The sequence below is a fragment of the Brugia malayi genome (assembly GCF_000002995.4).
Source record: "Brugia malayi strain FR3 genome assembly, contig: Bm_v4_Chr3_scaffold_001, whole genome shotgun sequence".
Classification (NCBI taxonomy): Eukaryota; Metazoa; Nematoda; class Chromadorea; order Rhabditida; family Onchocercidae; genus Brugia; species Brugia malayi.
Window position 1 is genome coordinate 5,191,182 of NW_025062477.1, and position 144,179 is coordinate 5,335,360.

At 26.4% G+C, this 144,179-nt stretch overlaps 19 protein-coding genes and 1 non-coding gene across 22 annotated transcripts in view; 11 read left to right on the forward strand and 9 right to left on the reverse strand.

The window, feature by feature from the left end:
• Positions 1-4,871: 4,871 nt before the first annotated feature.
• Bm8052 (Uncharacterized protein) lies at positions 4,872-5,021 on the reverse strand (the record flags this gene model as incomplete). Its single annotated transcript, XM_001894479.2, has 1 exon — positions 4,872-5,021. One exon carries the CDS (start codon positions 5,019-5,021, stop codon positions 4,872-4,874), a length of 150 nt encoding a protein of 49 aa, XP_001894514.2.
• A 4,958-nt stretch (positions 5,022-9,979) lies between these two features.
• Positions 9,980-25,832, forward strand: Bma-tol-1 (Uncharacterized protein; the record flags this gene model as incomplete). The annotated part of the gene is made up of 17 exons (XM_043080040.1): positions 9,980-10,077; positions 10,463-10,715; positions 12,524-12,736; positions 13,194-13,518; positions 14,399-14,697; positions 18,604-18,842; positions 19,912-19,987; positions 21,382-21,699; positions 21,909-22,190; positions 22,417-22,536; positions 22,695-22,853; positions 23,186-23,350; positions 23,600-23,773; positions 23,973-24,250; positions 24,567-24,863; positions 25,136-25,307; positions 25,566-25,832. The coding sequence occupies 17 exons, from the start codon at positions 9,980-9,982 to the stop codon at positions 25,830-25,832; spliced, it is 3,735 nt and encodes a 1,244-aa protein (XP_042935974.1).
• Bm9447 (SWIRM domain containing protein) lies at positions 25,799-33,333 on the reverse strand (the record flags this gene model as incomplete). Its single annotated transcript, XM_043080041.1, has 13 exons — positions 25,799-25,815; positions 27,384-27,532; positions 29,076-29,149; positions 29,572-29,724; positions 29,988-30,078; positions 30,420-30,562; positions 30,746-30,843; positions 31,443-31,545; positions 31,858-31,973; positions 32,279-32,362; positions 32,601-32,679; positions 32,815-32,945; positions 33,192-33,333. The coding sequence occupies 13 exons, from the start codon at positions 33,331-33,333 to the stop codon at positions 25,799-25,801; spliced, it is 1,380 nt and encodes a 459-aa protein (XP_042935975.1).
• Positions 33,334-34,243: 910 nt separating this feature from the next.
• Positions 34,244-36,302, reverse strand: Bma-eif-3.J (Uncharacterized protein; the record flags this gene model as incomplete). The annotated part of the gene is made up of 6 exons (XM_001895518.1): positions 34,244-34,384; positions 34,699-34,772; positions 35,217-35,375; positions 35,642-35,798; positions 36,027-36,121; positions 36,290-36,302. The coding sequence occupies 6 exons, from the start codon at positions 36,300-36,302 to the stop codon at positions 34,244-34,246; spliced, it is 639 nt and encodes a 212-aa protein (XP_001895553.1).
• Positions 36,303-38,228: 1,926 nt separating this feature from the next.
• On the reverse strand, positions 38,229-41,679 carry Bma-nhr-49 (Nuclear hormone receptor family member nhr-49, putative; the record flags this gene model as incomplete). Its single annotated transcript, XM_001895517.1, has 7 exons — positions 38,229-38,558; positions 39,164-39,324; positions 39,493-39,676; positions 40,241-40,593; positions 40,827-40,968; positions 41,251-41,336; positions 41,670-41,679. The coding sequence occupies 7 exons, from the start codon at positions 41,677-41,679 to the stop codon at positions 38,229-38,231; spliced, it is 1,266 nt and encodes a 421-aa protein (XP_001895552.1).
• Positions 41,680-43,731: 2,052 nt separating this feature from the next.
• Positions 43,732-46,862, forward strand: Bm2360 (the record flags this gene model as incomplete). Of its 2 annotated transcripts, XM_043080042.1 has the most annotated exons (10): positions 43,732-43,790; positions 44,123-44,170; positions 44,473-44,575; positions 44,830-44,995; positions 45,132-45,263; positions 45,502-45,611; positions 45,757-45,844; positions 45,931-46,105; positions 46,279-46,399; positions 46,719-46,862. In XM_043080042.1, 10 exons carry the CDS (start codon positions 43,732-43,734, stop codon positions 46,860-46,862), a joined length of 1,146 nt encoding a protein of 381 aa, XP_042935976.1. The 2 variants fall into 2 exon arrangements, with proteins under 2 accessions (XP_042935976.1, XP_001895551.2); XM_001895516.2 differs by lacking the exon at positions 44,123-44,170.
• Positions 46,863-56,677: 9,815 nt separating this feature from the next.
• Positions 56,678-57,947, forward strand: Bma-flp-22 (Uncharacterized protein; the record flags this gene model as incomplete). The annotated part of the gene is made up of 2 exons (XM_001895110.2): positions 56,678-56,791; positions 57,792-57,947. 2 exons carry the CDS (start codon positions 56,678-56,680, stop codon positions 57,945-57,947), a joined length of 270 nt encoding a protein of 89 aa, XP_001895145.2.
• Positions 57,948-61,162: 3,215 nt separating this feature from the next.
• Positions 61,163-68,470, forward strand: Bm9445 (Uncharacterized protein; the record flags this gene model as incomplete). The annotated part of the gene is made up of 19 exons (XM_043080043.1): positions 61,163-61,257; positions 61,714-61,955; positions 62,110-62,293; positions 62,591-62,727; positions 63,000-63,061; positions 63,457-63,567; positions 63,699-63,846; positions 64,319-64,377; positions 64,672-64,848; positions 65,145-65,276; positions 65,472-65,612; positions 65,832-65,972; positions 66,059-66,215; positions 66,474-66,628; positions 66,987-67,102; positions 67,256-67,460; positions 67,815-67,892; positions 68,098-68,184; positions 68,354-68,470. The coding sequence occupies 19 exons, from the start codon at positions 61,163-61,165 to the stop codon at positions 68,468-68,470; spliced, it is 2,544 nt and encodes an 847-aa protein (XP_042935977.1).
• A 6,485-nt stretch (positions 68,471-74,955) lies between these two features.
• Positions 74,956-75,032, reverse strand: Bma-mir-5847.1. Its single transcript, XR_006228207.1, has one exon. It is a non-coding gene; the product is annotated as a pre-microRNA Bma-mir-5847.1 (primary transcript).
• Positions 75,033-76,880: 1,848 nt separating this feature from the next.
• Positions 76,881-78,699, forward strand: Bm377 (Uncharacterized protein; the record flags this gene model as incomplete). Its single annotated transcript, XM_001895108.2, has 6 exons — positions 76,881-76,887; positions 76,991-77,055; positions 77,313-77,394; positions 77,591-77,729; positions 78,008-78,119; positions 78,514-78,699. The coding sequence occupies 6 exons, from the start codon at positions 76,881-76,883 to the stop codon at positions 78,697-78,699; spliced, it is 591 nt and encodes a 196-aa protein (XP_001895143.1).
• Positions 78,700-80,619: 1,920 nt separating this feature from the next.
• Bm3827 (Uncharacterized protein) lies at positions 80,620-83,216 on the forward strand (the record flags this gene model as incomplete). The annotated part of the gene is made up of 6 exons (XM_043080044.1): positions 80,620-80,736; positions 81,215-81,407; positions 81,607-81,824; positions 82,153-82,327; positions 82,584-82,738; positions 83,064-83,216. The coding sequence occupies 6 exons, from the start codon at positions 80,620-80,622 to the stop codon at positions 83,214-83,216; spliced, it is 1,011 nt and encodes a 336-aa protein (XP_042935978.1).
• Positions 83,217-88,402: 5,186 nt separating this feature from the next.
• Bm9444 (Uncharacterized protein) lies at positions 88,403-89,599 on the forward strand (the record flags this gene model as incomplete). Its single annotated transcript, XM_043080045.1, has 4 exons — positions 88,403-88,623; positions 88,747-88,931; positions 89,220-89,313; positions 89,500-89,599. 4 exons carry the CDS (start codon positions 88,403-88,405, stop codon positions 89,597-89,599), a joined length of 600 nt encoding a protein of 199 aa, XP_042935979.1.
• A 6,285-nt stretch (positions 89,600-95,884) lies between these two features.
• Bm9443 (conserved hypothetical protein,hypothetical protein) lies at positions 95,885-99,073 on the reverse strand (the record flags this gene model as incomplete). The annotated part of the gene is made up of 7 exons (XM_043080046.1): positions 95,885-95,905; positions 96,233-96,341; positions 96,626-96,799; positions 97,005-97,259; positions 97,636-97,774; positions 98,151-98,197; positions 98,847-99,073. 7 exons carry the CDS (start codon positions 99,071-99,073, stop codon positions 95,885-95,887), a joined length of 972 nt encoding a protein of 323 aa, XP_042935980.1.
• Positions 99,074-106,098: 7,025 nt separating this feature from the next.
• Positions 106,099-107,283, forward strand: Bm5582 (Uncharacterized protein; the record flags this gene model as incomplete). The annotated part of the gene is made up of 4 exons (XM_043080047.1): positions 106,099-106,149; positions 106,363-106,539; positions 106,710-106,878; positions 107,231-107,283. The coding sequence occupies 4 exons, from the start codon at positions 106,099-106,101 to the stop codon at positions 107,281-107,283; spliced, it is 450 nt and encodes a 149-aa protein (XP_042935981.1).
• Positions 107,284-108,412: 1,129 nt separating this feature from the next.
• Bma-spe-41.2 (Uncharacterized protein) lies at positions 108,413-112,969 on the forward strand (the record flags this gene model as incomplete). Its single annotated transcript, XM_043080048.1, has 11 exons — positions 108,413-108,520; positions 108,672-108,833; positions 109,257-109,410; positions 109,723-109,854; positions 110,099-110,280; positions 110,592-110,768; positions 111,163-111,353; positions 111,710-111,819; positions 112,095-112,212; positions 112,424-112,532; positions 112,772-112,969. The coding sequence occupies 11 exons, from the start codon at positions 108,413-108,415 to the stop codon at positions 112,967-112,969; spliced, it is 1,641 nt and encodes a 546-aa protein (XP_042935982.1).
• Positions 112,970-114,170: 1,201 nt separating this feature from the next.
• Bma-spe-41.1 (Uncharacterized protein) lies at positions 114,171-115,999 on the forward strand (the record flags this gene model as incomplete). The annotated part of the gene is made up of 5 exons (XM_043080049.1): positions 114,171-114,413; positions 114,649-114,804; positions 115,086-115,157; positions 115,665-115,769; positions 115,937-115,999. 5 exons carry the CDS (start codon positions 114,171-114,173, stop codon positions 115,997-115,999), a joined length of 639 nt encoding a protein of 212 aa, XP_042935983.1.
• Positions 116,000-119,725: 3,726 nt separating this feature from the next.
• Positions 119,726-122,238, forward strand: Bm1242 (Uncharacterized protein; the record flags this gene model as incomplete). The annotated part of the gene is made up of 3 exons (XM_043080050.1): positions 119,726-119,829; positions 120,869-120,986; positions 122,146-122,238. The coding sequence occupies 3 exons, from the start codon at positions 119,726-119,728 to the stop codon at positions 122,236-122,238; spliced, it is 315 nt and encodes a 104-aa protein (XP_042935984.1).
• Positions 122,239-123,818: 1,580 nt separating this feature from the next.
• Bm2401 (FLYWCH zinc finger domain containing protein) lies at positions 123,819-126,835 on the reverse strand (the record flags this gene model as incomplete). Its single annotated transcript, XM_043080051.1, has 9 exons — positions 123,819-123,933; positions 124,210-124,409; positions 124,626-124,708; positions 124,946-125,146; positions 125,309-125,474; positions 125,710-125,933; positions 126,110-126,296; positions 126,537-126,709; positions 126,781-126,835. 9 exons carry the CDS (start codon positions 126,833-126,835, stop codon positions 123,819-123,821), a joined length of 1,404 nt encoding a protein of 467 aa, XP_042935985.1.
• Positions 126,836-129,312: 2,477 nt separating this feature from the next.
• Positions 129,313-135,553, reverse strand: Bma-nsf-1 (vesicle-fusing ATPase, putative; the record flags this gene model as incomplete). 2 transcript variants are annotated; one of them, XM_001896843.1, is made up of 16 exons in its annotated part: positions 129,313-129,433; positions 129,849-130,051; positions 130,222-130,301; positions 130,426-130,626; positions 131,070-131,226; positions 131,345-131,440; positions 131,728-131,857; positions 132,186-132,409; positions 132,719-132,860; positions 132,951-133,083; positions 133,178-133,320; positions 133,428-133,516; positions 133,625-133,683; positions 134,140-134,297; positions 134,844-135,059; positions 135,453-135,553. In XM_001896843.1, 16 exons carry the CDS (start codon positions 135,551-135,553, stop codon positions 129,313-129,315), a joined length of 2,253 nt encoding a protein of 750 aa, XP_001896878.1. The 2 variants fall into 2 exon arrangements, with proteins under 2 accessions (XP_001896878.1, XP_042935986.1); XM_043080052.1 differs by lacking the exons at positions 134,844-135,059; positions 135,453-135,553 and having other exon boundaries at positions 134,140-134,266.
• Positions 135,554-138,752: 3,199 nt separating this feature from the next.
• Bm9442 (fructosamine-3-kinase-related protein) overlaps positions 138,753-144,179 on the reverse strand; it is a gene marked incomplete at both ends in the record, with an annotated part of 6,367 nt that continues 940 nt past the window's right edge. The window contains 8 exons of the mRNA XM_001896844.2: positions 138,753-138,813; positions 139,330-139,504; positions 139,711-139,855; positions 139,951-140,001; positions 140,343-140,505; positions 141,073-141,167; positions 141,631-141,714; positions 142,035-142,249. Of these exons, the coding sequence (XP_001896879.2) occupies positions 138,753-138,813; positions 139,330-139,504; positions 139,711-139,855; positions 139,951-140,001; positions 140,343-140,505; positions 141,073-141,167; positions 141,631-141,714; positions 142,035-142,249 (989 nt within the window). The remainder of the gene's footprint in view (positions 138,814-139,329; positions 139,505-139,710; positions 139,856-139,950; positions 140,002-140,342; positions 140,506-141,072; positions 141,168-141,630; positions 141,715-142,034; positions 142,250-144,179) is intronic.

Consider the following 144,179-nt stretch of genomic DNA (forward strand, 5'->3'; position numbering starts at 1 on the left):
TTTATTTTGATTTAACGTTTTATAATTGAAAATTTTCAAAAATTTTCTCACTATTTTCCAACATTAAACATGACGAATTAGTTTTAAATTAAGTAAAAAACAAATAAAGTAATTAGAATAATTGATTGACAAATGTGATAAACTTTATTAATATAGTTTATTTATATATGTTTATAGTTCAACAAACTAAAAGCTTAATTTAATATTCTTAAATATATTTTAAAGAAATTTCACAACTGATTTTTTTTTCTAATTTTTAATTTTACAAAACTTTTAGTATTACTCTAATAATAACGTAACATTTAAAATATTAGTATTTCACCTCTATTTCATCCTGAAATGGATAATATAATTTCTTAAAAGTAAAAAATTCGTTATTACCCGAACAATCAAATGGTCGTTTATTTAAATGCTTATTTCCGTCCTTCTAACCAATAATTACCTTATGATCGTTTCTGGTAGTTAATGTTAAAAGCTTAAAAAATGATCTTTTTTTTATGTAAGTTGATTATAACATTTTATACTTATTTAATTTCTTTTTTTTTTTTTTTTTTTTTTCAGATATTTTTAATACGAAAGAAAAAAGAAAAACGAATTTCATATATGTTAAATTATTAATAAGTTGGTAAATTTATAGATTAAATTTTACTATTTCATTATTTTCACAGAGAAAAAAATAAATAAAATAAGAAAGAATTTATAGACTAAAAGAAATATTCCCGAGAGAATGAAAAAGAAATAATCGATCATTCTATACTACTACTACTACTACTACTCAAAAACAATGATATTAATTTTTATCAATTCAAATTTTCTCTCCATTTTTTTGTAATTAAGTTAACTTCATATGCTTTTTTCTTTCTTTTTCTAGCTTTTTCCATCATTTTTTTCTCTTAAAAGAAGAGAAAAATAAGTGTAATTGAATTTCTTGTTTATTTATTTTCTGTTTTTTTTTTCTTTTCACAAATTTGAAATCAAAAATGAAATATCTAAGAAGGGATTTATCATTTTTTATGGTGATAATGATTATGATATGATTAATCCTTTCTTCATACCACAAATTTCTTCATCGATCTTCTTCATCATCTATAGTGCATATCATGAAAAAGAGGACAAAGGTGACATCTAATCATCAACCAAACTAAGTGACACTACCGATGACATCAATCAACACTCATCAAAAAAACTAACCATTACACTTTTTACTTTCATTATAATTTCATTTCTTTCTAATCAAACATATTTTTAATACTATTATTGATGTATAATAGCTATACTTTGAATAAAGTTATTCTTATATACTTACTTTTATATATTTTTAGATTTACTTATATATGCATAGTTATTCAAATATTTTTGTAATACTTCCATTTCTTTTTTCTATCTTCCTAATAAAAGATATCTAATATTATTATTTGCTAGATAATAGTAATAATGTTTTAAATATATGCAATTATATTTGTATACTTCACTTAATTTTTTTTATTCTTAATAAAAGATGTCTAGTATTGCTGTATAATAATTATACTTTATTTAATTTCATTTTTCTTCGTTTCATTCTAATGAAAAACATCTCATATTGTTGTATAATAGCTGTACTTTATAATTATGATAATTTCATTATTCTTTTTTATTAATATTATCTGATAGTTAAATAAAACAAAAATTCTCGGATACTTAGATGCACCATAAATATAATAATTTTCATTTACCACAAATAAACTAATTCTATTATTTCATTTATAATACATGAAACAAATTAAGACAATTTACCATTGCAAAAAAAAAAGGATAAACTATGAAATAATTAATAAATAATCATTTATTGTAACATAAAATAGCTTTAACAAGTTAATTAAGAAAAGTAACTTAAGCAAATAATTAATTAATGTATTATATTATGTACAACAATTAGAATTTAATCTAAATCAAAGGAAAAAAAAAAACCTATTAAAAAAATGACTTATTAACAAGCAAATTATATTTACCCTAACTTATCATACTAATATTTACTATTTATTATGAAATAATTCGGTAAGTTAATTTAACTGGACAAATTTCAATTTGTAAATTATAATAACTTATTTTTTAATTTTATACTTCTTTTATTCATCTTTCTTCTCTTGGTGATTTATTATTATCTATTGATCAATCAATAAAACACATTTCCTCCTTATTAATTTATAAATATATCGAATTGTTTAAAAATCGCTTTTTTTCCTTTCATCAATTTTTCTTTTTTTTTTTTCTAATATTTATAAATAAAAAAGTAGTGGTTTAAAATGAAAATAAATTTTATATAATTCAAAGTAATATAGCAATAGCAGTTGATATATATATAAAGAAAAAAAAAACGCCTGTAAGCCATATGTGTTTATTTAAAGGATAGTAAAAATATAACAAAATGAGCCAAACAGATGTGAAATTTACTTTTTTTTTTCTCCTCCTTCTTCATCAATCGAAAATGATTTTTCTCGAGATGGAATGAATGGAGGAAAAAGGAAGAGAAATTTGAAGAAAAAAAAAAGGAAAGAAAGGGAAGAAAAAGTGAGAAAGAAGTGAAAAAGTTTGATAGGAAATTACATCTTACACCAATAAAAATTTAAAACAGTTTACCCTCCCATATTTGTGCTTATTATTTCAATTTAAACTTATTAATATTTATTAAATAAACTTTTTTTTTTTGAGTCTTTTCAGTAAATGATAACATTTTAATGCAAACTTAATCTTCCTAATATTAAGATGATAAAAGAAAAGAAGAATTTTGTTTTGAATTAATCGTGAAATTATAAACCAAATTTTAAATATATATTTGAAATATTACATTTTTAGAAAAAACGTGAACTTTATATTAAATACCAAAATTTCACAGTGATAAATATGATAATTTTAGTGATAAATTCATTTTTCAATCTCACTTAAATATTCATTCAGTTATCTTACAATTGTGTCTGTCATTATTGATTTTTGGAAATTTGAAAAATGCACTCAAAATCAGTAAATCTTTTCATTCTCTTCCATTTTCCTTATAAAAGCATTATACAACTTTTTGCTCGCTCATTTGTCCCTGATTTTCGGTCAGTATCTATCTGATTTGCTTTCTTTCTTCAAACACACAAACACACATATCTAAAAAAGGGAGAAAAAAAAATCGGCTAACCTTTGACCTTGCACATCAATTAGTAAACCTTAGAAATGTATATACAGCTATTTATACTTATTCATATTGAAGTATTCACTTACTTACTCATACATTCACATATTTTTCTTCTCAAGCCATTAAACAGTTCATTCACATTAATTGAAATACTTACTTATACGTTCACAATTTTTTTTTCTCAAACAATTAAACAAGTCATTCATATAATTTGAAGTACTTACCTACTTATTTACTTATATACTCATCTACTTTTTCCCAAACTATTAAACAATTCATTCATATCACATCACAGCAGGTGAATCTTCAGTCAAAATGTGAAAACAATTTGTAGAAATGAAATAAATGTTTATCACTTCATCATCATTATCATCATCATTCTTTATTCATTATCATTTATTTAATATTATCATTGTTTAATCCACTTCATAATACATCGCTTATTAATTTTTCCATTCACAAATATCTTTCAAACATTCTTCTTTCTTTCCTCTTTTTTCAACATATGAATGAATCATCAAGAAGTAAAAATATCCAACTAAATTTCAGAGACAACCATTATTACATTACATCTATTACACATATATATCAGTATTCAGGAAATAAATAGGATATCCGGTTAGTATATATCACTTCTGAATGGATAGATTTGATTCGTTTGGTAATTTCCGACTACCAAATTACTATTTAATAACGATTCATTAAGTTTTGTGGTTATTTCCATTTTTTTTTTTTCTCCTTTTTCTCCTAAAAAAAAGTTACTAATCAAAAAAATGCAAAAGTTTCGTTCCATCTTTTTCCGTTCCTATACTTTAAACTTGACAATATTTACCTTTCTAGCATAATACCATTTCTGTTCACTTTCTTATCTCACCCATATTTGATTCCCTCAGCAGAAAACAGGTTTCATCCTCAGATACAATCAAGAAATTTCTTTCATTTCTAAGCTTAGTAATACCAGCTTATATGTCACTTAGCAATTTGCTGTTTTCCTTAAATTTTGAAATATACAATTTTATATTATTGTGCTTTTTTTCCTTTAAATTTTAAAACTTTAAAGTAATGTCGCTAATGTATACATTATTATAAATCTTCATAATTGCAAAAATTAACAACTTTTTTTATTGATAGTAAGAAAAAAAAGACAGGTGAAAAATAAAATTTCACATAATTTTTAAATTCCACTATTTTTCTTATCAACAAATGATTAAGGATAACAATTGATCGTTAACTCTTCTACAAATAATTAATTAGCAAAATTATCAAAATTATGATTAATTTGAATGATTACCATCTCTCATAATTTTTTTTATGAAGTTTCCTTTGTACCAAATGTGCCTTTTACAATTACCTTTCTCTCTCTCCCTCTCTCTCTCTCTCTCTCTCTCTCTCTCATTTTAATATATCCATTCATAAAGTAATAGCATACAATGATAATTGAAACAAATTTATTTCATCATAATTCCTTTAATATTTCATTAAAATCTAAATTTCCCTCAAATTATCATGGGTAACATCACCTCTCTACCCTTCCTCTTTCTCTTCCCCTTTCCTTTTCCCTTTCTCTGATCTCATTTTATAAATTTCACTCCCTCCTTTTTACCCTTGCTACATATTCTCTACATCAATTTACACATGCATGTACAAACCACATCTCTCCTAATTTCTCTCTCATTCCTCTTTACAACAACCCGCACTTGCAATTTTCCCATCCTCATTCCGTACCCACCCACCCACCCATACCCATACCCGTCCCCTCCCCCTCCCCCTCCTCCTCCTCCTCCTCATCTATTGTTGCTATCATTTCAACTTCTACTACAACACCACATTTAGGCAATTGTGACCATTTCTCAACTAACTTCATTCATTTACCCTCTTCCGCCCCCTCCCCTCCCCTCCCCTCATCCCATATTATTCACAGCTTTTCTCTCCTTTTTTGTTAATATGATACTTAATTACTCGATTTATTCAATTAATCCTACATTCCTTTAATAATACATATATCATTTGTCTTCCTTTTAATATATTACTTCAATACTTACTGCATATTGTTTTGAATTTAAAAGTAAAAGTTGTTATAAGAATTTTTTATTCAGTTTATTGTATATTGTTTATTTATGCCAAGTTGATATGCAGATTATATTAATCTAAATTAAATTAAATTAAATAACTGACATTTATTATTGTTAATCTGTTATTTATTATTCATTAATTATTATTAATTTATCACTTCATGATGTTTTAAACTTTAATAAATCGTTTCTTTTTCTTCTTTTCAAACGATCGTTAAACATTTGAAAGATTATGCAAATTATTAATCTAAATTAAATAAAATAACTGATAATTTCAATTCAAAATTGACTGTAAGTTAAATAACATTAATTAATTGATGTAAATGAAATTAATAAAAGAACATATATATAAATATATAAGTAAATGAATAAATAAATAAATAAATATAGTGAGAAATATATATAGTTAATATGAGGTTAATGATGTTTGCAAAATTGATTAAAGCGCCACCTTTTAGATATCCTTTGGTCCTTTTCCACCCATTTATTTTCTCTTCTGTCCATCAGTTGACCACCTGCGGTGGATGGATTTGGAAAATAGGTTCAGGTTTAGCTAATCAGTTATTTATTCAACACATTTAGCATATAAATCATTTCTGCAAACATAAAACTGTTATAACATAGAAATTTGATTTAATATTTAAAAATTGAACATTCTTTTTTTGTCTAATTTTATATTTCATATTTTATAAACAAAGAAAAAAAAAACTCTTCAAGTTGTCATTCTTGAATTCTTTCAATTTATGTAAGTTTAAATCTTTTTTTAAGAAAAAAGAAACTTTAAGCTCTTAAATTTGCTCGCTCTAAAAAGAAAAAAGCAAATCTTTTCAGGTGTTCTAACAATTTTTTTGTCCTTCTAAAATAAATCTCAAGTTTATTAATTTATTTTCTGCTGAATTTGTCCAGTAATAAAGTTGAAAACTATACAGAGTCAATTATTATTTAATCGATTAGGATTTGTTCCACATTCTCATTTCCCATTATAAACCGAAACAGGAACAGTTACCAATAATTGCATGATGTTATTGTCATTTTTTATTGTCATTAAAATTGAAAATCGACATTAATGAAAAAAAAAAAGGTATGAATAGTGTGAAATTAATATTAACAGCAAAAATTTTAGGACTTTTTGCGGGTACTTTTATTAAGGTATGGTAAAAATTTTTGTATCATTATTATTATTGTTAATTAATTAATGTCACTATTATTACTGTTACTATTTTAGTAATTTGGATATTAAATGTATTTATTTATTTTATTATTTTTCGATTTTTGCTATCCAAATTCTATCGAAAGTAACAATTAGCTAGAAAAAGTGGGTAAAAATTCATAGTTTTTTTTGAAAAAAAAGTATCTTCCACATAGCTAATTTTATGCTAAACGATGTTTACATTCGTTAAATTCCAACTCAAATTTTAGATTTATTTTTTTCCTAAGTTTTCAAGAAAAAGAACTTTCCCTATAATCTATTTCAGATATTTCTATTACGATACATTCAGCACTATTTACTCTTCTACTAGTTATATTTACCATCCTAATTTAATAAATTACCACTAGTAGATTATTACAATTTATCATATCAATTAATTACTCATTAACTATCTGCTTTCCCTTATCATATCAGTTCAATAAGTCTCATATCTTTCTTTGCAAGAATTTTTTATGAACAATTAAATATTTTACCCAAATTAGTTTGCTTTTGTTTACTCTTTTTTATACATATTTTACCTTCCTTATTTCACTGTTTTTCTTCATCTTCGCTTACTATTACTTTGCTATTTACTAAACAAAACATGCAAAGTTATAAATTAATAGTTAAATGACATCAAATAGATTAGATTAGACTGAATAGAGAAGAAATAATTAGTTCTAAGAGACAAGCGATAAAGCAAAAATGCTTTATCAAACAAATTGTTAATTATCAATTTGTATTCCTTTTCTCTACTGCTTACGATCTCATCCTTAATTAAAATTCTTCATTTCTATTCTTTTTTTTTTTTGAAATTTTAACAAATGAAATTTCCAATGAAATTCATCCAAAAACAACGAATAAATCGAGATATCACATTTATTATTACTATTAGAAATGATTTTTTTTTTTTTATTTAATCGACATAAAACAAGAAAAAATGAAATGAAAAGAAAATATCGAATGAGTTCATGAATTGTAATAAGAAATAAAAAAAAAAAAAAAAAGAGGAAAAAAAGCATTGAAAGAGTAAAAAGAGAAAGAGAAGATTAACGATTTGAATGAAAAGGACAAAATGAGAAGAATAAGCTTAATGATATGATCATTTAGAAATAAAAAAAAAAAATTTCATTTTCAGTAAATGAAAAAATGAAGTCTAAATCAACTCAGTTTGTCTAATTTTTGATATAAATTTAGATAATTTTCAATTCTAATGCATACATATATTTATTATGTAAACAAATAAACAAATTGAGATTTTTGAAATAATTAAAACAAACAAAGAAGTACATTCATTAAACAAGGCATAATAATGACTGGGCCATATTATGGAATCAATTAATCGAAATTGAAACTTCTCGAATTTTCAACTTTACGATTATATATGTATGTAAGAAATATGAAACATTTACAACTTTATTTCATTTGGTTGGAAAATTAGATGAATACATGTATATTTGTATTATGCAAAATGGGCCAAACGATTCGTTGGCGCAAAATGATGGATGATAGGATGAAGAAATGAGAGAGAAAAGAACTTTAAATTGATTGTAATCGATTATAAACTGATTTGATAGTATGTTATAATTATAATACAGTCATTTAACTAATCAATTCACATAAGTGTTGTAAGAAAAATTAATTTCGAATTTATTTGTTTTATTTTTTTTTTTTTTTCTTTTCAATTTTATTTCTAATAAATGACAAGGTAAATAAACAAAAAAGAAAAGAAAAAACATTTGATATATATAATGTTGAATAAAATATGTTATTGGTGCTTGCTTTTTTTTATTAGTAAAATAAAAAATGGATACTTGAAATGTTAGAGTATAAATTAGATTATTAAATTTCACGATGTATTATAAAGTTTTTATCATTTATATTTTATTCATTATTCATAACAATTTTTCCTTTTTTTTTTTTTCACTGAAATATGGAATGTAAAAGTAGTAATAAAAATTTTTAATTTTACATATGAAAAGAAAAATAAAGAGTTGTTTAATTTATTTCTAATCAAATATTAGGTAATTAAGAGAATGGAAGAAATCTTCCATTTCCCTTTTTATAATCAAATTATGTTAATATGTTATCAAATTTCAAACTTATCTTCCAAAATTAAATGCTTTTTTTTTCTTGTTGCTCAAAAACACATAATAACTTACTAGAATTGTTACGAAGTTTTGGAATAAATTTAGCATAATTTATTAAAAATATAATTTCAATGAATTTGAAGAAAATTATTGGTTATTTCAGCTAAATTACTTATTTAAATGTTTCGTAATCAATCAATTAATCAAATTTTGAAATAGAAAAAAATCATACAAAACAACATTCAATTATAAAATCGTTTTATGAAATAAAAAATGATTTAAGTATGAGATGTATTAATAATGAAAATGATTATATCATTGAAAAAAAAAATATGATCAAATTTTAATTCTTCCATTTCCATTCGCATAATTTTTATTCATTTCTCAACAATACTCCTCCAATAAATTTGCATATTTCATAAGCTTTTCATCATCTCCAATAACCACCAGTAGTATCGGCTGTTGCAGTAATAGAAGTAGATGATTAATAATAAATGAATTTTAAATTAGGACAACCACTCCTATCGCCTTTTGCGCTCTCCGATATTCACCGCACCTCTTCTTTTCACAAAAAAAAAAAAAAAAAAAAAGAAAAAGAAAAACCAAAATCATTAATTCGACTGCCTTCTTTCCTGCCAGTTGTAGTTAAGTAATGATGTAGCACTTAGTCTTATCCAATCATTTATTTCTATCATTCAAATCAATCATTACTGATAAGCAATCATTCATTCCTTATCTATTATTTTTCGCTTATCAGTTGTACAAGGTTATACATATACCTCATTTCCTCATTCTTATCAATTTGTTTGTTAATAAGAAAATAAAAGCTATCATAAGTATATAGTATTATTATCATCAATTTTATTAGATGATATTATTTATAACAAAATTTCTTTCAGCTCGTCTAATAATCATTAAAAAAATTTTTTTTTTTTTTTTTTGAAAATAAAATGAAAAATTACATTTTTTAAATTTTTTGATATCTAAGAAATTTTTAATTGATTAATCCATTTTCAAAAAGATTTATTGGATTTATATATTTTCAAGGACCATTGAATAACTGCTTTCTCTCTCATTCTTCTCCCATCATTTGCCTCATATTTTCCACTGTAAAAATGTTATCAATTTTATGTTATTCGATAAAATTAATTAATCGATTATTATTGTTAAGTTTTATTGGATAATAATTATCAATTAGTATTTTCATTCCTTTTTCTTTAATTTTATTCATCATTTGCATATCAATTATTAATCTTTTCTTAATTTTTTAATTTTTAAGACGGTTATTTTACCTTATTTACAAAAAAAATTTATTATTTATTTATCTTTCAGAAGCGGTCATTTCATCTAAAAAGCAGAAGAGAAGATGCCGAAATAAAGGAAAGAAATTACTAAAAGAGTTCACTTTTCGAGCTCTTCTATACTTAATTACTTACTTACTTACTTATTTGATTACTTATATATTAGGAATATGGATGTAACGGATTCCCACATACTGCTTATTTTATTGTATTACTATGTACAGCCAGTTGTAAATATTAGAATCAATCATTTCGAATGTCCAAGACGGTATAATTAAAAAATTTATTGCAAAAAAAGAAAAAAAAATTAAAAGTATTTTATAAAAAAATAAAAAAAAAAGCAAAAGGAAAATTGAATAAGTAAGAAAACAAAATTCATTTCTTTATTATTCATAATTTTTGAAAATAAAATAAAAAGAAAAGAATGGTAGAATTTCTTTTTTAATATTTTAATTAATCATTGTAACAGAATATTTTGTAATTTTTTAAAATTATTATATAACTAAATAACAAAATAGAGAGAGAAGCGAGGAATTAGTTGCAATTAACTGAGTATTTTAGTTTCATTTTCATAAATCTTTTTTAATTATTAATTTTTTTAAAAATAATGATAGCAATAATATTTTATTAATAATTACAATAATTCATTTAAGATGCACCTGTGTTCCGGATGTAGCTGAACAGGATCGTTTTATTATAAGTTGTAAATGGTCATCAACATCAACATCAACAACAATAACATCCGATAATAAATGGAAACAAGAAATATTCGCTCAATTTCCATTAAATATTACAAAAACTCTTAGTATCGAATGTGATGACAATGATTCGCTATCAATAACATCGATTATTTTTGATGAAAATTTATTTAGCCAATTTAATAATTTACAACATTTACGAATACAGGTATTCCATTTTATCATTTATTACTGCCGTATTTCTATTTTTAGGAATTATTTATCAGTACATTCAACTTTTTTAACATAATTTTTAGATTAGCAAAATAAGAAAGAAAAAAAAATAAGATTAAATATTGGTAAAATCAATCAACGAATAAAATAGATGTAAAAATATTTAAAATGAAATTAAAATTATTCAAGAATTAATCATTTAATTCAAAATAAAAATTTTCAAACTTATTTATATAATTATTTCAATTTATATCAATAAATTTAGCCATAAATCAATTAAATGCACATTTTTTCAATCTTCTTTTCATCTAAAAGATTAAAACAAAAAGAAATGAAAATTTGACATATTTTTATACTTACCTATTCATTTATTGATAGATATTAATTCTACTATTGTAGCTGATCCGATAGCCATCGTCATCGTTTGATTGAATCTTACTTATCCTCAACTGTCGATAATATTTTCAGATTGCTATCCCAATTACCTGTCTCTTTTTCTCTTTCCCTTTCTCTCTCTCTCTCTCTCTCTCTCTCTCTCTCTACGCTTATATTCTCATATAACTCCTTATAATCATTAATTGTTATCCTTATTATTCAAATATATTATTATAAATCATTCTTAACTTTTCCCACTCCTATATTTATATATATTATATAAAATTTCTCATTCCATTCTGTCAACCTATTTTCTCACGAAATATAGTCAAATAATTTTTAAAAATTATAAAATTTCCCACAGAATATTCAAATTTCCAAAAAAAAAAAAAAGAAAAAAGAAATGAAAAATCTTTAGTGAAATAAATATATTTATTAAGAACGAAAAAAAAAAAGAAGCTGTAAATTATTTAAAATAATAAAATCGTGCAAATTATTTCTTTATAAGAAAACAAAAAAAAAAAAGAAAGAAAATAAAGAGATATGAATTGAAATTATTACTTCAATAACTATTTTCAGTTTTCAGTCATTTTTTCACTACTTTCGGAATTTTCATTTTATCTTAATTTTGCTTACTTTTTTTTTAATTTATAATTGTTTATTTATTTTCAAAACGTCTCCATTTAATATTTATTTACATTTTCCTAAATTTTTACTTCTCGCACTTTTTTTTTTCTCATTTTTTGATGAAAACATTTTTTATTTACTTCTCATTTTGTCCGCAAGAAATTTATTTTTGCAATGTAATCGGAAATTAATGAAGCAAAAAGACCATGTAGGAATGAGAATTGGGAACAAAATTTATAATCTCCTCTAAGGATGTGTCCATTTTACACATTTTACTTTGATCAAAGGTCATTCAGTTAGTTAGTAGTACTAGTAGTAGTAGTAGTAATAGTTGTTGTAGAAGTGTGATAAAGTCCCTCAAACATCCATACATCATTTCTATAATGAAAGAAAAATTATTTCTCAGGTTAATTACATATACTAGACATCTCTCTCTCTCTCTCTATCCCTTCCCATATTCTCTTATTCATATTCTTTGAAGTATACAACAACAAAAAAAAATTATCAAAAAAATTTATTAAATGAAATGAGAATCAATTAATTTAGTCAGTCATTCATCTAAAATTCCTAAGTGAAAGAAATAAAAGGAAAAAACTAATAAATATATGAATAAATCAATGATATAAAATAATTGAGCAAAATCTATGAAAGAATTAATTGAACAAATAATCCAAAAACAATGAAATAATTTAAAAAAAAAAAAAAATTAATTAATAGAGATATAAGGAAATTAGAAAATAAAATTTCTCATAACATAAATATTAATAAAATTGAATTAAACTGCTATTCTTTTCATTTTAGAAATGTCGCACACATGCTTTTCCTAATTCGTTACTACATAAACTCAGTAATTTACGATCGGTATATTTTAATCAATTAAATGTTCCGGATAAAAAGCTCACTTTACCGGATCAATTTTTCCTGAATAATAAACGATTGGAAAAACTCACCATTGTGGACTGTAATTTGGAAGCTTTACCTGATACATTACTCTGTGATAGTCCTTATATTCAGGTAATAATGATAAGTTTAACAGACAAATAGGTAAAAAATGAATTTAAAATTAACAGTTGAAAGTGTACATAAATAAAGAAAAGAAAAAAAATTTATTTTTCTTTTCCTTAAAAAATTTCCTTTTCTCTCTCTCTCTCTAAAATGTTTGATAAATTGTAAGAAAGAAAAAAATATAAATATTTGATTTGCTTCTTCTGTAAATTAATGTTTATTTATCAATTTTTTTTTCATTTTCTAATATGCTAATTATTTATGCATTCAATTGTTTTGCTTATTAATTTACTTATCATATATCACCTCTTTTTCATTATTAAAAAAATAAGTTAATTTAATTTTTTTACAAAATTATTAATTGTTTTCCTAAATTTTTATTTAATTTATTTGGCTAATTTCATCATTAATTTACTCAAATAATAATAATTTCTATCTATTTCATTTGCATCCTTCTTCTTTACAGGTGATAAATGTTTCACATAATTGGTTACGAAGTGCTCGTTTAAGTATCAATGCCGATGATGTTAATAGTGATAATAATGATAACAGTGCTGGCTCATTAGTTAAATGTAACAATAAAGCGGAGCAATTGATAATCATCGATTTGAGCTATAATCAAATTCGATCAATTACTGATAATGATTTAATACAATTTGTTGCAATACGACAACTTTTATTAGCCAATAATCAAATTAGCTTTATTAATCGTAATGCATTAAAAGCTTGCGCACTGCTACAACAATTACATATTGGAAATAATAATATCGAAGAGTTACCTATTATGCCAGGTAAGAACGTACATATATTCTTTTCTATGTTATTTTTTTTTAGAAAATAATATAATTTACTAAAAAGTAACAAACAAAGAAGTAATTTAGATATACAATTAAGAAATGAATATAATTTATTTCTAATTTTTAATTGAATATCTAATTACTCTTTTATTTGATTATTACGATAAATAAAAAAAAAAAATGAAATAATAATTATTTAAATGAAAAAGAAAGAGCAATCAAAAAAGATAAGAATTAAATAATTGTTCCCTTTTTTTTTGGAAAGTAAATAAAGTAATAAATAAATATGAATATAAATAATGATATACTTACTAATTACTCTAACAATCTAAAGTTATGGTAATGATAATGAAACGTAGATAAATGACCTCGAATGAAACTTAAATTTTTCTTTTCATCATCGATAATCAAACGAAGATGCGATGCCTATCTTTTCGTTTTAAACATGCAATTAACTAACCATTAAAATAGGTTGTGAATGAGAAATAAATTAAACAGTCAAATGAAACAGCAAACAAAATAATAATTATTGGAAATTGAAGCAAAATTTTTTTTTAAAGATAGATAAAATAATGAAGTAATTATTATTCAAATGAAAAAAGAATAAAAAAGAAAAAATAGATTAAAATATTAATAGTAATAAAATAAAAGAGTAACAATTAAAAAAGTTTAGATAAATTAGGATTAATTATATAAGCAAAATAGAAACTGGTAAGTGTATGGAAAATCAAATACAACAAATAATTAATGAAGTGAATTAAGTTGTTGAAAAAAAAAAAAAAAATGAATTAAATAATAAAATTAATGAATAAATCGAATGAATGAGAAAAAAAATAATGAATAAAATAATTTTTTTTTTTCGTTTTCTTTTCAGAAACATTAATTCATTTGGATATTGCCTGGAATCATTTAAGTATTATTCCATCAACAATAGCTAATTTACCAAATTTATTATTTTTGAATCTCAGTGGAAATGCTATCGATGCAAATACTCCATTTCCTATTATTAGTAAAACATTAGAAACGATTGATCTCAGTCGTAATCGTCTTGAATTTATCCCAGAAAATTTATTTTTGCATTGTTCTCAACAACTGCAACATTTATCACTCAGTTATAATCGGATTACACAATTGGAACCATTATTTTTTCAAAATTATTCAAATTTACTAGTGGTAAGTTTAATAAACAATTTTGTATTATTCAATAAATATTTTCTTTATTTATTAGTTTAATTATTTACTTAATTTATTGTTGGTGCATATTTCTCATTGTTAAGATTAATTGAAGTACTAGTTTAAATGAGTTCAACTCTCGCTTCATCTTAATCATTTAAAAAATAAAGTAAAAAGAAAACTTATTCTTTTCCATCTTCGAAAAAAAATCAAAGAATATTTTCCAATAAGCAATAAAATTTTAAAATAAATCAAAAATTAACTTCGTTTAACCTTGTGCTCTTTTTTTCCTTTTAGAAAAAAGAAAAATTAGTTAAAAGAAACCCTCCATTTTTTCTCTCCTCTCTCTCTCTCTCTCTCTCTCTCTCTCCTTCTCTCCCTCTTTCAAGATGATTTGAGTAGCATCCAAATAGGCGCAATTAATCAGTTTATAGATCTAAACAACTTACATTCTTTTTTATATGACAGTAAATGTATTATGTTCCCCATAATTCTTCGCTTCTTCATTCATTTAAAATGAAAAACCGAAAATCCTAAAATCGATGTGAATTGCAAATTTGAAATTAAATCCAACATTTACACAAAATTGTTTCAGAGTTCAAGTAAGAATAGATATTACTTACGATTTTGTTGCAAAAACTTTCTAAACTTGGAAAAAATTTCTTCCAGTCAATTAAATCTATACAATAAATTATAGATAAGATTATCTAAATCAATTAGCAAAATTAAAATCCTTAATTTGTCAGAATAAAACAGTTTTAAATAGTTGTTAAGCAATATTCATAGTTGGATATATCATCAAATATTTGCAAAATTAATTAGGAGAATTAATTTTGTTTCAGAAAATTAATTTTTATTGTTTCATTCTACTTATTGCTATCAAGTACATGTGGTATTTTGCTATTAATTATTATTATCATTTTATTATCTTTTGAAATTATTATTAGTTATTATTTCACTACTATTATTATTACTACCACCATTATATAACCATTATTTTTGAGTTTGTCTTTCCATTACTAATTTAATTTACTCAACGATAATATGTTCCCAACGCCAAATCAAAAATATTAAACTTTTATTCTCATCTGTCACCCTTTTTTCAAAAAAATTATTCAAATACTTTTGCAAGTGAAAAAAAAAGAAAGACCGATTGTTTACTTCTTTTTAGAGATCAAATGTAAACAAACGGTTGACACCTAACATAATCATATTAAAATATATTTGCATTAATATAAAAAAAATAAAATTATTCTTTTCCTTATTTTTGACTTAATTTTTCCGTATATTACGAAAAGAAAAGAAAAGGAAAGAAAGGAAAAAAGTAAGCAATTATATTTAGAATGTCAACAATTAGATCTTTTATGAAAGAATTTTAAAAAAAAAGCAAATAAAAGGAAATAAAGGATGAATTATTAAAATTAAAAGTGTTTAGAAATGGTTATGGATTTAAAATTAAGAAGCAAACTTTATCCATAAACAATTATATTTGAACTAATTCATTAGGCAAACACCAACGAAAAAATAATAACTCGTTATTAAGTTTAATAAATAATTAATATTTTAGAAGAAAATTTTGATCAGTTTTTTTTTAAGTATATAAATTAAAAAAATTTATCTAAATATTTCAACTGATTGCATAATGTTTCACTTCTAAAATATTCATTTGTGAAACAATAAAGTTATTATTCAATTCAATTCATTTCACAATTTTTTGGATAAAAGCTATGATTCTTTTTTCATTAAAAGTAATAATTTGCTTTTTTTTTCTATTTTTTTTTGGATTGCGTTTGCCTAATTAAGTCTTTAAATTTAATTATTTACTTATAAAATTAATTTTTTCTTCATTTCAAATCCATAATCCAACATATCAAATATTTATTGTTTCTTAATTTTTTTTTCAATTTTTTTGAAATATATCATGTTTTGAAGAATGCAGTGATGATTGTGAGAAAAAGATATAAAAATTAAAAAGAAAAGAATATAAAGTATGTATTGCTTTATTATATTTATTTATTTATTTGTTATTATTATTGTTGTTGTTATTATCAAAATTATTATTATTTATTATCACCACTATTTATTAATTATTCCAAAATATATATTACTTTCTTTTATATGATGATTCAGAAATCTCACTACTTGAATTCTAATTAGAATTTTAAGTGATAACTGATCAAGTTTTGAGTTATTTTCTTAATGTAATTTAATTCCTAGTATAAAGTGTATCTTTTCCATTTCCAATACATTTATTAATATTCCTAATTTAGTCATAAGACAAAGAGGATTAAAAACATTTGTACATTTCTGTTTCCGGTAAATGAATCATAAATCCAGAAGAGAGGCTTATAAAAATGATCGGAATTCAGCTTAACGCTATATTACTGAGAGTACTTCAATAAGAGATAAAACTCATGTGGTAACATATTTTAATAATATATTTCAGTCATCAATATGCAATTATTACATCTATTTAGGGTTGTTTACATGTGAATTTCACATAAAGTAATAAATAATAATACTAATAATAAAATAATCTGATACGGTAATAATCCATTTCGTCTGAGAATTTTAGGTCATATGAAACTGAATAATAATTATTATTATTATTATCTTTTCTTCTTTTTTTCCTCACTTTAAACTTAATATTTAATCAGTAATATTTAAAAGATATATAAATATAGTATGCAGATTTTTCCTATTAAATAGACAAAATTTTCAAATTTAGCTAATTAGTTTTAATTTTTATAAAATATTTTGATGTAACATTTCGATCTGTAATGTATATAATAATAATAACACTCTTCTCTATAATCTAATAAATAATAATGTGTATGAATTTACATTATACATATTATCCAAGGTCATTTCCAAGCGGACATTGTAAATATAGAAGAATTAAGAGGACATATCTGGATGACACAAGATGACCTAATCAAACTTCCTCCTTTCTTCATTCATATCTCTTCTGTGTGCAATTTTTCATTTCCATTCCCTTTGATCCCTCTCTCTCTCTCTCCCTCTCTCTCTGTCTCTTTAATCAAATATGCATAGATGTATGTATGTAAAACTCTATTTATACCTAATTTTGAATGCATATCATTTTGAAAAAATTTTTCAATTACATTTATCAATAAGATATCATTTAAATTACATCCATTTTATTCTAATTCATCTCCGTTCCTCACTAAAACTAATTAACAGAACTTTATGAAAAAAAAAAAAAAAAAAAACGAACTTTTTATTTTCTCTTTCTCTGATAAAAATTTAAAACTATTTTCATATAATATATAAAATGAAATGAAAAGAAGAAATTTTTATTTGTAAAATTGTCCGAAGAACAATTATGGGAAAAATAACCTTGAAAATTTGTTCAGTAAGAAAAATAAATTAAAGGAAATATCTAAAAAGTTAGCAATAAACTGCTACATTTATTAAAAAAGAAGAAAAAGACAAGCGTTTTGCGGTAAAAAACTTCAAAGAAGGATCTGAATTTTTTGTAAAAACTAATTTCAATGAATTATTTGACTAAGTTAAAAATGATTTCAGCAAGTAAAAAGTAATTTCAATATGCAAAGAGTAGTTTGAGAAAAGTAAAAGGTAATTTGAATAAGTTATCTATTATATCTTTTTAAAGCACAGTGTGTAGAGAAGAAAAAATAACTTTTAGGAAAACATTACAACATGAAATAAAAAAATTTTAAATATGAAATCTAAGACTGAAACGTGAATTTGAGTAATTAATTGGAATAAGTAATGAAAAAGTTACGTAAAAATTGTAATTGAATCTGATTAATTCTTTTAGATTTACTCAAAAAATATTCATTGTTATAAGATACTAGATAATATAAAATAACATCAGAAGAAAACCAAAAAAATAATTTAATTATAATTAATTAATTTCAGCTTGATCTTAGCTCCAATCGAATAGCAGAAATTGAAGAAGAGAATTTACAAGGTTTAATAAGTCTAACTCATTTATATCTATTCAATAATTCAATTTATCAAGTTGATATGGGTACATTTGAAACAACACCACAACTACAAGAATTACACCTTGGTAGAAATTTACTAATCGAAGTACCATTTGCATTGGGACGTTTATTCAAACTTCGCTACCTTGATTTATCAAATAATCAAATCAGGTAAATGTTTCACCTCCATTACATTTTTTTGTTTCACCAAATTTTTCTCTCACTTTCTAATTTCAAATTTATGATCAAAGCTATTGACTTTTTTAATTTTCTTTTTGTTTAATTTTTTTGACAGTAAGAAAGTTCCTTAAACAGCCTATATAATTAGCTAGATCAGTCTATTATTATTATTATTCATTTCAATTTTAATGTATTGAGAATTATTCTTATAATTAGTTATATGATATCTTAGAATTATGATAAATGAAAAGGTTAAACTATAAGGAAAAGATTTATTATACTTTTTTGGGCCTATAATTGAGAAAATTATTCTCTATTCATAGCTTTTATCAATGTAACAGAAATTTTTACGCCATTTCTAATTAATTTTTTGTCATCCATATTTTTCAAAAAAAAAAAATAAAATAAATAAATGAAGTGTGATATGATAATCATTAACTAATCATTTAATCAGTGATTAGTAAGTTGAATAGAGTAATTGAATTTGCTTCTGTCTGTAACTGATCCGAAGTGATCCGATGTATCGGAAGCAAAGGATCATTCATCATTTGCGCATAGATTGATGATAGTTCAGGATGGCATCGACCGCTTCTCTTCCTTTCAAATCAAATTCAACAACAAATAGCAAATTGTAAAAGACGGAAATTAGAATGATTGGGAATAAAGCATACTTAATAGACAATAAGATAAATTACTTATAATCAATTTCAAATTTTTAAAAAATTTAAAATTTCTAGAATTTGGCTTACTGCAATGAATTAAAAAAGAAAAAAAGCTTATGGAATATTAAAAGATCTAAAGAAGAGCTCTAATTAATTAAAAATATGTAAAAATAGAAAGAAATAAAATTTAAAAAGTATTCCTCTATTTATTATTCATTTTCATTGTTGTTTAATTTCATAATTTTTATCATTACTCTAAGTCTAATTTTGCAGTAATAATTATTAAATTAATCTAAAACCCTAAAGAAACAGATATAATTTTATATAATTTAAATTTCTTGAAAATTTGCTTCAAGTTTAGAACATATCAAATCATTTATTTATTTTTTTGTTTTCAGCAAAACTTATAAGTTTCTTTTCAACAAATTGCCACATTTGCAAACGCTGAATTTTTGCAAGAATAAACTTACAACGGTAAATTTTCAATTTATTTTATTATACATTTTTTTTTTTTGTTTGAAATTACTTTTCTAGTGAATGATTAGGAAAATGATTAAAGAGAAAAAAAAATGAATTATTTAAATTTTAAATTTGCTCAAAAAATTATATTTTCTAAAAATTGGAACATATGAAACTTTCTCATTTCTTTTCTTCTCTCTCTCTCACTCTCACTTTTCCTTTCTCAAAATTCATCCATTGTTGTTTTCATTTAATTTTTCAAATTCATCAATCAATCCTCTCTTGTTTCTCATTTTACAATTAAAATTCATTTCTCTCTTACACCTATCTCATCTTTCTATCTCACATATAAATCATTTGCTATATAATGAAAAAGTTTTCTTTCTTTTTTTTTCCTAAAAAAAAAAAGTTTTTCTTTTTTCTCTTCCTGATTAGATGAGGAAGAAAGACGATCCATTAACAGCTGCTATTTTTGTCAACCATTTTTTTCTCATTTCATTCAATTTTTGTCAACCAAACATCTTCCGATGCCTAACGGTCCATCATTGTCATCCTACCGTCATTATTCTTTTTCTTTCCGTTTTTTTTTCCCTCTTATCTCTCCCAATTTTTTTTTTCTGATTAAAAAAAAAATTTTTTTTTCATTTAAAATTTTTTCCCATTAGCCTAAAAATAATTTTAATGTAGTTTATTGACGCCAAAATAATGACTTTTTTTTTATTGAAAAAAAAAGTAACGAAAAAGAAAAAAAATTAAATAAAATGCATTCATTACTCAAACAAATATACATTGACCACAAAACTTTTCGTATTTAACAATAATTTTTTCCACATTTTATTTCTGAAATGAAATTAAAAGTTTAATCAGAAATGAATGGATAATATGATATTAATGAATGAAATCATTAATTAATGAATGAAATAATCGAATACTGAAATGAAATAACAAAAAATGTTTTTCTTTTTATTTTACTATTTTTTTTAAAAAAAACTTATATAATGAAGCACAGATAACTACATATGAAAAGATTTTGTTAGAATCGACACATAATTACCATTATATTTATCTTGGCTCGAAACTACCAGGCTATAAACTATCATCAGCCTATTTATCTTGGAGAGCTGGAAACTACCAGCCTGCTTATTATTTGGCTTGAACTAATTGAATACGATTTTCCTATATAAGGCCAATATGGCCAACCATCAAATATTTATTTTAGCAAAATTTTTTCAAAAAAAAATTGTGAAAATTTTCTCATGGAAAAAAAAGAAAAAAAAGGATTGAAAATGATTATAAAAAATTATTACAAGCAAATTTAGCCACTAAAAAAAAAATAAAATCCTGATTGAAGTTTTGAAAAATTAAATTAAATTCGAAAATTGAAATTCATTACTGTTTATTTACTGTAGATCGATTCGTATATTTTCTCGGATATGCCTCGTTTAATCGAACTTGATCTTTCATTCAATACAATCGATCATTTGGCTGAAGATGCATTTTCAAAATGTCCCAAATTACGTCAACTTGATTTGTCTGGCAATTATTTAACAAATTTCAATGGAGCACTTCAAGAGTTACAAAATCTTAAACGTCTCAATTCAAGTTTTAATATGATTCAATTGCTACAATGGGATGAATTTCCAGTAACAATGACACATCTTGAAATGAGTAATAATCAAATTACCCTACTAAGTAGTACCCAACGATCTAGGATACGTCATGTACAGGTTATTCATTCATTCATTTAATTAATTAATAAATGAAAGTAACCAATTCAAAAGAGATGTAGAATTCAACGAAAAAGTTTTCATTTTTATAAAGAAAAAAGAAATTAATTTTCCCGAATGCTATTATTAATTTAAATTCTTTAGAAATCATAAATTTTAAGGTAAACTTGAAAAAAAAAATGTGAAATTTCAATAATTTTCAATTACAGTTACAACGAAATCGTATAATGGCTTTAACAGATGAGCAAATTCCGAATACAGTGGAATATTTAAATCTAAGTGATAATTTAATTCATACAATTGATAATGGTACATTTCGAAATAAACAATTTCTAAGCAGTTTGGATTTACGAAAAAATCAATTAACAAAATTAGAAATAGCAGCATTTATGGTAGATAGTTTAACAACTGGTCATCCAGTAAGACTATCTATAGCTGATAACCCATTAGACTGTAGCTGTGAAATGGATTGGATTCGTAACAATAAAGATGTTAGTTTTAAATTTTTTTCTTCTAGCAAAAAAAATTAATTTAAATTTGATTGTTTAATTCAACAATTTTCATTTGCCCAACACTTCACTCATTTACTTATTGATTTATTTTCAACGAATTATTGCTATTTTATTTTAATTGTTACAATAATTTTTTTTCCATTTCCTATATTTCAAAATATATCAATTTGTTGAAAAGAAAAAATTGAAATTAAATATTTTTTAGGAGAAATCGCTTATTGATATTATTGATGATAATCGTGCTGCTTGCTTACATCGAATTTATAATCGACGTATTTTATTATCGGAAGTTAGGAAGGATGATTTACTCTGTAGCTATAAACAAGTAATTATTCTTAATAAAAAAAAATTTCAAAACTAAAATAAATTATGAAGAAATTGGAAAGAGAGAAGAAAGGAAGAGAAAATTCTGATGATTTTAAACAATAATTAATTAAATGTACCATCTTGAAAGTTTTCAAAATACCATTTTATTAAATTTAGGTCTGTGAGCCAAATTGCATTTGCTGTCAGTATGGTAATTGTGATTGCAAATCAAAATGTCCTGATGGTTGTCACTGTTATTATGATGTCACATATACCATAAATATTGTACGCTGTACAGCATTACAATCGGAAGATCGTAATAACTTTTCACCAAAAGTAATACTATCATAATAATTTATATCAATTAAACATATTAAATTAAATTCATCATATATAATATAATCATTTGTATAAAAATTTTGAAATATAGAGAATATATGAATGATAATATGTACATAAGATTTAAAAAGTTTTATATAGAAAAAAAAAAAAAAGACATTTGATGAAAACTGAAATAAACTTTCATATCATAAAATGCTATCATAATAAGTTTACATTAATTTACTCAAAATTTTACATTCTTTAGTTTTATTATTTAGATATTTTGGTTTGTAAATAAAATAAAATATGTTAGTCTATCTAATCTAAATGAAAAAGTTAATTTTTAGGATATACCAATGTATGCTACACATATTTATTTGGAACATATGGAAATTCCTGTGGTACGAAGTCATGATTTCCTGGGACGTACACGCCTTTTGCACCTTCATCTTAATCACTCATCAATACGGGAAATACAACCTTTAGCATTTAATACATTACCATCATTACAGGTTTTCTATTAATTAATGAAAATTTTGTTTAATTTTAAAAAAAAAAAATTAAAAATTAATTTTTCTGAGAAAGTTAGATTATATATACATATATACTTATAATACAAATTTGAACGATTATGAAATTTATAAAAATTATTAAAATTTTAAATCTGATAAGAATTTTTCATTTGACTCCTTGAATTTTTATAAAAATTTGATGTAGAACTATTGATAAGCACTGTTTTTATTTCATCAATTAAATTTTAGTTATTAGATCTCTCTGGAAATTATTTGATACGATTGACTGGTGATGAACTATATCGAACGAATAAAATAACAACCTTATTGCTTCATAACAATCATTTAATGTCACTTGATGATCGGCTCAATGAAGTGATGCCAAAACTAAAAACTATTACTTTACATAATAACAGATTACAGGTAGCATTTAATTGCTTAACGATACAAAGATAAATTAAGTAAAACTAAACGTTTTCTTTTTTTTCTCTCTCTTTTTCCTTCAACTTTACAACTGGAAATCATATGTGGGCAAAAATAAAATAGTATGATGATTATAACGATAATAATAATAATAATAATAATAATAATATTGTATAGTAAATTATTGGAATAATTCCAGGATTTACCTCTATCTATCGAACAATATGGTAAACAGATTACGGATATCACGCTAGGCTCTAATTTCTTTCGTTGTGATTGCTCGCCACGTTTTCGTATACAATTTTGGTTTTCACGTAATTTAGATTTGATACATGACGTATCAGATATTTTTTGCGTTGAAAATATTAGTCATGCAATTCGTGAGAATGATACAACAATTCTTAGTGCTTATTCACCAAATTTTGGCGATGATATCTTTAAAATACCAATGGCACAATTTATTGCTACTGCTAATACGTTAGTATTAATTTTATTGCTAACATTTTAAAATTTGAATTTATCATTAAAGTTATTTAGGGAAATGTTATGTTTAAGTTGATGGAATAAAATATAAGTTATAGGTAATATAAATGACAAAGGTATTATTATTACTATTATTCTTTCTCCTGTCTTTAATCATTTTTTATTGCTATCATTATACATAATCGTGATCATTATTATTACCACGATTATTACAACGCATCAAATTGCTCAAAAAACAAGTATTACTAAAAAAGAAAGAAAAAAACTTTGGCTATGGTATCTCATTCATGACGAAGTGATTCATTTTTAGGACAATTTGTGCACCTACCGCAAGCGGTGTTTTTGGTAACGAAGGGACAACAAATTCATTCCTTATCATTACGGTACTGTTTGCTGTAGCATTAATAACAACCGGTTTGGTACTTCTGGTTGTGTTGTTTCTTCGAAAGACAAAATCAGCAATAGTACAACGAAGGTATAAGGTACCACCATCATTTACCGGTACACATACTACACCTGGTTCCAGTCCATTACCACTGATCCATTTCGATGCTTTCATTAGTTATTCCAAAAAAGATGAAAAACTTATCATCGATACCCTATACAGGTATGAAATTTTAAAACTTTTGAAGGTTCAAAAAGAAACTTTCTCCTTGTACAGTATTTACAATTGATTACTTTCTAAGTGAATAAAGCTTGTCAAAAAGTATTTCCGAATTTTGCTAAATTTTTATGAAAAAAATAGAAGAAATTTTTATATGAGTTTCCATTAAACTCTTTATAAAAAAAAAAGAATATTATTTTCAAAAAATAATCTATAAACATAATACAGTCTTATAATTCATTATAATTTTCAAAAAAAAAACCCTATATTTCCAGGCAACTCGAATCTGAAGAGTATATTTTATGCCTGTTACATCGAGATGGTCCAAATTATAGTTCGCGGGTACATACAATATCTGATGAACTTATCAATCAAATGGAATGTGCTCAATCCCTTATACTTGTTCTAACTCAACATTTCTTAGATAACGAATGGAAAACATTACAGGTCATTTTTTAAATAACTGAAAATAATCAATTACAGAAATTAAAATAATTATTTGATCCATGATAATTTAATACAATATTAACACATAATCTAGCAGAATATTACTGTTACAATTTTAAAATAATTTTATCCCAATCTTTAAAATTTAATATTTTCAAACATTACAGGTCATTTTTTAAATAACTCATGTTTTTATAATATTAACACATAATCTAGCAGAATATTACTTGCAGTTTGAAATTTTTTTCTTCATTTTAGATTAAAACATCTCATCAAATTTTTGCTAAAAATCGTCATAAAAAATTAATTGCATTACTTGGTGATGGTATTGAAGCTAATCAACTGGATGCTGAATTAGGTCAAATTTTACGGAAAAATACGTGTATACGAATGAATGATCCGTTATTCTGGAATCTATTACATTCAGCTTTACCCATTCGAATAGCACCGTCATCCTGTAGCGGTGGCTCATCACAGATTTATTCCGATTGTTACGGTAGTATTGTGCCTAGTGATATTGTTTAAATATGTAAGCATATTTTCTCTTTTATAATTTTTTGTATTGATAATAACAAAATTTGATGGTACTACTTTAGTAGAGAGTTTGTTTCTTCTCATTGTTTAAAGGAAGAAAAAAGAAGAAAAGAAAACCATTTGAAAAATTTTATTTTCTTTCATAAATGAAAAAAAAAATTAACTTTAAAAAAAAGAAAAATAGGAACAAAAACAAATAAAAACCTTTGTTAACAACGCTTCATTTTTCAGTTTTAATTTACCTAGAGAGAATCCAAATATTTCAATCATTTTAGGTGGTCTATTCGAAAGCTGAGAAAATAAATGATCAAATTAGTTAAAGATATATATGACTTATTCCAAAGATTGAAATGATCTAAAAAGATCGAAATAAATTTGAAATCAGTACTGCACAAATTCCTAATAGTATCATTAATTTTATCAAATTGCTTTACTGATATTATTGCTCTTCAATTCACGGGTCTTTTTTTTTCATTTTGTAGATATTATTAGACTATTATTATGATAATATTTCTTTTTTCGATTTTAAATTAAGGTAAAATGCTTGGAAATAAAGATTTAATAGATGAATGTATGACATTCACATTCAATTTTTCCTTCAAAAAAAATCTGGTAAGAATAAAAAACTAGTTGAAATGAATTTCATTTCTTTTCTTTTTTAAACAAATATCAAAAAGCATTTCTCCTTTTTTATTATTTTATTTTATAAATATATTATGCGTGTGTTACAATTATTTTGCACTATTGCCCAGTGTTTTGCCTTTTCTCTCAATAAAATATTCATTAAAAAATGTTACTTATGCAATTTAATAAAGTTTATGCAGTTCTTCTGCAAAAAAAAAAAAAAATTTTCATAGTGTACTAATACCAAATTACCAAACTTTAATGTCATTTATATCATTAAATTAAAAATTTCATTTTTAACAAATTTCAGATAAAAAACCCCACAACACCCTATGAGACATTTTAAAATTACGGCATATATATATATATATATCAAAGTTAACTCCATTACTAATAAATTTTACTTAGACGCAAAACGTTTCAACAACTTAGGAATGATTGAGAAATGCAAAAGGTTAGAATATATATTCTAAGAAGATTTAAATGACCAGAAATGATCAAAAGAAAGAAATTAGAAAATATGTAAATAAATAACTAATAATAATGCTAAGTAATAGATAATTGATGTAATTCGAAAAATAAAAGTTCAAAAAAAAAAAAACTGAAATAAAAAAGCGTAGTCTATTAAGTTAGATTAAACTTCAATTATTTCGCACATATTTTTTCTTCATGATTATCTGAAATTGTTAATAAAGCCATTACCACCAGTTTCAATGCACTACCTCCTTCATCTGTTCTCTATTAATTAATTAATCGAGCAAATGTTTTCCTTTTAAATTGCTGACATCAATGACTTTTATGAGATTTTCATTCATTTAACTTTTAATGATTTTGTTTAACCTTTCGAATACTTTTCCCTCTTAATTTCATCCTTGAAAGTAAAGCATCTAAAAAAAACGCATGCATTAAAGCACTTACCATACATATTTGGTCCTTCCAAGCCATAATTTGCTTTTTGATTCCAATATTTCAAAGAAACTTCATCAATCGATGAACCAATAAAATATTCCAAATTTGCAATGTGAAAATCCAATATTCTTTTATCCATTTCATTCATATAAACAGCACTAAAAATTAAAACAATGCTAAATCGAACAATGAATTATTGATTGGATCTATTATTTCCTTTTTTTTTCTCTTTTTAAATTCCAATAATCCAAATTATAAGTGTAATGCTTCTATTAAAGACATATATATGATATTTTTAATTTCTGATTTCTTCCCATCCAAATTCTTATCAATATTTTTTTGATGAAATCTTTTATCTTTTCCTAAATTTACGATCAACTAATCGCTGGTTCACTTAACGTTATCATAATTACACGTATTGTTTTCGAATAATTTAAAAGTTAATTGTTAGCAGTGTAAAAATATAATATTTATATTTTGCATACATAATTTTATTCTTTTTATTAAATTTTAGCATTTAACAGCTTTTGTTCTTTTTTTGAGGAAAAATGTTCAATTTCATTCTTTTTTTAAATGAAAAAAATTCATTCTTTCATTGTGTCTTTCTTTTACTGATCTTTTATTCATCTTTCTTACTCCAACAATAATTCTTCCCTATTTCACTGTAATTATCCAATGTATCTAATTAGCATAAATATATGCACACATATGGAGATGTGTGATGATTATATTTTGACGCAATTCTTAATTCTCTCTTTTTCCATCATCCTTTGTCATTTCTCTCTTCAACGATACGGTATTTCACCGATTATTACCAATATTATGACCTCTAGTATCACATTTATTAGACACTGAGGGAGGGTAGAATTCCCAGAGAAAGCTAAAAAAAGATGTGGGCAGAAGGTGAGGCAAAATTGAACAAAAGGTTATACGAGAGGTCAAACATGAACATAAGTCATCATTGATGCAATCTGACACTATAATAATTGTAAACAAACAGATGAACGGACAAATAAACTCGGGCAGAACAACAGATTGTCAATAATTTGGAAGGGATAATTAAACATTGTATGTTTTAAATAATAATTTTCCCCGAGATTTCTAGAATTTTGTTTTACGCGGTGTAACAATTTCGAAAAAAAAAAAACAATAATGGAGTAAGGACTGAAATTTAGCACACTGAACTTATAAATATATATTTTGATCAGAAAATTATGTCCAATACATAATTCCATATAATTAATTATTTAAATCTGCAAGCTTTCTCCTATTTTCCAAGATATCAATGTGACAATTAACAGTGAAATAAGGTGAGTAATTATTTCCAAATAATTATATGGCTGTAGTTATTCTTCTCGATATTTAGAATTTCACTTTTTAAAAAATAATTGTATTAAATTCGCAATTCTCATTAACTTTAATAAAATGAAGAAAAGAAAAAAAAGAGGATTAATAAGCATATAAGCAGATATGTTATTAGCATTTCAACTATCGTTTAATCGAAAATGACAAATTTTAAGAGAATTATTCAGTCTTATTTTATATTATAGTGCTTAATATTGCGTTCTTTCTTATGATCTCTATGGAAAACTCAAATGAAAGTGAAATAAGCAGCTAACAGTATAATGAATGTAAAAGCGATGGCAATAAAATTAAATTAAAAAATTAAACCACCGAGAAATTTAGATATAAATAACATACCTTGGTTCATTCTTAGATAGTTCTGCTAGTGCAACGTTAATTTCTCTTCTTTTTGATTCCAACGATTCATAAGCCTAAAATTGGAGGGAATATATATTAAAAAGAAGATTTGAAATTAATGTTATTTTAACGACACTACATGCAATTCATCAACATTAATTTTTTTGTAAAATATGTGTAAAAATTCAATGTTTTATAAAAAATAATTGGAACCATTTTGTCTAACTGTTCATTTATTGTTATGGATTTTAAAAAAATTCATCTCAGTAATATTATTCCTAACTTAATTACATAAATTAAAATTAAAAAAATCTTTTATTCGCTTCTTTTTGTAATTGTTGCATTTATAAAGAAACATATTAATAAAAATATATAATGCAAGAAAAAAATTCTTTTGCCTTAAAATCTGTATTATACGATGAAATAAAAATCATTATGTCACATAATAATAGAGTTGGTAATCGATTTTTAATTTCAATATCAAATTTCACACGACCTGAATAGCATCATCGATATCTTTGACGGCACATTTCAACATAATTTCATTTTCCATTTGTTCATCTTGGCTTAAATCACTACATCCTTCTTTCTCTTTTAATTCTTCATAAGCTGCATGCAATCGCATTATTTCATCCTTTTTAAGAACCATCTAAAAACATTCAAATGTTTATCATCGAAAATTTTACTATGATCTCTTGGAAAATTTTCAAATATTACATTTGCTATGACATCACGTTGAATATAAATTTCTTGAAATATCCGACCGATGACAGTTATTAACCGCTCAATTAATTTTTTAACTACATACATTCTGAACTTGATTCACAAAATTTTGAAGATATTGCCAAAAATTCTCGAAGTTTAAAACAATACCACATAAATATTTAAAGTACGAAATAAACATTTATTTACCGTATCTTGAACAAGTTTTAGCTTATTTAGCACATTTTCATATGATGCAAAATAAGAAATACGTCTGGTTTGCAACTGATAATCCTGTTGTCTAAAAACAAGAATGTTAAATGTATAAATCTACATTAGATAATTTTCAAAGTAATAAAATCAAACACTATCATCAGACTTGAAGCAATAAGTCAAAATAAAAAGAAAACTTCATAAAAGTCACTCTGCAACGTGGTATTACTAAATTAAAAAACAACAAAATTGTCATTCTAATAAGAATTTATTAAGCGAAATATGTTGAAAATTGCATTTAAAAAAAAAAATTTACGTTATACATATTATATGTTACAAAAAAAGTAACACTAATAATGTCATGAAAGAACACATTGTAGATGTTAAACATGAAATGTTTGATATAAAATTAAATGCTTTAAAACTTACTTTAACATAACAGTGAAAGTTTCGCCTAAACTTAATTTACGTCCGTTCAGTTCGGTAATTCCTTTAACATTTGCCATATAAGTTGAAGCAGAAATGATATTATTGAATGCGCGCTCAACTAATCGTATTCGTCGTGGTTCAATCTTAAATCACATTTTTGAAATGATCAAAAATGCACGTGTTAACAAAAATAGATGATTATGAATTTTGATGCAACATACAATTCTTGTAATGCATAGTGATAAAATAATAATTTTCTGAACCTTCATAAAAACAGAATATATTTACTTATAAAATATTAAAATGAAAAAAAAAAAGTAACATACTGCTTTGCCACTAGGATCATATACTGGACATTGGTCAAGGCAAACAGGAAGGCATCTAACTTCAAACTGCTTGCATAATGTCATCAACGGATTTCCAACTGAAACACATCAAATAAAGTTATAGGAATGGAAAAAAAAGTTGTCTTCTAGATTTGCTATAGTTTGGTTCAATAGATTGTATAGATACTTTCCCAAATACTTATCTCATCGTTAAAGAAAAGTAACATTTGCCAAAATATATTAAAAGAAAGGAAATAATAACTTCGAATAATTTAAACATAATTAAGTGAATGAATGCAGGTCATAATTTTTTAGTGATTGAAAATAACAATTTTACGACTAAATACGATGAAGCTTTCTTGAAGAATCCAAATGTGGATAATAATATTAAATCATATGGAAGAATGAATCACTTCAACTCGATAATAGCTATCAATAAAAAAATCAAAAGTTTTTACAACACTTCACATTTTCTTATTTTTAGGATTTCACTGTCTTTTATCAAACAGCAAGAGCAAACATCACTTTCTCAGTTGGAAAAAAAAAAAATCTTTTTAAAAATTTTGATAAAATTGTTTCCGTTTCTTTACAAACATTTATTACAATGAAGATTCATTTGGTTGACAATTTATTGGTTAAAACTATGGATGTCATTTTAACATTTTTCATTTTTTAAATTGAATTATAAAGCACATACATGCTCCATAAATGTAGGATGCACCTAATTCCGCAACAATTTCCGTATTTGTGGTGCCAGTGAGTGGTTTAATATATGTTGATATACGACCACCAATTCGAGACTAAACAAAGATTTCCTTTGTTGCAATTTTAGGACATTATTATCTGTACATATCACTGAATTAGAATTAAATCAAAATAAGACAAAGAAACTAGAATAATCCAAATATTCTAACCTTTTCTAATGAGATAAGGGGATATATTTTCTAGCTAAATTTTTAATTCAACAAATTCTTACATTAACTTAAGCCAACTATAATACTAATGTTAAAAAATTATTCCAAATGTCGGAGTAGAAAAATCTTTAAATATGTAGTTCTGATAAGGAAAAAAGTGGAAGAGGTATTTTTATAACCATTGAATAAATAACCCACCCGAGCTTCCAAAATAATCGCATCTAAACCAAAGAATTTAAGTTGTCGCGCAGCAATGATACCAGCTATACCAGCACCAATTATTATTATCCGCCTTGGATGTATTTTCGGTGAAGCTGAAACAATGTTCAACTTGTAATTAGCAATTAAAGAACTAAAATATCTAATACACTTAAACTTTCTAATGAAAATACGGATCACAAATATTTTGTATGTTTGATACGGATAATGGGATAACATATTGAAATTTATTATAACCAAAAGAAATCGATTGGTAGCACATATATTATTTATCAACAAATATACATAAAAGAATATTAAGTTGATCAAACTATTCAAATGCATATAATCAATATATTTTGGCTAAAATATTTTTCAAAACTATTAAAAACTTTGAGATTCATCAATTTAAGCCACATACGAGATATGCGATTAAAGATGCCCACATTTACATAACCAAAACGTTGAAGGAATTCATAAATGCGACGAACAAACAATGGATCACCTAAAAAAAACTTATATTTTGAATTTTGGAATCGTTTTATTAGAAAAAAGGAATCACTTTATTAGAAAAAAAGAAATAAAAAAAAGGAATCGTTTTATTAAATGAAACAAATAATTTTGCTCAAAACCTGCCATATTAAACTGTACAGTAGCTTTTATATATTATAAATCTGAAATCTGAAGTTTTTATATATTATAAATTGAGTGCTTGTTAATATAAACAGATGGTAAGAACTTACTATCATATGGTGAGGATAATTCACTCATAAAATCTCGAAATGTAAGTTCTATTCGTGGATTTCGATGCCACATTTGTAACTGAAATATTTGCATAAGAAATTATTTGCCTTAAGTAAATGCAAAAAAGAAAAAAAAGAAAATTAAATATTTTCGAGAACTAAAAAGATTTTGCAAACTTTGTCTTATTTTAAAATAATTAAGATATGAAGTTACCAATTTATTCCTCAAATATAGATATAAAGCGGTACTTCCACGACTCATTTTTAGCTCCGGAAAAGCATGCATTTCTTGTGCTGTTGGTCGATTAGGTAACAGACAAGATTTACTGGCAGCCAAATGTAAAGCTATAAAAGTGCAATATAAAACGAAGGAATAAATTAAATAAACGGATTCGTTGGGAATAATTACTCTAAAATGTTTACTTTTGAAATACCATAGTGATGAAATTTTCAAATTACTTGAAACCGTGTAGCCATTTCTAATTATTCCTTTGTCAGAAAAATTCAATTATTAATAGAATAGTATGATTATGATTACAGGAATATAATTATCATGTAATACACTATAATAATGATTTGTTTGATAATTACCGATATCATCGTCTTCCCACTGCATTATATCAATATTATCATAACTTGTTTCAAAATCATCCGTTTCATATCGGATCAAATTTGTTGAATGACTTCGTAAATTACGTCGTATTTCATTCGAACTGGATGCTTCATCTGCCATCTTTGCCCAGTGAATAAGTCATGTAAAACACTTACTATAAAAGGCTAGTCTGAAGATTTCCACTCACTTATTTTCTGCAGTAAAATCCCTGTCAATTCTACTAACTCAGATATAGATAATAAATAGTTGATAAGTTGATTAGTTGCAAGATTTATACCTCATTTACAACCCTTAATTAGTAGAAAAAGGTATTACAGTTAATGAATGTTGTAATTGTTGCTTAGATAACAAGCACATTCGAGAAAATGTTACATTTTCTTGGAGAAAAAATAACTTGTCCAGAATCTATAAAGAAAAAAAGCAAAAGAGAAAACAAATTCATGCAAATAACTTTATTTGAGAATAAACAACTGACAACAAAACTTTATTGTGACCAAACAGTTAATGAATACACGGGTGCGATTAAAATGAAATGCTAGCTTACGCAGATGCATCTAGAAATTTCGCTTTAATTGCTTGAAATGTTTTAAAATTTCCAATCAGTTTTGCGAATTACCACCGCATACATATTTATGTAAGAACAACTGACGTGAACTATAAGTCAAGAAAGAATTTAACATTGTTTTTAAATAGTAATATTGAATGTAAATAAATGAAAGAAACATGAAATGCATGCACATTACATTAGAATTCAGGTACATGATAAGTGATTGGTAACTTTTCCTAACGCCTTCAAATCCAAAAAACCAGATTTTCCTAAGGATTATATACCTCGTACTTCAAAATAATCACTCTAGCTTTTTTAGATTAAGCAACAAAAACATTTGAACAGTAATCCCGAAAAAAAAAAAATTCATATAAAACAGAAACAAGAGAACTTGAGCGCAACTGGAATAAAAACATTAATTTAAATTATATAAAATGATCGACATGATTATCGAATTCATCAGATAAATAATTGTCATACAAATTACATAAAATGGTCGGCATAATCGTCGTATTCATCAGATACATAATCGTCATACAAATCTTTCTTCGCTTTAACTGAAGCTGTATTTGACTTACTGACGTTTCTTATCGTTGGTTTCGTTGCACCCTTCCCTTTTGCCTTCTGAAATGATTTTTTCTTCTATGAATTATGTCAAATGAATACCTAATTCATCATTTCAAACAAGAAAAAAAAAAAAAAAAAAAAACGCGAGAAACCCCAGCAAACTGATATATGTAAGAAATTATCAGTACTAATAATTATAATTTATGAAATTCATATCAACACTGTCAGCTACTCACTCTGTCTCTGAGAATTCAATCATCTAAGCACAAGTTATATTGGTAATGTTTTCGTACTTAATTGAAAAAATGAATTCATTAAAGGAATAAAGTAGAAAATCCATACGAATTACGGAAAACCATCAATTTAAATACCTTCTCAACTGCTGTCTTTTCATCCGCTATAGTTTTTACAACCGTACTCAAAACCCTTGCTTTGCTCGCATCCACTGAAAATTTTTAAGATTAGTTATTTAAAAAAAAAAAAAATTATTTAAAAAAATAGATAGAAATCTTGGTGAAAATATTAAATATAAAATATACTGTCACTGAATTCAGAATGCCCTTTTTGTATACATTTTTAGAACGGATAAAATTTACAAAAGTTCGAATTAGAAATATAATTCAAACAGAATCTACCAATTCATATGTCTTTTGAGAAGTATGTTAAATGGCCTTATGAATTGTCTTGATTGGTATATATCCTTAATCTACTGTTTCGTGGATTTTAGATCGTGTTATTTGTTATGTTTTATTAGCTAATAGAAACCTCTCCATTTTCTAAGCTTAAATTCCAAACAGCATTTTACATCCTATCCATCAGTTCAAAGTTAGTAAGAAACAAAGCACTGTTGATTTTATGAACACACCCAGAATCTTTATATTAAACTTACTGTGTGAAAGGACAACTTTGAGAAGTGAAACAAGCATCTCAGAAAAATGGGTAGCATTTGATCGTGCTAAAAGCATTTTTCCAATATTCTCACCAAATGTCCTAAATTCGTCCAAGGAAGTCAATTCCGAATAAGTTAATGTTTCATCCTCGTCAATACCTGGAAATTTTTATGAATAAAATTTTGCTATACGTTTTTTCATTTTTCAATCAAAATCTTTCGCTTTGTTTTAGTGTGAAAATTACCAGAAACACTTGGGACAATTTGTATATTCAATTAAAATGCAAAAATGCAGCAAAGCACAAAGAAAAAAAAAAAGGATTACAACATAAAACAGATACAATTATGTATGGGAAACTTAATATATCATAATAAAAATATAACAATTTAATACTATAAGAGTTACATAAATATGAAAAGCATACCAAATAAATCTTTTGCAAGCTTCAGATCAGCTTTCCTCTGCAGCTGCTCCTTTTCCTTTCCACTCAATTCTCGATTGAGGTCGGCACTAAAGGTGTTCAGTGGACTGTCTGTCTTTTTCTTCGATTTCGATGGTACAGACTTGGTTGAATTAAGCGACTGAAAGAGATAATCTTATTTCATGTTTAAAAAAGAGGATCATCTCTCATACATATCGAGATGACGGCTAGTCATGGGAGTTTCGCCAAAAAACTGGACAAAAATAAGAAGAGTTTAGTCGAAAACTATTATTTTCTGGTTGTTTTACTTCTAGCATAGTCAGCCTGAAAATTAGATTTACAAAATTTTATTACATTTCCTTAGATTTATTTTTATAGAAACACTTACTTGATTCTGCTCTGACTTGTCGCCTATTTCTTCGTCTACTATAATATGCTTCTTTTCATCTAGCTGTTTCACATCAACTTCGAAATCATCATCATCTATAATTAATATGAATAAACATTGTTCGACCTAAACTCTACATACTATTTGTAAGCTATATTTGACGAAAAACATCAAAAGACAAAAAATTGAAGTTAACCTCGAAATCATTGTACATATGCTCCCACCCCACAAGTACAAAAAAAATACAAAAAAGCAAGACTTACCCCAATCACCCATTTTGCTTGCCAAACTGTTAAACGTTAGTAATTCTACTGCAGAAGCTCACTTATCACCTTCAATTAAGATCTATTAATAATGCTGATAAAATTCATTGACAACATCAACAATATCCGCGAAACACACAATTATTTATATCATTTCAACGACTTAGAATCTAACAACTCCTTATTCTCTTTCCCTTTCTAACCATACCTGTCCGTGCAAAATTAGGCTTACAATAATACACATTGAAACACTGCACTATTAGTATTGGAATAATATCTCAGACGTCGTGAATCGCGCTAAAATTAAACAACATTTAAATTGAAATACTTCACATAAAAAAAAAAAAAAAAAAAAAAAACCTCTAAAAATGCTTTCGAAACTTTACAAGGTATATAAATCTGATAAAGAACAGAACCAAAACGAGAATAACAGAAATATTTATGTAAAAAATACTACCATAACAATTTATTGAAACATTAATATATTTATTATAGAAATTTGTACGCTATACTGAATACATCTGGGACTAATGTAATCCTATATTTTACATATAAATTGTTGATTCATAACGTAATAATAATGAAAACATTATATAAACATTGCTTGCGGCTAACTCGATATATCATTTTGCATTCTACAAATAAAATTTTACAAAAAAAACGTGAAGAAATTTCTACAGAAAAAAAAAATGTGCAATAAGTATCAGAGGATATCAGACAATGTCAAATAATCTTTATTTCGATCGTTGGATATTGCACCCCTATTGTGCACAAATGAATTCATGAATTGAATAACGCAGGTCACGATGCATGCAGTGCTTTAAAAGATCCTGGAGAAATTATAAATCCATTCAAAAGCACATTTAAGTAACTTACAAAAAGAGCTATAAAAAAAATAAATATATTATAGTTTGTTACAAAACACAAACAGACGTGGCTACAAACCTTTAAGTAAATTATCACATTTTCTAATAGTTTATACAAATTTTGTTCAGGAAACGAGAAGGCTTCATCTCAATGCACACTCAAATTAGTCGCTTTTTCTCATAATAAATTGGCACATATCTTTATGAAATGCAGAATCATTGCGAAAGAACACTTAGAACTGCTGCAAAATTACTCAATGCAGTTTTGCAGCGTGAAAAAAAGAATGAAAATTTTCAAAACATTCAGTGATGAAAAATAATTATAACGTGGCAGTAAAAATAAAAAAAAACAAAGGAGAAAAATAAGTCAACGAGAGGATCACCGGATGGACTGAACAAAATGTCCATGCAAACTATCGATTACCTAAATTTGATTAAAAATAAACTCAATATCATATCTGATAAGAAATCTTTGCACCTAAATGTAAAACCAGCCACACCAAGTGAATTGTTGGATTATCTGTTGGTTTTGGTAGATTTAAAAAATATTTTTACAAAAAACTATTTTAAAAAACCTGTGACAGTAATCTCCGAAAAGTTGTGATACGTAATCAAAGGTTGACAAAAATTAGAAAGAAGCAGAAATGAGATTAAATTTTTGAAATTCAAATAAAGTCGCCCTAGAAACTGAACTGAAACTTGAATCTTTTACATTTATTATTTCTCCCATAAGATCCCATTTTAGCAGTCTTTTGCGAATATGTCATTACTGTTTGCTGATTCTACAACGTGATGAAAGCTTAAATGGACCCTGAAACATTCCCTGAAAGAAACTTGTGGCCAATAATCTCCGATCCATCTCCGTTTTAAATGAAGCTCAAAATTCGAATATTCAAGGAAAGTAAATTTGAATATCTAAAAGAGACAAAAATGTAAAAGCAAACGAAACAAAAAAGAAAGTGAACAAATGATAAAAAGATCAGACCATTGAAACTGATGTTCGTGACAGCAACATTCTGCATTCCCATAACTAGTTAAAATTCAATCCGACCATTTATTCTCTCATCCTTTACTTATAAAATAGTCATCACGTGTTGTTGTGTATCGATATCTGGACATGTAGTGGCTGTTGTAGCTGAACGTAGGGCTGAACGTAACAATGGCCGCGTTGTCACCTCATCAGTAGGACTATCTAGAATAAATTCCGAAAGTAATGAATCCACTTCAGCGAAACCGAAAAATTTCGTTAAAGTCATATTTTCGATGAGTACTTGTGCCAGAGCTTTAAGAGCAGGTGCAAGTAGCAAAATATTGCCATAACGTGTCGGTGCTTCTTCAGGCGTATGTGTCAAAATGTAACAATATAGAGCCTTAAGTATTCGATTACGAGCTTCACGCAATGCCTGAAAAGGAACTAATTTAATGCTTAGTTAATGGATGTGATACATTTCAATCATTTATCTTGATGTTTAGCTGATTCCCACCTTGATTAAATATTTTTGATATAACCTACAATTTTAGGTTTGAACGGTCCCAATTATTTACAATCTTCGAATGAATTCCCATTTCTCAAGAGTTCAAAACCTCGACTACCTACCGACTGATGCCTCGAAAACACGCTTTCAGTATTGTATCGGAAAATTTTCTTACATCTCTACAGTCTTTATATCTACATTACTAATATATATTAATACAAATCTCTTTTTTTTTTTTGCAAAGTTCTATTGTAATTACAGCATTTTTTATTATAAATAACTGAACGTTTCACTATTATAGCAGAATCCTAATAAGACAACTAATTAACATTTATACATCCATATAATTATGTGAAAAAAGGATATACTTATTAAATTACAATATTTATGCTGAATTGCATTGTCTACTTTTTTTCCTTCCAAAAAAATTCTTGTATTTATAATTATTTGAAATTGCGACTAATTATATTTAATGACCAATAAAGTGCTGTACTTCACCACTTATTTTACTGAACGTGAATAAATAAAACGACCGTTTGAGCTGGTACAGAAAGTCCTTTCGCCTCAGGATGAAGAAAAGCCAAAGCTTTTAGGCACACAAATTCCTCTTCTCTCATTTGCAAATGTCTCATTGGCCATACTATTTCGTCCATTATACGTGGCATAATGTTGCTTGTTTTGAATGCCGATAAACCTATAAAAATGTTTCTATACTTCTAGAATTCATAAAAAATCAAAAAATCGTAAAATCCATTTTGTACATGCAAATCCAGTGCAGGACATGCATATCCAGACTCCATTAACCATGCATATATAATTTACTGGAACACTGATTAATTAATGGTTCGTAGCAAAAACAAACCGCCAAATTTGATGCCCCCGTCGCAATTTACATCTGCATTATTGAAAAGGCAAGTGCCAGTCGCGTCTGGTGAACGAAACGCCGGTAATAGAATCAAATGCTGAGGCGCATAGTTTTTAAGCAAAATAATTTTGTCATCGATAATCAAGCCCGGGAATGGTTCCAAACCTTTTGCCCAATCAACCTGGAACAAACAATCTGGAAATAATCATCCAGTTTTTCAAATGGCTTCAAAAATAGGGTGGTTGTTTGACTAATCAAAAGTGTGGTATGCAGTAAATGGCTGGAAATATTTTTAAGAAAACATCTCAAAAATATTTCCTAATATAGAAAAACAAGACAACATCGATCGATTCCTTATAACATGGATAGATAAATAAAACAATAGTTTAGGATGAAATAAACTAAAATCATGTTTTTCAATATCTATTGAAAATCTACTACTGAAATCTACTAAAAAATCTACTATATCTACTGAAAAATTAACCGGTAACAATTTTATAATGGTTTTTGTGAGAAACTTTCTGCATTAAAATTGAAAAGCTTAATGATGGTTACACTAATATTTGAAATGAATGAAGTTTGCAGAGAACGCTGTTTAAATAAAATAATTTCTGTAATCATTATTATGAACATAAAACACATAAACAGCCAATTAATCGTGCTTTCTTGTTTGTTTTTCTCCCACTTTTATATTGTTGCAAATATTTCATTATTAGGAGACTTTTTTTTAATCACGAAAACAAACCATTAATACCAACGTTGTTCTAGATAATTCATTCAAATCTTCAGTTGAACACGATTTGTGTGACTGTGAAAAATCCGATGATGCACAACTACTTTCATTCAGACGATTACTGATTGCAAATGACGAACTGATCACCAAATTTTGATGAGTCGTCATTTCCTGATTGGTTCTTGCCTCCATTTGCATTAATGTTTCGATAACATCCGGCTTCAAGGTGTCATTGATCAGACGACTATTGCAGAACGCTGTTTTGGAATTGTCGTTTTCCGTTCTACTGCTTTCGACTGTTCGTAATACTATTGGTTCACTGTGACGCTTAATGGGACCAATCGAATCGCGTTCAAACTGAATTGCTACAAAAGGACTTAATTTGGAATCTAGTTCACATTAAGATCTCAATGCATTAAACACTTAGTTATAATTTTAGCCAGAACAAATTCTTCCGTTAAAGCCTTGGATTGCACATTTTCTCATTACAAAACATCTTAAACTCATCACAATCCTTCTAAAAACCCATTTTCAGTTTAAAGCACAACATGTTTAAACAATTAATAACATCAAGTTGCCGAGTATCATTTGATGTCACCTTCGCGCTTCATCCCAACTCGTACACACTTCTGAAAACGACAGTATCGACAAGCGCATCGGAAATTTTTGTTGATTGTGCACGCTTTGTTGAAACGACACGTGAATTTTTGGTTTTTGAGGATTGTTCGTCGGAAAAACCCCTTGAAAAACAATTTAATAGTATTCTTAACTAATATTCATTTCAATTAAGAAAACATATCTCACCAATCTTCTATCTTAAATAACTCTTCTTAGAAGACTAATAATAGTAAAACTGATTTTCAATCCCTCATTCCCATCGATACTGGACGAAATATAGAAGGATCAAAACACCTCTGATATTAGAAAAAAATGTGTTGTGCCATACAATACAACGAAACGTTTGAGAAACAAGGAAACAACAAAGAATTCAGGAAAAAATTAAGGAAATAATAAAACTATACTTTGCATCCATTACATGAAAGCACTCCATAATGTGTTCCAGTTGATTTATCGCCACAAACAGCGCACGGTTCATTTAGCGTATCCACTGCAAGCACAAAAACAGTCTCAAAGAAAGCTATAACTTCCTCTTTTTAATAAAATAAAAATTACAAACTCTTATTTATCTAACAAAATAAATCCTCAACAAAACGATATAGAAAGCAAAGAAAACGCAATAAAAATATTTAAAAAGTAATGAAAGAATAACATGCAGACCTAATCATTTATTAAAACATAAGTGATGACACAATTCAATAACTTCATGCAACACGGTGAAAGACACAAGAGGATGAAAATAAAAATTTTGACAATAAATAGCAGTTGAACTCCGTGCAAGTCCACTACAACTGATATTAAAATGACATTTTAAAACTTTAACCGATATTCATTCCAATCCCTGTCGGACGAACTTGGGAAATCCACAAAATCGAATGCTCAAATCAATGCTTCTGCTTGATTACTCATATTAGTTCCAGTCCCTCAATGTACGTAACTGCTGAATAAAATCTGAAAATTTGCTGCGTATTTAAAAACAGTAGAAAGAAATGAATTAAGTAAACATTTGATCCAATTAAAAAAATCTCTACTAGAAGCATAGAATGATGAGAAAAAAGACACCATAATGTATGGCTTCATTTCAAATATGAACAATTTTTTAAATCAAAAGCGTTGATAATTGTTAGTGTTATGAATGTTAGAAAAATGTGAGAAGTGAAGAAAATTTGTAAATTTTAGCAATAAAAGTCAATGAATTTTAAAAATAAAATATGAAGATTCATGAAATTCATCAACTTTTTCCTGATGAGAACTTCCACAAGTACATGAACTGGGATGTTTATGCCAAACCAATAAACTTCTGTTATATCACGGGAATATGTTATATCAAACTTAATTTTAAACTTACAATCAACTCATACCTCAAGAATTCAAATGAACATATCGAAATCTGAGATTTAACTCCACCTAATGGTGTCTGAGAAAACACGCAAAAATACGCTGAATTCCAAATGACGAAAAAGATAGAGCAAAAAATGAATAGTAAATTATAGAAACTGTCAAACAAAAGAAAAAAGAGGACTGTTTCAATACAAAAAGAAAGGAAACATAAAATCTCAAATTCATAAATCGATCCCTGTCAAAGAACAGTGAGAAGAAGAAAAAAAGAAAAACCTCAGATGAAAACCACGGAGTACCGACCAACCACCTCGTACCACCTTTCCCGAGAAGAATGAAACAATCACCACCAATAAGGTGGGTTTAATAATTTTCCATCCGATATACAACCTTTCCCCTATTTCTCTATTCCACACTGTTTCATCACTTCTCTCACACTCTAAACCTCTAACCTCATCAACTTTATAAAGTGCACGTTTTCTTGGCTCAATAAAGAGGATTGGACCAATTAGATGTTTTGCTCTGTGTGAAGTTTCGAGGTTTGCGGTGGGACACAGCAGTACTAAGGCGATGTTTTTGAGAGAATGCGGGAGAAGTAGAAATTTGTTAGAAAGTGCAAGCGGAATTTCTAAGAGAACGCGGGAGAAGTAGAAATTTGTTAGAAAGTGCAAGCGGAATTTCTAAGAGAACGCGGGAGAAGTAGAAATTTGTTAGAAAGTGCAAGCGGAATTTCTAAGAGAACGCGGGAGAAGTAGAAATTTGTTAGAAAGTGCAAGCGGAATTTCTAAGAGAACGCGGGAGAAGTAGAAATTTGTTAGAAAGTGCAAGCGGAATTTCTAAGAGAACGCGGGAGAAGTAGAAATTTGTTAGAAAGTGCAAGCGGAATTTCTAAGAGAACGCGGGAGAAGTAGAAATTTGTTAGAAAGTGCAAGCGGAATTTCTAAGAGAACGCGGGAGAAGTAGAAATTTGTTAGAAAGTGCAAGCGGAATTTCTAAGAGAACGCGGGAGAAGTAGAAATTTGTTAGAAAGTGCAAGCGGAATTTCTAAGAGAACGCGGGAGAAGTAGAAATTTGTTAGAAAGTGCAAGCGGAATTTCTAAGAGAACGCGGGAGAAGTAGAAATTTGTTAGAAAGTGCAAGCGGAATTTCTAAGAGAACGCGGGAGAAGTAGAAATTTGTTAGAAAGTGCAAGCGGAATTTCTAAGAGAACGCGGGAGAAGTCGTTAGCAAATATAAGCGGCGTATTCAGGATTCATTATCAAATACGAGCAGAATTTTTAAATGAAGGCGGGAGAACCTACTGCTAAGTGCATTTAAAGTGTTACTTAATTGATTAGGGAAAATTAGAAATTATTTTGAAAATATAATTTGATAGAGTAATCTCTGAATTGTGTGTATTCGTTTTTATTTGCATCAGCATTTAGCTATCTTAATTTTCTATTTTTAGGGCATGTTAAACGTTATTCGGTTGAATTACAATTCGTTGATTATTGTAATACCAATTTTAATTAATGAAATTCATGCTAAATTTTAGTAAAGAAAGCTGCATGATGAAACAAACTGATGATGTTCCGGGAACCAATGGTGCTCCTCAATACCAGCAAAAGTAAATTACGGAAAAAGAATAATTATTAGTGTTCTTAAATCTATTTAAAACTTAAATCCATTTAAAACTTGACTGCTGATATTGATTAATTATTTGAAATAAATAAGCGTTGATTAGCGTTGTTTAGCTTAATAAATATAGAATAAATCATTTCAAGTCGATTAATGTGAAATACGTAATTTCATTTCTAATACTTCAGTTCTATTCTTATTTCACTAGTTTTAATATGCATATTTTTGCCTATTTTTTGAATGTTTTGAAAAAAATTTTAGAGGCAAAGCAATATAGACTTATGCGCACGTTCACACAAAATTATCAACCGTACTTTCTAGGGGCGCGTACAAAGTATGTTCACAAGGTCACAGTCAGTCTTACATAAGGTAGTAACATAGCTTGATGCAACGGTACGGGTCTGGAAGTCTAAGATAATTCTTATTAATGTTGAATTTGGATTTCAAGTTTTTGTTTATTCTGCTTGGTCTGCAGCAAAGCATTTTTTATATTGTCCTTTTATAATCAGTAAAATTTGAATTTAGCAATTGATTATCGACCGATATTATATGTGGCTCTATGTAATATCTGGAATAGTAACGTCAGGCTGTCAATAAAAGTTCTTTGTAATTTTTGTTTTGAGCACTCGATAATATGTTTTTTCTTGATTAAACATGTGGATTAAATTAAGAAAAAGGTGGCGATGGAGTCAGTTTACTGTGGAAGCACTGGCGGCAGGAGAGTCGCTTCTATTTTCCAGTGTTCGAGCCAAGATTACATCACAATTTATACCGGTATCTTTATTTATAGATTTCAAAATTTTATATTGTTTTTTCTTGCATTTTTTTCCGCTTTATCATTGGTAGAAATTTTTCGTTTTAATAAATTTTGAACATTACTTGAATCAGGGTTGTTTTTATGTCTAACTGAGTTGCTTGTCTCTGGAATCCAGTTTTATTTCTGGATTTTTTAGAATGCCTGTTTTCATGTTTGATAGTTGACTTACCGATATTTGTTTTGTTATGTTTAACAATTCCTGACTTTCCAGGTAGATATGGGTCAGATATATACGGTGACCGCAGAAACGCCTACATCTTCGCATGCTCGAATCCCAACAGTTCTTATTCATGGATTTGCTGGTGGAGTAGCTTTATGGGCTGCTAATATTGATGATATGGCCAAAAAACGGATACTTCATTGTTTCGATTTATTAGGTATCTGATATTATTAGTGGTGTGTTTTTTGTTAAAAATTCTTCAATTAACATTTAAAATTTAGCTTCATTATTTTTATGGGAATGGACGAAATTCCATATCTTTTTACTATCCTGAATGCTTTGTTAATTTATAGGTTTTGGGCGTTCATCGCGCCCTGTATTTGCCAAAGATCCAGTACTGGCCGAATTGCAGTTTGTTCAGTCAATTGAAAATTGGAGAAAGAGAATGGGAATTAACAAAATGATTTTAGTAGGCCATTCTTTTGGTTAGGATTTATTCATATTTGGAATAATAGCTTGAAACCAGAAAATTAATTTTATATTTGTATTCTCATACAGATTGTATGTCTAAGAAAATTTGTATAATTATTTAACTGAAGATTGATTTTTTAGATGCCTATAATCTTATAGGTGAACAACATTCTTGTTCTTGTTTTGTTTTAAATTGCCATTTCATTTCATCTGATTTGGTAATTTAATTTAAACTCATTTATCAGTTTATAGGAGCATTTTTGGCAGCATCTTTTGCGCTAGAGTATCCAGAACGTGTTAGACATCTAGTTTTGGTGGATCCATGGGGATTTCCGGAAAAACCTGCTGAAGTTTCACACCAAGTAAGTTCTTAGTTTATAATTTTTTCTTAAATATATTCGTAGAATATTCATTAATACTGGAAAAATTTCTATTAAGTTATTAGAGAAAATCGTTAAAAAATATATTAGCCATTTATTATATATTTATTATATAATAGAGTTTCAGCAAAATTATCCCATTTGGATTAGAATTGCTTCGCGGGCGATGTCATTTTTTTATCCTTTAACAGCTTTACGTTGGGCAGGACCCTATGGTAGGTTTTGTTTTTACTGATACACTTTGAGTTATAGTAGAAATTGATGTTCCAAAAAATAAAAATGCGAGAAAATTGATTTTCAGGTGTTTCAATTATTAAAGCTGTGCGACCTGATTTAAGTCTTCGTTTTCGATGTACTGATCCAAATGCCATTTATGATTACTTCTATCAGTGCAATGCCCAAAACCCTTCGGGCGAAGTTGCTTTCACTAATATGAGCTTTTCGTTTGGCTGGGCTAAAAGACCAATGCTTAAAAGGTTAATAGATTGCCTCATTTGTTGCAGACTTGGCTTCATTTTATAAATATTCAAACTTACTGAGTCGTTTGCTTGTTTTTTCATTTTCTTTATTTTCTTTATCTGATTTTCTTAGAGCTTAACCATATTTATTTTATCATCGAGTAATAATAATCTATCATTATGTTTTTTAGAATAATCAATCTACCACCTGAAGTACCGATGACATTCATCTATGGGAATAAAAGTTGGATCGATTCATCTTCGGGTATTGTAGTGCAAAATGAGAGGCAAAATGCTTATGTTGATGTTCAGGTTTGATTAAATTCTCAAAATTTATGAAAGAACTTTCTTTAATTTAAATGTGAAGAATTTCTTTTAAGACATTTTTAAGAGTCTTTTAAAAATTTTTTTCTTGAAGATGCATATATATTTTAATCTTTCATCTTAAGATAGTAATCCTTTTTGAGTTTGGATAATTCTGTTTATTACTACCCACTTTCTGTGTGACTTTTATTATTTTGAAACTTTGAATCGAAAATTCTAGTTAGTTGAAATTTAAGTTTTTTTTTTTTTGAATTCTCATAGAACACATATACAAGAATGAATGAATATTATATATTCTGCATTGAAGGTTATAAATGGTGCTGGACATTACGTTTACGTTGACCAGAAAGATGTTTTCAACAACGTTTTATCTGACTTATTCGACAAAATTGATGCCAACGAAGATATCTTTCTCAGAAAAAATGTAGAAAAGGAAACCGATTCAGAATAAAACTGTCATTAGCGCATACGGAACGATTTAAATCCATTCAAAACTAATTGCTATAGCTGATTAGAATGCAGTGGCGCTAGAGTGTTTCGTATTAAGGGATTATTAATTTGTTTGCCTAGGTTAGATATTAGTTTTTTTTTTTTTTAGATATTAGTTAATATTAGTTTTTTACTAATTTTTAAGTATTAATTACTAGTGTTTGTATCTTAGACGTATTTTATTTGAATTCTGTGTTCCAATATTAAATATTTATTCATCACATTCATTATACCCCTTGCTCTTTTAAAAGTTTCACTGTTACTGGTATCGATAAAATATGTCTTGCTGTGTTTGAATAGTTTCACTTCTAATGCCAAACTATCCACTGGTCTCCATAGTCATCTGTTTTATATATATATATGTCAGTATAAGAAATTTGTAATTCATTGCACTGATTTGTAATTTTTCCTTTTGCTTTAGATTTAATTCCATTTCAGTTTGCTGTTTTTATAGCGATTTGTTATATAGATGAGTGTTCAAATAATAAAAACTCAATTACTTTCTATACATTCATTCAAGGAGAAACAGTATGAATTCAATACTCACTGTTACGAGATGCGAATTAAATCAGTTTCGAATCTATCCATTTTGACCTGTCGATTCGAACTTTTGTACTTTTATTATTTTTATTTTATCGATGTTCGAATATTTTAATTTCCTTCTTTTTTTCCTGAATTGGCATTATTGCAAAGTATTATTGATAAAATATAAATGAAATTTAATAGTACTTGAAATTATTAATGGGATATCTTGAGATGAAAATAAGTGTCGGTACATACAGGAACTTTTAATGATAATTGATAGTGTTATAAAAGATAAGTTAAAGGCATTGAATGCTAGAGAAATGCTATTAAAAAAGAATTATTCGACTTATTAGAGTTTTAGTAGAGTAATAATTTTTATATTTAAAAAAATTGCAATCATTGATGGTTTACGAAATGGTTGAATTAATCTGAATGAATGATATAATAAAAGATTTTTTTTATCTTTTAAGAATGAAATAAACTGATGCAATTCTACTATGTATGTCTTTTCTAGGAGGAATTAATTCAGTATGAATCATTTCGAAAATGTTTGAAATTAAAAAATGCGTGAATAATTTGACGAAAGTTTACCCTAATATATAGTTATAGTTATATCAAATAATAATACAAATGATAATTAAATTAGCTATTTTATTAATAAAAAAAATTCTGAGAAAAAAGGACTTTCAAAAGATGCGTACTGAAATATTAAATTATACGAATATTTTGATTATTTATATTTCACAAAGCAAAAGAATAATTAGTTGCGGAAGTTTTCAAAAAAAAATCTTTTAAAGAAGGAAGTAATTGATATTATATTTTGGATATGAAAAAGCAATATAAAATTTTAGGTATAAAATTTAGTAAAATTTTAGGCATAAAATTTCAACATAGAATTTTGAGTGTCCAAAAAAAAATTTTTTTTTACAGCAATTTAATTTTATGATGCGTTAACGATTGCAATGTTTTCTTATAAATAATTTGTTAAAAAAAAAAGTTTCGAATTTCAGATATTCTTTTCCAATAATCAATATGAGATTATTCATTCGAATAAAATGAAAACTTCAATTTTTGCTATTTTCTTAGTTATATTAAAATTTTTGACGTTTTTTGGTCATATTTAAAAAAAAAAAAAAAAACTTTTAATCTTTGTTTTTTTAAAATATATCATTAGAAATATTTTTTTCCTCTTTATCAGTAATCATCAAAATCTTTTATTTTTTAAAATAATCCATAGCAACCAAATAATACGATAGGATAGAATTTTCTTTAAAAAAAAAACCAGCTAATTTACTTTAACTTTATTGCAATAACATTAATTATTTGTCATGATTAGTTGATAAAAACAACTGAAAGTGAATTACTTTGAATATTTCCTTAATGAGTGCTAAAATAAATACTAAAAATTATGAAGCAAAAAAAAAAAAAAAAGAAAAACATGAAATTATTTTCTAATGAATGACTTTCTAAAATTAGTTTATAAGCTAAATAGAAGTTGTGAAATGATAACAAAGTAATGTGAATTTTGTTGATAAAATCAATTTCATTATTCATCTGAGAATCCAAATGAAATTTACTTAAATTTCTGTCTATAAAATCACTTTCTATCCAATAAATCGATGAATATTCTTTTTGACAAAAATTTTGAAAAATTTTTTTATAACTCTGGAGCAAAACTATTTAAAAAAAACATAATTTTAACTACGTAATTTTAAATAATAAAACTTGAAGCTCGAAAAGGAAAATTTTCTAAAATGATACAAAATTTAAAGTCAAAAATTTATATTGCTTCCAAAAATTTCTTACAACAATCACAAAAATACTTTGAAAAAACTTTTAATTGAAGCGAATTCATCTATATTTAACATTCTTTGGCCTTTTAAAATATTTTGAAAAGATTTTTAACAGAAACAAATAAACTTAACATTTTATGATCTTTCGAAAGTTGAAAATTTATAATAAAATTTTACAAAATTCATAAAATTTCACCAATTACTTCTGATAATCTTCAAAAATAAATAAATTGCGCAAAATTTTTTTGTTAGATTAAATTAAGCAGTATGAGAATTAGTCATAAATTTAAACATTCTTGTGACTGAATGAGTTGTACATTTCAAATGTTGTAAAGAATTTCTTACATTTGAATAATTCGTTGATTTAAGAAGAAGGCTTTGATAACTGTAAGATGATAAATTCGCAGAAGTTTTAATACATCCATTTTTAAATTTATTCTAAAAAAAATTATTTATTATTTTTTTTTTTTTGAGCTATCACTAATTGCATTTTAAAATTTACACGAAATAAAAATATAATTTCAAAGTAATAACATTAAAAAAGAAGAAAAGCTAAAAAAATGAAATGGAGAGTGTTTCTTTCTTTTTCCTTTTTTTTTTTTTTTTTTGAAACATATTTTGATCAATTTTTAAAATTTCATATTTTAATCAAAATAGGAGGAAAAAGGAAGAAATTTAAGTGATTAACATGAAATTTTTACTGCTAGTCATCAAAGAAATAAATTTTTGATTAAATTTTTTGTAATTAACATATTTACGACTACTTATAGATTATTTATGAGCTATCTTTCATTACTAAAATACTAAAAAAAATCAGTTTTTCGTTCTTTTTTTTTCATTCTAATTTCACCAACAATGTTAGCATTTATATTTTTTTTTTTCTTTTTTTTTTTTGCTTCCAATCATTTCATTCATTTAGTATTACTTCAAACCATAAATGCAAATTTGCTTGAAAACGTTAAAAATTGCCATTTAATAAAATTCTCATTGCATTCATCAAAAATTATGGCATTTTAAAATTTTCGCTTTAATATTTCAAAATTTTGCTAAGTTTGTTAGTTTGATATTTTCTTCTATTATTTCAAATAAAAGTTTTCCTTCCAATTATCACTACTATTAAAAACATTGATAATAAAAAGTTTTCAAATAAATATGAGACAATTGTTTGTGTAAACAACATTTAAATATAAATGGCAATGTGAAGGCAATTGGCAACTCAACTTTATTGTTTAAAAAAAAAAAAAATAAGGAAAGGAAATGATTATTATAATGGAACACTTGCATTCATATCAATACGTTTTTCAAAAAAAAGCTGCAATTATTACTATCAATAATAATAATAATAATAATAATAATAATAATAATAATAATAATAATAATAATAATAATAATAATAATAATAATAATAGTAATAATAAATAACAGTAAATATTTTTTTAAAAAATAAATAGAAAAAAATAGAAAATTTTCATTCTGATTCACATGAAATTTTAACAAAAATAATAGAATAATTAGAGAGTATCATTTGAATTTAATTGAACATTTCGTTTTTTAAAATGATAAGTTATAGATAAATGATTATTAAATTGATTATGACAACACGTTGAGCCTATATTATCTATTTATTTTAAACCTTATATTATTTGCTTTTCAAATTTAATCATTCATTTGTTTCAGTAATAAATTGTATTTTCTCAGTTCACTAAAATGTTTACCCAAGCATCGATGTTGTCATTCATTTAAAATCTTAGATGACGAATTTTTTGATAAAAAGTTTACGACTTGTATGATTGCTGTGCACTTAAAATTTGTCAAAGTTTCTTATTTGCAATGCATACATGTCACTCTAAATGTTGTTTACAAAATGCTAAATTGTTGCTTGAAATTTAACTTTTATTAAAATTTAAAATTCTTAAAAAGGATGCATTTCAAACCGTGAATGGATGAGTTTTTTTTTTTTTTTTTTTAAAAAAAATAAGTAGTTGTCAATTTTGTGATTAAAATATTGTTATAGAGAATAAAATTAGGATAATGAGTAATTTGATATATTAGATAAAAAAAAACATTCGTTATTTTTTTAATTATTCCTTGTTAACATCATTATTAATTATTCTTCGAAAACATTCAATAATTTTAAGTTCAAATTCAATTATTCTTTTCCAATTAATTAGTAAAATTCATTCATTTATTCAATTATCAATGATATCACCTTTTTTTCCTAGTAAGATTATCACTGATAAGTTCAAAAGTAAATTTAACTTCAGCAAATTAAATTATCGGTTTTTATATGCATCATTACGAATTTTTTCATATTTTACTACAACCGATGCATAAACTATTTGCGTTTAAAATTATATAATTTAGATCATTTAAAATTTACATTTGTTTTGCTGAAATGATTTAGACGGCTTTATCATGTCAAAAGGTCAAAATAGGGACATTTAAAAAATATAAACAAATTTTCTTTGCTTATATTCAAAATTTATTTCCTCTTTAGCAAAGTAATTTCTTTTGTATCAAAAAATACGTTTCACACAAATTATTTGTATAATAAGAAAAAAGAATTTTTCGAAATTTAATTAATTTTATGAGCAAAATAATTTGACACCATTCATGTTTTTTTTTTTTTTTTTAATTATTGGTGATTCCTATTTGTTTTTTCCTTTTCTTTCTTCCTCCCTTTCTTTTTTTCTTATTTTTATTTTTAATTTTATGAAAAGGATATTGACTTACTTAAGAGGGGGAAAATTAAGGAAGAAATGATTGATAAAACTTTTTCATTTAAATGTCAAAAACTCGAACAAAATATGCTGAAATTAGATTAATTAGGAAATTTAGCTGAATATATGAAAATTTTCATTTATGCCATATTTAATTCATTCATTGTTTATTCATTCATCTTGTTAAATCTTTATGATAATTAAATAATTTCACTATTAATTTTTTGTTTTCAAATTAATGTTAAATATTTATTTATTAAGCGATGTTTACTCGTTTGATTATTTTACGCTAATATTTATCTTTTGGAATACCATTGCATTTAATCATTTAACCATTTGAGTAAATGATTATTTGCATAATAACAATGAATCAGAGAGAAATGAAACGAAATTTGCCACAGAGAATTCGAACGAAAATACTGCAAAAATTTTTATCGAACTAATTTTATGTAATCTAAATGATTGATAAAATTAATTAGCGAAATAAATTGAACTTTTTTGATGAAAGTTAAGCTTAAAATGCTCAATTTTCTTCTTTTCTGATGGAAACTTTTCTTTTATAATTTACTTTAATTAGGATTTATCACAATTATTTATACATCACATTTAAGTATTAATCAATACTTAATTAGTACGCGATATGATTAACTCTCTAATTATTGATTAGTACTTAATATGTGATTGTATTTCGAAAGAATCTCACAAATTTTAAATTTGATCCTTTTTTCATCGATTTGAATCATTGAGTGTTTTTCTTTTGAATGGTAGAAATTGTTATTAAATAATAATAATAATGAGTTTTTTCTATTAATCAACGATTTATGTTTCATTTCAAATTATAATATTTGTGGTTTTTCTATAAATTACACAGCTTAGGGTGTTATCACATTGATAAGAACTGATAAGTGTTAAATAACGATACGATATGAATTAAGGAGAAAGGAAAAATGCGAAGAAGGAAAGAGTAAAGAAAAGAAAAAAAAAAGAAAGGAAGAAAAGCAAATAAATGGAATGAAAATTGAATTTAAATATTTAAATGAGACAATTCAAAAATTATTTTTACCTAATTGATGAGTTCACTTTGAGATGAATTATCACACTGATAAGAATTGATAAGTACTAGAACAGTGATAAGAGAAAAAAATCAAATTTATCAAATTTATGAAAAAATATTGAGATACATAAGTGACATTTTATTCATTATACCGTTTCTTTCAACAAATTTTTATTTTTTGTATAATTCTTTTTTCTTTTTTCACAGCTTCAATAATGATTTAAGAAAAAAGGAAACGATAAAATATGAAAGTTTAATCATATTTTATTCTTTTTTAAAAAAAAAAATGGGTTCTTAAACAAAATTAAAAAACTAAAAATTAAAAAGTTCAAATCTGACTGTTTTTATTTATTTTCAGTAATATAAAAATTTTTAAGCATTCTCAATCCGTTGATAATTGAAACTAAAAATTTAATAGGCGGAGCTAAATATAGGAGGAGTTATTGGAATTTCAGGCTTTAAAAGGTTGTTTATCAGAAATGCTTTTACAGTATAACTTCAGTTTCAGCTCATACCTTGCTAATAAATGAAAATGACATGAATTTTTTTCATTCAAATATGTAATAATTCCATTACTTGAATAATTTCAATAGTTTCATTTAAATTTTTTGAAGGAATTAAGCCTTCTAAAATAGTAAATAAAATGACTAATTCTAAAAGTTAAAGTTTTTTTAACTCTGAAATTGATATGGAAAAAAGAACAAAGAATTTAAATGTATTCTATTCGTTTTTTTTTTTACCTCTCCTCATTCTCTTTCTCTCTCACTCTCTCTTTCCTTTCCCTTTTTCTTCCAAAATAAAAAGAAATTTAAATTTTACATAAATTTATTGAATAAAATAATAAAGCACTTCAAAATTATTTCCATTCTCTTTGTAATTTTTTCTTAAAAAAAAAAAAATTAAAAAAGGATTGTTTATTCCTTACAATGTTTTGCTTAGCTAAAACTTCTTTTTTTCAATTATTAATATAAATTAATTAATGTTTGAAATATATTGCATATAATGAATAACTTTACAGAATATTTAATAATATAGCATAAAAGCATTTTGCACGATATATTCGATATCTAATACCTCTTCTGATTTTTGTTTTTTTAATGATTCAATAATATTTTTATATTTTAAATAAAAAAAGAAAGAAGACAATAACAATAATAAATTAATTAAATTACTTCCCTACTTCAAATTCTTTGATAGAACTATGCTATATAGCTTTTGTGCATTAAAATTATTCTCAATTGATTCAAACAAACCAGCTCTCTTTTTTTAAAAAAAAAAAAATACACAAGTATTGAAATATATGACCAAAATAGAAATTTTAATCAAAACTCTTAGTAATTTAATGAACAGAAACCTTTTTCGTTCTTTTTTGTATGCATAACTATCGAATAAATTATAATAAACAATTTATTATTTTGATTTTTCATTTTTTTTTATAAAAAAAATAAAATTCCTAATTAATTTATATTAATATTTTTGTTTGTTTCCCTTTTTAATCAGAATTTGAGTTCCTTTCTTAGTCAAAATTGCTATTGTTTTCTTTTTTTTTGATTGAAATTTAATTAATATTGTTATTTTTCTTCTAAAAATCTGATTAATTGTTTTTTTTTTTTCTTTTTTGTTTTTGTTTGCGATTTCACATTTTATTCATTTATCACATATAATTTACTGATGGAAGGATGAGAAATAATTGTGATGATTCTAAATGATATGTGAAAGCTGAAAATGAACTGATAAGATGTTATCAGCATATTTTTTATTCATTCTATTTTGTTTTTGTTTTTCCTTTTTTTGGCTTCGTCAGTAATGTAATGCAAATATTAAAACGTAATAATGCATGCGGCAAATTATTACATGTAATGCATGAATATCACTTTTGAAATTAAAATTTTAAATTTAGAAAAGTTATTTCAATTCTTCACAAGTCGTTGGTTGATGAAATGATTATGTTCGGTTGATAATTAATGCCGTAGATTTAATTTAAGTGGTAGAAAAAAAGGAAGAAAAAAAAAATGCACTAGTAAAAACAAAGAATGATGAGAATTATGATTTTTCATTTATTTCCCAACTTTTTTCCTACAAAATTCTTTTTCTTCTGCATTTTTTTTTTTCACAATACTAATTTGTTTACTTTTTACATACCTAAAAGAAAATTATTTCGCAAATTCTAAATTTAAATTATAATTGATGATTTGAGTAATCATTTGGCAATTCATCAATTGATTTTAATCCATTTTAATTTTAATCCATCAATTTCTAAATGATAAGTTTGACTTTAGGATTACAATCATTTGAGTTGTTTTTTTTTTCCTTTTTTCCTTCATTTTCTACATGTTCTCCTTAATTAAATATATATTAATAAAACGTAATTTAATGATTTGTTCGTTTTTTGATATTTGTATGATTTCAGTTGAAAAAAAGTTTTCATAAGTTGGAAAAATTTAATTGTGTACAATATATTTTATCATTTTTCATCATTTTTGAGTGATATGTGAAGTGATAGTGTAACTAAAAATATTTATATGAATTTATATGTTATATATTTATGTCTTTCAACCAAATTGTTAGTTCCCGCTTGTTTATCTTCTAACAAATTTAGCAAGTTACCTCAATTATAGTTTGTTGGAAGTTAATTAACGATATACTAAGTAAAAATCATAAGTCCTATTTGGATTAACTAATTTAGATAAAGGATTTTATTTTATGTTACAAAAATTGCTGAACTGCAATAAATCGTAAGTGATTAAGCGTCAACTAATCAAGAACAATCATTTTTATAATTAATCTCAGTTTAACTAATCACAGCAATACTGGAATGTTTATTTTAAATTGATAAATGTATTTGAGTTCAGCTTTTAATTTTTCTGCTTGCAAGTACTTTGCTCAATAAGAAAGCACATTACTGCAAAAATACTTCTGCCCTCATTCAGTCTTGTTTTTCTCTCACAACTCATACACTCGTTGAAAATCTTAATCATTTAGCTATAACAAAAATATTTAGATAGTGATATGTTTATATAACTATTTATATGATACTGATACGGTATTTGGTGATAATACGATACAGATACAGTATACGATACGGTACTAAATTATTGCTGATATGATGTGGATACAGCATTTTGTTTGACAATAATATAGTTCGCTCATTTCAAATAGTTTAATTTTATTACAACAAATCAAATTAAACCAATGTGTGTCTTTAATTTTGTCACAAGAAATCAAATTTTCACAATTTATTCATTTTTTTTTTTAACATAGCATCTCTTAGGCTGATCGTTTTGTAAATTTTAACTTCATTTTTTAAAGTACAAATTTATTACTGCAGAATTTTAACAAATTTTAGTTATAATTACATTTTCAATTATTCATATGTTTCAATCTTGATAGTATTTTTTAAATATATTAAGTTAATGTAATATGCAAAAGTTTGATTCATTTGCAAAGATATCAGCAAATATCAATTTCGATGAATTTCACACTTTTAGCTACTTAACAAATTTTATAAAACTATACAAAATTATAGAAAATTGTCATTTTAATCAGTTATTCATGTATCGAAATGTTTTTCATTAAGTTTTTGTTGAAAATTTAAAACTTTTAATGTTCATTTTTGTTTACAGATTTTTCATATTTAAACTAAAAGAAAATACATCGAACGAAACGGTGGTTTATAGAATCAAAAATGAACTTTAGCCAATCAAAAATTATTTTCGCTTTGTTTATTGCTTCAACAGCTTTTATCTTAACGAGTTCAATGCATTTGGATCCATTAATAGCAACATCAGATAATGATGATGTATGTTAAGTTCAAATTTTTATTACATATTTATATGTTCTAATTATTTGAGATATCTTAGTGATATATCATTGCAAATGTACTTAAGTAAATCAATTCATTATTACATTATTTTTTCCCTGTTAAAATTATATCACGCAATATATTCATGTAAACGTAGTCGAACAGAGTTAAAATGAAATTGCAGGTCAATTAAACGTATGCCTGAAGAGAAATGAATTTTGGTTGAGAAAAATTGTTAAACAAATAAGCTCATTCTTAATAAGTTGTAATTTTATAAATTATTAGCTTTGTCAATTAATTACTTAATGAATTACTATTGATCGAATGATCTTTGAATGATTTAATAAAACTTTTTGATTTAATAAAAAATGACTTAATAAAACCAAAATTAAAAATTATTTATAAAATTGAAGAATTTTTAGTGCTTATTCTTTATTTAATCATAATTATTGCTTGTAAGTTCTTTAGAAAAAAAAAAAGAACGATTATTTGGTTCGAAAATAATAAGTTATACAAATGGTCAATAATAAATTCACAGAGAAGCAATAAATAGTTAATAATTACTTATTTATAATAAATTACTGCTTCATTTAATAAACGTTCATTATATTCAGTTTACTAATGATGAAAAAATCAAAAAATAACATAGTAATGAAATCAGTTATTGAGAATATTATAAGAAAGTTTTTATTTAAAATAGTAATAAATAGAATATTTTGTTCAATGCTATCAATGGTGACAGATATTATTAGAAATTATTAAGTGGAATAAGAAATGAAAACTGTAGTGTTATGTTTAATGATATAATTAGGTTATTAAGCGTACTGTATATAAAGAGAAAAGTAAAATAGAAACAAAAATAATAAAACAAAGGAAAAAAAAACAAAAATTGAATTAACTTTAGGATATTTTTTAGTTTCTATAATACCTTTTGGCATATTGAAGAAAAATATCTGTCATAGTGCTTTGGAATATCAAAATTTATAAATTATTTCAGGATGATTTCATTAGAACATTACGTGTACCCAATGCTAAATGGATGAGATTTGGGAAAAGATTGCCCAATGCGAAATGGATGCGTTTTGGTAAAAGGGCGCAAACTGCTAAATGGATGAGATTTGGAAAACGTAACGATGATTTCTACGATTATTAATAAAGAAAAAGAAAACATTGTATTTCGTTTTTTTTTTTCTTTTTTTTTTTTTTTGTAGTATTATAAAACATTTTGTTACAATTTAATTAATTTGCTATCGTAAAACTAAGTTTTTTTTTTTTTTTTTCATGGAAAGATTTTAAGAAAGCAAATTTTTTAAACTGTTCGATAGCGATAATGATAATAATATGAGAATATTTATTTATTATTTGCTGTATCATATTTGTTTACTGTAATATGTAATGATTCCATTTTTTTGGCTTTTTTTTATGTAGAAGTTTAACGTAAACAAAAGTAAAAATGTTGCAAAGATTAGTTCATTGTTAATATGAAAATAATTTTTTTTAAATGATTTTATAATCTTTTGGTATAAAATGTTGACAGAGCAATTAACATTTTCATCTTGCAAAATTTGCATAAAATTGAAAATTATTGAAGAATATAAGCATTTTTCAACCTGAAATAACTGTTATATGCTGAAGCTTTGGCAGTATTTGGATTTCAGACTTTTCGATTAAGCTATTCTAATCATTTCCACTTCACTTTTACTCAATTAAGCCATTCTAACTAAGACAATCGATACATGAAGCACAGTTACAATAAGGTAAACAATTACAAAATTGTGGAATAAAAAAGAAAGAAAAAGAGGAAAAATAAAAACGAAATTTTAGAAATTACAATGAAAATCAAACTTCTGTCATAAACGCATGATCGACAAGAGTAAGCTATAGTGAAAACTCCTAAATTGAAATTTGATTAAGAATTCAATAATTCGAGGATTAGATGATAAAATACATAAATAATAAGTGAATAATAAATAATTGAATTGCAGTTGCACAGATAACAAATAGTCGAATAGTGCATAAATCATAAATAGTTATAAATAGTTGAATTACAGTTGTAAATTGATTATAGATATCATATCATATCATTGCTGTATATCATAATCTAGTTGATATCTGTTGATCGATAATACTCTACTGATAAAGTGTGGAAGATAAGAGAACATTAGTTTGTGATAAGATTAAAAAAGATTATGATAGTATGAAATAAGACCAAAGAGATTTCATAAAATTGAACAATTCATAGCACAAACAATACATTTATTTCCATTAAAATTTTTAAAATACTAAAATATTTCGTTACGTATTATCATTCAAAGAATAATGATAATTAATACAGTGATCAATCAATCAATCAATTGATTGATTGATATTATCATTGTGAAACAAATAGATCAATCATTATTGCATTCATGAATATTTTTAAGACGTAAATTAATGAGAAAAATTTGTTTGATCAGAATTTGCGTGTTCTTTTTATTGAAACTTTTCACTCATTTCAATTTATTTTATCGCACACAACATGTCATTTTGCGCCCCACCCATTTGTCGCATTATGCAAAAGTAACAATAAAGAAGCCAAAATGCTAAAATAATCTCTTAAAGTAAGTTGTTTTCTCCTCAATTCTTATCCTTTTTTATCGTACGAAACTCAATTTTTGTTTTCTGAGTGTAATTGAATTTCTTTTTTCCGATCTTTGCTGTTTAAAAAAAAAATCGGTCTTTAACAAACTGTCAAAGACCGATTTTTTTTTTCTTGTATTGTTTGCTTTCCACTAGAATACATTATATTCCTTACTCTCATTCCTGTCTGTTATAGTTAATATGTGTTTTAACATATATAAAAACCTAATTAGCATATTTTCCTCTTTCTATCTTTTCCTTTGTGAATTTTTCTCTGACATATGGCGGTGTTGTCCACTTATTGATTGAATATTGTGTGATTTCTCTCTTTTTTTTTTCTTTTTTTAACGATTGTAACCTTTGTTATATATGATTAACTTTTGAAACTTTTGTTATGTATAATTAATTTTCGAGAGATTACAAAATTATCATTATAATAATGCTATTGTAAAAGATTATTACAAAGGAGTGATTATTCCGCCAGTTTTATTACATTTTCGTCATTGAGGTAGAGAATTGGTTGATTCGATTTCTATCTGGTTATAATTTTTCTCACAAAATTTATGTTCTGATACTGTTTTTTTATTCATCTAGATTTCATTTCATTTTTATTTATATTAACGAATTTTTGCATACTTTTTTTTTTCCTATATGAGAAGCAATTTTCAACAATTATGTCAAACTTTATTAAATTTTATCTTTTCATTGTTTTCGTTCTGGATTTTTTTCTTTCTAATTTACAAATAAGGATTTTGTTAAATAAACAGAAATAAAATTTTCAAATAATTAGCATATTTCAAAATTAGTTTTTTGGTAACACTGTACTGAAAGAGGAATTTATCTTACTGAATGAAATATTGGATTCTAATTTATTCTTCTAAGTCTCAGTTTTTGCTATATATTTTACATGGGATCAAATTGCTGTTTATTAATTTATCATTGATTAATTATTAAGAATTATAATATGGAATCGATTCAGTTATGTGATAGATAGAATATTTGACTCATGGAATAGAAGTATAGTAGAAAAGATTTAATGATGTCGATGACAAAAGTACTGATTAGAAATTGATAATAAATTGAGAGTAGCTTTATTTGTTTGGAGATGACAATTGTTCTGAAAGATATGAAAAAAGCATGCTAAGAATTTGAAATCCGGAAGAGTGAGTTTGATAAGAAAACATGCGAAAACAAAGATGAAATTTCATTGTGAAAATGAATTAAAGGATAATAGGATTTGAGAAATAGTTATTGAATGATGTGTACTATATTACTATAGTATGAATGGATGATTCTTTTCCGGTTATATTTGTTGCTGACCAAAATATCAAATGAAAATAATATTTCTCAATGCGAATAAAATGTTTTATATAAAGAAAGATGTTTAATTAGTTGAAATATTGAGTATGATTAATTATTTGCTTAACGTTTCGTTCATTTAACTTTGCTGGTTATTGATGAGTTTTGCATTGTTTGATCGCTTAATGTGAGTAAACTTTTCTTCTTTTTTGGTTAGTGGTCATTGTCTCATTTTATTTAGCTATTGTAAATCCGTAGATTTCAGCTTACGCTTAAAAAAATGTGTTTAAAATGTACAACATTTATCTATTTACTTTGAATTTATTAAAAGAAAGTTTATATATCTTTTTCAGGTCATTTTCAAAAAACAAAAAAAAAAAAAGTTCGTTGCTTTTCTTCTTAGCGTCCGCTATATTTGAGTGTGTGGAAGGAGAATTGCCTGGAGCGAAAATGTCAACATTAGATGATTTGAAGATTCGCATTGTTGCGGTGATTGGTTCAGAAAAAAATGGATGCACTGCGAATCATTTGTATCAGATATACAAGTATTTTTTTTAATTATTAATTTTTAGACAAATGCGCACATTTGTTTTGGTTAATTTTATTTGACTTTAGAATAATAATTATGAAGTGAATATTTGTTTAAATGTTTTTCCGACAAGAAAAATTAAAATATCACATTTGGTTAGAAGGTCTGATTTGCATTTGGAATCGCATCATTATTTCAAATTTGAAAAAAAAGGAAAAAACAAGAAAGAAACAAGAAAAAAGAAAGTTTATTAGATAAGGACAGTAAAATTTTGATACAGATAGTTCAAGTAAATATTTATTCAAATAAACATTTATGAGAGTTTTGATGAGTGATGAAGGATTAAGATTACAGAGTTACTTATTACAACCATAATCTTTTGTTCCTTGTTTCTGTGTATTTTTTATACTTATGTTTAATATATTAGAATTTTTCCTTTTTTTTAAAAAAAAAAAAATCAGATTATGGTCAGGGATATGTATGGCAAAGGTTTGCATCCGGAAGAATATGGCTTTGAGGATTTGGATTCACTTCTTGTTTCACCAGCTATGCAAGGCGAAGGTGGAATTGTGTATGAAAATGGGCGATATTTCGCAGCTGGGGATAAAAATACTAAAAAAATGTTAGATCTTGTCCGCAATACAAAGTCAAAATCTCGAAATCTCAAAACAGGGCGAAGATGTAATGCTGCAAAATCTTCGACATTTATGAAAAGTATGTGACATTTTCTTTTCCGACTTTTTCCCTGATTTGTATATATTTCATATGATTACTCATCTCGAGTTTTTAACACTTCTGTGAGTTATTTCTTGAAGTTTTAATTGATGTATGACAAATTCCTTCATGATGTCTTTACGAAATAATTTAGGAGAATTTCGACCGGTTGCACCAGCTTATTCTAACTGTATTAAAGCTGAAAGTTCGAAATTGCCTAAGTGGTTTCAGAACGAAGCTATTTCGATAGAAAAAACGGCAACGAAATTCCAAGAAAATTCAGACAGCACTTTAAAAAATATACCTCAATCAAATCTCAAAGCAAAATTCTATAAAAAGTCTGTGATATCGGTTACATCGCTAGTTAAGGAATCAAATTTTGTTATTGTTAAGCCTTCTGTGACTATTTCCGGTTTACTTCTGATGCTTCTAACTATAAATTGGTTTGATTTATTGAATTCAAGCAATCAGTTCGTAACAGAGTTAATGTCTTCAAGCAGTTGATTGACAAAGGTCACTCAAAATCGGGTAAGCCAGTATCATACTTTACAATGAAGCCCAGAACGAGAGTTATCCAATCAGTTCTAGTGGATTTAATTGATATTTACTTGATAGTTTAATAGTCCAGTGTTTAGGCATATGCAGTCTTCTTGTGTTTCTGAACACCAAAAGTTAGAACTAATTACACCTATGCAAACTTCGGACAATAATCAACCATTATACAATCAGCGAAATTGTGATTACGATAATCATTCCGTCGCATCAGCTTCAGGTCACTTCATTTTAATTTATCTAAACTGCACTGTTTGATTAGTTTCTTTAATCTGTCATTGAGCGTTATTAAAGTTGAAATGGGTGTAAATTTGTTAAGATTAAAAAGATGTTTTTTTTTTTTAATTTACTGTTAAGAGTAGAAATTTGATAATTCATGCTTATTCCATAGAGCATTTCATGAAAAACATTCATTCCATTACTTTTTGTAGAATATTTTTTTGGTAATAAATTCCATTTTTTTGATTTGAAAGTAATTTCTAATATATTCAGGGATCCAGCCACAATCGCTTGTGAATAAAATTAAAGAAAATGGAGTCTTGAAATCTCAAAAGGTCTTTATTTAGGCTGTTTATTCAAATTTTTTTTTATTTAGCTATTAAAGATTCAAAAAAAAAAAATCGTTGTGGACATTTGGACAGACAGTCCTTATTCGATGAACTTTTATTTACTTGGATCACTTACTTAAATTTGTCGTAAAACTTCTATGTTTCTTAATCATTTGAAAGTTTTTAAAATGAACAATGTGATATGATTCTGCATTTCATAGCTTTAACTGTTACTACACTTACCACAGTAAAATAGTGAACTATTGAACATGAATTTCATTCTAATTTGACAGCTACGAAATAGAATTTTAATTACCCTTACACTTAAGCTTAAAATTTTGATTTTTGAAACTGAAATTTATTAGAGATTGAACAGTTTTTTTTTTTCCTTTTTATTTTAGGGTAGAAAGCGACTGATAAAACTCATTGAACTAAATGGCGGTGAAATAAAATTTTCGGAAATGAAAAAATCATATTTATGTTCTTTTGATGTTTCTCTTAACAATACTGAGGTTATCATTTTTATTCTTGTACACCTAGCAGTTATTACAGTTTGTGAAGTATTCAGGAATAAATTTGGGTGCAGTTATCATGTCGAATGCACTGTTTTAATAAATCAACTAATACGTTTTCCTTTTTTCAGATCTGTCGCTTATTTAATACGAAAGAAGAAGAAATTCAAAACCTTTATGAATTTCTCAAAAAGCGTCTATATAACGATGTTCTGGTAACAAAATGTGAAGATGATGATCTTTTGCTAAGAGTTATTAACGACGAGAACGATAGTGATGGTTAGTTACAACTCATTAAATATTTAATCTAATAGCATTTGACATGACAGAAAAATAAAAATCGTGCTGAGGCGTTTAAAATGCTATGAATAAATGATTAAGTAGCGAAGTTTGAAGTTGAAATAATCATTTACATTATGTAAGGTATAATTATTTAAAAATTATTTAAACCGGAGATTTGATTCAGTTTTATGTGGATTTTATATACTTTATTTATTATAATAAGAGGGAGAGAGAAAGAAGGAGAAAGAAATATGGTGAATTCCATACAGTCCTAAATATTACAATCTAAAAAAATTTGTTAGGTAATGATGAAATCTTGTAATTTATTTTTCTATTTGTAACTTATTTTTCTAAGACTCTATTTTTAAAAGTTTTCATGTTTAGTTCTCACTTGTTAAAAGTTTATGTGAAAAAAAAAAATATTCCTGACATATGCATATCTCTAACTATTTACTAATTTTTCTTGCAGAATTTGAAACTATTCTCGGTTCTGTCAATGTTATGCCTCAAAAATCATTGTCACTTGCGGTAAATGTTTCATTTTTACTTTTTCATTAATCGCTTTCTTCTGCTCTTTCCCTTTTTTACATTTTTCTTTTTTTTCTCCCCATCTCAATTTCCATTTCATATTTCTTTAAGAAATTTTTGTGAACATAAAATATTCTTGGGCTATAATGGATTTCTAATGACGAGAACAGTTCTATACAATTTATTTCACACTTCTACTGTTTAATATTTATCATATGTGAGGTACTTTTATTTTCCAGAATTTTTTATTATGATATTCCCGTGCATTTCGTTTTTTTTTTTTTCTTTTTATAGTCAACTTTGGTGCAACGGGATATTTTTCACAGTTCATTCAGTCAAAATCAACATCGACTTGATTTTCTGGATCGTTCTGTTGTTCCTATTTCTTCATTACCGAAAACTGGTACTGCTGATAATAGCTGTCTTCAAGATTCACAGTTTCCTGTTCCAAATGTTAATCTATCGGAGAAAGTTAGTTTAAATCATAGATGATTCGATCAGCGGATTGTTAATTAGGCAGAATTTGAATAGTTGGAAAGTGGACATTATTTAGAAATTTGAGTAAGTAATTGAAAAAGATACTTAGATTTGCTTTACAGTTTTTTTCTTTTTCTTTTTTTTTTTTTTTTTTTTTTTTTTTTTAATTTAGAAAACACAGTGATCGTTTTGATTTCAATTTTTTCACACATTAAAGAAATATTTTTTTGAATATAAGATCTTTTATTTTTTGATACTATTTAACGCATGAATTTACATTTGTCTTGTAGGCGAATGATAGATATAAACACGGGAATGGATCAACATTGGCTTCGGTGATAAGGACAAAAGATGATTATTTGCCGTATAAGGTTTTGATCGATAAAGTGCTCCGTTTTGTCCGAACAAAGGGTTCCTTCAAGGTATTTTTTCATTCATTATGCAAATACAGGAATTGATTTGTTCCTCTTTCAAGAAACAAATTTAAATGCTTAGACATTTCAGAAGCAATAAAAAAAACGGATTTTTTGGATGAAAATAATTATTCTGAGTACAATTTGGATAAAATTTACTTTTTCCTTCTCTCACATATATACACTATATGCTTTCTCTTTTAGGTTTCTGATTTGTCGAGGATTTTTTATGAAGAGGATGGTAGAAACATTGATCCTAGGAATTATCCGGAAGGTACATGGGAGAATATAATACAAAAATTGCTTTCATCTGGTAGATATCCAGAACTCACAGTTCGAGATGGTGTTAGTTATTTCATTAGTTCGAATTTCGATACTTGAAAATATTTTTTTTTTTTTTTTAATTGAGGTTATTTCTTCACTAACATAGTCTAACTTTTAATCCTCAAAAAAATTTTTATTTATTGGATAGAATTTTGGATACAATTTTCGGTACAGATTTGTGGATACGGCCAACGTTTTGTTTTTATTTTAAGCAGTTATCAACTTTTATGATTATTCTAGATACTTCATCTCCGGAAACACTTTGAAAAATCAGCTTTCCCATCTGTTCAATCATCGAGTAATTGTGCAAATAGTGATCGAAATGAATGCGAACGACCAGTGCCTCCAAGATCCATTGATAACAGTGTACCAGCCGCTATAGTTGGTCTTATTTATTTTCTTATTGTCACCTAATTTTATCTTTTTAATTTTGAATTCCTAAATCAAAAATTCAATTTTTTTTATAGATCTATGACCTGCTGCTGGAGTCAGGAAGGCCTTTACATCAGAAAGAATTACTCGAAAAACTGAGTGCAAGAGGCATTAATATGAACATTTGCCAGCTTACAATTAAGCTGATAACGAAGTTCAAAAATGTCTTTTGCTGCAAATTTGATTTGGCAGGTACTATAAGTTTAAATAATCATTACAGAAATGATATAAAGATTTGAAACTGTAGAAAATCTAATGTTTTTATATCGGAAAAAATTGAAATAATGAGTTATGAAACTAAGTAGATGAGTTTTTGAGATATATATTCACTGTTTATGTATAAACTAAAATAAGTTAAAATATATGTGGAATGATTTTTGCTTTACAAAAATTGCATTAGGATATGTGCATAAATGAAAAACTGATGTATTGTGATATTTTTCAAAACAGGAATTGTGATATCATTAATGGATGATACTAAAATACCTGAAGAGCTAGCCCTATCGCCTTGTTTACCATCATTCACTGAATCAGTTAAAATAGTCAATCATGTTATGTCGGATTATTGTTCCACTACTGAATCAGCTGGCAATATTTTTAAACCAGTTAGTTTTATCTTCATTGTTGTATAAAGTAGTGGAAACTAATTCCCAGATTATTTTTTTAGAACAATTTCACTTTAACAGTATGAATACAATTTGTTTTTCAATGATTGAGTCCCAGATAATTATTCAACCATTACTATGCATTTCTCAATGTAAGAGAACTTTATGACTCTGGAATAATTTGTTGAGACGAAACCAGATAATGCACTGTCATTACTTATTAATATAAAATAGTTGAAATGTTTTTCTTTTCTGAACTTTTAAACTTGACAACTGATGGGAATGATAACAAAAGGTGGGAAAAAGCGGGTTGTGATTTTTTTTTTCTTTTTTGAAACTATTTTTATCGTTTATTTAGGTTTTATTGATAGATATTGCTTTGATTAGAGAACCACTGGAGAGATTTCGAATCCAGGCATTCTTTAGACTTCGCTCTTTTGAACGCGAATATAATTTATTCGAAAAAAAAATGTGGTAAGTGTGTTCATGTAGTTATCAAACTATCGCTTTTGGACTTTAACTTACATCGAAGTAACTTAAGACGAGACAAGTAAATCTTTATTCAATAATGACTTTATTATTTGAAATAAAAGTTCGTATAAACATACAACGGTTGTAGTCTTTTAGCCTTCACTACCTATCTGTTGTTCCGGAAGAGGAATATGCTATAAAGAAACCCATAAAAGATTGTATTTACGCTTTCCATGATATCAAAAATGATCGGGTTTATCGAGTCCAGTGCATGGGTGACGTTAGTCACTCTAATGCTGTGTCGGTTTATTTAATTGATCAAATGCGCTATCAAGAGGTACCAATCAGTCAATTGAGAAAGGTTTGAAATAGTTTTTTTTTTTTTTTCCGAAATTTGTGGTTAGAATTACAATTAACAGATTTTGCAAAGTATTAAGAAGAGCATTGTAGAGTGTTTGCCTGAAATTTCGTTTGATTCCTGGTGATTCAAGTTCAAAGATTTAAGATTGTAAAGGCTCGCAATAAATCTGCTAATGTTCTACTCAATTTTTGCGTCATATCTTTACAGATAATTATTAAGCCATAAAAAATATAAGCTGGGAGCCTTTTGTGATATGTGTAAAGTTGGTTTATAGATTCAAAACTGTTTACAAAATATAATTTTTTAAACCTAACAATTTATTGATTGATTTCAAATTAGATGCAATATTTTTAGCTGACGAGTGATTATACAAGACCATCATACGGTGTGGTCGCAAAAACTGCACCATTTATGATTGCACCTGGAAGAAAGGTGGAAAATTAAAATTTTTACTTATAATTTATGCTTTATTCTCAGTGGAAATTTGAGTACTGTCGTCTGAATTGAAGTCAGTTTTATATTTTATTAAGCAATCGAAGAGAAAATTTTCATAATTCTATCCTTCAAGTGGCATTCATAATTAGAACTCATACAATATTGTTTAGAGGAAAACAAATACTATTTTTTGTTGCTTTAGAATGAATTCGATAAATATTTCTCTTTGGTATATTCAAAGCTTCTTGGAGGTACTACTCTGGATATCCAAGCCGATGTGGTTTCTGAGGTAAGCTCTCAGCCTAATTTTATTTGAAGTGAATGAAGATTATATGTGTAATCAGAAGTATTTTTTTTTAGGAATTGAAATAAGGAATCAAATATGTTTATGTTTTCGTTTATGAACATTCCAATTTCTTAGTTTATTTTTGAATTCTCAGAGTTTATTTTCCTTTTAGCCATCGAAAAATCTTTTCGAATTGAAGCAACTGTACAGCGAAGTACACAGTCTAAATGTGCCAGCAATGTTTTTGCGACAGAATTTGATTCAAGTGTTTCCTTCAAACTTATATTAAGGTTATACGTTATAGTACATGACTATCAATTTTAATTTTTAAATGAGGAAAATATTTTTAGATCTGTTGTGATGAATTAAGAAATACATGTAGTTTGATTATTGTTTTAGGATAAGTTGGTGAATTAAGTGTAGTTAAAACAATTGTTTTTTAATGTTTAAATGATCTAAAAATGTATAAAGTCAAATTCTTTTGAATTTTTTGAAATTTTCATAGAGATTTTGATTACTATTTATTACACTTCTCAAAGAGGTAAATGACAGTAAAAGATGACATGAACTAAAAACTGAATGATTCGATTCAAATGACAAAAATCACAATGATTTCGATTGTGTTTCGTCAAAATTGGTGATTTATGGATGGTAAATTTGTTGCTTTATATTTTATTGTTTTGTGATAAGTATTCCAAACATCTGAAAATTCTGCATAAAGCAACTACTGTGATATGGTGAATTTCACTTCATTTCAAATCTTTTGTTGTATATAATTGACTAATCATGAATTTTCGAGCAGTAAATTAACTTAGCAAGAATAATTCCAAAAAGTAATGATGGATATAAAACTGTTTTTCCAACTTTAAAGTTGTTTTAATTGCAATGATTACAAAAACAAATAATAAAAAAGGCAACATAAACAAAATCATCTACTGTCCATTTCATTTGTCATCTCTTAATTTCCTTCAGTGATTATGATGATTCTGAAATGAGAAGTATTATCTTTACCAAAAATGTTTACTTTATTGTTGTCAATACAGTGTATTGTTAACTTTTTATCTACCTTGATGAAAATTGAAGTCGCTCTGTATTACATGAATTATTCCTAGAGACCAGGCCTTATTATTGTCACAATAAAAGCATATTTTTCGGGTCAAAATCATACCTGATCTTGATATACCACTGAATACCTAAATATTTTATAAGAAACCGAAGTTTCATACATTCTTTTAATGAATGTTACCGATAAAATATTTCGGTAAATTTTGAGATCCTTTGAGCTATCATTTTGAAAAGATTACTGTAAATATTCTTCGAGTATCTTAATATATTCAAGGGAAAGTGAAGGAATATTGCAAAAAAGTTATGGGATTGTACGTAAATAAAATTGTAATGAAATTGTTGAATTCAATTCAGAAACAAGAGTTCAGAGACATGCAATAAACTGTCGAATCAATAACAGTTAACATTAATCTGAACAAAAACTAATTAAAGAAGTGATGAGCATTCTAAAATTTTTACGAAGAATTAATCATATAATAAATTATCACAATATTTCCATCTAAATAGGTTGATTGTCGTAAATATTAAATTTATGTACGACTTGTCTGTGTCACCCGTCACATGTGTATTGTAACTCATACGTGCTAATATAAGCATCAAAGATGAAAGTTCCAAGAGTTTTCCAAAAATCTACTGATTCTCTCATTGCCTTACCTATACCTAAAGCTAACAGTAATTAATAAATCCTGAGAAATAAGTATTAAAAATCTGTAATACTTGAACCACTTACGCAGTCGGTCCTAAAGCTTTTGCTACTGTTTCCTGGCGGAGGGACCGCTCTACTTCTACTAGCCACTCAGCTTCATCATCACTTTTAGGCCTAAGATCCACTTTACCTCTTCCTTAAATTTCGATTTGTGAAGTTCGAATCCCCTCCTCCCTCCATTTTTATTACTTCTTCAACCCGACTCTTCTCCATTTCTTGCTGACATTTCACTTTTCGTGTTCTGTCAACATCCTTTCCAATCTTGCCGATAGTAATTATTGTACAATGTTTAAAACTTTGATAGTTCACTACTTGTTGGTATTTTTAGCAAAATTTTAAAGTATCTCTTAGAATTTTTTTTTTTTTTTTCGAAGCTTAACAGTATACACTTGAAGTCAATTTATGAAATAAAGGAAAAGATGAATTACTTATTCTTTTTCTACCATAAATTCATATAATGTTCCTTAGTCAGAGAATCGCCTCGCTGTATTTGAATTTCCGCAGACAGCGATTACATTTTTAGAGGAAAGATCTGAGAATGTATCATTGTAATGAAGACATGAAATTGAAGTGAAACTGTGGAAAATTAAATATATGTGTATTTAAATAGAGAAATTTAATAGCAAAATAATGCATCGTAGTTAGTTGGTAATCTCATTATAATCTCTCAAATCTGCTTGCATTCTTTTCGTAACATAATATTCTGCATATTAAAATTTGAATTTTGGATATTTTCTTTGTAGGAAATTTCTTGCAAATTCATTCAAATTATTAGCATAAAATTTGAATGAGTACTACAATATTTTTACTAAATAATATTACGCCTAATCATAATGATGTGACACTTTTACTAGCAATATCTTCAGGAAATTTTCACCAACTAACTTTTTAGCACAATTATTTTCTCGCGATTTATAAAAATTTGATTTTATGACTACGATATTTTTAGTATTTTTAGGAATTTAATAATCACTTATTTATTCGAGCGTAATTTTTTGTGATATATTCCAAAACAGAAAAAAATGTTCAAAAAATTCAAGATTTTAAAGTAGTCAGCAATACAAGCTAGTGAATTACTTGCAATAACATATGATCTTACGCTGAATGACCTAATCATCTTTCATGCATTTTGAGAAATTCCGCTTCTGCGCATTCACTCATCTCATTTCACAGAAATATTCGCATCAATATGAAATCACAATGAGTTCTTGTTCACAAGCGCTTCTAATAAAATACATCAAATTTTAAATGATGCAAAGTATCGAAATCGAATTCCAGAAATAAATTTTAAGAAAACGAACTTTTGATAACAGATTTTTCTCACATTGCATTTATCTCTTTAATAAAAATTTCAGTTAATATTAGTACTTAATTGTTCTCACACGGAATGCTTAAGTATATCGATGATCTATTTGTTTTCCTTTTTTTATAAGTTATCTCACGGTGATTTTCAGAAATTTGCCTTTTCTCTTGCTGATATTTTCAAGGAAATGCAGAAATTGCTTATAATCTTTCAGCAAAACTTAATTTCATTCAGTCTTACAGCACCAAAATTGGCTTTCTCTTTCCTGAAAAACAAGCCCTGATACCTTCAGATATCATATCTTTTCAAAAGTTAATGGAATAGATTAAATTACAATCGTAATCATCTCAAATTAAGAAGTAATGAATTACAGCAGCCATAAAAGTGAGCACTTAATTCAGTAGTTAAATTCTTGCTTCCAATTATGTTTCCTTTTTCGCTTCCATTTAGTCATTTCATTTCTTACTTTGAAATTAGAATTCACAATAATTTAAAGTGTTTGCATTTTGGACATTTAAAATATTAGTTGAAGCCAAAGCTCTTTCTAGTAATTTCCGAATTGAAAACAACGAGAAAGATTATTCACTGATAATATGATTGTTCGTTATTACTGTATTGTTGCATTATTTCTAATATCACCTTTAAACTGCCACGAAGGAAATGCGACAAATGTAATTGACATAAGAGACGAGCAGCACATAACTATAAAATATACAGTAGTTGCGGTGCTTTCTTTCTTCTTGCTATACGGTACTATTAGCAATATTCTGATGGTTACTGTATGCTACAGTCGAGACAATCATTACAGTCGCCCATTCATCCTTATCGTATGCCAAATTATTTTTTCTAATTTGATAAGCTTTATTCCATATTTGACTGTCCTATTACCTGAAATATTACTGAATAAAAAATATGGTAAGTTACTTTATTTTCATAATTGTTTAACAGGAACACTCACAAATTTATTAGTGAGGCAATTTTATCGTTGATGAAGCGATGCATCTAATTTTTAATGTTATTTTAGAATTCTGATTTTCATTTAAATAACAAACCATTATTATGGATTGTGCCTTAGCTTTAAAAACAAGATGGATCAACCGCGCATCCTGCACAATCTATGTTTATTCATCTTTCGTCATGTTACACTTTTCATTTGTGTTGACGCTGAATCGCTTCGTAGCCATAGTTTTACCGAAATTCAATGCATTTTTCGAATCAGGAAAGCTGTACTTCTTATTCCTCTTCGTATGGTTGACAGCTTTCGGTATGACATTTAACTTTTGCGCAATGTCCTAAATTATTTCATTCTTAAACAGACATGGAGACTGACGACTGCTCAGTTTTGTCCAGTTTTAACGGCTGTTACTTTTATTGCCATTTTGAATAATGCTTAATCTGACAATTATAAACAATTATAAACAAATTGCAGATTAATGATCTGTTTATTTATATTGAATTTGCAAATTTCTAGCAATTTCATCTGCAAATTTTTATTACTGCACGAGAAATTTCGAAGTTTCAACCTTATATTGGGTGCATGATTGCACAAAACAATCTGGTGGAAAACTTTTTTTTAAGTCAGATTAAGTTTTAAATTTTTATCATTTATGTCAAAATTATCGTTAAGTCAGATTAAAGCACCGTTTTAATTTTGAAGTCAAAAATTTTTAAATCCAGTTTCAATTTAATCAAATATTAAAACTTTACATTTCAAGCAATATAATTAAAACATTTATCTCTTTTGATATAACTATAACATTAAATTGATTAAAATGAACATTGTAATTCCTATTTCACAATGATGTGTGCAAGGTTGATTGGAACTTACTAATAATCTCCAATCGGTTTTCAGTTTTATCAAATTTTGGGCAATATTTCTATCTGTTACAATGCTTGCAATGTACTCAGTAATCATTCGCAATATACGCCATCGTTTTGCATCAATTAATAACGAAACACAAAGTTGGTGATAACAAATCGATTTCTTCCTTATCACATAAGCTTATCATATGACCAAAACTTTTCCATTTCTTTATTATACTGGGAACAAGTTTTAGCTATTTTAAATTTACTAGATTTTGTAAAATTCATTTGAGTATTACTAAGTCTTAGTTTATTGCTTATTTCGAATTAAATATGGAAATTTTAAAAACTTTTGCAATTATTCTTTAATTATGGGACGAATACGTTGGAAATTACCACATACGAACGATAAATATGGAATGAATACGTTGGAAATTACCAAATACGAACGATCAATGTTAATTCAAGCAGCATTAACTTCTGGTGGATTAATAATTGGAGCCATATCATTCGGCTTTCTGTCAAACATTTTGATACAGATTTTTGATCAAAAAGCTTTATTACCAATAAACATTTCCCACTGCTCATATATCCTTTTATATCGTTGTACATTGCCAACAGCTTTTTTCTTAACGAACCAACGTGCTCGTAAATATCTATGTTCACGTTTGAGAAATAATGTTGTAAAACCTATCCCACGTCTAACAAAATAAGTTATCGGAGAAAGATAGCGTACATGAACAACTTTAGAGCATTTACTTCTTGACATGATTCAAATATCAATGATAGCTTTTTCTTTTTTTTTTTTTTTTTGCAAACTTGAAATGATGATGAAAACGATACATCTGCTACCTATATACACCAACTTTATTTATTAGCTATATATGTAAAATATTTTTCATAGATGTTATCAAAAATCGAATAATGTATAAAATGCAAGAGTAATCTTTTATTACGATTAAATCGACGAAATATTTCTGTAAAATGTTGAAAGAGCTTCGAAATAAATTCGCTTACATTCAATGCATCTCACTTGAATCACTTTGTCACTCACATAATCAGTGTCACTCATTTATGTCAACCATTAAGTTAAATCTGAAGAATTGTCCACTATAGTGAATTTGACCAGCTAGGAAATGCATATGAATGGGAATCTCTTATGTGATGAAACCGATAGTTTTTTGTAGAAAAGTTAAGTAGTCTCAAATGAAAAAAAAAATCACCTTCATATGTCAAAATAATGATAATGATCGAATGAAAAGAGAAAAATTCTCAAAAATTTTCAAATAAAAAGTTAAGCTATCATTAATGCATTACCGTATGCCAATAATATTTTCAATGCTTCATTATCTATGCGAAATGTTTCGCTTATACTTCCGGATGAGTTCAGATATGGCTGCACTATATTTCCGGTTGTAACTTGACGTGGAGAACTCAGATCAAATAGGTTATAAGAACCAAAGACATCAATTAATGTTATCTAGGCTTAACCTTCCTTTCTTCTGCCCATTTCACTTGTATTTCAATTATCCTTTAATACTATGAAGAAATGAAGAAAACTGTAAGAAAATATAAACTGAAAAAATGAGAACATACTTTGAGAGATGAAAATAGAGAAAATAATGGTAGCATTGTGAGTCTGCTTGAAATGTCAGTCTTGAAAGAGTTCCTGAACTGAAAAAAAAATGCAAACTCAACATTCCTTTAAAATACATATTGATATAAATACATGCCGACTGTCATCGCAAAACACTTTTATAGGTGTCATCCGAAATTACACATTCAAGAACTGTAAACATTAGATTTATTAATACTAGATTTAACTTCTTGTCCAAAAGCTATTTAATCAAACAAACCTTAATTCCACTTTGATTGCCACATCGACCAATTCGGGCAATAATGACCAGAAGCAACCCAAATAATTTGCAGTCACACCAGAAAGACTGCAAAATAGTTGGGTTGTTTCCGGAAATTGAAAGGAAAAGGGAAGCAATAAGTGAAAGTGGCATTTGCACATCATATCGCTGTAACAGTGCCCACATTTTCAAATGGAATTCAAATTAAGCACAGAGTGGTCGTTGCACCTCGGCGGTTTTGTCCAACTTGCACCATAGCTTTAAATGACGCAAAAGGGTGAACGGAATTAACGACGGTGCATGTGTTATACGGTGGGAAAATGAAAGAAGAGAATTTTGAAGGGGAAATCATTAACCAATTTAACCGGTGAACCAGAATGGGACATAGCATGTGATCACATTGTCGGTTTCAGAAGAATGAGAAAACGAATTAGCTTCTGTATCTATTGAAAAAGGTCATCAACGGTTTCTCGAATCAGTTATCAATTAAATCTCGACACACTTTTTTTTTTTTTCACATTGCTAATTTTGTATTGTTCACGGCTATCATACAAAGTAAACTTCACCGTCCTAATCTTAACGTTTTGCTCGTGCATCTCGTAAAGATATTGAAAAATTCATTGTCCAATTCATGTAGAAAAGCAATATTTTTATAAATCATAAGTTTGTTTCACGGTTTTGTCAAAATTCTTTGAGGATTTTCTTTACTTTACCATTTCCGTTGTTATTTCGCTACTTTTTTAATTTCCCAGATTTTGTTAATGACAAAAGACTCAATGAATGACAGAAAGATTCTGATTTGTCATCATTTATGCTACAAGTGTTACTATTTCTTTGTTCGACAAAATTTTGATATTATTTTTATCACCTGACAAATGTTAAGTTTAGTGATGTGAGGCATTGCCCAGTGCTTCTCCTTTCATAAAAATGAGCTTTGCTGGAAGTGAGAAATTAACTGTTGTAAACTTTGATGAAGATCTTGAGAGCTATCCAAATAAACTCTGAATTTCAAAATTCTTTATGCGACAAAAAAACCATTGGCAGAGTAACCGTCAATTGTGCATTTGTAGTGTTAATATCATAAAATTTTCCGTTTACCAAAATTAATCATTAAAAAGTTCATATTAGAATTTTCTCTTTTTTCGTTTCTTTTTTTATTTATACAATCTTTTTAGCTTTGCAAAAACTTAATTAGGAATTAATGAAATCAAAATTACTTATAAAAAATGAATTTAGTTAATAGGAAAGCCTATTGCAAACTATTTAAATCTTATTTAAATCTGCATTACAATCCTAGACATGCCTTCTTTATTGATCAAAAGAAAAGGTAAATCTTTTGTTGGAAGAATAAAACGAGACACGAAATAATAATTAAAAATTAAAATATAATATTGTTTTTTATGAATGATTACTCTAATGTGAAATAATGAAAGTAAGTAAACGTGAAGAAAAAAGATATATGAGCAGTTATTTTTGCTTCCATTTAATGTTATTAAATGTGTATGTATATGTGATAGAAAATTCAGTGATTTTCTTATAATAGTAATTTTAGAGTTAAAATGAAAAAGCTTTTAAAAAAAATATATATGAAATCTCTAACGAATCTATAAATGTATCTACAGATTCATTTATAATGATTTTATCTACAATTTCTAATGATTTTATCTACAATTTCTATAATAAATCCTCAAGAAGGGAGGTTTAATTGATGCAAGATCAAAATCCAATATTGTCATCATCCAATCCTGAAGTTATCATCGAATCCTTAAGTTAATTGGGATAGTTAAAAAAGATATAAGATAATTGGCAAGATTGTTCGGCAGTGAAAACATTTTAATTTAAATTTGAGTTTCAATTCTTTTTTTTGTAATTTGTCGGCTTTCTCTTAATATAACTTAAGAAATTCTTTTAATTTGAGCTAATTTACTTCTCATAGTGCGGCTGCTTCTCCTAACTGTTATCTAAAATGACTGGTAATCAGATCGTTAGATATTCTGCATCATTATTGCTCCTACATTGATCCAAATCTCTAATTTATTTACTCAAATCATTGCTTCGAAATTAAGTTTTTTTCAGGTTTAAAACTTATTATCACACTGATATTTATCTTTCAAGCTAGTATTAGTGGACAGGCTAAAGATGTTGGTATTTGTCTTTTTAAAAAAAATTTAAAATAATCTGAATCTAATAACGATCGTTTCAAGTTATTTTAGAAGTGATTCGGTTTTAATAAGCCAATTAAAAAATCAGGAGACAATTACATTTAATCGAATTTTCTTCTTGAAAGATTACGGAAAATGTTATCCTCATTCTCGCTTCTTTCTCTCCCTTTCTCTCTCTCAGGGAAAAAAAAAAACTTACATTGAAGTAATACTGAGAGAAAGTTAATTCTTTTCAGAGCAAGCAAACAAGACATGAACATAAATATAAAATTTATGCAAATCACAGTTTGCAGTGCAGTTATAATCCTTTCTTAAGCCGTAATTTTTTTTTTTTTAATTTACTAATATTAATTAGTTATGATCTAAAACTAATTTCAAATGATCTTAATGTCGCTCAATACTTCATTAATCTATTAACTAAATAACGAAGAACTAGTATTGTTTGAAAAGCTTAAATTTTCAATTCTCGGATTTTCTTAAAGTTTTCTTATATTCTTGAAAAAGTTTTTTTTAGTAAGTAATGATTTTAATACGGCTAAAACAAAAGCGCCAATGAAGAATGCTTATGATTTATTGAATAATATTTCCAAGCAAATTTGTCAAGAAACTAAACGGTTATGCATTTTTATTAAACATAACGCTGATGCAATTTTGTAAGTTATTTACATCATTTTTAATGCTTACAAAAAATGCTCTCCATGTTAATTAATTAATTAATTAATTATTCCCCTGCCCCCCTCTTTCCCATTTATCCATCAAATAATTTATCTTTACAAATTTTAAATTGACCTCTCACTTTTTTGTTGAGTTATTTACTAAATGATATATTTATGTATTCATTAGATTAGTTATAATTGACAATTCATCAATTCTAATTTAAAAATATGTATTTAATGAGTGATATTTGAAAAAAAAAAAAGGTTTTTTTTAGATATGGTTCAATTACTTTCCTTATTTTGAACATTATTGGTGCACTGCTTGTCGTCTTTTTGCTCAGCCTGAAAATTATGTTTGAGTTTCAAATTATATCTGAAAACATTAAGGTTATGATATTTTTAAATATTTTGAATCTTTGCTTTTATTAGAGAATTTCATAAAAGAAAAATGCTTTGATTAGAAATCTGAGAATTTCAGTTTCTGATCACAAATCTAATCAATAATTTTAGTAAATAAATAATTATTATCATCCATATAAAACATAGTAAATGCTGAAAATTATAATTTTATGATTTATAAATAGCCCAAAGGCTAATTTTTATTATAGTTAAAGAGGATCTTTTAGAAATTAAGCTTATAAATGATTAAAGTAGATTTAATTTCAAAAATCTCCAAAACAGAAAGGACTGAAATGAAATTTAAAAAGAAAAGGATTGGATTGATTTTTTATCTTTCATGTATTCAATTTCTATCAATGATTATATATTTTTCGATTTTCAGGTCTTACAAAAGGATTTAGAGAAAGTGCTAACAAAGATCAACGAAAATGTGATGTTATCTGATTCAAAATTAAATCATAATCGTTTCACTAAAGTAAACGCAACTAAACAAACATATCCGATATTACATCTATTTCGAAAACGAGAATTAAATGAGGAGGAAACTACCTGTCATACTAGTGCTTGAAGGATGTTTAATTACTGATAAGAAATTACAGATTATACTAATGATATTTCAGTAGAATAATAGAAAAATATTTAAGTGAACAAAATATTTTAACATTTAAATGTATTAATAAATAAACGAAGGTAAATTACAATTGCATTTAATTACTTGAAGTGGTGGTCGAAATGTATGCTAAAGCACCAACCATTCAAGGCTAAACTAATTTAGGATGATAAAACAAATTATTTCAAAATGTTTTATAATTCTGAAAATGAAAAGGAAAACATAAAAATCGGAATTAAAAAACAAGAACTTAAAAATGTTACGTATATAGATGTAACGAATGTTAACGATTAACAAAAAATGAAATATCTATTTTAAAAGATTATAAAATATTTCCTTAAAAATAAATATTATTGTTTTGTCATTAGCCTATCGATCGTATGTTTCTAGATTTTTGTTGAATTCAAAAAAATTTTTTGAATAGAAAACTATTAAACTTTGTTAGGAATATGACAGAACGAAAATTTGAGAATTTTTTTGAAAACTTTATTTTTATACTTTTTTATGTCTTTGGAATACTTAAAAATTTCTTTGAAAAGGAAAACAACGTCACATTATGTCACCAAATTATGAATTTTAGAATTCAAATCCTAGTTCGAATGGACATTTGTATTTTCTTGAATGCCTTTAAATGATCAGTTATTCCATTTTCTTTCTTTCAGACAATAATTTAAATTTTTCAGATTCTAATTTATTCTAAAATTATTACCAGAAAATAATAAATTTTTTTGTTTTCTTTTCTAGTAAATGCTAAAAAGATATTAAAAGAAAAAAATTGAGAAATTATTTGTTTATTGTTGTCGTTTTGCTTCTATCACAAATTTGTTTTTACCAAGAAATCAGCTTTAGAATTGCTATGGTTTTGATATTTTTTGAAGGTCTGGGTGGGTAAACGAGTCGAAATAATGTCTTCAATTTCTGTCTTATATTTATCATTTAACAGTTATAGAAAGATATGCATGCCATTAACTGCGTTTTTTTTTTTTTTTTTTAATTTTTTTTATAGAATTTTAAAGCGATTTCAGTTTTCAAAAGTTGCTGAAATTTGCGATAAATGATTCATATTATTTTCTTTCGCCCTTTTTCTTTGTTTCAATTTTCATTTCACATTTCTATCATGAAATATTTGTGAATATAAAGCACTCTCGAGTTTCGGTGAGATAAACTAATGACGAAAACATTTCACACTTAGTTAACATTCTTACTCCTAATATTTATGAGATATTTTTTTACGTCGGAGAGAAAATTTTCTTGCTAGGATATTCCCTCGCATATTGTTTTTCGTTGAGACGGTGGTCGTACAAAACGACAATAAAAAAATTAAATTATAAGTGATTCGGACAAGGGTTCAAATGGAATGAGAAATGGAAAACATTTTGGATTAAAATACAAAAAATTAAAGTTAAAAAGCAAATAATGCTGAAAGATATAATGTATACGGATATGATAATATGTAACGATTAACGGAAAATGAATTATTTATTTGAAACAATTTTCAATCATTTCCTTTTAAAAGATAAACATCATTATTTGGTTGTCATGTCGATCATATTTTGTATATGTCATCAGTTTAAAAAATTTAGTTGAATGAGAAAACTGTCAGACTTTGTTAAAAGTATGGTGGGATGAAAATATCAAGATGAAATTTGTTGAAAAAGTCTGCCATTATAGTTTGTTATGCCTTTGTACTTTCGTGCAAGGAAATAAATGTGTGATCACTGGTGGCTTGTTAATTTAAATTAATGCTTAAATTATTTGCATATATTTGTTCAGAAAGAATTGCGGAAAGCTTTTTAAATTTGTTTAGAATTTTAGCATATATCATTGAAATACAGAAATCCATCTGAAGTCGGTTGTCAGCTTTGTTTCAACGAAAAAATGAGTGCAAAACTGGATCACGAAAATGTTTCAGATCTTAGTGATTACGAGAAGGATGACAGACATTCAGCAACACCTCAAGAAGTTGTTGATAAAATTGCGAAAGGTGGTGAAGAGGTAATGGTTATTTTAATTAATCATTTAAGTTGGCTAATCGAAAAAAAAGTAAAAATATAAATATAATTTCATTAAATCCACTAGGCCAATTAATTAATAAAGCATTAAGCGTTTATTCAAATTATCTACACTAATTTTCTGATTATTAAATTACACAATATTATGGTTGGAAATAAGAAAACTGGCATGGACTCTGAAAAATCTTAACTTTTAGCTTTGAAATTTTCTTACGATTTGTTGAATTCTAAATTTTCATCAATTTAATTGATATGATAATAAGTAAGGAAGCTAACATTGTCTTAAAGCTTTTTAAAAGATGATTCTCAGCTATTGCTACTAACATATGGTAATATCTTTAGAAAATTTCCCCTTGAAAATCGTATATTCCATCATGGATTTACCGTCTTAGATGTTCGTTGCAACAGTATTAATAGTTTTGTCAACCGTTGTTAATTAATTAATTTACGATTAAATTCAGACAATTGTCGAATGGCATAATATAATCCTTAGAGAGCCGCCAAAATTTGATGCATTTTTGGAACAAGCAAATATGTTAAAAAATCGTTATCCAAATGTAATTTTATATGATCGATCACGTGTTAAACTACTTGGTGACAAATTGGGTGACGATTATTATCACGCATCATATGTTGATTCATACGACCGACCAGGTCTAGTTATTATTTGCTATAACATTTGCTTATCATGAAAATGCAATATAAACTAACTAACTAGCATTCATCTATTTGTCATAAAACTTTCAAACGATGATTCACTCCGTTACTTCTTCATTTGCTGCCTTACATTTAAACAGAAAGCCAATTTTGCACGCAAAATTTTGTATTGAATTTATTAAATTAAAATTTACAGACGGTTTTATACTTGCACAAGCACCATTTGATGAAACGACCGAATCTGATTTTTGGCGAATGATAATTCAAACAAATACAAAACTAATCGTTCTCTTAACGGATGTTAATAATCGAGAAGGAAATCGTCTAATCAAGCACTTTTGGCCAGAATCAGATGCAAATTCCCGTAATTACACAGGAGCTAATATTAAAGTAAATTATACAAAGAGCGATGCTGTAAGTTTCATTTATAATTTTTAATTCAACAGTTCATATCAATGAAATGATACAAGAAATAATGTGTTTAAGAGATACTACCAAAAATCATTATTCTAGACAGATATGACACTGATACATTGTTATTATATTCATGTTTATCGGTGATACTATTGAAAACACTGAAATAAGAAGAAATAATTAAACTAATGGAATAATTTGTTGAAAATAAAATACAAATGTATTTATTGATAAAAACTGTAACTATTTTAATGTTTTAATTTTCCAATTGAAAACAAAAGTGTAAATTTAACTTCTCCTAAAATCAATAATTTTGACTTAAAAACAGACTGCATTGTACGATTGGTACAAATTTTCGATTAGCAATATTGTCGACAAATCTATGAATACAATCACAGTAACAATGTTACAATATCGAAAATGGATATATGATAAGATTATTCCAGATAATTTATTAGAATTTCGATCCGAGGTTAGTAGTTCTTTTCTCTTCAATATTATAAGTACGATTATATTCACTTTATTTCTTTTCTACTAAAAACTGAACAGAACTCAAACTATCAAAAAAGTAATACAATTATTTTGATGTTAAATTAATTTTGACTGAAAATAATAATAGAAAATTAGGAAACCAAATTATTACTTATCATCAATTTAAGAATGCTAATAATATATTTTCCAATTCATCATAAAAAAAAGAAGAAAAATACAATTCTTAATTGTTTATGTTTTTGTTACTCGTAAGGCTGGCTAATTCAGAAATAAAAATTTTTCATGTTAAAAGATGGGAAACAAAAATGATGAAAAATGGCAATGTGGGACCGATATGTCTTTTATGTCCTACGGGCGTTCATCGTTCTGGTACTTATGCTATTCTTGACATTGTCTTGGATCGAGTGACTGCTGAGAAAAAGGTATAATTATAGTTAAATGATAATGTTTACATTTGTTAGATTATTAAAACTGCTGTATGGATGTTCATATTGCTCAAATTTACAGTTAAATTCACTTTCATTCATTAAAATTAACTTTTTTGCTATATTTTTCTTATGTTACCAAACGTCAAAATGTTGAAAGAATTTTGTCATTAATGAATTTAATATGTATGGAATAATTTTATTATTTATAAAAGGAATAATTCACAGAAAATTTTAAGAATTCCTGTTTTTTTGAATAATCTAATCTCGGAAATTTCCAGAGAATATTTCTTTTTTCCCAAACGCTCTATCTAAATTTCAGGTTGGGTTGTTGGAAACAGCAAGTATTGTCCGGAAACAACGTTACGGTTGCATGTCCTATTACTCACATTACAGCCATGTGGCTGATTTAGTCGTTCGATATGCTATAGCTACGGGTATCGTCGACATTGGGCAAATAAAGCAGCAGGAATAAAGTTTAAAATAATCTGTGAATCATCATTGCATTATAATTCAAATAAAAGCTATTTGCAATCATAAAAAATTATTGTTGGATAAAAGGTAGAAAATATGGGTGAAATTATGTGGTAAAAAGTTTGAAGAATTATAAAGAAGAAAGAAGAGGAAATTTAAAACGCAATTTAATGTATTTTGAGAAGCACGAAATTTGTTTTGGAAAATTGAACATTATATATGCTTATTCTAATATATAGAAAAATTTGTCTATAAAGAAATATATAAAGGAAAACTTATGTCAATAAGTTAAATGAACATTGAAAGATATGAGAAAGAAATAGGAAAAAATTTTTCGAATTGGAATTTCACTCAAGATCCTTAATTTTAATACAGCATATGGAATTGAAAATGAAATTATAACTGCTTGAATTTAAAAGGAATATATGTAATTAATTATTAAATGAGTCAATTTCGAAACGACTATCAGTCATTACCTGATCCAATTGATATGAATTAAGAAAACAGAATTGAACAAAGCTAAATGCAAATACTTATGATACTTCTTCGTATTCCAATGTAAAAACACTTCAGTGATTGTTTCATAATAAAATCAATACTCCATTAGGGCCTGAAATGTTAGAAACAGTTTTTGATTTGTATTTATTCCTTCCGAAACCACTAGAAAATACTAAAAGGCATAGAAATACTGAAGTGTTTTTTAAATATCTAAACTAATGAAAATGAAAAAATCGCTTCAGCTTATTCATTGCAACCTAATTATTAGTCATATCATTTATTTTTTAAGGCTGTCATCACTACCGTCATGTTTTTTTTTTTTTTTTTTTTTAATATTAAATTCAGTTTATAACTGGCAGAAGAGATTGCATTTATGTTTTATGGAAAATATTGGAATAAATTTATTAGTGTTTAAAATTTTGTGAAAATAAATTGTATGAATTGCGGATAAAGTAATATTACGAGAAAATGATATTAATGCTAACCTTTTTTATGCACAGAAATTAAGCTCTTCATATTATTTATCGCTTCCAGGAGTTGCTCATCCTCAATCACTTTGTTTACGCAATGAAAATAGAGTTCGTGTTCAAAATGCTAATTAAAATATTACTTTTATGAATTTTGAAATTTCATTTAAAAAAAGAAAAGCAAATTTGTAACTTTCTGTGTTTTTAAAGTTTCTAACTTTCTGTGACATAATAAAGTTACGAAAACAACCTACAAAACTGTCCATTCTGATAATTTTTCAGACAGTGGTAGTATCTCTGAAAAAATACCAATGACAAGTTTGTTTGTCACAAATATTTAATCTAATATTTTCCGAAACGTATGTGATGATAGAAGAAATATTCGTAATTTCGGTTCCTAAATTCTGGAAAACAAAATGAGTCAATCTTTTAATGATGTTCAGATCATATCCTAATTTTTATAAATTATTTACTAATTTCTAGTGATTTAGTTTAAGAAACATTGCAGCATTTCAAGAATTCTTAAGCACTTAAATTATAAATGATTGAAAAACCACCTTGTAATTTCCAGCATTTTTTTAAAATTTTCTCAAACTTTACAGCGGTATCATAACATGATCAGTTGACTGATTCACGTAAAAACAATTGGCTTAAATTATGCAAGCGATCCGCTGGAAATTGCGCAATCTCAAATAACTGTCACTTTTATACGTCAAAGTAATTGCACTGAAATTAATGTTTTAAAAATCACACATTTATAATTATTGAATCAAACTGTTTGGTGGGAAATGGAAAATTATAAGAGTGGAAATTATAATGTCACATTACAATTTCTGACCAAACACTTCTAAAATTAACCTATCGAATAGCGTGTCGAGTTTGCAGAAACATTTAAAGAATTAAAAATAGGTGTGAAAAAATGATAAAGTGGAATTATTTTGAAAGCCAGTTTATACTTTTCCAAGTCCAAGTGCCTGTGAAAATGCAGGTCACTCTCGACAATATCAACGATACTCAAATGATAGTGATTAATAATTGCTAAGTTTCATTTTGACTTGAAATGGAAACTTCGTTAGGTTTTATCATCTGTGATATGTTATTTGCCCTCAATTAGAGCAAATTTGTCAAAAGAAGGATTTTCAAAAGAAATTACTAATAAATATATATTTAAGTGCTTCATTATCCATACGAAATGTTTCGCTTATACTTCCGGATGAGTTCAGATATGGCTGCACTATATTTCCGGTTGTAACTTGACGTGGAGAACTCAGATCAAATAGGTTATAAGAACCAAAGACATCAATTAATGTTATCTAGGCTTAACCTTCCTTTCTTCTGCCCATTTCACTTGTATTTCAATTATCCTTTAATACTATGAAGAAATGAAGAAAACTGTAAGAAAATATAAACTGAAAAAATGAGAACATACTTTGAGAGATGAAAATAGAGAAAATAATGGTAGCATTGTGAGTCTGCTTGAAATGTCAGTCTTGAAAGAGTTCCTGAACTGAAAAAAAAATGCAAACTCAACATTCCTTTAAAATACATATTGATATAAATACATGCCGACTGTCATCGCAAAACACTTTTATAGGTGTCATCCGAAATTACACATTCAAGAACTGTAAACATTAGATTTATTAATACTAGATTTAACTTCTTGTCCAAAAGCTATTTAATCAAACAAACCTTAATTCCACTTTGATTGCCACATCGACCAATTCGGGCAATAATGACCAGAAGCAACCCAAATAATTTGCAGTCACACCAGAAAGACTGCAAAATAGTTGGGTTGTTTCCGGAAATTGAAAGGAAAAGGGAAGCAATAAGTGAAAGTGGCATTTGCACATCATATCGCTGTAACAGTGCCCACATTTTCAAATGGAATTCAAATTAAGCACAGAGTGGTCGTTGCACCTCGGCGGTTTTGTCCAACTTGCACCATAGCTTTAAATGACGCAAAAGGGTGAACGGAATTAACGACGGTGCATGTGTTATACGGTGGGAAAATGAAAGAAGAGAATTTTGAAGGGGAAATCATTAACCAATTTAACCGGTGAACCAGAATGGGACATAGCATGTGATCACATTGTCGGTTTCAGAAGAATGAGAAAACGAATTAGCTTCTGTATCTATTGAAAAAGGTCATCAACGGTTTCTCGAATCAGTTATCAATTAAATCTCGACACACTTTTTTTTTTTTTTTCACATTGCTAATTTTGTATTGTTCACATCTGTCATGATATACAAAGTGTAGCAACTGCAATATACTTTTTTATTCGATAAAATTATAATATTATTTTTATCTCTGATGCGCGCGTGTGCACGTGACCTGAATATTAAATTTGAATGTTTAGTGTTACGAAAAAGTTACGCCAATTCTCCTCCTTTCATAAACATGAAATATGCCAAAAATGCGAAATTAATTGTCATAAGCATTAGTAGAATAGTGATTAGAATGACTGACGATGTAATATTTTTAAATTAAAGTGTAAGGGTTAAAAGCTATAAAGCAGTTCCTTACTGCAAGCAGTAAATATTTACAAGTTATATCATTCTCGATATTCTTCAAAATCTGTTTGAAACTGTTCAGTAGTGGATTTTGATAAAATATAATTGAAATCAATTTGCCCCACAAAGATATTATCTAAAGATCTTACAAATTCAAAAGATTTTAAGAAAAATTCAAATAAAACTCAAAAGGTAGTATTTTTAGGTAGCATCGTTGTGCGACATTTGTGATCCTACTCATTCTTTAAAACTGCGACTAGTTTTAATTATGTAACTAACATGATAATTTCACACAAATAAAAGTTATCTAAGAAAAGAAAAGAGTTACTTTAATAGGTCTTCCTTTATTAAAATAAATTAAAATAAAATTATCCTTTAGGGCAAAAAATGTATCGGATCTCGTCACATTACTGTACACATAAATATTCTGCTTAGTATTATCGATTAAATATAAAGATTCGAAATCTTGAATTTATCATTCTGCAAAATTACTGCAACGTTTATTTCGGTGATATGCATTTTGCATAGATTACGTTTGAAGACAGTCTTTAGATGTAATAATTTTTGAATTATTTTGATAACATTCTTTGAATATCCTAAAATATTCATGGAAAATAGAGAGATATTGCGAGAAAGTTTATTGGTATGCAAATCTTGCAACAAAACTATTGAATTCAATGTTGAAAATAAGAATTTAGGAACATATAAGAAAATAAATCTATCAGTTCGGTGAAAAAGAACAATCAATTAATTAACTAGACATAAGCATCATTACTTAGAATTAATCCAACACCAAATCATCACACCGTGAGCTGAATAAGTCAACTGTTCTAAACTCTGAAATTATCATTTCTACAGAAAATTCCTATTAATATCAAGAATAATTTAAACCTAAAATTAAATCTTGTTTTTAATCTTTTTCTGATTTTCGATGCGAACTGTCGAAAAAAATATGAATACAGTGAATGAACGAATAACTTTCATTGATTCTCACATTGACTTTGCAGTCTCTTTCTTCTTGCTTAATGATTATACACTATCAGATAAAGTGATCCATTGACATAGCATTAGAGATAGTTATCTACGTGCATCTTATAGAGCATATTATGGAAGCTTAAAGATTATTCCTTGTTGATTGGTTGCTGGGAAATGAGTAACTTACTGATCAAAGGGATATATATTAATGCTCATAGTATTAATATTAATGATACTTCATGGCATCTTAGTTGTGTCAGACAGAGTTTTTCATTTTAACGTCTTATGTGTTCTGATAGCTCCATATTTTCTTCTTGCAATTTAAATGCATTTTTTCTTTTCAGCGCAAAAAAAAAAAAAAAAAAAAAAAAAAACGGAATCCTGCAAAGTACAAGGACCATCTTTGCCAACGCTGGCAGATCTGAAGAATTACTTACGCACGGAGCCGTTATATTTCCAGGTGTTGGAAAATTACCTGCACAATGCGGCAAATTTAGTATGTCCATTTTTGATTTTAAATTTATTTGTCATTTATGACATACAGCTTAAAATAGGTAATACTTTCTGAATTTATGAAGGAGATTAGAGGAATAAGTATGAACTAAGGGAATGAAATGTTATTCCTTGCTTTGAACTTCATTGGTACTTACCTCATAGATGTAAAGTTAGTTTTACATTAATGATATCTAGCTACATCTTTTTTAGATTAACGAGTTGAGAGCGAAAATGGAAAGAAATGAGCGATAAGCTCATGAAGAACAAGTTGCGCTCCATCTCCTCGAGCGCAATCAAGTGGAAACTTGGCAAGAAAAATCAGTGCCATCACTGGTTGATGATGATGGCAATTTGGAAGAGGAGATGGATGAGTGAGCCATTCCTCAACGAGGAAGTTATCAGTGTGGCACCACCGGCAACAGTCTCGGATCGCAGAGAAGAAACAGTTCGTGAAATCGAGCTGTAAGTCTCATTTTCAATTATGCAAATGTGACAAAGAGTGTTTGTAGTGCAATGTAATATCCTAGATTTAAACATGAAAGAATATTCTTGTCATCGAAACCCTTGATTGCAAGTGTGTTTCAGGCGATCTCGGACTATAAGAGTCCCAATGCTGGAGCAGGACAGAAACAACGAAGTACCAGCAGGCCCGGTAGCCTTCCAAGTGCCATCAATGGAGGCTTTACCGGCACATTACCGACGAGCGCTGGCTGCTCCAGAAATCGACCCATACACGGTGACAAGGAAGGTTGATGGGTCAACTGCAAACGGTAAATTTAAAAAAAAAAATAATAATTCGCATTAATGCAGTAAATAATAATTCGCATTAATCTATAACATTTGTTATGCTTTTAAATAAATCTGGAATCTCTTAATAAGAATTTCAAAACTGAAATATTTTCAGGATGTGGCTTTTGCTAGAAAGAATTTGGGACGTTGAAAGGATGGCGGATTCATGCCAGCAGAACTCATAGGCAGAATGGTGAGTTTAACTTTGGATTGAATTGTATTATTTGCTGCAGTAATTGAAGTTATTACTTTCAATATTTGTATTTCAGATTTTTGTCAAAAATGCGACCATTTTGTTAAAATGCCGCATGCAGCCTCTACTGAAGTGATCGAGGCTGTTATGGAGTTTCATTCTATGGAATGGTGCCCTAAAGTGACTAAGGCTGTAGTCTAAGAAAGGGCTGCCAAGCGACGGAAGCTCGAGCTAGTGGGTAGAATCGAAGACGCCAAGCGCTAGTTTATCCCTGGTAAATGAAATGATTTCTTTGTTTTCAAATTATATTATATAATTAACTCATTTCCTCTAGATCAATCTTCCAGTGTTTTCAGGCGCACTGTGATTTTTACCCATAACCGTTGGCAAAAGTCATCTAATGCAGTTTCCGCCGTTTCCACCTCGCTCTCGCTTCGAAATCTCATCCGTGCGTAAGTAACTTATGAATTACTTATTCCAGTTTTTTTTTTTTTTTTTTTTCAATTTTATGTTATATTAAGACTGGTTTGTTATTAAGTGTTGAAATGTTGGGCGATCAAACTTTTCATGCTTTGCTTTTGCATAATTATGAATGAAGCATAGTCTCAAATAGTTTCATCTCTAAAATCAATACTGAGAAAGTTTGTTTTTCTTGATCGCCCAACTTTTTTTAATGTTTTCTTTTTTCGTTTTTTTTTTTTTCAACACTTTAATGATAAAATGTTTTTTTGCTTTAATTTTAGAATGCATTGTTTGATTAAAATTTTTTGCCTTTGTTGTTTACTAATTTTGGGATTTTTTTTTTGTTCAATTCACTTTGTTTTTTAATTGTTTATGTGATTAAATTTCCAAAAAAAGAAAAAATTAAAAAAAAAGAAAAAAATAAAAAACAAAAGATAAAAAATTAAAAACTAAAAAAAATAAAAATGAAAAAAAAAAGAAAAAGAAAAGAACAAAAAAAAATAAAAGAATAGAAAAAAATAAAAAAGAAAAAAGAAAAAAAGAAAAAATAAAAAAATAAAAACAGCAAAAAAATATGAAAAAAATAGAAAAAAATAAAAAAGAAAAAATAGAAAAAATGAAAAAATAATTTGAGAAAAAATTGGTGCTAATTGTATTTTTTGCTTATTTTTACTTCACACACTTGTATTTTTTGATTTTTTACTGTTTTACTGTTAGCAATTTTAATTTATACCTTTATCGTTGTTAATTTAAATCAATCTAAATGCTAATTTGTTACTGTTTACGACTGTTATACTTTTCCATATGATTAATTCCTTTTTTTGTCTTCGTTGAATTGCTTTCTCGCCCAGTTATCCTTATTTTACTGCTTCTCATATGTTGGCTATGTATTTGCCAATTGTTTTTATTTTTTATACATTTATTTTTTATTGCTTATATTTATTTATCTATTTATTTTTATTTGTATTTGTCATTCATGTTCATATTACTTTTCTAATTATTAACCATTTTCATATCGGTTATTCCGACACAACTTTTAATTTTTAATGAGAATTTGACAATTTTAGCTCCCCGCTGTCAATTTGCTGTTTTTAATGTAAACTAAATTTAATTTGATTTTAGATTTAATTATTTTAAATTAGAGTGTCTCATAGTTTGTATTTGTTTTATATTTTATTAGTAACTGTTATTATTCTATTATTTTAATATGACTTTTTTAACCTTATTACACACAGTCTGCAATAACCCCGACTGTTCATAAAGATTGCTGTTTTTATATTTTGTTATTATTCAATTAAGCGTTTTTAATTAGCAGATATACGAATTATTTATGTTTATTTTACTACATTTTCCGTTATTTGCTGAATCATTTTGGCTCCAAGTCTGTATAGCCGTAGTTTTACCTACTGTCATTTCTGTTTTTTTTTATCCAAATACTTAGTTTTAGCATTTATTTATTCAAATACTTAAATTTGTATTAATACAACTTAAGTTTTAGGTTGTATGTTAAGTTTTAAACCGTATTCACTTCATCACAAAGAATTTTTTCCTTCACCTGTTGCCAATTTTTACAGTGTTGGAAAAATCTTTTCTTCACTCTTGATTTCATTTCCGAATTTTTTTTTTCTTTGATTTATTTCAATTATCAACTATGCGAGCAAATCCAATTTGAAAAGTTGCAAGACACAGATTTGAAATTTAGTATTTTGATTAAAATTTGTTTACTTTCCCATTTATTGTTTTTTTTTTCCGTCCATATTTTTCCTGTTATTTATGGGAGTGATTTTTTTCTTTTTTGATTATATTATCTCTTTAAGTGTGATTAACTTTATTTCGATACTCAGGTATAAGTAATTTCTTTTTTGTTTAGATTAATATTAGCGTTATTCAGACCTAAGAAAAAATTTGACTAATTTTTTAATGGCTTCGAGTTATTGTCTGCAAAGGTTATTGTTCTTCACCTGTTGCACCAATTAACATTTATTGATCGTTGTGTGCCTTTCCTTTTTGCGCCGCTATTTTAATGAAATGGTAATTTTCCGCTGCATTTTGTGTGATTTCTCATCTAACAGATGCTATTATAATTCGTTAATTTAATATGCAAATTACACTTTTTATTTCCTTGTAAGCAATTAAAAATGTTTTTTTCAACACTACGGTCTATGCTTTAAGTTAGCTATCTTTTATTTTAGTTTAGCTATTTTATTTTGCAGTGAACAATTCATTTATCGACTTTCTTTTAGCTTTTTAATCAGTTTATAATTTAATTAAATATTGAAGCATCAGTTTATAATGCGATTAAATCGCAAAAGACAATTTCATGTAAATTATTTTGTTTGTTTAATTAGTCAGCAATTTATTAATTTCTTTCATTTCAATATTTTGTTAGAATTGTAAGCGAAAGCATTTATTGTGTTTTTTTCCTTATTTTACGACTTTTATTTTCAGCAACATTAAAAGTATTAAAATATATACGCACTGCCATTTTTTAAATTTAAATGAACTTCTTCATATTCTATTTAATAATTCGTCTAATGTTTAATTTCAGTCTTTCATACCGTGATGTCGTTTTCCTCATATTTTGATAATTTGTATTTTCTGGTATTTATGATTTAAAAATTATTAGTGTTAAATAATTATATATTTCTTCCATTTCTTGCAAATTTGTTTATTGCACATATCTTTTCATCAATTAATCATACCTGTAATATGCATTTTTAATAGAATTTCATTTATCATTTTCATCTTTCCAATTCCTTCTTTGTATCCCTACATAAATATAAGTTATGCTATTCCTTTTAACTTCTCAAACTTCACGTTGTACTCTTTGCTATTCTGATCCACCTGGCGTTTTTCATTAATTCACCGTCTTCCACATTTTCTAGCTTTTCTCAACTTCCTCTACAGCGTTCCTTATTCATCTCAAGTTTCTCAGCCTATTTTGTTACACTGAATTGTTTTTTTCTTTAATTAATTAACTACAATTTCAGCGTTTTTTCATTATTCTAACTTTTGCAGCAATTTTGTTAATATTATTTACATATCGTTTTTTATTTATTAGTAAGACATTGTTTCCAAGTAATTAATTTTTATTTTAACGTGTTTATTCATATTAACTTTTATATACCATCTTATTTCACCATTTTCTTACAGCGTTCTTTAACCGTTATCTCAACCCCCCTTATTTGGCCCAACTTCGTCTGCTATTTTGATTTCTTAACTTTTGCATTTTATTTTATAATTAATTATCGTTTGCATCAATTTTGCATGCCATTTTCATATCATTTAAACTTTCTTTGTTTTTTGTTGCTACTCATCTTTCGCATGTCATTTTGTTATTTCTTTACATGCTGTTTTGTTTTACTTATCTTTTGTTATTACTTATCTCTTGCACTCTCTTTTATCATTACTTATCTTTTGCATGCTATTTTATCATTACTTATCTTTCATATGCTATTTTATCATTACTTATTTTTGCATTGTATTTTATCATTACTTATCTTTTGCATGCTATTTTGTTATTTCTTATACTGTGCATGCCCTTTTGTTGCTACTTATCTTTTGCATGTTGTTTTGTAATTATTGATATTTGCATTTTTGTTATTATTTAACATTTGCATGCATTTTTTTCTGATTTTTTTTGCGCATGATTTTGTAATTATCTAATTTTTTCATACTATCTTGTCATCACCTGATTTTTTGCATGTTATTTTTTTATTACTTAACTTTTCATGCTGTTTTAATTTTTTTTTTTTCTTATTAGTTGACTGTTGCATGAAAAAAAAACTTGATTTTGCATGCTGTTTTGTTATTGCCTATCTTTTGCTCATTTTTTGCTAATACTAGTCTTTTACGTGTTGTTTTATGCTTATTTTGCATTTAATGAACTTTTGCATGCTGTTTTGCATTTTTATACATTATTTCTATTTCTATTTAACTTTTGTTTCAGCGTTAATCTTTTGCAAAGGCACACATTTTTGTCAATTCTGGCATGCTCTTTTGTTAATTTTGTTCGGTGTTTTTAATCAGTTGGTTTTTATTTCAGCGTTTTTCAATCCTAACTTTTACATACTATTTGATTTTTCTGTTTGTTGTTGATTGACTTTTGTCTTCTTTCTTTTACTCGTCTTAATTTCTACATGCTTTTTTTGTTATTACCTAAGTTATTTAAGTTACTTAGTGTATCGTCAAAATTAACTTTTATTCCTCCCTAATTTATTTTTAACTTCTACATGCTTTCTTATTATTCTAACATATTTAATGTCCTTGCAAGAAGAAAATATGGAGCTATCAGAACACATAAGACGTTAAAATGAAAAACTCTGTCTGACACAACTAAGATGCCATGAAGTATCATTAATATTAATACTATGAGCATTAATATATATCCCTTTGATCAGTAAGTTACTCATTTCCCAGCAACCAATCAACAAGGAATAATCTTTAAGCTTCCATAATATGCTCTATAAGATGCACGTAGATAACTATCTCTAATGCTATGTCAATGGATCACTTTATCTGATAGTGTATAATCATTAAGCAAGAAGAAAGAGACTGCAAAGTCAATGTGAGAATCAATGAAAGTTATTCGTTCATTCACTGTATTCATATTTTTTTCGACAGTTCGCATCGAAAATCAGAAAAAGATTAAAAACAAGATTTAATTTTAGGTTTAAATTATTCTTGATATTAATAGGAATTTTCTGTAGAAATGATAATTTCAGAGTTTAGAACAGTTGACTTATTCAGCTCACGGTGTGATGATTTGGTGTTGGATTAATTCTAAGTAATGATGCTTATGTCTAGTTAATTAATTGATTGTTCTTTTTCACCGAACTGATAGATTTATTTTCTTATATGTTCCTAAATTCTTATTTTCAACATTGAATTCAATAGTTTTGTTGCAAGATTTGCATACCAATAAACTTTCTCGCAATATCTCTCTATTTTCCATGAATATTTTAGGATATTCAAAGAATGTTATCAAAATAATTCAAAAATTATTACATCTAAAGACTGTCTTCAAACGTAATCTATGCAAAATGCATATCACCGAAATAAACGTTGCAGTAATTTTGCAGAATGATAAATTCAAGATTTCGAATCTTTATATTTAATCGATAATACTAAGCAGAATATTTATGTGTACAGTAATGTGACGAGATCCGATACATTTTTTGCCCTAAAGGATAATTTTATTTTAATTTATTTTAATAAAGGAAGACCTATTAAAGTAACTCTTTTCTTTTCTTAGATAACTTTTATTTGTGTGAAATTATCATGTTAGTTACATAATTAAAACTAGTCGCAGTTTTAAAGAATGAGTAGGATCACAAATGTCGCACAACGATGCTACCTAAAAATACTACCTTTTGAGTTTTATTTGAATTTTTCTTAAAATCTTTTGAATTTGTAAGATCTTTAGATAATATCTTTGTGGGGCAAATTGATTTCAATTATATTTTATCAAAATCCACTACTGAACAGTTTCAAACAGATTTTGAAGAATATCGAGAATGATATAACTTGTAAATATTTACTGCTTGCAGTAAGGAACTGCTTTATAGCTTTTAACCCTTACACTTTAATTTAAAAATATTACATCGTCAGTCATTCTAATCACTATTCTACTAATGCTTATGACAATTAATTTCGCATTTTTGGCATATTTCATGTTTATGAAAGGAGGAGAATTGGCGTAACTTTTTCGTAACACTAAACATTCAAATTTAATATTCAGGTCACGTGCACACGCGCGCATCAGAGATAAAAATAATATTATAATTTTATCGAATAAAAAAGTATATTGCAGTTGCTACACTTTGTATATCATGACAGATGTGAACAATACAAAATTAGCAATGTGAAAAAAAAAAAAAAAGTGTGTCGAGATTTAATTGATAACTGATTCGAGAAACCGTTGATGACCTTTTTCAATAGATACAGAAGCTAATTCGTTTTCTCATTCTTCTGAAACCGACAATGTGATCACATGCTATGTCCCATTCTGGTTCACCGGTTAAATTGGTTAATGATTTCCCCTTCAAAATTCTCTTCTTTCATTTTCCCACCGTATAACACATGCACCGTCGTTAATTCCGTTCACCCTTTTGCGTCATTTAAAGCTATGGTGCAAGTTGGACAAAACCGCCGAGGTGCAACGACCACTCTGTGCTTAATTTGAATTCCATTTGAAAATGTGGGCACTGTTACAGCGATATGATGTGCAAATGCCACTTTTAATTGGGACTTTGAAAACTAGTATGACATAGCAACAATTCAGAAATATAGACTACTAACCTGAAAGTTATACATTAAAATTAAATTCCTGATTAAAATTTCACTACTAATCACATCAACGAGATTATACAAAGGAAACGATGAAATCGTCGCTAAATGCTCTAAATCTTCGAACTTCAAAATTCTGATAGAACGAAGGAAAACTTAAAACTTGGAAATGTGTATTTAAGCCCATTTTTGAGTTACAAATTGACACGAGCAACATAGTTTCCGATGCCATAAAATAGAGAAAACTACACGATAGGACAAAAAAAATAATAAGCCTAGGGCAATTATAACATAGCTGGCTATAATCGTCTTCTTATTTGGTAGCAAGCATTTATTGACCTGAATATCGTCAGGAGTTACAGTGACAAGAAGAAATGCAGGTTGTGGAATATTTCGCCATGAAAATGACGATAATGTCCATTCATATACATTATACGGTGATGGCCACCTGAAACATTGCACTAATCTTTTGAAGGCGCTATTTTTGTTTGATATAGGTAACACAAGTATAGAAAAAACAGCAGTAGAAAGTAATATTTCCCTTCAAAAAAATTGGAGAAATAAACTTCATGTGTGCAAATCATGTATATTTTAATGAGATCATAAATTATTATAAACTAAAACCAAATATGCAACCTACAAGATTGCTAAGTTTGTAACTACCCTTTTATGGTGAGATAATAGTGTAATTAAGGATTTGGTTAGAGTTAAATTTTAAAAAATATAATTCACCATGTTCGACAACTGTAATGCAGATGACCATCAAAGATAGCACGAGGTTTCAGTTTTTTCAGAATGTAATGAGACGACACATTGGAAAGGCAATGAAATCCAGCACGAAAACGCTCTGACTTTCTTGGTTCTGGCGCTACATCATAGTCATTGGCACATTTTGAATCACTATGTCTGAAATTCACAAATTATACTAAAGTCTAAATTATTTAGAAACTAGACTATTAGCTTCTTAAGAGTATTAGAAATTTTTTATTTAGTAAGCTGAATGTGAATGATATGGAAAGAACAAAAAAATATATAAAAGTATCTATCTAAAGCAGATATGTTGATAGTATCACTCGATTAAATTAGACATAGTGATTTTAAGAAATTTTACCTGTACAATGGGACATGAAGCAATAAGATGGGTCTTGAATGAATATTACATGGTGCTTTTAGATTTCTATTACAATTAAATACTTGACTCAGCTGCTCAACTTGATCTTTGGTAACGTTCCGAAGCAAACAATCACCACAATCAATTGTCATGGAATTCAACAATACGAAATGATTTCCACCAATAACGATGTGATCAACAAGTGAGCGTGAAAAATGTTGCGAGAAAAATTGCAAACGTACTGGATTGATTTTACTTAAACGAAACTTTTGAAATTTCTAAAATAAAGTTTTTTTCCTAAATCAAACACTGCACAAATTGACCTCCGACAGAACCATTGCTCAGATTCATTTCGACATAACTTGGTGATTTTATTATCAACATCAAACTAGTAAAATATAATTCTTCTGTTTTCTTTTTTTTGGCTTCCATTATCTTCTGACCGTTTTTATGATTGCAATCTAAATAGAATTCTATATACTAAATACGAAAATAAAAAAAAAAAACTCAAGAAATTCGATTGAGTGAATCCACATGTAATTTACAAGAAAAATCAGTTGCCTTCAATCTATATTAACTTTAAAATATTTATGTAAACGAACCACAATGAAAATTCGAAAATAAAGCTTACTGATGGGATATAATATCATGATTGCCCACAATACAATGTCTTTCAACGTTTTTGGGTACATAAAAAAGTTCATTGAAATGATTTGCATAATTTATAAGGTCCTGTTGACTGCTTATGGTACTACCATCAAATAAATCACCTGAAACTATGCATATTCCTCCCAAGATCACTGCAAAGATTTCTATTTTTTTTACTACCGATGAAAATGAACTGATTACAATTTGGTTAGAAACAAAAAAAAAAAAAAAAAAAAGAAAGCAAGTCTACCAGTATGTTTACAATCAACGTTGTCATTTCTTCAAACTATTTGTTTAATACAATTTCACCTGTGTGAAATAAATAAATTCTAAAATAGAAAAAAACGAGTTAATATATGTATCATTTTTTATTGTTTAATTGTATCATTTTTATTGTTTCAGCGAACTTTTTGAACCCTTAATCTATAATTCGAATGTATAAATATTCAGAGTTAAACAAAATGTTAAACAAATCTAAAAAGAAAACGGCATGTGGACGAGTCAATGATACGGCTGACTGAAACGACCGGTACATTTGCCATTCCCTGAAAGTAAAAATTCAAGTTGCTATTCACTAATATTCGATTAGTCTTTCCTAAAACATATAAAAACGTATGAAAGGAGAATTTGTTGTGAGAAATATAGCGCCATTTGAAATCTGAACAAGATGAAGCAATAAAGGTGAACTTACTACCTACTCTTTTAACACTTTCAAATATATAGTAGTAAATTTCATGACATTTCTAATTTGAACCTATCATTTCATGCTGCTTATTTTTATAGAATATAATCGATTTTTATTTGTTTAATCAATTTTATTACTTTTCATCCATCATTATTCATTTTCCATATTCTCTTGCTAATCATAAGAATTTAACATTCATTCGTTAGGACTAAATGATTTATTCCCCATATACAGTAAAAAAATTCTAATAGTATAAAATTTCATTCATGTAACTTTTCCTTTTGACATTCACATATTTTTGACATTTTACCTTTTAGCACAAAAATGTTTATCGAATTATTTTTAAAATGCAATTTTATAACTCAAAAAAAAAGAAGAAAAAAACCAAACATGATAAAATTATCTTTATTTCCAAATAATCATTTTTAAATCTTAATTTTGAAAGAAAAAAAAAGAGTAAAAACAAAAATGAAAAAAGAAGAGAAAGAAAAAATGAAAAATAAACGAGCCATCTTATCTTGTCGAACCAATATTCATTTTGACTGGATAATAAGAGATGGATATCGGTCAATATAATCACTCGTGTCTCTTTTTTACGTCCTTCTTCTGTTGTTGATATAATAGGCCACGAACATGTCGTATAGATTGTTATGTAATATGTCAAATACTCATTGTAAATGACAACAAAAAGAATAATCAACAATAAACCTGTTTTACTGCTCCAAATTCCACCCATTCACGAATAGATTACTTAGCAACAAAAAAAAAAAAAAAAAAAAAAAAAAAAACAAGTACAAAAAAAACAAAGATTCGAACGACAAATTTTTACACAGTCAGCATTATCTGAACGATTGTGAAATGGAACGTTTCAGATAAATGTTCAATTTAGTTAAAAAAAAAAGCACTGGAATTATTATTATTTGGAAATTTACAATAAAAATGATGAGTTTAAGCGAGAAATTTAAAGTAATTAATATTTTCCTATTTTTTATTCTAAATAATTGATAGAACAATAGTGATAATTTGCTTCATCTTATTTGATAAATAAATTCATTAATGAAACAATATAACATTAATGATAATTAATAATTATTTTTGTTGTTAAAATGGCCATCATAAAAATAGTTGGAAAAATTACTTCATATGTTTAAGTCATAATTTTAGCTACTGTATTAATATTATAAAATGCATTATCATAAATAGATTAAATTTTATTTTTCATTTTTCCTTTTTCACTTTTGTCTACAATTAATTTCATATTTTCATTATGGAAAAATGTTATCGTAAAATGAATGAAAAAATGAATCATTTAATTGATATTATTTCAACTATTAGCATAAGATAAAAGGGCAAAGAGGAAAAAGGAAATGATTTCATAGTTTCTCTTTTCTCTGTTATTTAAAATATTTTTCATTTATTGTATAAGTTTTATTTTCCTTCAATAGCAAAAAAAAACTTTTTACAATAATTAAATATGAGAAATTGAAAAATATCTCTTTTTATTCTTAGCTTTTTCTAGACAATTATTTAAAACAATGGCGAGAATTCGTTTTCTAATTACTTTGTGACATCATCGAGATTTTTTGTCATTTTTTCGTTTAGCTTACTTACCATCTTCTCCTCTCTTCCGTCAAATCTTTATTGTTATTTGGTAAATTTTAAATGTAAATAAAGAAGTTAATTAATGTGTGAATAACAGTATACACCGTAGCTTACCTGTAATCCACGTTGACATGGCACAGTGACACAGCGGGAAGCACTCTTTGTCATCTGATTTGAATTGATTCGAAAACAGAAATGCTTCCTCTTAGCTTCAGATTTCATACGTATCATCAATAATAGCCCCATGTTCAGAGCACGGACGAGGGATGTAGTAAATTCATCACTAGCTACTGATATCTTATCATATCACTCATTTAAGATTGGAATCTAATTATGGGGAATATAACAGTAAGTGAGGTCTTCTATTCATGCTTGCTTGTAGATCTTCCAATCTTTTCTTTGTTATAAATCAATTTGCATCAAAATATTTGTGCCTAAATGGAATAGCAGTAGAAGAAAATAAATGATTCATATTCATTTACTTATTTATTTGTGGTATACTAATATAATTGAATGGAATTCATCTATAATTAAATACTTTGATTCGTCGTAATAAATATTTTGAGAATTCATTTGGATTTGTTGGGGATCTGATGCATATTTTGCTAAATTAATGAATGGTATATTAATTAATAGTGCAAATGTTAGAGTACATTTAATATTCTGCTTCTTTTTCATTTGTTTTTGAAAAAGTTAAGTCAAAATTTAAAATCAAAAATTTTTTTTATCATAGATAATTTTATTAATATATATTTCGAATGTGGAATGGTGAAATAAATTATCCCTAATCTAGGAGTTAAAAAAAAAGAAAAAAAGATTACAATAAATAAATAAACAATTGAAATTTTAGTACTACATTAAAAAATAATGTATGGGAAATTTGTCTAATTTAAATTTTAATCACCATTTTAATTTAAATGTTAATCATACAGTAGTTTTATGATTTTAGTGATATACTATTGTGATAAATGTTTCATTGAAAAAAGTTTAATTTTCAAAAAGACAAGAAATTCTAATGGATGTTGTGATAAGGAAGAATTTCTTTAATTGCTTATCTTTTTTTTAAAAAAATATTATCCTTCATTTTGAAATTATTAATCATTTTATTTCGCGTATTACACTAATAATTTATCACCAGTATATCTATTTAACTTTAAAAAGTAAAGGTTAAAAAAAAACATAAAACAAATAAAAAAGAAAAAATAAGTGATAGAAGTTTACGTAAAACAAATAACAGTAAAATTTGTTTTTCAACAAATTGAAGCCAATTTTCTTCATTGTTTATCTAAGAAGTATTTTGAAACTTTTATTAGCTTATGATAATTCCTTCAAAAATAATTCCACAGTAAGCATTTAAACTTTACAAATTTTTAATTTCTAAATTAATTAGTTTTAAAATGTTATCCATATGATAGAAGTAAAAAAGAAAAGAAAAACAAAAATAAATAAATAAAAATTTTAATTAATAATATAAAATCGTTAATTGAGAATGTAAAAGATTGTTAAATTCTTATTTTCTCTCTCATTCTTTCTCCTTTTTTTTGTTTTTTCTTTTTCTGATGTAAATAAGTGAAAACGATATTTTAAAATTGTTTAATCATACATCTGAGTTAAAAAAAAAAAAGAACAGAAGTTAGACGTTAAAAGTTATGATTAATTATTTGAAGAAATTACCTCAAGCTAATGAAGTTTTTGAAACCAAACAGAGAGAGAGAGAGAGAGAGAGAGAGAGAGAGAGAGAGAGAGAGAGAGATAACAGCTGTTAGAAATAAAATGTTGCAACATTTGACAATGTTATATATCATAGCATGCATTAGATCAATAGATCGATATATCATTCGTTAGATTTTAATTAAATAAAATCAAATGAAGAGTTAAAAAAAAATTTTCGTTTTTTTTTTTTTTTTTAAATTTCTATTATTTGTCTTTTCTTTTAAATTATTTGTTATTCGCATTCTTTCATTCTTTCACTATTTATCATTTATTTTTTGCATTCCTGAAACAATTACTCATCTTCTATTCCTTTGGATATTGCTTACTTTAACAAAATATCTAAGATTTCTCGTTTTCTTCAAAGTGATATTTTGAGAATTTATAAATCTATTCTTATATTATATATATATGCTTTATGTTCATAACTTTTTGTTTTTACTCTTATTTCTATGTCGTAGCATTTAACATAAATTATATTGCGAGCAAAAATCAATGATTAAATGTACTCAATTAATGCTAAAGTAATTATGTGATTGCATTTAGGCTCAAATATATTGCTAATAATCAAACCAATTAATGAAGACGAATTCATATATTTCTTTGTAAACAAAAAATAAGCTTTTTTATTTACATACACAATGCATATTATTTTATGCGAGAATTCAAATAAACCTTGGAATAAAAGCATTTTGCATTTTGTATTGTTTTGAGTGCAATCTGTTTAATGCTATATGAAGTGATAATCGATTAGTATGAATACAGTAGATTAAATCGAAATTTCATAGGCTCTAATCATAACTGTTGAAAGTTTAAATATCTTCAAATAGCTAAACTTTTGATTAAAAAAAGAAAAAATCCGTCAATGGCTTTTCTTTTCATCATCCAATCACTGTGGTAATTATTATCGACTGCTGCATAAAATTGCGTGGAATGAACTTTCATCTTTTCAAATTCAATTCAATAACCACAAATATTGGAATAAAAAAATTTTTGGCATAATTATGTCAGATCAATAATTTCCATAATTTACTTTTTGTTAATCAGTAATGATGAACAGGCAATTAATTCATTTAAAATTCAAGCATTTCATAATTTTTACAAAACTTTTTCAATTATCATCAAATATATCATACAATTTGTTTCCAATTAAATTTATCTATCATTAATATTATCACTTATCATCATACCTTTAAGATTCATTTCGAAATTAAATATAAGAATTATTTTAAACCTACTCCTCATCACATATTATTTTTATGGTCTAAAAGCTAAGCATAAATATGGAACTGCTTATTGAAAGACTGTATAACATTTATACTTAAAAGAAGTACCAAAGATAAATAATAAAATTTGTGAATGTAAAAATTTCAATACTTACTTATTTTTTTAGAGAACACTTTTAGGAGTGGATAAATCAAAGAACTTAAAATATAATTTGATGAATTTTTTTTTTACTCCATCATTTTTTTAATTAATTGGTAATATCTATGTGAATTATTATTATTATTGTTATTGTTATTGTTATTGTCAATATTAATAATTGGATCATTAATTTATCAAAAAGATAATAATTGTTCCTGAACAAAAACATAATTTAATATTGCCATTTATTTGTTTGGAAAAATTTCCCAAGATCTCTAAGCATTTAATATTTTTAAAGTTCGCTACATTACTTTAGCAAAATGGCTAGAGAAATATGTGCACAAAGATTTTGTCAAAATTCACATCATCAATCATTTTGTTGTTTCAAATGTTATTTCAAAATATTGTTTATTTCACAATTAGATGTGCTTTCCTTTGCTAAGGCATATTAAAAATGAATATGAAATAAGCAACTTAAATGTGTAATTACTTCATATTATGTTTTTCAAATTTTAAAATTGCAACTCTGTCTCTAGTTTTTGAACTTGTTCATCTATTTAAGTTAGAGAATGTTTGTGATTTTCCAAAATTTCAAATTCAATTACTTATATAAATGCAAAAAAAAAAATTATATTTCTAAAATTTACATTTCTCTAAAATTTTTTGAATTATGTCAATAAATTAAAAAAGTAAATTGAAAGGTTTAAATTTTCCGAAAATATTTATTGCTTTTGTCTCATTCCATTATTCAATTATGTTATTTTTAATGAATTAAATTCCAAGTAAACCGAAACGATTACTTTAATTTGATTAGCAAATTTTCACATCGATTCATTATTAAGCTTTCAATTTAAAACTTCTAAACTATCGTCACTGCATTTCTTAACAGTCCTTCTTATCATCAAAGAATGTTAACATACATTATTGAAGAAAGTTATCTGTCAGAGTTTCAAAAAAATTTGCAGTATTAGTCGCCAAACTTTTTAACTTAATGTGTTGTTTACAAATAACAATAAATAATAATAATTAAAAATACTGCGTACATATCAGTTAATCAAATGCAAATGTGAATGAAATCAATGCCATTTAGAAATATTTTATGAGTAATATTAATCAAATTATCAACAATTTTTGTCGCTTTTCTATTAAAATTATAAGTTAGAGATTAAAAAAAATTTTTTAAAAATAATTTGACGTTTTCTATTATTTAAATATAATAATTTAATAACAAAGAAAATATATTTTAATGTATGCTTATAATTTATACATTTTTGATCAAAATTTTTTTGCATCTTGAATATAACAAATGATAATAATTAATAATTAAAATGAAATAGAAATGGAAGCTAAATTAATGCCATTCAAAAATAATTAGCACACGAACAATAACCTCAACAAAATAATTAATTAGCTATTAGTGCATGAAAGAAAGCAAATAATAATTTAACTAATCACAAAATTTTTGCATGCTTAACTTTTGCTATGAAAATTTAAAGTTTTTAATAAAAATGAGAAAAAAAAAAGTAATTTTGATGGAGTAAAAAAAAATTTAAGTAACAGTTAAAAAATTTGCATTAGTTTTTCTTTTTTTCGAACTAAATTTTTCATTTCGTTCTTGCTATTTCAATTATTAGTATTAATATTTATTAATCTAATATTATCATTAAGCAAGAAAAACACAAAAATCACAAATTGTTTTTCCACTCCATTTCTTCACAACTGAAATCAAAATTTATTTTCCGTTCATATATTAGCCAATAATATTTTTCGCAAAAAGATATTATAAAAGGCCTAAAAGAATGATACATTTGCTTTTTGGCTTAACTAGTATTTAAAAAAAAAAAAGAAAAAAAAATTTCTTGAACTTTAATTTTATAAAATTAACAACGTTGAATTGCTTATGTATATTATTATTAAAAACATAGAAATAATAATTAGCAATAAAAGTTTGGGTGAAAAAAAAAACATATGTTAAATTCAAAAATACGACAATAGAAGTATATCAACGTAGCCTAACGTAGGTGTATTAAGCTAATATTGTGACAACTAATCGTTGACAATATGTGAAATATTAAGTTTATTCTTTCTGTTTCTTAATTTTTACTGGAATTTGTTATACTTTTGTTATATTATTATTTTGAGCTTTTATTTCAACGTCTCAATTGAATAGCAACTAATCATGACTTATTATTTCCCATTTATAACTTTTAAAACCTATTAATAACTTTTTTTTTTTAAGAGGACGTATAAATGTCTTAATTAATCGATGAGTTAATTATTTTCAATAATATCAGTTTTGAGCTGCATGTAATCATCTTCTTAATTTTGAAAACATGAAATAAGATTTAAAAAAAAAGAAAAGAAAAAAGAAAGAGATAAATCGGGATCCGAAATTGAATTCGAATAAGAAAATTATTACTTTAATACCTAAATTGATAACAATTTCAAAATTTTCGTCAACGATCTATCTTAGATCTAATCTTTATTATTTCTTAAAAATTGTAACAAATATTTTAAATGTTATAAATTTAAAAAAAAAAAGTATTCTTATGCTTAAAATTTCAAATGATTTCATTTTATAAATTTTAATTCTTTACTGCTGTAATTATTACAGAAGCGATGGATTTTGATTCACAGCATCAGAAATGGTTTTGTTGTTGCTGTCATTTGACACGTGGTCTGGTGATATTGTCAAGCGCTGAAATTATCTTATCACTTTTCCTATTATTATATGCAATTGCTTATATTGCTTTATCAAATTCTAATGAACAGGTTATTATTATTATCGTTATTGTTATTATTATGTTTAAAGGTTAAAAAGAAAAAAATGAATATCTAAAAAAAGTGATTAAAAAGAAAAAAAAATTGATAATTTGAAATGACATTTTTCATTTGTTGTTTTTTCTGCTTTTTTTAAAAAAGAAAGAAAGAAAAAAGAAACTAAAAAAATATTTGATAATAGCTAATAGGGTATCAGTGTACTATGACAAAATTTGAAATTCAAATAAAGTAAAATTAAAATTTTTAATTGTGCAGCACGATAATATGTTATGGTTTATGATAATATTAATGTCAATTAGCATCATGTTTGGTGTGACATCAGCACTTTTGATCTTTGGAATTAACAAATACAAGGTTATTTATTTATCTCTTTAACTGTTTATTTATTATTTTATTCATTTAGCTAAGCTATTTAATCGTTTCATTATAACATTCATTTGCTAATTTCTTATTTTCTGACCATTTAATTTATTAATTTATAGGAAAGTTATTCATATATTTATTAGAAAAAATCATTTTTTTAGTTTGCCTTTTTTTTTTTTTCACTGATTTAAGTTAAAATTTCAGGTAAAATTAATGTATCCGACTTTGGTAGCTCGAGCAATAATTGTTTTTTTCATGCAAGCATTCGGTGTTTCAATAATTGTTCGACCATCTCATGCTATCGATGTTATAAATTTGAATGAATCAAATGATGAAATAATGCATAAAAATTTTGTTCAGGAAAAGATGCGAATTAAAATGGTAAAAAATTAAAATTTCATACATTTTTGTTCTAAAGTGTTAATAAAAATTTTTTGAAAAGAAAACGAAGTTGGATAATAATTAATTTTAATTTGTGCTATTAATGCACACTCCAATTTATAACATAAGCAACATTTAAATACAAAGTTAACAATATGTACAAATTTTAGAATGAATTATCAGCTGCGCAACGCTTATCATTGTTAATATTTTTTATGATATTAATATCAACATTTGTATTTTATACACTTTATTTAATTGTGCGATGTATTCGTTATGTGAAAGCATACAAACGACTTTTGAATAGAAAACGTTCATTTATCGCTGCTTGTCACATTAGTATGTTTTTTTTTAACTAATAATTTCGAATTTTATTTTATTAATTGAAACCTTCAAAGTATTAACTTAGTTATGAGTTAATAATTATTGCACAAGAAATTATTTTACATCGAATATTAACTAGGGTAAGAATGTTAATAGATTACCAAGAAAATAAAAATAAGCTATTAGCATGATAAATAACCTTAGGCTTAAATAAATAAATAAATAATTAAGATCTAATTCATTAATCTAATTCATTGATTAGTAGATAGATATCATGTATTTTTAATATCACAAATCATTTACAGAGTACTAATTAACAAATATTTATATTCTTATTATCACAGATCACTGATTTTCAATGTTTCAGATATATTGGATAAACGACAAAGCTCGTTGCATTCTAAAAATTTTGAAGCATAATGACTGGAAATATTTCTAAATAATTATTCATTGAAGCTTATTTATAAGTGATCTCATATTGCCTAAAATTGCTTGAATTTATTTATAATATTATCCAATTTTTTTTCCTAGTTTTTTTATTTAAAAAAAAAAAATTTAATCTGGAAGTAAAATTTTTTAATTAAAAAAAATGGTAAAAAATAATTTTTGTTTTTCATTTTATGGAAATGAAAGAGGAATAAAATAATAATTAATCAGTGTTTAATTTTGAATAAAATTGTATTATTTATATTATTTTTATTATGAATTTATAACTTGTTAATTTATAAATACAATATCATCTGATAAGACAATTATAGCAAAAAAAAAAGCTATTACTGATTCATAATTGCTTTTTAAAAATATTGTAAAAACATTTTCAGTTTTTTTTTTTCTTTTTAATTTATATAAACAAAAATGAACAAACGAGCAGCAATGGAATTTATATAAATTCTTGGTATTCAGTAGTATTCATTAGTAAATTATTGTATGATCATAGCAAATTGAATTCATTTACACAAGAAAAATTTTAAATTTAAAGAAGAATATTCGATATAATTATATAATAATCGATTTGAAAGGAAAAAAAAAGATTTTACACTGAAAGATTTATAATTTATTTAATTAATCTTTTCTGCAATTCCAAATTTGCAATGTGTTTGAATTAAAATAGAAAAATATTTGAACTGAAAGAAAAACAAAACGAAAAAGAAATTCTGGAAATATCTACAATATCATTAACAAATAAAATTTGCATTTGTGTTCGAAATAATACAACCGGCATTATTATTATTATTACTTCATTATTACAGTAAGAAATGATTATTAGATTTTTTTTTTTTAATTTAAATGAACTGTTATATATTTTAAATCAAAATTAGCATTTAATTTTTAACATAATTTTAATCTGTAAAATTTAAATTTGAATGATAATTATATGATAAAATGAAATTAAAACTCAAAAACAACGTATATCATTTCCAGAATTATTGTCAAACGGTCGATATTTCTCGAAATGTATTTGCAAGAAAACTTTTTGTTACTTTTAAATTAATAATTTATATAATACTGCAAATTTTGATAATTAATAATGGAAAATAATAATTGCGACATGAAATATATGTTGATATTTTGTCTTCTTTTACAGAGAAAATACAAATTTGATGCAAAAATCATGAAAGAAGTTAATGCAGCAGCAATGAATCATTGTTTAGATGAAGTTGAACTTACTAATTAATTTAATTTATAAATTTCTTCAATTGCATTTCATTTCATAGTTAAAACTCCATGTTTTTTTCCCCTTTTGCTTTTTTTATAATAATATTTATTGCAATAAAAATGAATACATATTAATCATTAACAAATATTAGGTACCAAATTTACCTGCTTTAAATATTTCTTATGATGGACGAGTGGAGTGGAATCCAACTAAATCAATGGATGCTACAATTCATCAATTTCGTTCCGCTGTGCTTAGCGCAAATGTCAGAATTATTAAGCAAATTCTTAAAGATTTGCATAATCTTGCACCTGTAAGTTCAAATAGTATTGATGGCTTTTTATAGATTTTGATGGAATAAAAAAACTTATAAAAATTGTTTTCTTTTTAAATTATTAAAGAAAAAGCAAATGAAATAATTTAGATCTAAAATTTAAAAAAAATGATCTGAGGTTCAAAAAAAAAAAAAAAAAAAACAATTTTAGCTTAAAAAATAATACAAAAAAAAAAAAAAAAAATGAGAATTGAAGTGCAAAAATTTGTAAATTGCTAAGAAAAAATAAGAATACTGATTCTGCCATCTTATTATTGACAAAATGTTTGACTGATAAGTAATTAAGTTAACTCTTTCGAAATTAATTGAGGCAGTAAAAGTTATAAAAAGTTATGCTACTATCAATAAAATAAATGCTAAAATATTTGATGAATTTTCATCAAATATCATCGCTATTTTAAGGGTCAAATTGAGCGATTAATTGCATTACTCATTAATCGAACATCAGTTGAACCTACCAAAGAAGCATTGATGACAGCAATTTGTATTGGAAGTCGACCATTGGTTGAATTTATTTTATCACTTTTTATGGAATATCCCGGTGAAGAACGTAACGGTTTGTACATTATTTTAGCACTGTATAAATTTTGTTAAAATTTAAAAAACATACAAAAATTAAATTTAAATTAAAATAAAAAATTAAAGAAGTTTAAATTAAAAACTAAGTTAAAATAATAATCAACATTAATTTTAGGTCATTTTAATAAGATAACAACAATTTTTTCGTTTTTTGTTTTTTTTTTGTTTTTTAACCAATTTAATATTAACAATCTTAAACAAAAATTAACAAAATTTATATTATATTTGATCGAAAGGTATGTTGTTTACTTATTTTGAAATATTTCTTTTTTTTTTGTTTTGTTTGCAGGTTGTCGGAAATCGAAATCATTTCCAGTGCACATGACCCCACTAATGCTTGCCTGTATATGTAATAACTTTGCCATCGTTCAATGTTTACTTCTCAGGAAGCATTATATGCAGTTACCACATCGACCTGATTGTAAATTTTAATTTTTAACTTTTTTTTTTCTTGCTGTGTCTATATATCATACTAAAAAAATTTTTTTTTCATTATTTAATTTTTTCCATCTTTTTTTCTTTTGTTTATTAATGATTTAATTTGTCGAATTTAGAAATTATCGGAACAAAATAATAATTGCAAATTTTAAATATTAAGTAAATTCAGTTCTGAAGACTGAATTTAATATTAATGATTTTTTTTAAAAAAGAAATAAATTGCAAAGGTCATTGTGATGAATGTTTACGAAGCGCACATTGCATGGAAAATAGTATAATTCTATTGGATACCTATCGTGCAATTAGTAGTGAATCATTCCTATGGCTTGCATGCACTGATCCGCTGCTTGCTGCATTCAATCTTGCAGTTGATTTGCAAGTATGCGAGGAAATGGAAAAGGAACACAAAGTAAACTTTGAAATGATAAACACAAACAATGCAATGCAATCATTCCTTCTCAATGATAAACCATTATCAGTGATAATAAATTATATTTCGGATATTAATGATTTAAAATTTTGGATGCTAAATTTTTGAAATATTTAATATATTTTTATTTTATTAATAGCTGTCAAAGATTATTACATCTTTCAAATTACTAAATCTTTCTAATTATAATTTTTTTTTTAATAAAATAAAAAATAAAAAAAACAAATTGATAATTTATTGCAAACTTTATATAATACCTTTCAATGGAAGAATATTTTGAGCAAATATAGGTGGCATATAGGAATTTACGTCACAATGTGATGACATTTGCGGTCAAAATTGCTGAGCAATGCTGGACAACAGAAGAAATTCACGTGCTACTATCACGTAAAGTTGGATCACCTTTGGCTGATTGCGAATTACGCTTTCCACGTATTCAATTGGCTCTTAAGGCACATATGAAACCGGTGCAAATTCATTTTTACTTTTCTTTTTCTTATCAGCAATATCATTTTAAACAGTTTATTTTTTACGTGCAAATTCAACAACGTCTAATTTATACTTTAGACGTGTTTCATGCTAAATTAAGCGTTTTGTTTGTCTATGTAGCTAAGTGTTCTGAAATATTACTTACTAAACTATTCATAGTTGAAATTGTATAAAAGTACAATTGGTAACTTTAGAACTCTAATTCATACTGATAATAATAATAGTGATATTAATGTAATATTTTTTGTTCTATCATATAACAATAATGTGAAATTTTCTACTGAAAATTAATAATATAATAATTTCAAACAATTCCAAAATGTCAATTAAATTTTTTTTTGTTTCCAAAAAAAATAAAATCAAAAATTTTAGTTTCTATCTTTATTGGGTATTCAAGCAACAATAGAAGGCCACTGGCATGGAATGTGGACAGATAGTGGAAAATTTAAATGTCAAGATTTGAGTCGCAAATTCCGACATTTTATCTGCTATCCAATTTTAGCATTACTTCATGCAATTAGCGCTGGAAGTTATATTGAAACTTTTAAATATCCATTAGCACGGTGAGTTGATGCAATTTCATCAACGTTTTAAATTGTTTTAAAAACCAAAAGAAGAAAAGGAAAGAAATATTTGTAAGCAAACAGAAATTTTCTAAATTTTTAAACTTTTTTTTCGAATTTTATATTAGAAATAATCAAAATGATATGTTAGTGCTAATCAAAAATAGAAATATCAATTGAATGATAAATTACATTTGTATGTTTATAATTAATGATCGATAAACGCAAAATTTAACTGATCAAACTTGTGATCTATGAACTTTTATCCATAACAACAACAAAAATAGATAATTTTAAACTTTTGACAAAAATTTTGTTCTATTTTCTTTTTTTGAAAAAATTATATGAGATTTTAGATATATGAGTAGATTAGCAAGTTACATATTATTTCTTACCATTTTAATTTTTATTCGATATTTTGGAAGAACTGGCGAGCAATCATCTGAGCGATCACTTGTTAATAGCAGTTCGTTTTAAAAATCAATAATTTTTTTAACAAAATTATTTTTATAGCACATATTTTAATTTGTAATAGAAAAAAAAACTTTTTGTTACTTCAAAATTATTGAATAATTTTTCTCACATAGAAATGTCATTAATGTTATGTGATAAATAAAGGTAAGTAAAAAGATTTAAAGCAAACAAAAAAAAAAAATTTTGATTTGAAAAAAAAGAAAAGTATTTTCGTGGATGAAACTTTTATAATATTAATTATTCAATTGGAAATGAATTCTTTTACAGATTTACGATTAATATTAGAGAGCTATGTATATTTATATGTTTATGGTATGGCTGTTATACATTATATCGAATTTGCTAGCAAAGGTTTTATGACATTTTACAATGTTTGGTGGCGATGGTTAAGTTTTTTTCTTCTTTTTCTTTCTCTCTCTCTCTTTTTGTTACTATTCCTGTTAATTTCTATAATGTAAACAAGCAAACAAACTGAGCCAAAAAAAGAAAGACGAAAGAGATTTAAATTGAAATCTATCTAAGCTTTTTCATTAATTTATAAATTAATAAACTTAACGAAATTTTTATTTAAATTTTAAGAAATATTTATAATACAGGTTTGATCTTATTTTAATATGGCTATTCTCAGGATCATTTTTTTGTTTTATTATGACAGCAGCTACCATTCATCAAGATGGTTTGAAACAATTACATCGAAGACATTGGGTTCGTTTCACATAACACAGCATCGTATAAAAGTTCGATTGGATAAAATGCAAAATAAAATTCATAAAAAAAAAAAAAAAAAAATGATATTTGAGCTTGAGGAATTTTTAGTAATTTGATACGTCGGACATTGCGAAATTAAATTGAATTGAAAAGGAAAAATTGCCAAAAAACAAATATGCAAACTTTTTTTTTAATTATGATAATTTCAGGTCTATTATGATTTTTAATAATTTCAGGTGTATTATGATTTTTCAATAATTTATGATATTTATTTTGGTACAGCTTCTATTATGGCTTTATGGAGACTTTTGTATTACTTTCAACTACAGCGTAATATTGGCTCAACTGTTGTAAGTACTATGAGAAAAAATTTTATAAAAAAGTTAGAGTTAATTTATTCGAATCTATTTTACAAAATTTATTTTAAATTGTAAAATATCTTTAATATGCTATTAAGAAAGAAATTAGTTCTTTTTGACACTATTAACACAAAAGACATCTTAAGGTGGCATTAATTAATTAATTAGCTTAAACGTTAATGATATACTTGGATTCTTCCTCAATGATTATGGATTTTCTTGAATCATTGATGGATTTTTATAGATGTTAAATTGTTTATTTTGAAATTTATTTGTTCCATCTCACATTTAGAATGAATTTCAAAGTAAAATATATCTTTTACTTTTTTTTGTCTGCTAAGTGTATGAGAGATAAAAAAGTTTCCTATACAATAAGTTAAGTTTTTACACCAAATTAAATTTTTTTTTTAAATCTTGCACCAAAATTATAATCTATGTTATTGAAAAAAAAAATTCGATGCTTCATGTTTTATTTTATTTATGTTTAATAATGCTACTAAATGATAAGAATTTTTTATCAGTTTATCACTAATTATAATTAAGCATGCTCATCCATCAAAATTTGCTTAATTTTTTCATATTCCTTTATTCTAATAATTATATAATATTGCATATGGTTGTTGAAAATACATTCATATTTTTAATCATTTAATTACATTTCCTATCATTTAAATTATCGTTTATTTAACATTGAAAAATAAAACAAAACGAAAGACAAAAAACAAATAAAAAAATCAAAGAATCATTTTTTATCTTATTTTCATTTCCGATATCAATTTCTAAATGTATTCGTGATGTTACGATATTCCTATCAATAGCTGCTATCATAATGATATGCTTTTCATTGGGTATCAATACAATGTATCAAGCTTATAATGAAAATCGTGTTTTGGATAAGAGTGGAAATATTATTCAACAAAAAGAAACTTATTCAAGGCATGACAAAAAGAAAAACAGAAAATTCAAAAACAAAGATAATAATAATAATATTATCCTAAAATTAGTGTAAAAATAAACATTAAAAAAATGATTTTCAAATTTCAGTTTCTTTCCTCATTTTTTAAAAGTTGATTTTAAATTTGGTTATCAAAGAATTGTTTGCTAATGTTTGAAATAATTGTAAAACAATAAGCATTGTAAAAAATAATTAATATTATGTTTATTTGTTAATTCTTTTTTTTGCAAAAACTTTATTTTTTCCTGAAATGCCATCTTTTTTTTTCTTTTTGCTACGATAATTTCACTTTTTTTTTATTTTTTATTGAAATGAAATTAAATGTTGAAATTTTGTAGCATAGGAATAACATTTCGTAATTTGTATTGGTCATTTTATGGCTATCTTGCTCCTTGGGATTATAAACTTGTTGTGGGCAATGCTGGACCTAACCAAGAACCTATCGAACATCCACTTACTAATTATGCAGGAGAAATTACAATTGCAATATTTCATATTGCTGTTGTAATAACTTTATTAAATTTAATGATTTCCATGTTGGTTCGTACAGCTGATACAGTTCTGGTCAGTTGGTCATTCTAATTTAGATAAAAAGTTTAATTAGATTATAAATTTTTTACAATTTCTGAATTGTTTTTTTGCTAATATTTTTTAAATTTTTTTAATAAAAATTTAAGGTAATATTTTTAATTTGAAATTTTTAGGGTTTGAAATTAAAAAAAAAAGCATAAAATTTTATTATAGAATGCATTACATTTGTTCTTATTAAAAAGATTTGCTATAATTTGATAAATTTTAGAAAAATGAAGATCAAGAATGGAAGTTTACTCGTTGTCAAATTTATTCCGAATATTTCGATTGGTTTACTGCTATTCCACCACCATTCAATCTTATCTACAATACAACTTGTGGATTGTATAGATTATTTTCAAATAAATTCAAATTTGTTTATCCTGTAAGTATGCATTGTTATCATTAATGTTATAAATTAATTAAATAAAAGAATCAAATAAGTTTTAAAAATTTGAAATTATTCTAATTATATACAATTAGAATTAGCATATAACTTCTATCATTAGATATGGATGAAAATAATCTTATCATTCCGGAATAGATAATATTATCCAATTTGAAAGATTAAAAATGAAATTATGTGATTATAATAAAAATATAACTATAGCAATGTATATTCATGCATTTTCAAATTTGTAAATTATTTACATTTATTTTTTTCAGGATTTATGGATTCCAGTTCAAATTTGGAATCCATCAGTAAACGATGTTATTGAGCAAGATTTTCTGTATTTGGTAAGCTAGTTGTTGACCTGAAAATGCCATTCATATGTTTCAAAAGATGAATCTTTTGATTGATCTGAATTCATTGAAATGATCCGGAATTGATAAGTAGTTTATCAGGCAGAGCAAAATATTTTGCAGACACATTTAAATCAAATTTTTGATAGTTTTAAACTTAAACATTTTATCTTCTGAGCATTATCATTTTCTCCATTAACGTGATGCATTAGGGAAAGTGAACTATTCTATCTAATATTATTTAATTAATCATTGATAAACGATAATTAGTATATTAATTTTTTGAATATATTAATTCAAATAGCTAATTTAATCTGAAATAATTAATTGATCCACGAGTATATACTTAAAAACTCTAACATGCTGTATAATTTTCTACAAAATTTCATGAAAACGTGATTTGTTTTAACATAAATTAAACTTAATTCATAATCAACTTAAAGTTTTAAAGGAATTTTAAGCGATATCGACCAAATTTTCTTACTGTTAAAAGTTTTCTAGAAATTAATGAGATTACTGTTCGAGCGTTATCGATTCGCTGAAGAATATCACTATCAAACAGCTATGAAGGATGATGCTGATCGATTCATTTATAAGGAAAAACACGTATGTTAAAAGTTTTTCAAATATGTTAACTGAATGATTAAAAGCTGGTTAACTGTGCTAAAAGATAAATTATCGATTGGTTCGAGAAATGATTCGAGATTTATGCTCTTCCTTTAATCATTTCAATATAGCAATGTGTATCTGTCATATTTATTTCTAACTTTCAGACTCGTCCGCTTCTTTCATTTATGAATTCTCCGCCGATATCACACAAGATGATTACTTACTAGATTCTGTCATTTAAAATAAATTTAATTTTTTTTTAAATGTTTAAATTTGAAATAAATGTTGCTTGTTATTCGCCAGTGTTATTTAAAGCTTTTTAAAGAAGAAGAATTTCGCTTATCAGATTTTATAGAAGAAATTATTGGTTGATATGAACAGTAAAGTAACAATTATGAAAGTTAGAAATCACTAATTTTTTTAATGTATCTTACAGCTTATCGGCCTAATTAATTAGCTCTAAAGATTGAGATTAATTTGTTCCTAAATTAATTTAGCTTAAAAAAATGGAAAGTTGAGATTTGAAAAGATTAAGGTGATAAATAATTATATTTAAAATTCGATAAAAAAAAATTATTTTAAAAATACTATGTCAAAATAACTTTCATCCCTTTAAAGCATATGCGCACTTTTTTCTTATTTTCTTAAACTTCAAAATAGTCTTTTCTCTTTCCATGCAATACTTTGAACTTTTCCGCTGCCTCTTATTTTCAGATGAGATAATAAGTTGTGATAACAGAGTGAAACTTCTTGTTCAAAGAACATTCCTCAAAATATGCCATGACTCATTCATTCATCATATGTGTGTTGTAAGACTAATGATCAAAAAAGCATAAAGAGTTGTTGACCATCGGTCATTTTTTGACATACACTTTCCCTTATTGATTGATTCAAGACTATGTAACACAGCTGACCATTGGTCAGAGCATTTTTTGACATACACTTTCCCTTATTGATTGATTCAAGACTATGTAACACAGCTGACCATTGGTCAGAGCATTTTTTGACATACACTTCCCCTTATTGATTGATTCAAGACTATGTAACATAACTGACCATTGGTTAGAAGAATTTAACACAATTTAGCACACTTTCTTTCATTATCATTTATTATTATTATTATCGAATGAACCAATTAGTTAGTCATCCAAAAAATTATAAAATATCAGTTGAAGAAAGTAGAGAGAGTAAGAGAGAGAGAGAGGGAGAGAAGGCAAGAGAAAGGGTAAGAGAGAGAGGGAGAGAGAGAGTAATCAAATCTCCATTCCCTAAACAGCATAGTTAAATCGCCTTTCCCGGAACGAAAAGAAATTCTCTCTTTGTCCCACTCATTCTTTCTGTCAAACAATAATGATATCGAATAGTTGCGCATGAATCAATTCCCTTTCTTCTTTTTTTTTTCATTTTTAATCGCATGGTAAATCTTTCTACTTTTTTGATGAATTCGCACAATTTATATTATTCATTCTTTTGGTAACTATTTTAATGTAAACAGAAATTATTGGTTTTTCAATATAAATATGTAGGAAGCTCCTGTAGGATATCCTCAAATATTAAATAATAGTTAAACTTTAATAAAATATAGTATATTAATTATATTTAATTCCGTGTTATCTCTAATTGATTTTCAATTAGGATATGTGAGACTTATTACGTACGTGTACGTGTTCATCCTCTTTCATTCATGTCAGTTATCAATATTTGAAATTTATCAGTAAATTTAATGTAAAGGAAAAGGTTAAAAATCTACTTAATTAGTTTGTAAATCTCATTCATCCTTTTAATAAACGAAAGTTTCTTATTGTAAGAATAGGTATGATAAAAAAGATTACGTAATTTACGTGTTTCACTTAAATAACTGATTATGATTTATTTAATTAGTATTAGATGAATTTTAAACACTAATAATTTATACTTTATTAATCATGAAATAGTTTCATTCATATTTTCTTACAACAAAATATTTAGTCATATTCGATTCGTTATCATTTTATCTTTGATTAATATCATATCACTTGGTTCTATCATCATAAATGCAAAAACTATTAACATAATGTGAAATTTTCCGTGATATTTAAAACAAATATTGAAAATATGGACTTAATATTCAGATAGTATTATTATCTAACGATAACATTCCACATCTTTTAGAACTTTTCAAACTTTGAAATTTATTTTATAATAGACGAAAAATTATTGCTAATAAATTGGATGGCTGGAAATTCTCAAAACATTAACAGAAATCGATCTGAATGAATGTTGTGATTGGTTATTTATTTGACAGACTGGTAGTGTTATCAAATTATTTGAAAGTATTTCTTGATTTAAGCTAACAAATTGTATCATCTTAAAACATTACTTGTTATTGGTCGGGCAATTTATGGTTGGGCAAGGCTAGTTTACGGAATATTTTTGGATTTTGAATATTAAATCGTTTGAACTTATTATTAAGGACAAACTTATAGGCTATTATTTTGTAAAATTCTTCAAGTTGTGCTTGATAAGAAGTGAAATTGATTTTAGATCCTGTAAAGATAGCTATTAAGCATTTATAAAAATAAACAATAAACAAATGTAATAAATAAACTGAAGTAATTAATAGAGAAATGAGTTAGTATATAAACAGATACAAGAGATATGAATGTCTTTTAAATTATTCTCTGAATAAGTAAAAGTATTACAGAAAATATTAAGTGAAAAAAATTTCGAATGTTGTATGGTTGATTAATTTCATTGAAAGAACAATTATTACAGAAAAGTTATCAGTTACGCTCTACTTGTAAATGTGTTCTTTCCAATTTATACGAAATCACTTTTAAAATATTTCCAAATGACATCATTTGGAAATGTTTCATCAAATTTTGCAATATGTAAAATAATTAGTTATTATATTTGAAATATATTTATTGTTACATTCGTTGATTCAAAATGTAAAAGTTCATTTTTTGCAGGATATTGACGAATATTATTGTAACGGAGTGATTTCCATTAAGCTTTAAAAATCACGAATGAATGGTTATTTTAAAAATTTTAATTGCTGTTCCATATGTTTGTTATCCCTCCAATAACGTTACTTTCATTTTACATTTTACTTCATTTTCATTATAAAGATTGTTAGGTATATACTTTCATTTTACATTTTACGTCATACTTTATCTCCTGTATTACTTCTTATTTCCTTAATACTTCACAGCTCGTCTTACTTTTTTCAATGTTTTGTTTAGAAAATTTGAGAATGGCTTATTCTTGCTGATTACTTCTCTATTACAGCTTTTCCCGATAATTATTATTCACCATACATCAAAAATTTAGTTGATTTTCATCTTTCTTACTTTCATCTTCAAAATCTTTTGAAAATTTCTATGAAATTTTAAGAACGATTAAAAAACTGCAATTTCTTCGCCCTATTCAATTGAAATTGTACGAGAGCATTTTTGTGCCAAGAAATATTTGTTATAATTTCAGATTGCTTGTAATTTGAAAACTATGATTGTGGGTTGACAAATTTTAGGAGTAAAATAATTCATTGCGTATTTGACAATTAAACTCATTAGGTGATCTATTCAACTGCTGTTTTGTATAAATATGAAATTTTATCCTTTTTTTTTTTTTTTAAAAAAAAAAAAAAACAGCCGATATTTATTTTTACTGGGCATAATTTTTTATTATTTTTGATGTAGTACTTAATTTTATTTCGCTGTTCAATTTCACTACTGTTTGATGCTAGATAGACAAACTCATAGCTTGAGATAAGTTAGCATTGATCAGAACTTACGTCTGCATAATTATTATTATTTTAATTTAATAGTAACATTTATCAGATAAATTTTAACTAATAAATTATAAAACTTATCAGCTGTTTATCAAAATCCATCGCAACGTTACGAATATTTTAAATTGGTTTTTTAGTATGAATTTTCATTAAATAAGTTTCAAATTTCAGACTATCAATTATGTTACGTTTTGCATATTTGTTGTATTTAGTAAGTGTAGTAACTGCAGTTACATATATCGATGATTCAGATGAAAATAATGGCATTAGGATGTTCGAATTGAAGTAAGTGAAGTCTTACTTAAATAATTATGGAACTGTTTGTGCATATTCGAAATTGCAATGCAGTTTGCATGCAAACAAAAATTTTAATTCCAATATCCTGAACTAATTTGATATATGTTATTGAACTATTCCATTTTGAAAAATCATTTGATCAATGCCTTTCTTTTACTTAGCTTCTTTAAAATTTTTAGGACATATTTATTATAATACTTTAATTTTATTAGGCTTACAAATTACATACTATATTGAATGAACTTCACGTCGATAAACATAATTTCATTCAAAATTTAGAAAGACAAATAAGTGTAACATTGATATAATTTTCTTTTTTTTTCTTCGAAGAAGTAATTTTGAAATAGAGAAAGAGTTGTGCAACTCTCGAAATCACTAATAATCATTAACCGAGTAGAGAAAGAAAAACGAGCTTTCATTTCAAAATTTACCCATGATGCCATACTTTTAACCATTCTCATTACCAAGAGGAAGTATTTACGACTTTTTTCATCAAATTTGTCATTTTTCGGCAAATGTAAAAGGAAGTTTTAGTTTTAGTGTTAGTTTGGAAAAATCCAAAAAAATGCAGTAAAATCGTAATAGGAATGCCATATAGAACAGTCGATTTGTTTGAACCCTTCATTAGGTACTAAAATAACTTTAATATTTGCATACTGAACATTTGAATATTAACAATTCTTATATACTTTACGGTTGAATTACTTATTTACTTCTTTTCTTAGCATTTATTAAAGTATGAGTAATGGCAAGTGATTGGAAGGAATTTATAATTCAAATCTCTTTCCATTACTTTATTTTATTTTTAAACATTTTCAACTTCATACTTCTCACTAATTTATCTAGTAATTTTCCTCTTTTGATTTATTAATATTTATTATTGTTACAATTTATTATTACTACCAGTCATTATTATATTATAAATCTTTTAGTTTGAGCATATATAAATAATTTTATAGCTACCAAACCAATTATATTGTTAATAATAATTATTGTTATTCTAAATTAATTCCAAATTCTTCTTTAGGAAAAGTTCATTGGCATGTCCAATAATTGTGGTTGGTGAGCAATGTCCAGAAGAAACGCCATTATACTACTATCGTTGTTGTGGTGATTTGAATAGTTCTTGTTGTTTTAGACTTCAGGTAAGCTTAATTATTTCATTGTGGTGCTTTTCTCAAAAAAAATAAATAAATAAATGGATGAAAATCATACTGAAAACTTTTCTCAAACAGTCGAAATACTTGGCGAAAATAATGATCTGAAATGGATTAACTAATTCAGATTGAAAATTAATTCAAACTGCTATTACGAAAAAAATCAAAAATGAAATATTGCAACTTTTCTTTTTACTTTTTTTTTCATTTTTTTAACCATTTTTCTCCGTTTTTTTTTTTTTTTTTTTTCTTTTCTTTTTCCATTGAAAAATAAAAAATGCTTAAAACTAGGATCTATCAATAATACCACAAAATTACAACGTTTTATTTTCTTTTTCATTTCTAAAAAATTTCTGTTATTCCATTATTCCATAGAATCTTAGACTTTCCGTACAACGTGAACTTATTCTGGTGATTTATCACTAATAAGCTTTTTTACTGAATGTTTTGCGATAGATATCGAAATAAAAACTTTTTAATGCGCCAAATTACAATCCAAAATAAGTAAGATTTTAATTAAATCCTTGCTTTTTATCAAGACGTAATGTGGTGATGAAATTCTTGCAAGCGAGATATTTTAAATTTCAGAAGTTATTCTTGCTGTTAAAGTTAACCATAAGGATGAAGAAAATCATTCTTATTTCATTCAGTTAAGGTAAATAGACCATATCATAATTTGTTAATTAAGCATAAATGATATAATGGTCAGTGCAACTACTATTATATGAATGACGTATTTAAAGTTACGTGAAAAAAATCTTCACATTCTTTATAGTTATACTCATATATTTTTTAAATAAAGCATAATATAATTTGTTAATTACTTCTCCATTTTATTATAGTCGAAATCAGTGTGATATATCATTTTAATCAATTTAATTTTCACTTATTTTACAGTAATGAATATGAATATGCATTAAATAATGTTAATCTAAATTTATATCTTCGTATAAATGAAATGGCATATTATTGGTTGTTATCAAAAGCATAGATGATATAAGTAATCAGTGCAACAAGTGATTATCATCTTTTATCATATGTCGAGCATTAATATTTAAAAAATATTTGTGCAATGACAAATTTTATGATTATTACATTAATTTGAAAATGAGTCGGATAAGAATTAAAAAGATATTTCTTTTTTCAGGAATGGGTCATTGTACTGTTGGTGATAATGGGTGTTTTGATCATTGGCAGTTTGATAGTTAATTTTATTCGCTATCTTTTCTGCGTACGATAATATTTTTTTTTTTTTTTTTTTTTTTACAGACAGAAATCACATTATCTATGTGGGTTTGATTCAAATTTAATCTTTCAATGTTATTACATATTTTTTTTCTTTTTTCCTTACTTTTTTGCACTTCCTTTTAACGTTAACATTTTTTTTTATTTTATTTTTGAGATGATAAAAAAAAAAAAAAAAAAACATTATCTGATATATGCAGAATTGTGTAAATTACGCAAGAAATTAAGTACGTTTAAATGTCATAAATTTTATTGTTAATGAATGAACAAATTAAGATTTGTTCATTTCTAGCTCTTCGAAATTTTATACAACTATAGTAAATGATAATCATCATGCTAAAATTATTCTTTATCCATTCTCTATAGCTTTGAACTATTATTCCTTCATCTTTTAATTCAGTTCCTAATTTCTTCATTTTCTTTTGAATTATTGTGTGCTACTACTGTAAAGATATAAAAAGAAAAGAAAAGATATGAGAGGAGGAAAATGAAATTTTCATTTCCCTAAAAAAGAAATCTTTTCATGTATCAAATATTCAGTGTATCTCTTATTTCTTCTTACAAATAACATATATTTGTTTAAAAAAAAAAAAAAAGATTGAACAAAGACTGAAAGTTTCAAGAGATAGTTAGTATGAAGGATCTATCTTTATGTGCCTTGTGAAAGAGTTACATCTGGTACTACACAACGTTTTGTAATTATTACTACTTATGTTTAAGAGTATTTCTTTGATGTCTTATGCTTTTTTCTTTCACAAATTTTCTATTTAATTAGCAAGGAAGAATTGATGAATGAAGTTGCAGATCTTCTTTTTTTCTACTTGAGATTCCTTTTCTTGATAAGATACCAAATTCCTATTTTTATTAGAAATAATATGCATAGGTGAAATTAGTTTGATATCATGATTCGTTTCAAGAGAAGTTTTGTGTGCTGAAAAGTTTGTTAAACATTGATCCTTGCAAATGGAAATTAAAGCTGTATATTTTGAGTAAATGTTTTCACCGATGCTTTTTCATCTAGTGATAAGGCAAAGATAGCAGTATTTTTTTTGATTTTGCTGGGATCTCCCGATCATCTGTCATGTATGCTTAGCATCTGGCTCTTGCAATTGTTACATCTTGAGAACTACTTAGAGACAAATTATCGAAAATAATATTTGATAACAACCAAATGCTCCCATCATTTCACCTTGAGCTATAATTCTGATTCAAAATCGGAATTATAAATAATGAATCAAGTGGATAGATAAGCATAGCGGAATGTTACTACCATTCTTTTATGAAATACCAACAATGAACACAAAAGAATACTCAGAGTCCACTAGAACAGAGAATCAATAATAATGGAATGTCTGGAAATATTGAATTTCGAGGAATTAAGAAAAATTCAGAATGAGTAGAGAATTTACAATTATGATGATACAGTGGTAATACACAAAACATTTTCTTTTTAGTATTATAAATCAAATAACATATTAAAGTATGTAGCAACAAGTGAAGAAAAACAAAAAACCCTGATTAGAACCGTTTATTTTGATACTGATTTTTGGGAAATAATGTTTTAATTGCTACTTCTTACTGTTTCCACTGTAAGAGATGACGAAGAAATGTATGAAAACGGCTTGTTGGAGTAGAATGCTTCGTCAATTCGATAGTGGTCAATAGACTTTTGATGCCAACTGGATAACTACTAAATTGCTTGCTATATTGATTACAATCAAGGAATTTTGAGGAAGTTTTAGAATCCCAAGTTTTTTTGATTTCTTTTTCAAAAACCTCTCGACCAAACCTCATCCTCAAATATGTTTCATTTTCTTATGTAATGAATACCCGCTAAATTAATAGCATCACAGTGAAAATTCAAATGGATTTGGTTCTGAGATTTTTCTCAGACACTTAGAAAGATTCAGAATCAAATAAATTTTTGTTGGCACAAGAAACAACTATAAAAACAACATTAAATTACCTGTTGGCATCATGAATGAGACATTCCTGAAGCACTTCAAAATCAGCTTTGTTCAATACATTGGCACATTCGATTACTGGCATTATTCGGTCAATCTTCATTAGAAGTGGTACTTCAATAAGAGATGAGAAATAACGCTGCAAGCCAAACTTTTCTGCACATTCAGTAGTAACCGTTGCTATCACCAATAAGCGATTATTCTAGAAAATTTTAGTTTTTATTTTTTTGATAATTAAAATATTACGACTGAGTTAACTTTTTTCGTTTAATACAGTTGTAGCACATATAGATAAAGAGGAACAGGAATGATGAAGTTTAGAAAATGACTTGCAATTTTATGATAATGGCAAGCCTTATCTCTTCAGAATGAGGACAAACCTTTGGCCTCATCAAAAATCAACCAAATTTACGTGTACCTTCAACATTTCACCTTTCTTCAAAATCAACTTGACTGTTTGCAAAATGACATTAGAATAACGATCTCCAACATCGCAATATTCTAAAACCAAAATTCAGAAAATCCACAAACAATCACTTCCTTAACTATTTATTTAGAAAGACATTAAGCAGAGGAAATGGGTGAAAAATTACTTGTGGGAACTTCAATATCGAGAATAGAATGGAGTCTATTTCGTGTTGCAGTTAAGAGAAAATTCAAACGTAACTCCAGCTGGGAGAAGAGGATGAAATGAATTGAATTAAACTTTACAATTAAACAAAGCATCCAAAAATTTACCAATCAAAAGTTCGATACTATCCAGAAATAAAATGCACTGTGGCAGTTTGATAGCTTCCTCGAAAAGATCAATTAATTTCTCATTTTTTGCTTTCTCATTCAGTTTTAACATATTTTCCGGAAGACAACTTTTTATAGAAGGAATGCCGGAATTCTTTGCTATTAAAACTGCGAGACATGACTTACCCGTCTTTTCGGCGCCTATAAACATTCTAATCAATTGGGGGAGTCGATAATTACCATGTTTAAGTATAAAATGTTTGCTATATTTACATATAGTGCTGGATGAAGCGAAATACTAATGAAGGCCATACAAAATTTGAAAAAGAAAAAACATAGAAAAATGAGCATAAAAGACCATACCTTTTATTAGAAGAGAGAAGGATTTCGATAAATTTGAATTTGATGCCATGGAGCAAAACTGTGTTCCATCATCGACAATCTCATTGATTTCATTACTCCAAAAAATAAAATCACCGTTGGTTAAATAAAGCAAAGGTTGGAATCCATCAATTCCTTCAGCTGAAGTCTAAAATTCTCTCCGAATCATTCTCTGAGTCAATTCAAAATTGTATAACTTTTTTGTAGTTATGACAACGATTTTTTTCTGCCTCCATTTAACACGTACCGTTATCTCCTAATATTGGCATCATGTTTCTGGAACATACCAAAAGTTCGAACTCCATACAATCATCTGAGTTAACTCTTTTGAAGATTTTTATATTTGCTTCTTTAAAATTCAACAAAAAAAAAAAAAAACTAACATTCAGTTTTTCCATTCCGGAATTTGCTGAAATTTGCTGTTCAATGCTGGCTGAACTTATGCTGGTTTGCAAAAATGATTTTGCAATCATATCAGCTGTTAATATTGCTGTTGTTGTTATTGGACTTGTCGATTTCAGGTGATTAACTGTTGATGAATGGATGTCATAATGGGAAATCATATCACTGTATTCTCTTTTCAGACTCTTTAGAATTTCTTCGATTTCTGTAATGAAAAGTCCGGAATTTGAAGTTCAAAATTATCCTGCTTATATTTGTAATTTAAATTTCACTGCGTAACTACTTTTACTTATGATAAAATTAGAAGTTATCTCTTATTAGTTAGTTCACCGAAAAGAAAATAAAAATTTTTGAAATCGTGAAACATTTTCAAAATCTAACGATGTAAATCAAATTTAGAAGTCTTTATAATTTCGTGAAGAAGAGCTTCAAGAGATTGTGCAGTTTTTTTCGTTAGAACTTTATCACTTGTAGACGATCCATCAAAATGTCGTTTTAAAGCTTTTCGTTGCATTTCAGGTCTCACTAAACTAGATGGATGGTTGTGTTGTGTCGTCCGCTTTAAAACCTACATTAAACGTTTCAATTAAAATATTCGAAATTTGATACATCAAAAATTTCCATCTTGATCTTTTGGTTACAATAATTCCATGTTCTCTCTAAATTTTACACCTTTCACTGTGGTAAATCAATTAATAATAATAATGAAAATTTTAAAATGGAAAAGGATTTTTTTTCTACTCAGTGAAAAATTTTAAAAAAATGATTAAAACATTTCAAAATTTTTTAAAAATTTTCTTAACTTTACCTCATTTGTTGCAGCATCAGTATGTATTCTCGCATTGCAGGTACCCTTTTTCTCGCATCGCCAAAACTTCTTCTGCCCATTTCTACTCATCTTATCAAAAACATAAAAGTATCCATCATCTTGAAGTTTATAACGATGTCGTGTTGTTGTAAGCAAAATAGTTTTACCAGAATCTAAAATATTCATAGTTCATTTTAATGTCAAAAAACAAAAAAAACAAAACAAAAAAATCGAGAAAAGTTACGTTCACTATTGTTATCATTGTTATTTTCATAGCGATTGCCATATTCTGAATCCATTGAACAAATTGTAATAATTGTAGCACAGGTGATTGTTGTTCAGATACTATTGAATTTTTGATGTATTGAACTATTTGATCTAAAGTCATTCTTATTTAAGTCTGTCGAAGTGATAGAACTGAAATTTTTATTTAAGAAATGAAAATATCGACGTTTAAAACAATTACTTATTGTGCCTAAACTGTAATCTTAACATACTCTATCTTTTTTAGTTCTTTCTCTCTTTGAGAAGCAAAATTTTTCTGTAAAATGATAAAATTTGAATCGAAAATTTGATTAAATTGACTTTTTTGTTCAATTTATTGCAAATTGCACCAATGAAGCATAGCAAGGAGACAAGCAATATGGTAGTATTATGTTGGATGTGAAAGGAACAAAATGAAGGAAAATTGACAACGGCGCCGAACAAATCGCTAAAAAACCTAATAAAAAAAAGGAAAAAAAAAAACATTTCAATGTGATAAAGGCAATAGATCCGTGCAAGGGAATTTCAAACCAATAGAAGGAACGAGCGGTAGTGGCACCGACTCATTTCATCTAATCTCGACTAAACAAAGTATGGCGGATAGCTTTTCTCTTCTTTGCGCCTCGTTCCTCCTATCAAAATCATTTCTGAATGAGGGAGAGCAAAAAAAAAAAAAAAGAATTGAAAAACTATCGGATGACAGTATGAGACAGCTACCTCTTTCGATTTCTTTTTAATCAAATCCGGTGCTATTCCACCTCTCATTTCCGGTCTTTCTTCCTGATCGTTGTCCTCGATCACTCTTAATGCATCTATTTATAGCTAACTAAATAGCTATAGCAACTAGCAACGAGGCATTTCTTTACATCGATAATGGTATAGCCTTTAGTGTAAATTAGAAATATAAGCTTTCCATTTCTTACTTACTACTTACTTTTTAGTACCATTTAAATAAATCAGTATAATTTCTTCTTCTTTTATTTTGATGGTAAATAATTTTCTGGTGGTTTTGCTCAATTTTAATCTCGATATTTCCATAATAACGATAAATCCCTAAAACAACAACTATATGGGAATTCTTCCGCGCTAATATCATCATTACATGTCATTTTCATCTGTCAACATTTTGTGTACAACATGGAAATATAACGATCAATTAAAGATGATATTTATTGCTTTCCTTTACAGATTTAGTACGTGAAACGATTAGGTCACGTAAAATTACTACATATAAATGTATGAATACGTGCGCGTAATATACTATAAAGCTTATTAAAAGGAAAAATAGAATACAATACAATTGGATACCACAATTATGAAAATATTTGACGGAATGTAAGAAATTAACCATCAGCTGCCGCGATATTATGATTAAACTAAATGTAGGCATCTATCGAGATCAATAAGCATTATTTGACTATTCAGATAGTACTGCTAAAAATTTGCATGTGTCATCCAACTATGTCATTCATATCTACAAGATAGTCTGAGTTGTTTAATCTCAGAGTTGCCTTATGTCATGAACAATAATTATGTATGGCTATTGAAATTCGACACACTCCTTAACATTCATAATTTTTGAACAATGAAATTTCAAACCATAATGAAACTGTTTGCATTCGATCAGGAAATCATGTGAAATACGAATATCCAAATACTCAAAGCTGTCATAAAATGATTAATTCATTCACTCATCTAATAAAAAAGGAAAATTTCCAGCTATAATGATTTTTGATTCAGATTTTATTCTGATTTTTTATATGAATTCGTAATATTGTACAGATAATCAAAAACTATAAGTAGTCTAAAAAAAATTTATTCCTATAACAGGGATTTTCGGGACATTTTTCAACTTCTTAAATAATTTAAGGCAAATAATATGAAATTGCCTCTTTCTACAACCAAAGCTTGCGCGCCAAATCTAAGGTCTGAAATTTCAAAGTAATATCTTTGTCTGAAAAGATTTGAAATTTAAAGTAATATATTTTTGGGTCACATAGAAAAGGTATTTTCTGTGATATTTCAGAAAACTTTTAAGCATTGCTTTTAATCTGTTCGAAATAAAAATCGAAAACTTGGAAAACTTCAATTTACATCTTTCAGAAAATCAATCTTTTTCCCACCCAGCACATGTCTCAGAATTTTTCTATGTAGATGATAGAAATGCAGTCCAATGATTGTGGAGTATTCTGAGAATAGTCAGTTCCCAATTCACAAATTCTTTACAGATTTCTCTAAAAACTATTCTGAATAAGATATCAGATATTTATGTTAATCTTTGATTAACATAAATATTACAACAAAAACAAATTTATCTAAAAGATCAATATGAACTTCACAGGTGAATGTTTCTATCTCAAATCAAACACTCACTCATTCAGTATTCAAAGACTATAAGAATTTACCAAAAATAGCAGTGAAAAAGAATCTAAAGAAGATATTTCTGTATTGGATAAGATAAATGAGATTTGCAAATATGATAACATATCAAAAGGTTTTCATTCATAATTAATTACGAATTACTGAAAGTTTCAGACATTAAACTCTGCACAACCACCGAAACTCTATCTACCGGTTCGCATTCCCGCGCCATATCGATCACATTTAGCAATTTCTTGATTCCAATAAAGTATCTGCAAATTATGATAAATCATAAACCAAGTTTTTTTTTTTCTTTTTTAATTCCAGTGTAATCCAGTTCGGAATTTTGTAGAAGTTGAGAATATAACTAAGCAAATTCTTTTTTCAATTTCTTTTTCAGCAAATTCTTTTCTCTCTTTACACAGCTGAGTGCAAGTGCCTTGAAAAACAAGCAAATTTTAAAAAAGTAAACGAAAAAATTTCCACAGGATAAAACGCCATGTAAAAAGAAACACACGATGAAATATGAAATGATTCTTGAGATATGAAAGAAAAACTATATTGATATTTACAAATAACTAAATTAGTGGTTCCCAATTCTACAGTTTCTAGAAAAAATAAATTACCAAATAATAACATACAGTTGATCTTTAAAAAAAAAGAGAGAAAAAGAACGAAGTAACTTACTCTTTATTAGTACGAGAAAGTTCGTTACGAATCTCTTCACATTCTTGGCGTGAAAGTGCATTTGTATCCTCAATAACAGCCATGATATGCTGAACTGTTGTAAGCGCGGGTACGTCTATTATTGTACCAAATGCTGACAACAAACCGAGTTCACGTAAGAATGAACGATTACTTGACGTAGCAACAACAAGCAAGCGACGATTCTGAAAACGCTAAATCATAATAAAAGCACATCGAAAAACATAGTTAATATAATGCAACTCACCATTAAAAATTTCTAAACTTCAGAAATTTAGAAAAAATAAATTTTAGGATCTAAATTTCTAATTTTCAGCACGAAATACAACGTATGCTACGGAAGTATAAAACATACTTGAGGTGGCAGTTTCTTCACTAAAAGGAATAATGCTTGCAAGACCAAATTTGAATACCGTGGACCAATTGGTGAAAAATCTAAAATTAATCTCATGATGCTAACATGTACAGAAGCACAGAGTGAAAATGGAATAGAATATATAAACATTAATAACAATGAATTTCAGACAAAATTTATTTGAAATAATCAAAACAAACAAACCTAACAATCGTTCAACACCATCAACAATAACACAACTTAGTGGAGACCGATACGCATCATCGAACACTTTCCGCAGAGCAGCACATTTCGCTGTTTCGGTATAGCCAACCATATCTTCAGCACTAATCACTTTTATGAATGGATAATCGGAAGCTTTTGCAATCATCGCCGCAAAACATGTTTTGCCACTATTTGGTGATCCTCAAATTACAAGAATTGAATTAAACTAAAAAGAAATGTGAGAAAAGATATTTAATTGCTTCATTAGTTTATTGTTGGCAATTACTTAAATACAAAATCTAATATAATGATGATAAAATGGTTAAACATTTTTGAGACATGTTCTAACTCAAAATGAAATCAGAAGACGCTATTAAATGTCAGCTATAACAAAAATATTCAATTCACTACAGCTTACTATAAAGTGAATGATTAAATGGTCTGATGTTAATAAGTAGTAAGTAGTTGTCCCTAGCACTTTTGGCATATTTTAATATGAATGCTGTCAAATTTCATATTATTATTAGATTTCTTAAAAAATTTGCACCTTTTCATATTTTCTCAACACTTAACATAATTCTAGTCCAATTTTAGTGATTTCTTCTTTTCAAAAGATGCACTTATTTCATACAACTTTTACTAACCTGCTAGTAAAACAGAAGTAAATCCTTTCGTATCGGGACTTCTTACTTGCTTTACCAATAAAGCTCCTTGCTCAAGTATTTGAGTAACTTGTGTGCTCCATGAAATAAATCCACCAATAAGATATTTTTCCAGTTCTTCATTAGAGTGACCAAAAGCCTAAAACAGTGAAAAAGAGACATCACACGTTATACACATGTCTCAACTTTTAGTTTGGTTTCAAACTTAAATTCAAAAAAGTCTTGCATGGTTAACTGATTAGTGATTGATAACAAACCGGTTTGACATCATTCTCAAGAGCATAATTGAAATCATCAACATTAATCATCAGTTTCTCCACAGCATCAGAGTCTAGCTGCACTTTGCCACCCGCCTAAACTTTTTGAGTTCAGTAACAAAGTCAGCACTGAAAGTAATTGAGTGCTATTAGGAACATGCACCATGATTACAGATCAAAATACCTAATTACTACTAATACCAAGCATCAAAATACCTAATTAATACTAATAATCACAAAGTAACTCTGGTAATTAATAAATGCTGAAATTCTCAATTTTCCCTAAATGCAATAAATTTACGAATTTTTAAAATTCCTTGCTATGCAAAGAAGCAATGAATTTAAAAATTCATTTTTTTTTTTAAATTTAAAATGCTTGTTACTTTTACTAATCGATTCATTGCACTTGACTGAGCTGCTCGTACCAGACCTTCCAATTCAGCTCCTGAGAAATTTTTGGTCTTCTTAGCAAGTTCAATCAGATCAACATTGGGATCCAATTTATCGTATTCTCTAGAATGTCACAAGCTATATATGTGTACTGGATTTAAACAAACATATTTCATTCTAATTTTTAACCAGACTTAATAAACTGTCTTTATTTATTACGCTTTCTGAATGATATATCTTTTGCTACATGAAGAAAATTTCCACACATTCTCTCCCAAACATATAGTATTAGTTTAGTGCAACCTACTGATATTTTAAAATTAGGTTAATAAATCACCAAAAACATCTGTGAACATCTCAGGCAAAATTTTTTAAAATGTATCAAAAGTCTTTTAAATTAGCAAATCTAAACTATTCATTCATATTCAGCGATATAAATTTCTTAACATACCTCATCCTAGCAGTGTGAATTTTCAAAATTTGTAAACGACCAGCTTCATCAGGTAACGAAATTTCCATTTGTACTTCCATTCGACCTGGTCGCAATAATGCTTCATCGATCATATCTTTCCTGTTTGTCATACCAATTACAAGAATGTTATTGAGCTGATCAACACCATCCATTTTGGCTAACAGCTGATTAACCACCGTATCATGAACTGCTGTAGAACCGGCCTATGTAATGAAAATTCATCAAAGTTGAATTTCTGAGAATATGGAAACAACAAACTCCCATATATGGCTAATGGAGAGATTGAATTAAATAGTTGAAATAACTGATACATATGTTTTCATCGAAAAGAAAGGGAAGCATCAAGTTATAACGGCGAATATCTAAACAATAAAATTGCATTAAGTACGTGGGTCATTCAGAAATAATAAACAATGTAATTTAAGAAATTTTTTCTAAGTGAATTTCAAGACAGAATGAAATCTAGTATTGAATAGGAAGATTTTAAACAATAAAAAAAAGGTACCACATACCACGGAACCACGTTGCTTGCAAATAGCATCGATTTCATCAAATATAATTATGTGCAGTCCTGAACTAGCGCCACATCTTTTCCATTCTTCTTCGGCATCAGCAAACAGTTTTCGAATGTTCGATTCCGATTCACCAACATACCTATGAATTATCGTTTTTATTAAACATATCAATATTAATGGAAAGAGCAGTATAAAACTTCAACAACATGATGGATCAAATGGATCTTACTTGTCTAAAATTTGCGGTCCATTGATGATCTTAGGTTCTCGAGCATTTAACATTTTCCCAATTTGACGAGCCATTAATGTTTTACCGGTTCCTGGTGGTCCATAAAGTAAAATACCTCTAACATGCTTCATGCCTGAAACCATGCTGTCAAATTTTAAGCAATTTGAAACGATAGTTAATGCAGTTGGTATGAAATCAATAAAATAGAAAAGTATTCATATTCTAACCTAACTGTTCGATGAATTCTGGTGGAAAAACACGTGAAGCGAATGCTCGTCGAAAAATGCCCGAAAATTCCTTATCCAAACCACCAATGCCCATTTTCTGAAAATCCCAGTCTGGATTGATAATAGAACGATACGCTGACTTCCTGAAAAAAAAAACCCTCAAAAAAAAAAAGCCACTTCGGACATAATCCAAAGATTTCAAGTTTTTTGAATTTTATTTCCAAATTATTATAAATATCATAAACAATACCCTTTACTCTTGCCAGTCAGATTTAACAACGAATCTTCTGCTTTATCGAAAACAATAACAGAGTTTGGCAAAAGCTGTCCTGCATCAATCTGCAAAATATGAGATATAATGAGATTTCTTGACATTTAAGAGAAATAATTACTGATCGGAAAGCTAAGTTTAAATACGACCACCAAAACAAAACGACAGCCTCTAACCTCAATAGGTTTCAAATTAGCGACAGTCTGTGGATTTGTAGCCAGTGAGAGATCAATACCTAAAATTGATACGGTAATTAAAATGAGATCATAAGAGATTTAAAAACTAATCAAAAAATAATTATCCAAGCAATAAGTAGTATAAAGAAATATATCGCACAATGTCTTTTATTATTCATGATCCAGAAAAGAGTAATTGATATTAGAAAAATAGTTTCCGTGCTTCTTCAAAATATAAGAACTTGAAACAGATAATTTAGCTTTCATTAAAGTATCAATAATACTGATAGTTCAGGAGAAAGTGATAAGATGATGGCTAGAAGTAAAATATGACTCTAATTATTTTTTTTTTTAGAGATTTCGTTATCACACAAAAACTTTCTTACTTTACAAATTATTTTATAGATGACCAACAGCCACAGATCTTTGACTGAATTTTAAATTACTTAACTTACACTAGCTTTACAGAAAGATCTTAACAGAATTAGATCTTAATCCAAGACACATTTACTTACCGAGTATTGATGTCACTGTTAAAGCCAGAGTATAAGATTTCCCTTTATCGTCATCAAATTTAAACACCAATAATTCACCACGTGTAAATGCGTGACCAGAGAACTGGATAGAGAATTCACGGGCCATAAAGTCTGTATTTAATGGTTCAGATGTTTGACTGAAAGAATAATATAAAGAAATTTTCCAGTTTTTCTAATATGTGAATTTATAGTAAAATATTAAAAATATAATTGAAAACACAGAATTAAAAATTTAAATAAAAAAGAGAATTAGTGAAAATTAACCATCATCTTAATCTACCTATTAAAAGCTTAGTTTATCATGAAAGTAAAGTTATATAAACTATGACATGAAGATGAAAATGCAAACATTTTGACAGGAAACAATGACTAGAGAACAGTGACTAAAAAAGCATATGAATAAAAATAACAGCAGTCAATGATATCATGATACAATTAAAATTATCAGAAATGATAAAATTAGTGATAAGAATTATGAGAAATAATAAAACGTTGGTATCTTAAAACATAAAATTATAACAGAAAAAAAATAACTGTGATGTGATATGCAGTAAAAAAAAAAGAACAAAAATTGCAAGATAAAAGGTTCAAATTTTACGAGGTTCTTAACGATGAATAAAATAATGATCAAATAATCCGAGCAATTTTAAATTTCCAAGAATTTTTCAATGGAATAAGCTTACTTTTTCTTTGACTGGAAATCAGCAGCAACAGTAATTGACCCGATGAACTGATTGTTATTGAAAGTGAATTGTTGTACTTCCACTTCTTGATCCAATGATAGTTTAGCCCATTTACGCTGAGATAAAGCAAAAGCTATCTCATCAATCTTCAACGATGGATGATTCCGAACAGAAAAAACGAAGTGATGAGCTGGACCGGTCTTCACCAATAGATGTCTAAGTAAATTAAACAGCAACAAAATGAATATTTTCAGATGTTAATTCTTCTATTCCTCATTTTTTATTCGATTCCACCATGTCCTTTTCTAATTTTCATTATCAAATAAATCATACCATATAAAAATCTCAATTTCTAATCAATTTCTCTGACAAAAATAAAAAAAAAATCTCAATTTATAATCAATTTCATTACATATACAATTATTTAAATATAATACAGACATTTTTATATCATCAACTGCAGCATTTTTTTTTCTTTCTGATGAGTGAACAAATATGCGCTTCACTAAACTATGATTGTTGATGATCGTTCGGCTATCAATTATGTCTGCCATTACTCAACAGTCTCTTCATAGTTGTACTGACAAATGAAAAAATGACATCACTCACTTAATTTCCACTCCATTTAGCGCACCAGCATTCACAATTGCGCAATTTGTTAGTGCCAAATCATCTGTGGGACATTTCCGAACTCTCATTTTTACCGTCATCTTTGATCCTATGATTTAAGAAAACAAACTAATGAAAAGTAACTGCATAATTCATATTTTTTACAATTTCGTATAAACTTTCACATGTCTTTAAGCTGATTTCTAATAAATCTGACCAAAATGCTTTCCTTGAACAAATATTACGATAAAAAGCAAAAGTTAGAAGATGTCTGATGAAATTAAAAAAAAAAAACAAATGAAATAAAAAAAGAAAAAATGTAATGAAAAAAATGAAATAAGGATTGAAACAAAATACGAAAAGTTAAAGTAAAATTAGAGAAATAAAAGACTGCGAAATATGAAGGAGAATGGAGGAAATGAGATGACAGAAAAATTGGTAAAATTAAGTGGAGAAGAAAGAAGTGAAGTGAAAACATTAAATTTCACAATTTATAAAACCAAAGAAAAAAGGAAACTAAAATAAGTCGTAACCGGTTAAGGAACAAATTGCTAAAAATTAAGAGAGGTTAGTGAAATGTGGTAACAGTTGATAAGGAGATTGTTTGTAATATTACTTTCAACCATTCACCTTCTAGCTTATTGTTAAGTTTAAAAATATTATAGGTAAAGAGGGTTAGCGGTATATTTTCAATTTTAATTTAAAATTCAACCCGTTAACGTAATACCATATTTCGTTTTATTAGCAGTTATTCCGATACTAATGAGCAGTGATTGATAATTCGTTAAGTATAAGTTTTTTCAACTTTCTTTGTTAACTAACAGTATTGGCATTTAGCAATTATTTTATCTTTATTTCAATTATATATATATGGCATTTTTATTTTCTCTTTCTTTTTGAATGCTTGCATTTGAATTTGTTAATTCATCTTATTCAGTGAGAAAATTTGATAATGATAATATTTAGAGAGGAAATGAGAGAATTGAACTTTCAATCAAGGCAGCATGTGATACAAATGAGTGTCAAAAATGAAAATAAAAAAAAGTAAAAATAAACTAAACATGCAATCAGTCGTTGGAAATGTAGTTTTATATAACTAATATGAATGAAATTATTGCATAATTTGTTCTTATATAATCCCTACATAACTTATTATCATCATCGTTATCACTGTTATGATCATCTCCAAATTAAGTAAAATACAAATCATGCTGCAACCTTTAATCTTTATAGTTTATTCCTTTATAGATTTATGAGTTATATTAGCTTCTTCCGTGGAGGACTTCTGTTACTGTTTTAGGAAAAAAAATTCAGAAAAAAAATTATATCGCTGATATGATTTCATATCATAATAAGTCACATGAAGTGAAGTTTTAAATTTAAATATAAATGGATTGAAAACTTGCTCCTGAATCGTCTCAACCATTTCAACATTTCTGTATTTTGAATATCTTTTAATTAAATAATTTGATTTGTTGAATAAAAATTATATCTTTTAAAATATAATTGGTCTTATTCAAGCAAAAAAGCATATATATATATATATATACTTCATTAAGGAAAAGATATTTAAAAATCAAAAAAAAAAATTTCAAACATTAAAATTGAAGTAATTTTGGCTTAATAGATTTCCTTAGTAGAAAATAGTAGAAAAAAAAAAAGTTTTTTGCAACTCTATTAGCTTTTTTTCCCTCATAACATATGAAAGAAAATTTTGAAGTAAATAATAATAGACAGCAACAAATATATGTGACAAAAAGCTTTTGTGACAATCAATTTAATGCTAGTAGGGGACATGATGTCTCTTCTGACATCATAAAACTTATCTTCCTTCATCTTTTCCTATTTGTTATTTATTGAAGCAAACATAATTCGTAGTGATGAAAAGAAAGAAAGTAAGAATGAAAGAAAAAAGAATGAATAAATGGAAAAAGAAAGGGAAGAGAAGAAGGAAAAAAAACTTGAGCAGAAATGATCGATAAATAGATTTGGTTTAGCTAAAGTATAAGTAAGTGAACTGATATGAAATGATAGCAATGGAAGTAAGTAAGTAATCTGCATATTAGCTTTATCTTCTTTTTATCGAATTATTTGTTTAGATTACTTTTAGATACTAACACATTATATTATAGTGGTAAAGATGAAGTAAAGTTAATAAAGCAGAAAAATAAAAATACTAGTATTACATACAATTTTCTCCCTCCCTCTCCCTTTCTTTCTCCTTTTCAAATAACCATTTGATTATTTTTATTCGACAACTGAATTTGAATTTAATTTAAATTGGAATAAAATTTGAAAAGAAAAAAAGAGAGAATAAATGATAGAACATGATGCACTTTATGCTTGTTATTTATAGAAATTGCTTTTAATGCTCATTTTATTTCAACTCTTCTTTGCTCTCTCCCTCTCTCTCATTGATATTTCCTTCCATTTTATTCTCCTCTCTCATTTCATTTCTTTGTTTTCGTCTTTTCATAATCAAAATAAAAATAAAAAAGTTGAGAATTTAAGGATTAACTGAATTACACAATCAAATATTCAAGCTAAAATTAACGAAAACCTTCAAGGTTGCTAAAAGGAAATTTATACTTTTTAAACTCTAACAATATCAAGTATTCATGATAGTTAACGATCGTAACTAAGCAGTAAATGGTAGTAAATTAAAAAAATATTCGCAAACATGGAATTGTTAAAGCATCCAAATTGACTGGAATGATTAAATCAAATTTACCGGGCTCAATTTGATCTGTTTAATGTGATTCTAATTACTGAACTTATTCATAGTCTGCTTCATGGTTATCATTTGTAATAGCATTGAATTAATCTCTTTTTCTCTCTCCCTCTCCCTTTCCCCCGATTAATCTTAATAAAATTTCAAAATTGACAATTTTTACTTGCTCACATTCTTCAGTACACAATAAATAATTTCTCACTCTCACTCTCAAAAACATTGATGTAATGCTAACCATAAAATTCATAGAAAATGTAGTAAAATAAGGTATAACAATAATATCAGTCATTTTTCTGTTTTTTTTTTTTTTTTTTTTTTTTTTGTTCTACGAGCGTTTCTAGCCAGCAAGTTGTTGAAAATTGTGAAGTATGTCAAAGAAGCTTATCAATTTCTTTTATTTCTTGGCTAAATTACTTTTAAAATATATCATTAGAAATATGAATTTCAAAACTAACTTTATACAAATTTTAATATCAATCAGCCAGAATTTTATGCAAAAACATCTTAAAATGAAATAAATAAAAAATTCGTCCTTTTGCTTTCTTATTTTATACAATTCCGTCCTTTTTTTATAAAAGTTTTCGCATTAAGCTTAATGCACCATGTTTATATCCAGTACCAAAGTGATTCCTGCAAAGAGAAAAAAAAATCAATAATAGATAAAAAGTGAGAAAAAAAGACAAAAAGAAAATCAATCAACAATGCCTTTCTAATTTTAACAAAATGATTGTTATTTTGAATCTCGATAACTTATCATTATTCGATATTGTTCATATAATCTTCTTTGGTAGATAGATGAATATTCAATAAATATATTGTGAATTAGCTATTTGATTCAATAATGAAGGGAAATTTAATTTGGAAATATCAAGAAGGATTTGAATTCACTGATAATAATCTTGTCATTCACAGAAATTTTATTAGCCAAAAATCATAGAGCTAACCTTTTTTCTTTTCAATAAATGATCATTGTACGAATATCAGAAGAACAATTTCGTTTTTAGCAACCGTACAGTAAGTGAATAAATGATACGCTCAACCAAAATTTTATTCTCCAACAATTAGTGGTTGCTATTTCTCTAATAAGAAATGCTCAAAATTCATTTTTCTCATAGAGGAAATGAAAATTAGAACAAAAAATACAACCAATGATTTAAATGATGAAAGAGCTGATAAAGAAGGACACGTTCGGTGAATCCTGTAGTTTGTGGTATCAGTTTGTGATACGCTGTATGAAAAGATTGATGAAAGCCACCAAACATAGTCAAAATGCCAAACTCATATTCGCTATGCCCGTAGAAAGATGCCGGATCAAACACTACTGTAATTTTGCAAATTTCCAAAAATTACAAAAAAAAAAAAAAAAACTGCTCCTCGTTTCATGAAATTCTGAGTCAATCTCTCCAAAAGCAATTAAAAGTTTTTGCTGACACAATCGGAAAAATACAATATTAATCATATTTTATATTACTGACTGGATTAAATTATTAGTAAAAACGAACGTATTATCTATGAGACAGGTCTAACCTGGACCATCCTTAGTAAACGAATAATTTCCAGACCAGAGATCACCATGTAATAAGCATGGATATATATCACAATTTTTGAAATATTCGGGAATTTTCCGTTCCAGTCTTGGCCATAAAGTTAATAATTCCCTATCACCGGTTTTCTACAATAACTTCGTTTTCTTAAAATTATAACTGTAAGATTATATATTTAAGAAAAAGAAAATAAACTATTTGTTTTTTTATCAAATGATTTGACCTCAAGAACGATATCAATAACTTTCTTCAGTCGATTCCGCGAATAAAATTCCTAAAATAAGCATTCATTAGATGAAATAAAATGATGACATATTGTTTTTTTAAGCAATCCTTCTAAAACCATATGTAGTATTTAACCAAACTTTCACGTGAAAATGTATTTAACCAAACTTTCACGTGAAATAATTAGTATTTAACCAAACTTTCACGTGAAATAATTACGAACAATACTGATCATTTAACATTTTCTACCAATGAGCCTTTTTAAAAAAGCGCGCGCGAATTGTTTGATATTTTCAATTGATAATTCTCCTAAATATTCATATATTCTTGGAAAATTATTTAATATATGCCAGAAATGTACGAAAAAAAAAAAGAAAAAACAATACTTACCACCCAATTATCTGACCAATCATTAATAAGTGGGCAATATCCACTGTATGTAAGTACAGAAAATCCGAATTTCTCAATTGGTTCCGACTGTTTGTCAATACCACCAATTGTTGACTGAGTCTTTTTATTTGCTTCCATTAAGAATTGATTATGTAAATGCAATCTGAAATATTCATGAGTATCTAGAATTAGTAATTAAGGCTTTTTTTCACCTGAAATTTATTATCAGTTTGCCTTAATATCTTTACAGCAACCTCAATTATTCATAAAACCTTAACCATTTCTCGGAGAAGTAATTTATTACTTCTAGGATATTTTCCATCTAGCATAATCTATAAAAGATACATTTTAACTTCTAGAAGGAAACGTTATGTTTGAAGATCTCATCTTTTTATGATGACAAATGATCATTTCGTTGATAAGACCCACATTTGTGCGATAAAGGTCCAAAATTTTTTATTACTCAGCTTCATTCTTTTCTTCTTCATTTTTTCTAGTTAATTCATCCTGACTGTGAATTAACATCTTTAGTAGTCTGAGTTTTTGAAGATTCATATGTTTTCTCAAACAAATTCTATTTTTTTAGTGGATGAAACTGAGCGATGAAACAATCTATTGTTCTTTAATCCATGAAATTAAGTTCTATAAACTAAATAAATCATTCAAAATTAAACAATTTATTAATAAAAGAAAGTAAAAATAGTATTTATGTGCAATACAAGAAAATAACTTTGCAATACTGGTACCAAGCTTCTCATAATCTGATGGACCATGCATATCCAACAATTCCATTGCTAAGCAGAAATCACCATCTATCGAAAATCTCTGACATTAAAATTTATATAATGTTTATAAAGCAAAAAAAAGCGATACAATCGGCCAGTGAATAAATTTATAGTTAAAATTCTAATCCTACCAATCCATAAATTTCATCGTGAACAATCATGCATGCTGGCTTATTTCAATATAGAATGTTTTTGAAAAACCTATTTATGTTTCTGGAGAAGGTTAACAAATTAGCCATCAAAAAGTAACAAAATAGCCATAGCTTACTGTTGATTCATTAATTTCGAATTAATGGAAGAAATTAATTTGAAATTACTGTATAAGATAGAAAAGATCATTAGAACTCATTACAACGCTTGGTCATACCTATTATCATCAGAACTAAACTTTTTAAGCTAATAAATAGTTTCATGATTTGAATATACAAGAAATTCTAGCAAGATAAAATCACATTCTGGATTTAATCAAACATTTGTTCACCACAACTACTAACTGCTGCTACCTTGATTGGTTTCGGTACTCTAATTGCATTCGTATTTAACAATGCTTGTAAACTTGCAAATTCACCATCAAAGATCTCCTGAGCCTGGAAGATTTATTTCACAGCACAAGTTTCTTAAAATCTAAAAATTTATGACTTCTGTTTTATACAGTTTCAGATGAATAAAAACCATAAAAATTATATGTAATTAAATAGAGAAATGATATTTGCTAATTATGACTTTAAATGAAATTTCCAAATTTATGCTATTTGACAATTTGAATTTTTTCAAGAAAAAAAAAGTAACATTTTATTAATTGTGTTGTAGAAATATCAGTATTTTTGTGAACAATTAATAACGCAACACAATAATTAGGGAAATAAATGGATGAGAAAAGAATGAAAAAAAAAATCGAAGTGCTAACCTTTTCGTTATCATTAAATTTCACAAAAATATCACCATATTCATCAGTGCTATATGCTTTAGCTCTATTAATACATCCGCCACTAAATCTAAGTGGTAATTCTTTGATGGTACCAAGGTTAAGTTCTGATTTAATTGCCTCCATAACTCTTCCCGACTGCAGCGCACGTGACAATGAAACAGCAAAGCAAGGTACGCTCAACTTTATTTTCATCACTGAACGTAAGGGCCACATTAATCCTTGACACTACTTACTGCAACTAACTTGCAATATTTCGCGACATGCATTTGTTTGCAGTGTAACTTTTACTGCGAGTTGAGACTTAGTTTGGGCAATTATTATTAACAATTAAAAGAAATAAAAGGATATTTGCCGCTTGTTTTGGTCAGTGGTCATTCATTGCAGCAAATGTTGCAATGAGCATATTGTCACCTTTCGAGACTATCTCATTTCTGATTGGACAATAAACTTTGCTTACTTTTACCACTCAATTTGCTCAGTCATTCAGATCATAGATCACAATCTACTGTAGTTTTTAGTTTTATAATTTACCACATTAAGCATAGAATGATTGATTATTCATTGATTTGTTTGATCACATATTGAAAAGGTCAACTAATTCTGTTTCCGATTGTTTTCGATCATTCAAATACACATTTCACCAAGTTAATTAATCTTTTTCATTATGTTTCACATAAATAATTCACACGATAATCATATTTAAAAAAAAAAAAAAAATGCAGAATCCTATATATAAAATAGGATAATGTAATTCTGATTTGAGGAAACAAAAGATTCTTTTAATTTCATTAGGGAATTTTCTAATACCACTGAAATGGTTTAAATTCACCAAAATATTTATATCATTGATTAATTAATGCAAATTTAATTTGACCTTTCCGTTACTATGATTATTTTCATGTCTTTTATCCAAAACACAATGATTAAAATGATAATAAAAAAAAAAAAAAGAAAATTATAAAACCAAATTTGCACCTAATTTTGTTGCAAAGTAAAATGGAAAAGAAAAGTGAGAAAATAAATCTATTGAAAGAGTGGTGTTTTCAACATTTCTCAACCTTTTTCTGCCCCAATAATCGCTAGTTTCTTTATTCTTTCCACAATAATAATTATGAAAATCACGATTATAGTTGGTATAGCAATTATACTTGCTTTTTATCATGAATTTTTTTCTACTTAATTTTATCACAAAGATTTAACATATTTTGGACGCTCTTCCGTTTATTTCCCATCTTTAGTGTGTTTTATTATGTTTCTTTTGCTCTAAAAGTGTACTCAACATGAGCCAAGTGAAAATTGTCAATTTTAAAATTTTATTAAGGAAGAAAAGAGAAAAGAGAGAGAGAGAGAGAATGAAAAAGACACTAATACAATAATATTACAAATGATAATCAATACTTAATCATGATAAAACTAATAATTTATGTCGTAAATAATTCATTCTGCTTAAAAAATTTATATTAGAAGAAATTTTCAATTTTTATATTTTTCCTTTTTTCTTCATGATAAATGTATGATTTAGTGGAATATTTTTAAAATTTTGTCGTATTTGGAATAAAAATTTTATTGTAAATTATTTAATAATATTAATATGGATATGATTACATTTTCTTTTATCTTCAAATAATTAATGAAATTGACGTAATAGTAATGTATATCGTTCTTCCAATGAATCCGGTTTAATTGAATTCCGATTACGATTCCAGTGATAATGGCCAAATATAAGTGTTATTGCTAATTGATTGTACATTGACTGAATTGGTAGTAACACATATCCTTCAGTCATGTCACCACGACATAAAATGAAAAAAAAATACTTTTTATAATATTAATATGAATTAAGAATGATTTTTTAAAAAAAAAAAAACGATAAATTTCAGTTTTTTTTCTTTGTTCCGTTAAATTTCATTTAGTTTTATTCAATTATCTTAGGGTAGTAATTTGCAATCTTAGTAGCTAAATTGGAATAAATATTGAAAATGAATTTAATAGCTGCAAGCTTTTTTATACAAACTATTAATATCATAGAGTTATTAGCATTGTAAATGTATTTTATTGAATCAATCACTAATAAGTGAATATTTCTTGGATCTAATTTATGATGTAATATTTGGAATTATTAAA